General features: G+C 42.6%; 3 protein-coding genes across 14 annotated transcripts; 2 read left to right on the top strand and 1 right to left on the bottom strand.

Annotated features, from left to right (window-relative positions):
- Positions 1-37,004: 37,004 nt before the first annotated feature.
- On the top strand, positions 37,005-53,692 carry LOC110074375 (uncharacterized). 4 transcript variants are annotated; one of them, XM_020784476.3, is made up of 7 exons: positions 37,077-37,211; positions 38,109-38,219; positions 39,688-39,793; positions 41,260-41,342; positions 41,461-41,567; positions 44,673-44,845; positions 47,215-53,692. In XM_020784476.3, the coding sequence occupies exons 2-7, from the start codon at positions 38,116-38,118 to the stop codon at positions 47,494-47,496; spliced, it is 855 nt and encodes a 284-aa protein (XP_020640135.3). In that variant the 5' UTR covers positions 37,077-37,211; positions 38,109-38,115; the 3' UTR covers positions 47,497-53,692. The 4 variants fall into 4 exon arrangements, with proteins under 4 accessions (XP_020640146.3, XP_020640135.3, XP_072846991.2 ...); XM_072990890.2 differs by lacking the exon at positions 41,260-41,342 and having other exon boundaries at positions 37,079-37,211; XM_072990889.2 differs by lacking the exons at positions 37,077-37,211; positions 38,109-38,219 and adding an exon at positions 38,235-39,546.
- Positions 53,693-55,339: 1,647 nt separating this feature from the next.
- On the top strand, positions 55,340-61,030 carry LOC144586328 (uncharacterized). Its single transcript, XM_078384400.1, has 2 exons — positions 55,340-57,646; positions 60,264-61,030. Exons 1-2 carry the CDS (start codon positions 55,736-55,738, stop codon positions 60,903-60,905), a joined length of 2,553 nt encoding a protein of 850 aa, XP_078240526.1. The 5' UTR covers positions 55,340-55,735; the 3' UTR covers positions 60,906-61,030.
- A 417-nt stretch (positions 61,031-61,447) lies between these two features.
- On the bottom strand, positions 61,448-97,009 carry RACGAP1 (Rac GTPase activating protein 1). 9 transcript variants are annotated; one of them, XM_020784429.3, is made up of 18 exons: positions 96,085-97,009; positions 89,507-89,565; positions 84,923-85,022; positions 82,864-83,066; positions 80,689-80,819; positions 75,995-76,064; positions 75,627-75,680; positions 73,741-73,818; positions 72,043-72,160; positions 71,220-71,347; positions 69,738-69,902; positions 68,141-68,236; positions 67,420-67,618; positions 65,986-66,091; positions 65,412-65,544; positions 65,170-65,305; positions 63,363-63,471; positions 61,448-62,489 (listed from the first exon to the last, which is right to left on the bottom strand). In XM_020784429.3, the coding sequence occupies exons 3-18, from the start codon at positions 85,005-85,007 to the stop codon at positions 62,414-62,416; spliced, it is 1,887 nt and encodes a 628-aa protein (XP_020640088.1). In that variant the 5' UTR covers positions 85,008-85,022; positions 89,507-89,565; positions 96,085-97,009; the 3' UTR covers positions 61,448-62,413. The 9 variants fall into 9 exon arrangements, with proteins under 9 accessions (XP_020640088.1, XP_020640104.1, XP_020640061.1 ...); XM_020784445.3 differs by having other exon boundaries at positions 89,511-89,565; positions 96,041-96,196; XM_020784402.3 differs by having other exon boundaries at positions 96,041-96,196.
- Positions 97,010-144,179: the final 47,170 nt, after the last annotated feature.

Here is a 144,179-nt window from a genome sequence, read left to right on the forward strand (position 1 = left end):
CCAATTGTCTAAAACTGACCTGAAGAAATTCCCTGTGTACCACAAGGGAGATTGCCCTGAGGTGTTCTTTTCCTTAGTGGAAAGAGCGTTTGTGGACTTCTCAGTAAGGGAAACTGAGAAGATGACCATCATGCGATCTTTAATCAGTGGCAGCCTTGCAGAAGTCTATGCAGAGATGCCAGAGGAACTGATGAAAGATTTTGCAGAGTTTAAAAAACTGGTGTTTGCCAGACATGGGATAAATGCGGAACAGCTGAGGCAAAGATTCAGGTCACTCACCAAGAAACCAGAGCGGACTTTTACCCAAGTGGGGGCCCAATTGGTGAGGCTGCTAGAGAAATGGCTATCTCAGGAGGGGACAGAGACCTTTCAGCAGCTCAAAGACTTGATAGCGCTGGAACAGTTCTATTCAGTCCTGCATGGGGAACTGAAATTCCAGGTGAGGGAAAGGAAACCGAAATCTGTGGCAGAGGCAGCCGAGATCGCAGATTTTATTTCCCAAATAAGAAAGCCCTTGGGTGAGGGGAAATCTGTAGGTAAACCCAAAGAAACCTACAGCAAGTACTCTCAGGGACCAGGGAAAAGCCAGCAAGGGGGAGGGGCCCATGGTGAAGGGAAGCCCTCAGACATGAAACCAAGACCTCAGATTTTGGAGGGAAAACCAAAACAAGATGAGAAAGACTCAAAATATAGCAGAAAATGTTATTTCTATCAGGGAAAGGGCCATTTAATCTCAGAGTGTGAGAAATTAAAGCAGCTAAAAGGAATTGTGCCTCAGGATTTGAGTGGAGCCAAGCCAAAAGCTGTGTACTGTGTCCAGAAAGAGCAAAGCTCCTTGTCACTGAGGGAGCCTGTTGCCATGGCTACTCAATCTGGAACAGTGACATCTGCTGATCAGGCTGAGGAAAATGGTCCTCTTGTGGAGGTCAGGCGCTGCTTACTGGTGAGAACAGATTCTCAGTTGTTTGAAACAGCAGGGGTGGACGTAGGAATACTTGACCATCAGTATCGGGGGTTAAGGGATACTTGTTCCCAGGTGACCCTGTGCCATCCAGATATTATTCCTAGGGAGTATGTAATCCCGAATGAGAGCATAAAGGTGGCAGGGATTGAGGGACAGGTGATCTCACTGCCAGTAGCTGAGGTACCTATGAACTTTCAAGGCTGGAGGGGAGTTTGGCGGCTAGCGATTTCATCGACTCTGCCAGCAGCCGTGCTCGTGGGAAATGACCTGGCTGAACATGTGAAACGGGTGCTAGTGATTACACGCTCACAAGCTACCACGGGGACAGTTCAGGGGGGTAATGTTGAGCCCGAGACGGAAGCAGAGGGGAGTTCCGAGGCTGTGGTGGAAACCTTGACCACGGACAGCCGATTTGGCCAAGAGCAAAAGGCAGACACCACTCTCCAAAAATGTTTTGAACAGGTGACAGACGCCCAGCTAACACCTGAGACCCCAGTGAGATTTTGTGAGAGAAAGGGAATTTTATATAGAGAGACCCTGAGGAATATCTCAACAGGGGGAGATGGGATCAGAAGTCAGCTAGTGGTACCTGAAAAGTATCGCCCCATGATCTTACAAAGGGGGCACTCTGACATGTTTGCTGCGCACTTAGGGGTGAACAAAACACAGCAGAGAATCACACAGAATTTTTACTGGCCTGACATAGGGAAGCAGATCAGGGAGTTCTGTAAACAATGTGATGTGTGTCAAAGGCAGGGGAATAGCCGCGACAGGACCAAAGCCAAGTTGTGCCCTTTGCCTGTGATTGACACTCCGTTCAAATGCATAGGGGTGGATATTGTGGGACCTTTGCCCAAGGCCACAAAGAGGGGGAACAGGTTCATTCTCACCATTGTGGACCATGCCACGAGGTACCCTGAAGCCATACCCTTGACTAACATTGAAACTAACACAGTGGCAGATGCCTTGGTGGGGTATATGTCCAGGATGGGATTTGCCTCAGAAATAATCACAGATTTGGGCGCATCGTTCACATCGAAGCTCATGAAACAGTTATGGCAAATCTGTGGAATTAAACACAAGGAAACCACTGCCTATCACCCTGAAAGTAATGGGTTAACTGAGAAGTTCAATGGGACTCTAATGCGCATGATTAGGGCTTACTTGGCAGAGAATCCAAACAATTGGGACCAGAAGCTGCAATCCCTTTTGTTTGCTTATCGATCAGTGCCACAAGCCAGTACCGGGTTCAGTCCGTTTGAACTTTTATTTGGGAGAAGGGTGAAAGGGCCCCTTGATTTAATCAAACAAAATTGGGAGCAGGTCACCCAGGATGACCCACAAGACGTTGTGACATACATAGACTCTTTAAGGAATGACCTAAAGAGAAACCTAGAGCTAGCAGCAGAGACCCTGCAAGCTCAAAAGGTCAGAAAGAAAGCTTGGGATGACCAGGAAGGCAGGGAGAGGCACTTTAACCCAGGGGAGGAAGTGCTGTGGCCTAGGCTCTGCAAAGAGGACAAACTGCAGCTGGGTAGCCCAGAAATAAAAGACTTGGGTCACATAGTAGGGGGAGGAGTGATAAAACCCCTAGAGGCTAAGTTAGAAGCAGTTCGTGATTGGCCTAGACCCAACACCAAGAGAAAAGTCAAATCATTTCTTGGGTTGGTGGGCTACTACAGAAAGTTTATCCCGAGGTTTAGCGAGATAGCGACTCCGCTGACCGATCTGACGAGGAAGAAGACTGATGACCGCATCCCGTGGACCAGCGACTGTGAGGAGGCGTTCCGGAGGTTGAAGGAGGCCCTCATCAACTATCCAGTGCTGCGTGCTCCAGACTTCGACCGGGAGTTCATCATCTACACCGATGCGTCTAACAGCGGGGTAGGAGCAGTTCTTTGCCAGGAGGATGAAAATGGTGACCAGCATCCAGTGTCCTACCTGAGTAGGAAACTCCAGAAAGGTGAGAGACATTTGGCAACCGTGGAGAAGGAGTGCCTGGCCATAGTCTACGCGATCCAGAAGGCCAAGCCTTACATCTGGGGAAGACATTTTATTCTGTGCACTGACCATTCACCACTGCAATGGTTAAAGACAATGAAAACCCACAATAGCAAACTTATGAGGTGGGCTTTAAACCTGCAAGACTATGACTTTGAAGTGAAGGTGGTCAGAGGGTCAGTGAACTGTGTTGCTGACGCCTTGTCAAGAAGACCTGAAGAATGAAGACGGCGAAAGAAACATGGACTATGTATATATTTTGGTGACCAAAGGTTAAATGTACCTGGTTTTTTGAACTTGGTTTGTATGAATAAAGGTAACTTGATGTATTGTAAATGGTAAATGTTTAACTTAGAGTGTAAGTATAAGTAAGTATGATATTGTATGTATAACTGTTTTTGTATGTTTTGGATCCAGGTTGTTTTTTGGTGAAAAGCACCTTAGCTTTCCCCCTACAAAACAACTTATAAAGAGGGGAGGTGTTACATACAGCACTGATGTTACCTGTCTGTCATGGGTTTGGAGGGAAAGTTCCATCCTATGGGGAGTGGAAGGCGGGACATCAGGAGGAGGGGCTGTACTGTATATATATGTGAAGCGTGTGTGGAGAAGTTAGGAGAGCTGGAGGAGGAGCTGGAAGAGCTGAGAGAAGAAGCTTGAGTGGGAGTCTGTGTGTCAGACAGGGTACTACTGTGTGTCAGTCAGTACCAACCTGATAGGTTCAGGTGTCTGTATGGTTAGCCAGAACTGATAGGTTCAGGGTCTGTGCTTCAAGTTAAGTGTTCTGTGTGAACCAAACTGTGTGTATGTATGATTGAGACTAAGCCACGTTACTGTATCTTATTCCCTTGATCATTTTATTTTCCCTGTGAGTTGTTTAAATAAACCTTATTCCTTTATTTGTTAAAAATCCATCCCTGGTCTGTGTGACTTCTTATAGGGAATGGTTGGTGGCAGCTTAGTTAATGTGTGGCATATCCTAGTAGGTCTGGGTTTGTCACAAGGGGAACCTCAACATTTCAAAATGGTTCCAGTGGCAAATATCACAAATCCAGTTGCCAGCTCTGAATTTCAAATTTTCAGACAGTTCTTATAATAAGTATCTTTTTCTTGCAAGAGTAACGTGATGGTTTTTAGATCCTTGGCTGGGGTGGGATGGGTCAGCAGATGGTCTTTCACAGAAAGATCTGGAATGCTTCTCTGACTCTCACCGGGAACGCACCTGCTCCGTATTTCCACTTCATTCTAATTTGCATTTCACAGACTCTGTGAATGTTCCTGACCCAAACCTGCCTGGCAATGGGGTGGGTGGATCCTGTCTCTCATTATAGGCTCTGTTGGTTGTAAGTGCTGGGGAAACAATACTACATGACGGCTGGCTTGTGCTGTGAAAATCTGGCTAATCAGGAGAGTTTTTGAGAGGAGTTGAGATGGGAGGGTTTGGGAGTTGGGAGTAGAGAGAGAAACAGTTTGTGGTTGAGGGTGGATGAAGTGGGATGTTTGGTTAAGAGTTAAAGACATTGATTGTACCTTCATCACCTTTATTAATGAACAACTTCTATTTGGTTCTATTTAAAATGACACATGGTCTGGGCCTCTGTTATTAAGAATACATAATGTTGATGTAATCAACTGGTGGCAGCTGAAAGAGACGTAGCTTGCGCCCTGTGTTTGGTGAAACAATCAAGGGACAGGCAGGAACATGACAAATTGGATTTTTTTTTCATTCTGGTCAGTCCTAAAAGAAGAGGTGGATATCATTCATGGCCTGGAAACATGGCCATTGTGCACAAACCGGCATTAGCTGGGGGCCCTACAATTACAGCCTTCCCACCATTCCTCTGTGAGGCTCAACCTGCGGTGGTATTCCCAGGGTCTCTTGGGGGGGGGGCTGCCAGCCGTTCCTGTTTCACCGTTTTAGTGGGTACGTGGCAATTATGTGGGGCTTTGCTTTTACTAATTATTAGCCATGGAAAGCAATTACAGGAGCCACTGGGTTAAGTAATAATTACAGTGATTAATTATATTTCTCCCCCTTTAGGGCTTTTATTCCCCGGTTGCTTGCAGAAAGCAACATGCTCATTAAAAGGGTGAGGTTACAATGAGTGCCAAAAAGAAAGAAAGAAAGAAAGAAAGAAAGAAAGAAAGAAAGAAAGAAAGAAAGAAAGAAAGAAAGAAAGAAAGAAAGAAAGAAAGAAAGAAAGAAGTCTGGTTACTGCAAAATGCCCATTGCAGTGGCCAGGAGGAGGCAACTAAGGGTGGTGGGGGGCAACTATTTTGGCCTTCTACCCTACAATTTATGTCAGATTGGGCACAGGCGAATCCATATTAAATCCCAGCAATTGCATGACATAAAACTAAATGCAAACAAGCCTTGTGGAATCTCCTTATTTTTCAAGCAGGGAATCATCTTCTTGTTGTTGTTCAGCCAGCAGGAATGGTTTAAATTTCTTCTGATCAGTTTGACATCATTTTTGCCCAGTGTGACCACCTGATCTGATGCAAATGGGCACTGGGTTCTCAGTTTCCCCCAACGGACTGTTCTGTATCTCCAAACTGTTTCTTTCTCCTCCCCTCCACCAAAGGTTTCATTTAAGCAGTGAAATGGAGTCTCACTCAGGCAGTTGGGAGAACAATTTTCTAAAAAAGAAAGAAGGGGGTAATAGCCAATTAGCATTTGTCGGCACCTTAAGGCAGCTTCTGCAGTTGGAGCTCTGTACAAACTGAGCTCTCTCCCTCGGCCCCTGCTGAATCCTGGACAGCTACAGCGCATTCATTCAGTGAAAGCCCATTTCCAGAGGTATGAATCATAGTGATTCATATCATATTTCCCTGTGACATAGTTACAAGATGAGCAGGACTTTTAGGCTGCCACCCCCAACTAAGATGCTTAAGAAAACAACTCTATGCACAGCACACGCAGGTGATCATTTCAGCACATGTACAGGCAGATCACAACCTTAGTTATCCCAAATGTTCTGATGAACTTCTCAGATTAACATACATATATACATGTATATAGATGCGTTTACAAAGACATCTCTATGCTGCACAGAGCCGACCTTGGTCTAGATGGGGGGGTGCAGAAATCTAATAAACAAACAAACAAAACAAAACAAAACAAACAAATCTCTCCTTTTTAAAAAAATATTCATATTTATTTATTTATTTATTTATTTATTTATTTATTTATTTATTTATTTATTTATTTATTTATTTATTTATTCATTCATTCATTCATTCATTCATTCATTCATTCATTCATTCATTCATTCATTTATACCCTGCCTATCTGGACTACTTGTCCGCTCTAGGCGGCTTACAATATAGGATGAAACAAAAACTGCCTTAAGGCGCCAACAAATGCTAATTGGCTATTACCCCCTTCTTTCTTTTTTAGAAAATTGTTCTCCTAAGTGCCCTAATGAGACTCCATTTCACTGCTTAAATGAAACATTTTTAAAACATTTTCCATTGGGTAAGGGAAGATCATAGGGAAGGGGATTTGGATCAGGGTATTGGGGTAAATAAAAAATACAGAATGTGATAGAGAACAGTATATATCATTATAACATTTGTTTCTTACTAAACTTACTTCACATTTATCTTACCATTTTTTTCTAAACTTTTAAAATCTAAAAATGTATCTTATATTTTATTTCTCATAATTTTAACCCTTTCATATTTTCATCTCTCATCCAATTATGCAAAAGTTCCCATTTTTTTCCTAGCCTCAGCAATTTCTTTGTCTTTTAATACATTGGTTAAAATATCCATCTCTGCTGCTTCAAGAATTTTTTTCTATTAACTCCTGGGTTGTTGGAGTCTCCTCTTTTTTCCAGTATTTGGCATATAAAATTCTTGCCTCTGTAGTTACATGTGTGTGATGAAATATGTTTTTTCTTTTTCTATTGAGTCTGGTATTATATTTAACAAACACAAATCAGGTTCATATGGAATTATAGAGGATAACATTTTTTGTAAAAATTCATGGCCTAGTTTCCAAAAACTCTTAGCTTCCCTACAAGTCCACCACATATGATAAACCATATTTTGATTTGCATTTCCAACATTTGTTAGAGGTACTTTGATATACAGTGGTGCCCTGCATAGTGACGTTAATCCGTTCCGGATTAATCGTCGCTATCCGGAAACATCGCTAAACGGAACTAAAAACCCCATAGGAACGCATTCAACTTTGTTGAATGCATTCCTATGGAGCCCAAACTCACAGTTCAGTGAAGATCCTCCATAGTGCCGCCATTTTCGCCGCCTTGGTAAGCGAGGGCAGCGCGCGAAAATGCTTGCGGTGGCCATTTTGGGCACCCGACGGCCATTTTGGAGCCGCCGATCAGCTGTTCTGAAAACATCGCAATGCGAAGATTGGTAAGCAAAACGCTTACCGATCATCGCAATGCGATGTCTGCCCGTTCAGAACATCGCAATGCAATCGCATTAGCGATCCCAAAAAATAGATCGCTATGCGGATTTATCGTTAAACAGTGCGCTCATTATGCGAGGCACCACTGTATTTTTGATAATTTTTCAGGTGTCATATACCATCTATAGAACATCTTATACATAATTTCTTCATAATTGATAGCTTTTGTTAGCTTAATGTTACCTTCCCATATTTGTGGCCCACATTTTGGGCTCATTTTATCATACATTTTTTAACTATTTCATCTTGTGTTTTTAATTCTAGTAGATAATTATACAACATTTTAATCAGTTTTTCTTTTACATTCAGGAGTATCTTAACCAGTGGTGTCTGTTCCTTACAAAAGCCTACTGCTTTCTCTTGTATATCTGGAATCTATTTGTGTTTTTCTCCACCAATCAAGTATTGTATCTTGTTCTTCTAGTTCTTCCCTTGATTTCATACTTAGATCTCTTTTAACAAATCTCTTTATCTAAAGAGTTTCTTCCTTTCCATTAATTTTGGTTGTGTAAATGCTTCCATTGGGGAGACCCTTTTACAAAGATATCTCTTAAGAGGAGCTGCATTTCTGTAGATATTTAAACAGAACTGTTGGTAGAGATTTAATATAACAGCCACATGCATATTATAGTGGAAACAAGGACCAGATTTAGGGGGTGAGACCATGGAAAACATATCATGCTCCAGGAACAGATAATTCATTTATCTCAACTCTTAATAATAATAATAATAATAATAATAATAATCTAGTAGGCATCCTTCAGTCTCGAAAGACTATGGTATCGTGCTCTGTATGGAGGACTTGGAACAGCGTCTAGTGTGGCTGAGGAGGCCAATTCGAGAGTGACAATCCCTTCCACACTGGAGACAAATCCAATCTGTCCCCTGTCCAGCTCCCTGGTTTTGCTTCCTTTGTGACTTCCTCTTTGCCTCAGCCTGCTGGACAAGGGTCTCTTCAAATTGGGAGAGGCCGTGATGCACTGCCTGCCTCCAGGCTGAACGATCAGATGTCAGAGTTTCCCATCTGTTGAGGTCTATTCCTAAGGCCTTCAGATCCCGCTTGCAGATATCCTTGTATCGCAGCTGTGGTCTCCCTCTGGGGCGATTTCCCTGCACTAATTCTCCATATAGGAGATCCTTTGGAATCCGACCATCAGCCATTCTCACAACGTGCCCAAGCCAGCGTAGACGTCGCTGTTTCAGTAATGTATACATGCTGAAAATTCCAGCTCGTTCTAGGACTACTCTATTTGGAACTCTGTCCTGCCAGGTGATACCAAAAATCCGTCGTAGGCAACGCATATGGAAGGTGTTCAGCTTCCTCTCCTGCCGGGCACAAAGGGTCCAGGACTCGCTGCAGTACAGGAGTGTGCTCAGGACACAGGCTCTATAGACCTGGATCTTGGTATGTGTTGTCAGTTTCTTATTGAGCCATACTCTCTTTGTGAGTCTAGAGAACATGGTGGCTGCTTTCCCAATGCGTTTATCCAGCTCGACATCTAGAGAGAGGGTGTCAGAGATGGTTGAGCCAAGGTACACAAAGTCATGAACAACCTCCAATTCTTGTGTGGAGATGGTAATAGAGGGAGGTGAGTCCACACCCTGGCCCATGACTTGTGTTTTCTTCAGGCTGATTGTTAGTCCAAAGTCTTGGCAGGCCTTGCTGAAACGGTTCATGAGTTGTTGGAGGTCTTCAGCAGAGTGGGCAACAATGGCTGCATCGTCTGCAAAGAGGAAGTCCCTCATGCATTTCAGCTGGACTTTGGTCTTTGCTCTCAATCTAGAGAGATTAAAGAGCTTTCCATCTGATCTAGTCCGGAGATAGACACCTTCTGTTGCAGTTCCAAAGGCATGCTTCAGCATGACAGCAAAAAAGATCCCAAAAAGTGTTGGTGCGAGGACACAGCCCTGTTTCACTCCGCTTCGGATGTCAAAGGGATCTGATGTTGAGCCGTCAAAAACTACAGTGCCTTTCATTCCATCGTGGAAGGACCTGATGATGTTAAGGAGACGAGGTGGACATCCAATCTTGGGAAGTATTTTGAAAAGGCCATCCCTGCTAACCAAGTCAAATGCTTTTGTAAGGTCTATGAAGGCCACTAAGAGTGGCTGTTGTTGTTCCCTGCATTTCTCCTGCAACTGTCGGAGGGAGAATACCATGTCAGTGGTGGATCTATTTGCTCGAAATCCGCACTGTGATTCCGGATAGACTCTGTCTGCAAGCACCTGGAGCCTCTTCAGCACAACACGGGCAAGCAGCTTCCCTACAACGCTAAGAAGAGAGATACCACGGTAGTTATTGCAGTCACCCCTGTCACCTTTGTTCTTGTACAACGTGACAATGTTTGCATCCTTCATGTCCTGTGGTACTCCACCTTCCCTCCAGCAGAGACAAAAGATTTCATACAGTTCGGTGATGATGATCTCCTTACCGCATTTCAGCACTTCAACAGGGATGTTGTCCCTTCCAGGTGCCTTGCCAGAGGTGAGGGAATCCAAGGCCGCATTTATTTCTGCTAGGGTTGGTTCGCTGTCCAGCTCTTCCAAGACAGGCAGGCACTCAATGTTATTTAATGCTTCTTCGGTTACTACATTCTTTCTGGAATATAGCTCGGAGTAGTGCTGCACCCAGCGTTCCATCTGCTGTGCTCGGTCCTGGATGATCACACCTGTAGTAGACTTCAAGGGAGCAGATTTCTTCTGTAATGGACCTAAGGCCTGCTTGATACCATCATACATTCCTTTGATGTTACCTGTGTCCGCTGCTATCTGTATCTGAGAGGAAAGCTGAAGCCAGTAGTCATTGGAGCATCTCCTGGCAGCCTGTTGGACTTGGCTACGAGCGGCTCGAAGAGCTTGCAGGTTGTACTCGCTAGGACAGGCTTTGTATGCTGCTAGAGCTCTTCTCTTATCCTCAATGGCTGGCATTAACTCCTCCGAATGGGCTTCGAACCAGTCAGCCATCTTTCTGGTCTTCTTGCCGAAGGTGGACAAGGCAGTGTTGTAGACAGTGTTCTTGAAGTGTTCCCATCGTTCAGGTGCATTTACATTTGCTGGACCTGGAAGGGTTTCCTCAAGTGCTTGGGCAAATTCCTTCACTTTTCTTTGATCGCGAGTCTTGTTGATGTCAATACGTGGTCTTCCTTCCTTTTTCATGTGATACAATTTCTTTGTTCGCAGTTTTACTCTACTACACACCAGGGAGTGATCAGTATCGCAATCAGCACTCTGGTAGCTGCGTGTGATCGTAACACTAGGAAGGCTAGAACGTCTAGTGAGGATCAAATCGAGCTGATGCCAATGCTTGGATCTTGGATGTCTCCAGGAAACTCTGTGTTGCAGCTTCGTATTAAAGAATGTGTTGCTGACACAGAGACCATAGTAACAGCAAAACTCCAGTAAGCGTTGGCCATTTTCGTTCATCTTTCCAATGCCAAAACGGCCTAGACAAGTGGGCCAAGAATTGTGATCAGCACCAACTCTAGCATTAAAGTCTCCAAGAATGAACAGTGAACAGTGCTGGGAGGGAACAGAAGCAAGAACAATTTGGCATTTTGAGGGTTTTAAAGGTAAACCAGCAGTTTTAATCCTCGTAAGTACCTGCTCCAAATGCGACATATGTTTCTTCCAGGTTTGGCTGAATATCCCAATGTCATCAATATAATAATAATAATAATAATAATAATAATAATAATAATAATAATAATAATAATAATAATAATAATAATAATAATAATAATAATAATAATAATAATAATAATAATAATAATAATAATAATTTATTGTCATTGTAAGTATATACACATACAATGAGATTAGATTCATGGAATGATGGGGAGTTTGGAAACTCAGAATTTATGTAAATCCCATGGAACTATTCCACTTAAGACTCAGAACTGGATTTAGGAGTTGAGATAGTTGTGTGTTTCTCCTATCATTGTTTTGTTGGCTTGGCCAATGGGTGAAAGGAGTGATCAACAATAAGTTGCTAAGAGGAGCATTTGTAGACCCTCTTGACGTCAAGCAGTTTGTTATATCAAGCTTGGTATCCTTTTTCCCCACTGTCAACACAAACACAATATTGTACAGCAATATCAAGCCAATGCCTTTTGTTTTGAATCGTGGGAACAGAAGCACAATATCCCATATTCATCAACAGAGGGTTTTTTTAAAAGAACCAATTTTTCTGGATTTTTAAAATGGAAATTTAAATACACTACACACAAATTCCAACAGAATTATCCAGTGCTAGAGGATCTCGGAAGATAAGCACATGACCATGGGTGCTGGGAGGGAACAGAAGCAAGAACAATTTGGCATTTTGAGGGTTTTAAAGGTAAACCAGCAGTTTTAATCCTCGTAAGTACCTGCTCCAAATGCGACATATGTTTCTTCCAGGTTTGGCTGAATATCCCAATGTCATCAATATAAGCCACAGAAAATTCCTTCAGTCCCCTTAAAATCCTATCTACCAACCTCTGAAAAGTAGCTAGGGCATTCTTAAGATCAAAAGGTAATATAATAAATTCAAAAAGAACTTGGGGTGTGATGAAGGCTGTTTTGTATTGGTCAGTGGGATTCATGGGAATTTATCAGTAGCCCTTTGTTAGGTCTAAATTAGTAATGAAATTTACCCTGCCCATTTTCTCTATTAAATCATCCTGTCTGGGCTTTGGAAAAGCATCTGTTTATGTGACTTGATTTAATGTCTACACAAAATCTAATTGCATGGTCAAGCTTATCTACTAATACTACTGGTGTTACCCAAGGACTTTCCGATCTTACTATTATTCCCATTTTCAATATGTCCTCTATCTGTTTTGCTATTTTTTCTGCATATTTCCTGGTCATTCGGTATGCAGCAGTGGCAATGGGGTTAGCATTCTCAATATTAATGCAGTTTTGAACCCCTTCAGATCTCCCTGGGAGAGTTGAAATCACACTTTTTAATGTATTCAGGATGTCAGATACTTCCTTTTTTTGTATTGGGGGCAAAGAGGCATCATGTTTAACCCCTTTTGGATTACAAGGAGGAGTGTACCTGCTCTCCCCAAACATAGTAAATATGGGACTTCTTTCCCACTTTCTTTTATAGCGTATAACACCAGGCTTTCCCTGCTGTAAAAAGGTTTTATCATAATGGTATGCACCATTTTAGTACCTCAATCGTCCCTCTTTACAAAATAATTTATATCATTCATTTTTGGCATTATTTTAACTTATCCAGTCCATGCCAATTGCAGTTTATTCCATTTCATTGATCAAAGCATCTGCACCTCATCTCCAGGTCCATATAATCACGGATTATCAGCAGAGTATATGGCAGTTCAGGCAGTCCAGTAATAATTCACAAGCAGTCCAGCAGCATTTCTTTCAGCATAGTGTATTTACATCAGTATATACAGCAGTCTGGCAGCATGGCAGGCAGATGTGATCTTCAACCAGGTGAAGATATAACTAACTGTACAGCTCTACATATATACATACACAAAACCAATCAGGTTACAGATTACATCATCCCATTACTTCATCTCTGGGTTGCATCAGCCTGGGTTACATCTTCTCTGCTGAGTCACCCTGACTCACTCAGCACACCTGACAGTCATGGCTTCTCATTATATCACTTCATTCTGGTCAGGCCTACAATTTTCCTTGACAGTCTCTCTCTGGATTTCAAGTCATATCTTTTGCCTTTTCTGCACTTTCTGCAGATTTTCTCCAGCAGCCTTTAAAGCCATTTTCAAAGGATTTAAAAGACTGTCCATGTAAGTGATGGCAGCTTCAGGTTCTTTTCTGGATTCTTGCTACCAGTTCTGTCTCAAAATTTTGAGAGGTCCTTGCACTCTCCTTCACACAACAATTCAAAGGGGCTGAATCCCAAACTCTCCTGGGGTACACTTTGATAGTGTCATGAGTGCAGCCGAAGATCCGGAACCTGAAGGGTTAACTGTAACTGAGGAGAATGCTGAGCAATTAGAAATACAAACACCTGAATCACCTCCAGATTCTCCTCCCCCAGTAGACAGGCTGAGGGCCAGGCTTTGGGGAAGACTTATGACAAAAAGGTCAGAGGATCGCTTGAAGGCTGCCCGCAGAAACATCCGATCAACTAGCCCTGAGTTCTGACAGGATGAAAAGGCTTCCAGCAGTTCAAGGGCTGTTTTTACTATATAAACAGCTCTCAGATGGATGAAAGTCCGTGGAAACAACAAGTCAAACATTTGGCTTGCATCCATGCTCCTGACAACCTTGAACCTTGTTCTCTGGACCCTTGGCTTTGGACTCTGACCCTGGACTACATTGTGCATTTTGGCTTTGGACTCTGACCCTGGACTATGTTGTGTGAGTTGACTTTGGTATTTGGATATCAGCTCTGCTTTACCTGAATTCCTGACATAGGACTGGCTTATCGGACTCTGCTGTTGGAACCCCTGGGAACATGACAGATAGGCATATAACAATAAGTTTTAGCTTTACATTCCGATCATTCTGATTTTCAGCAAAGTATGCTTTAATCATTTGACCCACGGTCCCATTAAATCTTTCCACAAGTTGATTAGTTTCTGGATGATATGGAGTAGAAGTCAGATGTTTGGAGCCATGAGTCTTGCACAATCTTTTCATTAATCTTGAAGTAAAGTTCATGCCCAAATCTGAAACAACCTCAGTTGGAAATCCTGCTCTGCAAAATATGTTTACCAGGGCATGGGCCCCTGCACTGGCTTCAATGATGCTCGAGGGAATAGCTTCTGGGTGTCTGGTAGCATAATCTACCACAGTAAGGAGGTATTTATTTCCCCTTTTTATAAGTCTTGGTATGGGACCTATGCTGATTCTCCTAAAAGCCTCATTAATGACTGACATGGGACATCATTTGGCTTTTGTCTTGTCCCTTTTATTGCTCATTTCCTGGCAGGTATCACAGGTTTACAATATTGTTTAATTTTCTGGCCCTCTTTCAGCCAGAAGAAATTTTGGTTACTCTATGGATAGTTCTGGAGATTCCCCGGTGTCCCCCAAAGGCGCTGTTATGAGCTATTTTTCCAATACAGTATTCTTCCTCTAGTATTTTGTAGAGACAACTAACTGGTGATGTCTTTCCCCTTGTCCATTATGGAGTTGTTTCAGAGTTTCCCAAACCTTTCTGGTGACAGTTCAAGGGGCTCTGACTTTCCCAAGTTGAATAAAGCTTTTAAACATGTACATATAAAGAGTGGAGCATTCTAGCCCAGCCTGCTCTGTTGCCACTTTCATCACCCTTCCATACATGGAGGGCAACAAATCTGAAGGTGGAGAACTTCTGCAATCTGTGAGGAAAGCCCTTGAGAAATCAAGGTCTGCCAACTCATGTGGAGGACCCTCACAGATAGCAGAGATGTTCCTTTTTAGACTTGCTGCCCTTCATGTGCAAAAGCAAAGATGAAGGAAGCTCTAACCAAGGGGAACTCTCACAGCAAAGAGGGGCATAGAATGCTGGACCTTTCTCTGGACATTAAAAAAATTCCTGAATAAGGCTCCTCCTCTCTCATCTCCAGTCACAAAGCATGAATACCTAGAATCTTCTTTGTTGTTTAGTCATGTCCGACCCTTCGTGACCCCATGGACCAGAGCACGTCAGGCCCTCCTGTCTTCCACTGCCTCCTGGAGTTTGGCCAAAATAGATCTTACATTCCAGCTTCCTATGCACTATTTTTCTTTGCAGCATCAGACTTTCCTTTCACTTCCAGGCGTGTCTGCAGCTGAGCATCCTTTTGGCTTTGGCCCAACCACTTCATTAGCTTTTGAGCTACTTGTCCTTGTCCTCCGCTCTTCCTCAGTAGCATGTTGGACACCTTCTGACCTGAGGGTCCCATCTTCCAGCGTCATATCTTTTAACCTTTTGTTTCTGTCCATGGGGTTTTCTTAGCAAAGATACTGGGGTGGCTTGCCAGTTCCTAATGCAGGTGGATTGTGTTTAGTCGGAACTCTTCACTTTGACGTGTCCGTCTTGGGTGTCCCTGCATGGTATAGCCCATAGCTTCTCCGAATTACTCAAGCCACTTTGCCACAACAAGGCAGCAATCCATGAAGGGGTGAATCTTCTACCACATGGGAAATGTGGATCTTTCTGAACATAAGAAATAGCAATGATGGCTTTGTAAACAACTATTTATTGTTGTTGTTTGCAATGTTGCAATACATTTTGCGCAACAGAGCAAATCAGCATTCCATAAGACAATTTTAAAAATAGGAGCACCCCACACAAAAAATTGTAACTTTGAAACTGAACTTCAGATCAGCACCAAATTTCTTATAGATGTAGTAGAGGGACTGCTCTTGCTCTGTTCCAAGTTTGGGAACATTTGGGCAAATCAATTACATAGAAAAGACCAAACGTGCTTATTTTGAAAGAGAATGCTTAGTCCCAGCTGTTTTAATTTGGAAGGAATCCAGGTTTCATGAGGTGCAATAGTGAATCGGGGGGGGGGAGGGGAATAGCTGTTAAAAAGGGAAAAAAAATCTCTGACTTTCTTATAAAGTAGCTGTACTCTAAGTGCCAACATTCTCAACAAACATATCATCTTAAGAGCACAAAAGGGAGATCTGAACTTTTGACCCTGCCACATCTGTAAGACCTCAATAAAGCAAGGATGAAGGAAGCTGTCGCCAAGGGGAACTATCAGGGCAAAGAGGGGCACAAATCTCTGGACTTTTATCTGCACAGAGAAATTAGAGATGGGCACCAGGGAAATGGATAGATGACATCCATGGAGAGGAGACAAAACTAAGGGGGTAAACCCCACCCCAGCCTTATGTGTCCCATAGCTGCTTTTCAAGACTTATCTGCCCTGTTGTAAGAAAGGTGGGTGAAGGGGTGTTGGTACAAAAATCTGCTTCCAAGTAAACCTTAGGTACAACAAAGGAGTGATAGATGTGCAGTATTACATGGAGTACTGTTTTAAACTATAAGAATAGCCTCCAAATCCACTTAATATGGAAAGCCTCCCACATTCCTAACGTAACTGTGGGGTTCATTCCCCCTCACCCAACCACAGTTGGGGGTGGCGGAAGTGGATGCGGCCCAGATATTTCACAAAGGCCTAATTTGGGCCTCACGTCTGTTGTGTGAGGAAGACTGAGGCAAGAAACTGGGCAGGTTGGGGAATCATCCATCAGCCATGGAAGCCGCTTTATTTTCTGCACTTTGCCAGCACTCCAGCTGTTTATAGGGTCATCAGGAAAACTGACAGGACGACCCTCCAGGCCACTCACAATGGGAGCCTGCAATTCCTCGTCCCTCCTGTAGCTGTGACCACCTCCACTTCACCATAAGGGATGATCAGACACAACTTTTTCTCATCATCTGATTGCTCCCTAAGTGACCATGTAATTACAAGCATGGACTTCTAGCTATAATTCTGTTATTGTTTTGCTCATTACAGAGCAAAAGAATAAAGCCTCGTTGTCTTATGAGGCCTTGGTCTCCCTCATCAAAGTAACCACAAGATTGGTGGAAATGCAGATTGTACAAAACATGCTCAATCCATTTCAGCAAAGTGAGGGGAAATATATCACTTTGGAAAACTTACTGTTATCCATCAAGGTTTTGCTTTGCATGATAAATAATGGTAGAAAGAAGAACAGCGAAAAGGACAGCCTCCATTCGTAATAGGCTTTCTACTCTTCATGGAGAGTGCTTCCAAAATATGGTCAATTCATTGAAATGATGAACTGTAAAAACTGGCTGATTAATTCTACCCTTCACTACCTTGAATAGCAACTAGAGGCTTTTAAAATTTTCTTATTTCAATGGCAAGGGGAGAGTTGGGCACTAAAGTGAAGAGCAGCTTTCCCCAACTCAAATGCTGGGCTACACTTCCCATCCTCTCAATCATTTCCAGGAGGAGAGTTTTATTCCAAGACATCTGGAGGGCATGGGATGGATATCTAGAAAGGCTATTTTGAGCACGATTCGAACTCAAGACTGGTAGATTTTTGTGACTTCTATTTCAGTGGGGCAGTGAATCCATTCCCAGGTTTCATCTGAATTTTTAAAGGAACTATCCAAGGTGCTGAACCTACATTTTTAGGTAGGGTTCAGTACTCTTGTGTAGCCCCTGTAAAGTTTGGACTAAAACCCAGACACAGTTCTCAACAACTCATAAAAACGGAGTCACCCAGCTTCCATTGTTACACACCAATACAACTCACAACCTTCTTAGCCACTTCCCTATATTAGCCATCTATAAATGACATTTCCTTTAATGAAGCGACAAAAGACTTGTCAATTGTTAACAGTTTGAAGCCTCTCTTCGGGCTAGCATGGAGCGAGAGAAGCAAGGTGGGAAACAATGATAACTGGAAAAATCACTAATTAAAGAGGTTCTTCTGGGAAGGGGTAGGGAGAGCTCTCTTCTCTGGCCCTAAGACACATTTGTCACTTGTCTGGTTCTGGCACTCCTTGGCCTGTGCTTTCCATCAATCCAAGCCAAAAAGAGATTTTTAAAGTTTGCACCAGTGGGAAAAGTAAGCGAGAGCTGAATGTATGCAAATAATCAGCCGTTTCCTCTCACATAGTCCCCTTCCCTTTCGATCCAGGAGTGTTCATTGCTACTATTAAAACCTCCTCCCATGAATCACACAAATTGCACAACCCATTTGACATTTGGAGACCTCCCTAGATTAGCACAGAAGATCGGGCCTGTTTGTTAACCGATCCTGGCTGGGCGCCTCGCACGAGCCGCAGAATGACAATGAGGCAAAGGCAGAAGTATTGAAAACTCTTTCGCCCTAATAAATGGTATTGGCATTTCAATTCCATGCTGGCATTGATCACACGCGTCAGATGAGCCCCGGCGAGTGGAGTTTTCTTTTCTTATAAATTGCCGGGCTGCCTTGGTTTCTTGCTTTCTTTCTTTTTGTTTAAATCCAAGGTTCTTTCCCCCCCTCCCCTTTTTTCCCCCAAGAGAGCTTCGCTGCAATGCGGTCTCTGTCAGACCTCAGTTCGGGAGCAGTTGGCAGACATCAAGAGAAAGAAAGAAAGAAAAGATCATTTGTTTCTGCTGCAAAAAGAAAGCATTTTTCACCATCCCCCTTAATAATTTTGTATTCTCCATCACCCTTTCCCGCCCCATTGCTGCTCCTAGGATGTGATCTGACAGTCACAGGACTGCTTTATGTAAGATTTGCTCACCGTCTTGCATAAGACTTAAGATAATTATGATCAACCCTCTTAAGAAAAAGTTTGGTCAGGCAAGTTTGGTGAGAGAAGCTCCTGCAGGGATGATAAAAGAAGGCTGCCATCCGGTTATAAGCCCTGACCATAGTAATCAGGCTCATTAACTTCAATGGGCCTGACCTCTGATTGACTGTGTATAGGGCTGCACTGCTAACAAAAGTAAACTGGACCATCTTTTTTGTTTGTCTGCACAGCTACTATGCAAATTCCTCAGAAAAAAATATCCACTTCAGGATGATGATCATGATGATGATGATGATGAGAGAGAGAGATTGATTACTATAGACATGCTGCTGTCCCGCGTGAATTAACAAAAAAACTAAAGTCCCTGGCCTGAGGATCTTACAAACAAAAGTTTGATAAGGGGAGGGCAAACAGAAATAGGTAACAAGAGATGGGTGTGTTTGCTAGTTAGTTCTGATCTACAAGGGCAGGTATATAGTATATATGTTACATTCATTTGTTGAGGCTTTGTGGTGTTTGCCTATTCTTTTTAAATGCATTTTATACTAATACATCAAAAAGGATTTTAAAAAAAGAAATAAGGCACGTTCACCATGACATTAATGACGGTTAAAGCATTTTTAAATTAAACATGGGAGCAGCTAGAATAGACCCATAGAATTCGTTGCTGGATGGCAAGGGGAAAGCTATGCAAAACGGAATACTCTAATTGGGTCAAGTGACTATATTTAGGCCACAAATTAATATGAACTATTAATGATGGCATGCACATACTTTTATTAATGATCAGTGTTGGAATCTTATTGCGGATTGATGCTTGCATAAAACAAATTGATTAAGTCTTGGTTGCCGTTGCATTCTTCAGCATGCATCTGCTTGTGGTGTATGCTCAGAAATGCAACCAGCACCTCATTAATGAATGACAATTTACTGGTGATTTCTTCTGAGGGCTAAGTGGCAATAGGTGTCTGGCCTATATAGATATATGGGCCAAACACTTATTGCCACTTTAATATATATATAATTAAAGTGAGGGAGCTTAGCAAAATAGGATAAACATGACCACGTAAATGGAGCAGGATACTGACTTAATACTGTACAAATTAATACCCTGGGTTCATCCGGTCTCCGAAGTAGCTATATGGCCTATATATAGCTACTTCGAAGACCGGATGAACCCAGGGTATTAATTTGTACAGTATTAAGTCAGTATCCTGCTCCGTTTATGTGGTCATGGTAGGGTGGTCGTTTCAATGTTTCTCCTGTTTTGCTAAGCTCCCTCACTGCTTGTGGGAATGGTTGTACAACTGGTGGTGTGGTCATTCATACAACCAGAGAATGGAAATTGCTGGTGTGCTCCGAACAGGATACTGGACACAGTGTGTTAATGATCTTTCATCCTTGTTGTGAGTTTTTTGGGCTCTTTGGCTGTGTTTTGAAGGTTGTTCTTCCTAACGTTTCGCCAGTCTCTGTGGCCGGGATCTTCAGAGGACTGGAGTAGAAACTCTGTCCATGCTCTGTTAGACTGTCCAACAAACACCAACAGAGCATGGACAGAGTTCCTACTCCAGTCCTCTGAAGATGCCAGCCACAGAGACTGACAAAACGTTAGGAAGAACAACCTTCAGAACACAGCCAAAGAGCCCGAAAAACCCACAACTATTAGATCACGGCCATGAAAGCCTTCGCAAATACATCCTTTATCCTTATTTACTCCCTCTGAATTTATTTGGTCCTTATTTAATTCTTGGCCCTTATTGAATTTTTTGAAAACTAAATATAGCTCACTTCAGCTGACTTCCTCTTGATTCATCTTTTGCAGTTCTTTTTCTCTCTCCTGCAACCGTTCCTTTGAGATGTCTAGGAGATACTTTAGGAGACTGAATTGTTTTGATACTGGCTTTTATGTGTTGCCATTGCTGATGTTGCCGTTGCTGATGCTTTGCGTCTATTTAGCTTCTTGCACTGAGATAGCCTTGTTTGTGGCTCTGTATGGATTGCCTAAAAGCATTCCTAGCAAGGGATGGCATAGATCATATTAAGAGAACAAATTAGTGGCCCTGTTCAATGGGTCTGAAGGCCACCTTTCTGGCCCAGGATGCTCTAAGAGCCACCTTGATCACCAAAAATGCCCCAGAATGAAGAAAGGAGGAGGGAGGGAGGACAGGAAGAAGAGATTAGAAGTGGCTAGACGTCCTCTTCCATTTTTGACAAAATAGGTACTTGGGGCGTTAAACTGTGCAAAGGGGGCAAAAATCACTATTCCTGCAGGCTTCTAAGCAGCTGCACTTCATCTTTTAGAGCTTGAAAAAGAAGAGGCTGTCAGGCTGAGGGCCACAGAAACAGCATTTGAGTTTCTCTTCTCCTCCACACAAAAATTTCATAACTGTGCTTACATTAAAATATAGCAGTTAGTCTTCAAGGTGCCACAACATTTCTCTCTCTCTCTTTGCTTTTGTTTTGTGTTTCTTGTTGAAATAATCATGTTAACTATTGTCACAGAGTTTTGAATTTGTGGTTAATCCCCATTAGCTGCACAGCAGAAGTGCAGGAATTCACAGAGCAGAATAGATTGAAGTTCCCCAGAGTAGTCCACCCCATTTCTCATTAACTGGCACTTACAGTCTCATTAATTCACTCTGAGACATTAATACTGTGGTTCCCCAAAAATAAGACAGGGTCTTATATTAATTTTTGCTCCCAAAAACGCATTAGGGCTGACTTTCAGGGAATGTTTTATTTTACAGTCATGTCATCTTCTGATTGCTGCACAATGCTACACAATGGTGGAGGGTGGTGTTTCACTTAACTGGGGCTTATTTTTGAGGTAGGGCTTATATTACAAATATCCTGAAAAATCAAACTAGGGCATATTTTCAAGTTAGGTTTTATTTTCAGGGAAACAGGGTAGTAAAAAGAATAAAAGGTTCCATGACTTACAATTGGACAGATCAAACACCAAGCTGACAAACACGACTGTTTTCAGCAAACAAACCTCAAGACTCTAGATAGGGGAAAGAGACACAGAGCAGAGGGGAAAAGCTGTCTTTGAATTCAGAGGCAGGAGGAAATGATTGGTTAGTGCTAGATACTGTAGATTGACAGTCATCCCTGCCACACCTTCTCCGGGCAGTGTGCAATATTGTAAAAACTCCAACAACTACCTTCTCCCACCACTCACTGTTGCCTCTAAATGCAATGGCTTTTTTTTAACCTCCCTTTTCAGGTTTCTGGGGGAGTCCAACCACATCACCAGAATTCTGACTCTTATCCCTGTTTCTAGTGATTTGAAGCCACTGGACAACTTTTGTTGGACAAGAGCTAAGACCAGCCGAAGATACGTGGCTGCCTGAAGGAAATCAGCAAATGGTGCCCTTCCCATCCACCCACCTTGGGGTGGATAATACTGAAAGCCAGAGAAGTTATTTTGGCATGGGTGGCAGACGATCCCACAAGCATCTCTGTCTCCGTCTTGATGATTAAGAATACAATACTAACCACGCAGGTAATATTAGCCCTTTGCTAACCTTTCAGGGTGCCCCAAATCAGCTGCCAGAGTTGGCCAACCTACTTTGCCTTATTAGGACTGGGCATTCGGTGGCAATGTGGCACAGCCCAGTTCCCAAGGGCTTCAGTAAAAAGGATTTAAAGCTGACCGTCCTCCACAGACCAAATGAACACGAGGCAAGTGGGATCTTTGCACCCGCTGGCTGCACCTACCAGTGCCTCAGCAGCTACACTCCTGGCACACGCCCTTTTCACACAGCAGTCCCCCTGGAGGCTTGTGAGCATGCAGATGTCAGATTCCATGCTGCCGTGGATGAGCTGTGCAAGAGATCAGCTGAACACGAGTCACTCTTTTCTGTCACATTGCCTCCAAACATGTGGTCGATAGACTCAAAGTATACTCACCTTTCTTATATGTTGACCAGAGCTTGAAAACCACATCACCAGACTACAGCTGTCAGCATCCCACTGGCTAGGCTGGCTGGGAGATTCTGGTAGTCCAACAGATAACTCTGGAGAAGTGGAGGGAGGTTTATTTGTACAGGACCTGTGTTATGTGACTCACTCCTTGTGGACTGATGGCGAGTGATATCAGCCTAAGCTAAACAGCTGTGTGTGTAGTTGGCTATATTTTCCTACAATAATCTATTTTGGCAATTGTTTTTCTGTGTGTGTCTGTGTCTGTGTGTGTGTGTCTGTGTGTGTGTGTTTAAACTAGCCTTGCTGGACTCTAAATCCTGGGTATTAATTTCATTAGGATCAACCCAAGTGCCACAGAAGTGTACAAGCTTTCACACTTCAAGAACTCTTCATCAGCCTAGAGAGTTCAAATCATAATCAGCAGCTGGGAAGGTCCAAAAAAGTTGACCAGATGTTGGAGGCATGAGGTCTCCAATTGAAAATGAAAGTTACAGATGGAGTGACTCAAAGGTACACGTGCAGGGATCAGATCACACCTAGCAATGGGCACTTGCTGGGATGAAAAAGCAATGGAAAAGGCAGCCTTGTTTCTGATACCCGAAGGATGGCTGTAAGTAATTCTCTGTTGCCATGACTGCCATATTCCATGTGTCTCTGCCTTCAAAGCAGCGATGGGAGGAACACTTAAGGCAGAAGGTTCTCCTCTTCTAGCCTCTTCTTCTCATCACAGCTGGCTTCTCTCATTACACTTACATATTCTTTAATTATTGCGATTCTTTCAAAGCCATAATTACCATAGAAATAGTTGTTCAGTGCTAAAGAGAAACTGGGTTAAACTGCACATTACAAGGCGGTTGGTGTTAATTGCACGGATTCACAACAAAGATAGCGGCAGGAATGTTCTGGCTTTATTGGGAGATAAGGAGGCCAGAAGTCGACCCTGTACACAGGATGAGATATCTGAAGGCTGGGCTCTTTTGAGAAACGACGTGCCGGGACAATAAAAATCAAAGTGAAAACCAGCCTCGTTGGGCACCCCAGCTCATTCTCGCGGCAGGGGATCTGTGGTTATATGATAAAGTTCCTTGCAGATCATCTCCAAAGCACTTCATGAGCATCTAATCTGGCCTTATGAAACAACTAAGGATAAAGCAGCTGCACATCCCCCCCCATCTCTTCTAATCGTCCCCACTGCCCCCCTGTGTTAAGGTATAGGGGAGTAGAACACAAAGGTTAGCGCTGTAAAACTAAGATAGACAATTCAATAATTGCTGAAGTTCATTTATTCTCTCTGTGTGTCTCTGTCTCTTGCTTCCTCTATGGGTCTGTCTGCTGGTGAGCTGCTCTATGTAATCCAGGAAATCTAGCTGAGGATTCCTCAATTTGGCACAGCCCAGGTGTGGTGGGCTACAGTTCCTATCATCCTGGCCCCCTCTTGCTCTGAGGGGCAAATGAGGTGATAACAAGACTTTCAAGCATTGTTGCTTCTGACAACTCAGTCCACAGGAACCTTCTCAATTTGATTGTTTCTGTACGGGTTGGAATACGACACCTGTCATCCCTAACCAAGAATGACTGTGGTCGGAGCTGAGTTCCAACTGTGGCCAGGGATGTTGGAAGTTGCACGCCAGCATATCCCTGAGTATAAGGCTGGGGGAGATTGATTTAGCCCCTTTGTTTTTCATGGTAATAATAATAATGTGGGAAAGAGTGGGCATGGAGATTGGCAGAGGGGGTAGAAATTTGCCAGCTGATTCCTACCCCCAGGAGTAATTCCCTCCTTCTGCCACTACACTGGGAATTCAATTCCCCACCGAGCCTTGGGCAAGCTGCACCGTCCCAGAAGAGAAGGACGGTGAACCACTTATGAATATAGCCTTTACCTGGGAAAAAGGGTCACCATAAGTCAGAATTGACTTGACAGCACATGATTATTATAACAAAATAAACTACTTTTGAAAGATTAGCACCACAACTGCTACTCATTACTTTCGAAAAGTAACTTGCCAAACTGTGATATCAGCTGCCGGTGGAAATACTCCAGATCCACCCAAACAGAAGATTGAACTTAGTATAGAGTTTTCTTGGAGGTGTTCCCTCCCTGTCTTGTGCTCTGGGCTGAGTCAGCAGATCTTCAAGAAATTGTACACCTATTCTCTGATGCTACCAAGACTTTTGAAGAATGTGTCAGCCGGGCCAAAGCTACTATGAAACTAAAGAAGCTTAAGCTTCATGATCCAGAGAGGCCCCAGAAGTGATTTTATTCCACATTGCTTAAAAATTTATGGTCTACCGTATGAGAAAGGTATTTTAACAAATAATAACATTAATAATATAGTGTAATTCAACACAAAGTAATAGTGAAAATAATAATTAAAAGGTTACTAAAGTATCATGTAGGCTAGTCATAAACAAAAAAACACATTCAGATTATGATATTTCATTCTAAACATATTTAATATAAAATAATTATAAATAAATTATAAATCTTAAAATATACTAAATATATAATAGTTTTAAAATAAATAATGTTATCTATATACAATTAAAATACAGTAAAAATTAAAAAGTAATAAAAATATTTTATTTGGTAGATACAAACAGTAGATGATATGTCATAAGAAAAAAGGGGAGCCGTTGAAATGGCAATCACAGTGAACAGAAGGTAGGGCATGACCGCTAACACAATATCACAGTACAAGTATTTATGAAAAAGTAATAAAAAGGGTGAATTTGTGTTAAATTACAGGTGTTTATTATTAAAATCATTTAGATAATGGTAAATTTGTGTCACGTTACTTTAGCCTATGAGTTTGGGTGGTCTAGTCTTGCCTAACTTAATTTAGCCTAGGCTAGGCTAGCTTAAACATAGCCTAGTTTAGACTATTGAGCTTATTTTTTGTAAATCTTTACAAAAATGTCCCTTTACTTTCTGAGAAGGGGCTTTAAAAAAAACCTTTCTCAGAAAATAGACCATTTTTTTTCTTTTCAAAGCAGGTGACACTAGTTGCACAACTCAAATCATTAATTTTTTGTATACATTTCAATAATCCTGGAGCTTGAGAATCAGCAGCATTAATGTTGTAAAGGTGGGGTGTCACTGTGACCAATGTGATTTCCCCCCTCCCACCCTTTAAACCGAGGTCAAGACACTCAAGGAATAACAATAAGTTCATGAAAGTACTTAAGTGGATACCAAAAAGAAAATAAAAATCAAGGAAAAGCAATCTGACGAACCTTCTAAACATCAAAAAATTAACAAACTCTTTCTCAATGTCAAGCTGGTCAACACCTACAGTTGAAGCAAGCCGAAGCCAGGGGTAGAGCACAAGCCACAGGAGCTCTTTCTAGCAGTGTTCAATCCACTGCTGATTCTTTTTAATACAGACAACAATCCCAGTGGTCAACGTGAAAGTACCGCCGAACACGCCAAGACTGAGCAGAAACAGGAAGCAAATTCAGTGTGATTTCAAAGATTTTGAAGTACTGAAAGGAGTTGTAGCTGTTAGAAGCCATAAGGAGATGTAGGGCTCATGTGGCTGGTCAGAGGAAAAACAAAAAGTGAGCAGTCCAGGCTCTTGTTGGAACCTTAGATCATGATGAAGCTGATCCATTTCTCCACACCCTGCCGAAAGGAACTGCTGGCAGACTCCATTGCGGCTCTGTACTCAGTCTTCACCACTGCTTCAGAGATTGAGTGTCATTCCAAAAGACAGGGGCCCCTTTTCTCTCTAAATCATGGAACACGTCTCAATCTGGGTGATAACAGCAGAAAATCCCCCACACATTCTTAAGAGGGTCAGGTTCTGGCTATATTCCTCTTTTTACTTCTCCCTTCCTTTTTAAAAAAAGTTTGCTTTGTATCGCTCACTCCAAATGAAGGAGTTACTGTTACAGATCATGATGCCTTCTGTGAAGGTGAAATACAACCCACTTCCGAGTTATGGTTCTTTCGATTTTCAGTTACTGCGTGTAGGCTTCTAAAATGCCACGGAATTCGACTGCGAGCAACAAAGCACACACAGAAGGAAAACACACAGGTGTGCTGTGTAGAGGGCCTGTGCTCCATGTGCAAATGGGAAGCACGCATGCGCTCCAATCCCTCCCCCACATCTCAACTTGAATAATTCCTACAGGTGCCAGTCAGTACTGCCTGAGTTAATTGAGATGAGGCTTCTCTCTCAGGGCATCATCTTTCCTCAAATAATTTTTTTCTCCCCCTGGTGGTTTCTTCCATTCTTTCTCTGACATCAGAAAATCTGTTAAGGACAAAAGAGGGAATAGCTGCAAAATGGCTCCTAAGTGCCTGCGTAATAATAGCTTCATCTGAAACTACCCAATGGCTCATCCATAATGTGCCAAGAAAATTGTTTCCTGGGCTCCTGTGGTGGTTTTAAAACACACACACACACACAAAAGCGCAACTTGTGACTTGTAGCATTCTTGCAGTCGATGCTTCTGATGGAGGAACGGATGATAATGCCAAGAGTGTGTTTCATTCTGTTTGTTTCTTGGGATTCAAGCAACCTCATTAGTAATCTGGGGAAAGCTTACAAACCAGTTCATTTTCTTACCCTAGAATTGTGTTCTATTTCTTCGATTCTTGTCTAAACCACACCTTTCCCCGAATATTCCGGTGCCTCTTCTTGAACATTGTCCAGTATTTTCACAGTCCAGACAATCTGTGATGCAGGGGATCTGTGAATGGATGAGGAAATGTCAGGTTCTCTTGACATTTTAGCTTTCCTCTCCTGGAAGCTCTGTCCACTATGACCACTGCTAAGTGTTTGTGGGAGTTGTACAAGTTGAAACTGTCAGAAGGCTACCGTTTTTTTTTTTTTTTTTTCTGACTATGCTCAAGAAAGGAAGAAATTCAGGCACAGCAAAGGTAACTAAGTTTTTCCCTACCTGATGGTTAATAGCTTTGACAAGGCAAGGGACTGTCATTCTGAAAAAGATATAAAATGAAACAGATAAATTCTTACTTCCCAAATGTTGTTTCTCCAGATCACCAAAGAATCCCTCAGAGATGCATTAAAGTAGAGGAGGAACCCCCCCTAAACACTGGAAGGTCTGATAACTGTTCACCCTTTCTTTTCCATTATTAGATCCATGGGATGTTCCAAAATTATGCATAAAATAGCAATGTAGTCCTAATGATGTGGAGGCCACATGCTGTATTCCAGCCACATCATCTAATTTTTCTCATTGAATTCAGATTTTACGACAAAGCCATAGTGAGAGGATTGTCAGATGCTCTTAAGAATCACTAGTGGTTGCTTCAAAAATTAACACACAATGGGATATATCTAATAATGGGGTCTACAATTCTAGAAAGTAGAATCAGGATCCAAGAGGATCTTGTTAGATCTGACAACTGGCCTACACGTAAACAAAATTAGTTTGTACAATCTAATGTTATACATTTAGGCAGAAAAATTCAGAAGCACAAATATAGCAAAAAATGACAATTGGCTTCCTTGTAATATGTGTGAAAAGGATCTAGGGGCCTTAACAGACCACAAGCTAAATATAAGTCAGCCCCCCCCCCCATCTCAAAAGTGTGAATGCAATATTACGTTGCATATTTAACATAAAAAATATGCAAGAAGTATAACATCCAAATCAAGGGAAGAAACGCCCTTTATACCATGAAGTGTGTAGGTTATGCCCAGACTTAGTCATGCTTGGTGTATATCAGTTGAAACCGATGGGACTTACATTAGTAGTTACATTTCACTTAACTTGCCCCGTTGAGCGCCGTGTATCTACACAAAGCATGACTAAGTCTGGACTTAACCCTAGGTGTATACTGGAAAAATGTTTGGAATCCATCTCTTCATGCTAAAGAAAAGATTGAAGTGCCACGGAAAAATAAAATCTGGGTGTAGATACTTGAAACAACAAGAACAAGAGAGGAATTCTCTTAGTATTAAGCAAGGAGTCATCGTCTGGAAGGTCCTCAGGGTGGAATTTTTAGGGCAGGTACATCCTCAACTTCTGATGCTGTAGAGACTTTGCTCTTTTTATGGGGGCAGGTGGGATTGAAATGGTACAGGCAGAGCTTTCCCCTGGGCTACTCCTACCTACAGCTGCTCATCTGGGCCGAAACCTTCATGGGGACAGGGCAACAACATAAAATTCTTGAGATGTGTGCCACATGTAAGACAAAAGGAGGAACACAGCCTCCATATAAGGGAAAAGGCTGCTCATCCTCACAAGGACTTGCCTTAATGTGTGTTTGGCAAATTAGCTTGATTTCATTCTACATACAGTATATTCATAGCATGGATTTGCTTGCGGGTCGGATATCTTGAGCATGTGCCTCTGAAAAATGTGTGTGCCTGGAGGGATAACATTGTAAAAGGAGAAAATACATTGTGTGATCTGACCCTCTGCAAGACAGAGGGAGGAAGAAGAGATAACTGGAATATCTCTGATCCAGCAGGCTTTCTTGAGGCATGGTCTAAATGTAAAGGTAAAGGTAAAGGTTCCCCTTGACAATTTTTGTCCAGTCGTGTATGACTCTAGGGGGCATTGCTCATCCCCATTTCCAAGCCATAGAGCCAGCGTTTTGTCCGAAGACAATCTTCCGTGGTCACATGGCCAGTGCGACTTAGACACGGAACGCTGTTACCTTCCAACCGAGGTGGTCCCTATTTATCTACTCGCATTTGCATGCTTTTGAACCATTAGGTTGGCAGGAGCTGGGACAAGCTCACTCTGTCACATGGAGCTGAAGATCTACAGACCTTACAGCACAGAGGCTTCTGCGGTTTAACCTGCATCGCCACCAAGTCCCTCTTGAGGCACAATCTAGCTCTCACCAAAGGCTACGTGCCTTTCTCCTGTGCAGAAACCCCAAGCTTTTTCCCCACAATGTGATATAAATTAGACCTAGAACAGCCACCCATGGTAATTTTCTTATAAGAACCACCATAAGAGGTTTCTTCTTGTTCCTACACATCCTAGCAGGCAGAGCCTGCCTTTCCAAATATGAACTTGCAGTTCACCAACAAGACTGTCTGCATATTTTTTAGTGTAAGCATGTCACACATCTCCTCACACCAATTAATTGCATATATGAGAGCCAATGGGCTCCACACGCCTTAATGCATACTATCACATGCCTTTGCACAGCTTGTGACGCTTAAGTTGAGTACACCCACCATGCAGAAGTAGGCTGTCGAAAGGCCTGCTGGGGCTGCAGCAAACCTCCAGGTCTTGTTGCCTAGCTGGGCGGGTGGGGGGAGAGGAAAGTTTGGACACAGGGCACTTTATTTTTTTATAAATATTTGATAAGGAAATCAGCAGTTCTGATAAGGGAAAGAATCTGGAAAAAAAAATAGTAGAAAAAGTTGAGGAACCACAGGAATTATTGAAACTACGAGCACATTAATTCAGGCCACAGTAATGTCTCTTAAAAGCTTCATGTCTTCCTACCAGGCTTTTATGTTTTATTCTGCTTAGTGTTTGCCTATAACTGCTGATATTCCCTAGTGATATCAGAAAGGGTCTATTAGAACCAAATGATAAATAGCTTCTGTCAAGTCTGAATCAGAGCTGGGGGGCGGGAGAGATTTACTCTCAGGGTGAACAGCACATTGACTGAATCGATTTTCATTGGAGTCTCATCAAGGAGGGAATGGGTTAAATCTTCCCCCCTACTTCTCCTGCTGTCTCGACAATTATCACTCTTTTTCCAGTAGATGCAACTCACCTTATTTAAAAAGTATAAAAGTACCTTTTGCATTCAAGATAAGCATAAAAAGAGAGATAGAACATTGTATGTGGGAGACAGAGAGTGAAATGCCATCAATGTGGTGGATTGGAATGAGGAGACTTGCAGCACAGTCCTCTACAGGTTTACTCAGGAGCAAGCCCCATTTATACTCTGGTGCAATCACCTCCATTTAAGGACACAAAACATCACTGTCCCAGGCTTACATCACTGGTCAGCAGCAAATCTCTCTCCTTCTCTCTCTTTCTCTCTCTCTCTCTCTCTCTCACATCATAGCCAACCTTAGAATGGGGTTGTGAATTTTTAAAACATATAGCTGAACGCATGCTGTCCTGAATTCCTTTGAGGATGAACGGAGAAACAATGTGGGGTTGTGTTTATAGAGCTGGATTAGGCCTCAGGAAACCAGATTCATTTCTCCATTCAACAATGATACTCCTGGAGTGATCTTGGGCTGGTCAAAATATCTCAGCATAACTTTCTGGACAAGGTTGCAGGTTTGTTAAAGGAGAAAGAAGAGGAGAAAAGCGTGTCTGTGCTGTGAGGCTGGTGTCCTTTTTGGTTGATGAGGTGGAAGGCACAGCACAGGTGAGGGAAGCCAAGGGTAGCAGGCAAAGCAAGTTGGAAAGTGGATGTTCATGCAGATATCACATACTGTACTCACTACTATGCGCCGCAGGAGGGGAACAGAGACAGGTTCCTAATAAAGAGGCAGACAGGAGTAGGTTGACTAGGGGGAACTTGAGTCCTATGGGGCAGCAGCCCCATGCCCTAATGGAGCATCCTCCACTGTCTATGTGTGAAAAGAAAGAATAAATGTTATTAGTTTCTAATTGGTTTACCTTTTGGGCTTGCTTTTGAACTGATATTCCTGTATCCTGTCCCCATTTTTCACTGGCGAAACCTAGTTGACATGCTTTGAAAATTGGGCAACTTGAGAAATGCAGGATTTGACATCTGGGTTTCGAGACTGAGTTTTCAAACAACCTGGGACACTAAGCATGCAACACACCCTGCAGCACGTGTTGCAGTACAACAAGAGGGAATCCCTGTGTCCACTCCTCACACAGGCTAAGCAGATGATAGGACCTGTGCAGAAGATGATCAGACAGGCCATCAGCCTCTTGGGGTAAAGGCCCAGAAGATACGCTTCGCAATGATACACTCGTGCTGTTTCCAGCTCTGGCCATTAAGTTGTTCCTCATTCTCCAGCTTATGCGATGTGTCTTTGCCTCCACTGACAACCAGCAGACGGACGACGTGGGTTTCCCAGTCCTCTCCATTGGCTTGTCAGTCACCACAGGTCACTTTTGAGGGGTGGGTATTAATGAGGGATATGCAGAACCCCTCTCAGAATTCACCTGTTGCCTCAAAAACCCCATTTCTTCCTTCTCTCAGTCTTGCAGATTTCTCTCAAGAAGAAACTTCCAGATAGATCTCCAAATTTAGGCAAAATGCTGTGATGTTTTCACTCTAGAATCTTACCCATTTTGGCCACAACGTATGGAGAGTTTATTCACAGGGACTCTCAGCAGAGTATCCAATGCTCATAAGAGGCAAATAAGACTGGAAGCTGAGCTTGAACCTGCCCTTATGTTTCAGACAGACTCCCAAAAGGGATGTTTACCTTTCGTAAGACTCAGTGAAGTAACAGTTGCTCATTACATGAATGCATCTACTTTGGCCTTGGGGCCTAATAGTTTCTCCTCACTGATGAAAGGGTAATCAAGTGTTATTAACTTTCATGTAGCAACAAAGAAAGAAAGAAAGAAAGAAAGAAAGAGGGAGGGAGAATGAGCAACCCTTAAGCTGGGCTTGGAAAATCTTTATCACTTCAATTTTGTCTTTGTGTACAAATTGTTCCCAAAAGTAACTGTTCAAAAATGATAGAACAGGAATGTTGGTTTAGAGTAGCACAGTGGGGAAAAAATCAATTTCATTGCATCCTTCTGTAAGGATCCTCAACCCCCCCCCTCAAAACTTCCCACACACCTTCTAATTCCACCTAGAGCAGGGGTTAAACTAAGGACAAATAACTTCAGAGGGTCTGGGAGTCAACTCACCACTCTCAAGATAACCTCCCTAAAGGATCACAAATCACAAAAACTGAAAACCAAATGTTGGTGGAAGTTTGCTTCTGGTTCACTTTTTGTGAAATGGCTTTAAAATGGAACCACATTGTGATGTTTGCGAATTGAGCATTTCCTTGATGGAAGTGATGATTAAAAAGAGAGATATCAAAGATATCAAAATCATACTCTCAGGACATGCCCACACTACCATCCTCATCACAGTGGTTGTAAACTGCTTTAATAGTTATGGCCATCGTCAAACAATACTGGGAGTTATAGGTTGGAGCTTGGTACCTAATCTGGTACCTTCCAGATGTTTTGGAGCACATTTCCCATAAACTGGGAGCACTGCTTAGTCTGGGTGAGGCTCATGAGAGCTGTATTCCCAAACATCTGGAAGGCTGAGGTTGCTTACCCTTGTTATGGAGAGTTCTCTGTCAGAAATCAGTAGCTCCCCTTCGTAGAATTATAATTCCCATTGTTTCATAAGAAGACAAAAAAATAAAATAAAATTTTTGCTACTGATGTCTATTCTGTAGTGCTGATTCACCAGCACTTTGACTCATCAGATCTTTGAAGTTCTGATGCCGAGAAGCCTTAGCCAGTGTAGCATGTGATACAGGATGTGGGTATTTTAATCCAAAATATCTGGAGGGCCCAAGGTTCTCCATCCTTGCTGTAGGGCAGTGGTCCCCAACCTTGGGCCTCCAGATGTTCTTGGACTGCAATTCCCAGAAGCCTTCACTATCACTTCTGCTGGCCAGGATTTCTGGGAGTTGAAGTCTAAGAACATCTGGATGCCCAAGGTTGGGGACCACTGCTGTAGGGTGCAGATATGGCCTTGGGACGGCTTCCATCTGATGAACATCTGCCCTTTGCTCCATGTTCAGCCACTGCAGACTGCATCAGTTGGCTCTGAATTCAATAACCAGAACTTTTGGCAATCATTGGAGGGTGTCACTAACAGCTTAATTCACTCTATATCTCAGAGCTTGGAAGAAACATTTTCTTCGACTACAACTCCCAGAATCCCCCAGTTGGGGATTAGAGAATCTGTAGTCAAAAAAGTAACTGTTCCTGCTCTGAATGCTCCTAGGAGTAATCAACCTGCTAATCTGATGGATTCGCCTTTTTGACTGTTCACAGGTGAAGATACACAGACCATTTCACTATTGTTATGACTTTGTGATTCTCATTTGATTCCAAATATCTATCTTATTCTTTAGGCCTCATATTCCAGCACTGTAAGGGTGTTAAGAACATTTGCATAGGGAAAACTCTCCAAACACCAATTATGTCATCCAGCCTTGGCATACTGCTTTGTTGTCTCCCATCACTTTTCAGCTTTCTCTGTTTCCTCCCTGTAACTTTCTTGTTATTGATGGTGGTAACTTAAAAATAAATAAATAGCCCACATTTGCCCTGAATTGCTTAGCTTATATCTTGCTAGCTTATTTCTTTTAAGCAGGAGAAATCTGTTCTCCTTTGTATTGTAGGGGCACTGGAGGTGCAAGGCTGTTACTAAACATTGGACTTAAAACAGCCTCCTCTCTCTTGCCTCTGGATAACAGAGTTCCCATTGCCACCAATTTTTCCTTTCATCTTGCTTTCCACTCTCCCTGACCTTGCAGTTTCTCCCTATGGCTCTGCTGATTTGAAGTAAGGAGCATTAAATAAGATGTATTTCAGCAATAATGGATCTCTTTGTAATACTTTTTCCCCCCGGCCAGGAGATACAGGAACGATAACGACAGAGATTGAACATTTCTGTCTAAGCAATATAATAACTGTGTCAATCTTTGTGTCTGCTGCTCAGCAGATGGCAAAAACTCCCTTGCGTTCAAAGCTGTAATGGGTAAGATTTTATTAAAAGGATGATATTTGCAAGAGCTCTGGGTGGATGCAGCTTTAAAACACACACACACACAGAGCACACACCACAATCAACAGGGATTTGTCTACACCACACTAGAGTGCAAGCAGAGGGTTTATTACACATGGCTTGAATCTAGTGGCGCACCCCCTTGCTTTATCCCAGATCTCATTCCATTGATGGATGAGCTGCAGAGATTAAACGAGAGATTGTTGAGGCAATTATAAGAAGAAAGCTATGCCGCTGATGGCAAAGCATTCAGACTTGATGGATTTCAGAGCTTAAGTGAGTTGCCATCTTTATTCCAGAAACTGTTTTCAATGTCAGGGCTCAGGGCATGTGAAAAGTGGCGTTAACGATAGGGGCACGAGTCTCTGATCATGGGCAGAGAGCATCTTTGATGCATTCCAGTATATAAAGCACAGCTACCTTTCCCTGGATTTAGGAGGTCTAGGTTACCAGCAAAGGTAGTTAGTGCCCACTGGGGTGGGAAACCGGGGTCACCAGCTATCCTTCTCCCACAATCTACATATAATTGACACCTCGACTTCTGTGGATTCAGGTGGAGATCACCCCACCTGCCCAATCAGTAGTACTACTCAGGCTTAGACCTCGGCACTTCAAATCTTCATGTGAAAAAGACCCAATGGAGCCGCAGGGGCCGCTTTCCAAAGCAAGAACACTGCCTGCAACTGGGAAGTTTCCCTCAAAGGTAAGTTGAGCATTGAAGGTCCGAACCGCACAGCCAAAAGATAAAATGGCTACTGATCGCCAGAGGCAGCTCGTCATCCCAGGCGGAGTTACTGTGCAGTCCACCCAGAGCTGCGTCTCCCGCCTCCACCCTGAGTTCTCTTTACTTCTTCTTTTGGAAGGATTGTGGTTGTCATATGACATCAAGTTGCTTCTGATGTGTGGCTCCTCAATGGTGAAATCCACTAACATAATGGTACACTGCATAAGCCTGATGATATCATCAGCCACGGCCATATTTTCTTAATAAAAAGTTATGTCACCACCCACTTCACAGGTTTCCTTTGTCTCCCTTTGAGGGCAGCAGGATGAAGGAGAAGAGTCTTATATGTCTGGAAATTGCTATCATGGTCCTGACAGCCTAGCAGGCCCAGGCCCAGTGATTTTTGGACATTTAAGACTCCTCACCCACTGTTCCCACAGGCTTCCCCAGGACTAAAGGGATCCTACAAACTGGGGCTGGTGGGGGGAAAATATTAGGCTTATGTGGCTTAACTTTACATAACTAGTGGATTTCAGCCTCTGAGTCAATAACCTTCCACGGTCCTGCTTGGGTATTGCAAACTCAGGACCATGTTTGATTTTTTTTTTTTTTACTTTTCTTGCTACCTTCAGATTTTCCTTACATTATTGTCCACTCTAGGCGAGTCATGTCTTCTCATAACATGTCAAAGAACAAGAGGCTCTGTTAAGCATTTTAGCTTCTAGTGAGAGCGCAGGGTTGATTTGAACCAGCACCTACTTACTGTTTTTCTGGGAGGTCCCAGTTATATCTAAAGCTACCCTCCAACATTACATTTCAAATAAATTTTGTTCACAGTTATCAAATATTCCATGCTCTTGGTCTTGATATTTAGTGATACATCTTCATTTCTGAATATCTGGTTCTTTCCCAGCTGCTCTTCTGATTTCTTGGGTGTGGTCTCCATTCCATCAATAATTGAACCAAGACATAGAAAATGGTTAACTACCACAGTTTATTTATTGTCTGAAAACAAAAATTAAAGTTACATTTTTCTTCCCTAGTCATTATTTTGGACTTCTTTATGTTAAACTGCAAACCTGCTTTTGCACTTTCTTCTTTAACCTTACCCAGCAGTTGTTTCAAGTCACTGTTGCTGTGATATGTAAGAATTTAAAATATGCATTATTAAATTATTGCCACAATTTTTCCTGCATTCCACTAGTTTTTCTGTTGAAAAATAAAGGCTCTACTCTGGAAGTGTACTTGAATCCTTTTGTACGGGGGTGGGCAAGCTATGTTCATTGCTTTTTATAAAATGTAATTCAGTTCTTTGCCCCAAGCTTCAGCTACTGGGAGCGCCATTCTCCCCAGAAAAAAGGTGCCTATGCCCTTGTGTGCCATCTTGTGCAGCAGACTTTTGGTGGCAGAGAAGCACTACAACGCCACCACCCTGAATTCTCTGTTGGGAGGGCAGATATGTATAGGCGACTTCCTGACCAGGTAAGGGGGCACTGAATCACTGGAGGCAAGTCACCCAAAGAACTTCATGACCAAATGGGAATTTGAACCCATCGCCCCCAATCTTCATCTAAAACACTTCAGCCCTCTTCTTTCCTGTGCCTTCCTGCTCTCCGGATTATTATAAGCATCGCCGTCTCCAATTTCACTCTAGGCAGAAGGAGCAGAACGAACCTCCTCCTTTCAGGCGCAATACAGATTAACCAAGGTCGACCTTTCCAATTCCATCATTAAGCCACAAGAATGATCGACGCTACCGGCTGGGCGCGCTTCATCAGGTGGCAGCTGAGAAGGGCGACTTCCCTTGAAAGCTAAATGCCTTTCGTGTCAAGGGGCAAACAGACCTTTAGATCAAGATAATGCGCTGCAAGGATTAAGTACCACGTGCCCCGATCGTCCATGCACGTGTGAATTAAACATGCGAACCAGGCCGGGTGCCGATAAAGATTCCACGCCAGCGAAGACCTTAAACACCCACTCACGCAAGATCAATGTCGGCTACCCCCTCCCGGCTCCTCCCATGGGGGCGGTGCCCTTTTCCTTGATTGGTTCCTCCGGGGAAGGGCTCTTCCGGGTGGGCGGCGATTTGTTCGCGCAGTTCGGAGTGTTTCGTCCGGGCAGGCTTTTTTGTGTCCTGGCTTGCTGGGCTTCTTCGCTCGGTCGCCATGGGGCTACTGACGCCCCTCGCCCTCTTGGCCTCCTTGGATCTGGTGCTTCAGTGGGGTCTGTGGGCGGCGGCGGCGGCGCTGCGCACCGAGAAGTTCTTCGATTTGGCGGGTGAGGGAGGAGGGAGTTGTTGCGGGAGGGCAGGAGCGTCCCTCCATGTTGGGCGACCCCGATTTTAGGACGCCCATGTGGCTGTTTCGGGGTGGGGGTGGGTGGGGACTTGTATGTTACTTCGACCCTGCAGTGGGGAGAAGGAGGAACGGAAAGACAACGGCGCCTTCTCGGTTGCCTTTGCTGCCCGCGGGTCTCTTTCCATATCTGGGGGGTGGTGGGATAATGATATAGCCCCCAAAGTTGGGTGGAAGTTACTTCTCGGACTACAAGTCCCAGCATCCTTTAGTCATCGCGGATTCTGTGAGTTCTAGCCCGAAGGATTTTCCCAATTGCGTCCGAACTGTCTTGGTGGGATAATATTAACTGATCAAAACAAGGCGTTTGCGAGGCGTTTCGTTCTTCCTTTTTTTGTTTTCTGCAGCGTGCTTGCAAGAAAACACCGCCGGGTGGATGCAGCGAAAGGGCGGCTGGGGCCCTCCCTGTCGCTACCATATTTCTCTCTACTTTGTTGAAAAATGAAACCGCGGCTCCGAAGCCTGTTGGGCTCCTCCGTTCCCCTATAACCCCCTCCCAGTCACCCCGAAAAGGACGGAAGGGTTTTGAGGACCTCGTTCATACGTTGCATTTGCTTGGTTAAATAAAAACCAACGTTGGTGCCTGTGGGGACCGGGGCCTTGTCAAGACGGAAAAATCTCATTAGTCTAAAAGGGGAAAAAAAGCAAAATACTGTATTGAAAAATCTAAGACTCCGCTCACCTCAGCTCCTGTGAGGGTTTCTGCATTAGGAAACCGTTTCATACAGATCGAAGTAATTAGGCCTGCTAACAGGATTCCTCCTCCCGCCATCATCTAAGAAGAGGAAAGTTAATCCCTTTGCTGTCTTTATGTTTTCAGAGTGTAGATGGGAGAGCACCAGAGCAGTGCAGAGAAAGAGGTAGCCATGGAAAGGCCAGGACGGATTCTTTTCCCACAGTGTGTGAACAGTGTATTGGGGCATGAGAACAGGTAGTTCCCCACACAATTTGGGCTTAGCAGTGGACCAGACTGACAGCTATCTCTCCGTCCCTCCCTCCCTCTTTGGTTTATTTGTGGCAGTGTGGAAAAAATAACTTCAGTGTGGGGAAAAAAATCACCTCTGCCACATAAGCTGCTGCACACAAACAGATTTTAAAGCTTTCAAATGAATTGTGACACAAGCTTATGTGGACCGCAGCCCATTTTATGGGGTGGGGCAGGAAGAGCACACTGCTCACTAGAAGCCACATGGAACAAAGTACAGTGGCCAATAGACTGTAAATGTATAGCTTTAAAATTGTTTTCAGCTCTGTCAGGTGTTTTGTCCCAGCTTTGGACAAAGCACAGCAGGGACCGACTCAAGATATTTTGCTGCCTGAGGTAAAGGAAAAGATTCTCCACTTCTCTCCCAGTTTCTAGCTCCAGATGTTGACTCAACACATATGTGAATCATTGACTTTGGTGGTGGGGAAGCAGGAGGCTAATTGAGGGATTGCTTGTCCAGAAAAGTTCACATTTTAAAAAGTTAAGTCTTTACGGTGCCACCATGTTTTTGCCTTTTTAAAAACTTTTTATTTCTGTTTTGCTTTTTCCTTTGAGGGATTGCAGGTCATTTTGCAAGAGGAAGAGGAAGGGCTGGCAACTGCTGTTCCTGCTTCCTCCATGCCACTTACATGGCATCTGCCACCTGAGGCAGCTGCCTCATTCTGCCTAATGGTAGCGCTGACCTCAGACCCCAGAACCGAAAGGCAGCAGAAGGTTGTATAGCCCCATCTTTAATAGTCACAGTGAGATCTGTGTCAAAAAGCCCCATTATTAAACTAGTTCTAGCTCCTGTCCTCTGAAGATGCCGGCCACAGAGACTGGCCAAACATTAGGAAGAAAAACCTCCAGAAGTCAGCCAAAACAGCCTGAAAAACCCACAACAACCATCAGATCCTGGCCATGAAAGCCTCCGAAAACACAAATTTAGCCTTGTTGGAGACATTTGGGGAAGGATCCTGCTGTGACATATTTTGAAGGGAAGGCTTCCAGAAGGAAGACGGAATATCCATATTTAAATAGTGCTAAATGATCAGCTAGTATTATTGATCATATGATGCAGCTCCAGAAGCAGAAAGGTCTTCCAGGTTTGCAAGACACAGGATGAATATCACATGCAACCAGAGATTAAACAAGAGATGGGGCGGACCCAAATCTATTTTGATTTGGGTTTCTGCCTTGAGCAAGGGTTTGGACTTGATGGCCTTGTAGGCACCTTCCAGCTCTATGATTCCATGACTACAGGCTGAAAATGAGAGATAGTGGAACCCCAGAGGTAATGCAGATGATTGTTTTTGCTACAAAACAATTGTTTTTAGGGTTCCTTCTCACTGCCCTGTGCCATGCCAGAAAGGTGTCATGGTCATGCTCTTGGTTTAAACTTCTGGTGCATCTCTCTCTCTCTTTCTCTCTCTAGGAAGTGGGACATTCATTTTGCTGGCACACCTGAGCCTCAGATGGGGCAACACACAGCATCCTCGGCAGCAAATCCAGACAACACTGGTAACCATTTGGGGCCTCAGGTGAGTTTCTAACCAATCGTATACATTGAAAGGAGATGAAAGTTTAGCTCAGGTTCCCAGTTGCTGCAAGCTTAAAAATATGGACTCCCAGGAGAGGGTGAGTTAGTGGCTATTAATCAATGCATGTTCCAGGAACTGGCTAATGATAGAGTTCTGTATAAAATCAAAGTGAATGTGGTATTTTATGATGGAGTTTTTACATCTTAGTCACTTCTCTTAACAGAACTGTTTCTTCTCTAGGAGTTGGGTTATGTTTATAGCCCCTATTATGTTCCCACATGGGACAGACTGTGTTTATGCCATGATTCTTTTTAAGCTCAATCTACATAATTCCACCTAATCAGTGTGGGTATACTGAGAAGGGTTTTTGGGATTGGGGTAATTTTCATTATTTTTCAGAAACACCTTTCTAGCCTTTTTAGTTGCAGAAGCATATCTCGTGTGTGAGCATTGCCTGTTGAAAACCAGACAGGTTGTTCTGTAAGATTTCTTGCTGGCATATTGAGTGTAGCACCTTAACAGGGTCATCTTTTAAGATTTTAAATAGTTCCACTGGAATGCCATCACCTCCACTGGCCTTGTTGTTAGCCATGCTTTCTAAGGCCCACTTGACTTCACTCTCCAGGATGTCTGGCTCAAGGTCAGCAACCACACTATCTGGGTTGTCCGGGTATATTTCTGATATAATTCCTCTGTGTATTCTTGCCATCTCTCCTTGATGTCTTCTGCGTCTGTGAGGTCCCTCCCATTTTTATCCGTTGTCATGTCCATCTTTGCACAAAATGTTCCTTTAATATCTCCAATTTTCTTGAACAGATATCTGGTTTTCCCCTTTCTATTATTTTCCTCTATATCTTTGCACTGTTCATTTAAGAAGGCCCTCTTGTCTCTCCTTGCTATTCTTTGGAAGTCTGCATTCAGTTTTCTGTAACTTTCCCTATCTCCCTTGGATTTTGTTTCCCTTCTTTTCTCTGCTATTTGTAAGGCCTCGTTGGACAGCCACTTTGATTTCTTGCATTTTCTTTTCTTTGGGATGGTTTTTGTTGCTGCCTCATGTATAATGTTACGAGCCTCTATCCAAAGTTCTTCAGGCACTCTGTCCACCAAATCTAGTTCCTTAAATCTGTTCTTCACTTCCACTGTGTATTCATATGGGGTTTGGTTTAGCTTATACAGTACCTGAGTGGCCCAGTGGGCTACTTTCCTACTTTCTTCAGTTTAAGCTTGAATTTTGCTGTAAGAAGCTGATGATCAGAACCACAAACAGCTCCAGGTCCTTTTGTAGTTCTTCATAATCCATTTTTATTCTCGTTATTTTTATAATATTAAAAATACAGACTAAATTATGCACAGTGAGATAATATTTGATCTGCTCAATATTTATAGGTTGTGGCAGTCATCCTTTCTTAAATAGACATTTTTTTTATTTTTAACCACACAAAACCTTTTCCCATGACTCATTTCAGCAAAAGTTTGTCCTGATGTTTTTAGCATTGGAAGAACAAAGCCACCAAAGAAGAAAGGAAAGATGTAGCAGTTCTGCTGAATGGTAATTCTAAAGAGGCAGCCGGTCCTAAATGCTGGTTGATATTCAGCAATGGTTTATAGGCTTATGTATAGAAACACACTTCGTTGCCAATGTGTTCTGTTGCATCTGCTGTTGTCAGGTTGGGGCTCTTCCTCTTCTTGCGGATCTTGACGGAGGGGCACGATAGACGATTTAACGGTGTAAGAGAGAATCCAGCCACCTTCTTTCTTTACTGGACAATGCAAGGTGAGGATATTGGACAATCAATATGGATGCAAAGATCTCACTTCCAGGAAGTGCTGACTGGAAGCTCGATCAGGTTCACACCCGGGTGATCTAGGACGTGGTTACACAGCTGATTTCTATTTGTTTCAATTATCATTGAAGAGCCTCGTGGCGCAGTGGTTAAAACGCTGTACTGCAGCTAAAACTGTGCTCACGACCTGGGGTTCAAATCCCAGGTAGCCGGCTCAAGGTTGACTCAGCCTTCCATCCTTCCGAGGTTGGTAAAATGAGTACCCAGCTTGCTGGGGGGGCAATGTGTAGCCTGTATAATTAAATTGTAAACCGCCCGGAGAGTGCTTGTAGCGCTATGGGGCGGTATATAAGTCCAATAAATAAATAAATAAATAAATCATTGGAGATGGGCACAGACTGCTACTTGGTTTCTTGGGCAAACAGCAGATCCACAGTTTGGCACCCTGCCACCTCTACTGGGGGCCTACTTGGTGGCAGCCCCCCCCCGCCTGCCTCCTCCGGGCACTGCCTCCGATAGGTACCCACTGGAAGATCAGCTGTAGAGGTGGGATGCGAACCACGCCAAACTGCCAAACCATCTCTAGTTCTGATGTATTTTAAATCAGTTTTCAGTCACATGGTTTTCATATTGCTGTGTATGTTCACTTTAAAAATTATTACTCCAATATAACGTAAGGGTTTAGCACTGCTTTGAGAAACTACACGTGAGTTTTTAAATCATTTCATTAACCAGCATGTTTGCAGACTGCGCAGTTTCCATTGTCGCTGATCCCAGCACATTGTCCATGATTGCAACCTTCTCTTTCCCGTTTGTTTTCAGGATTGTGCAGTATTTCTTCCATTTTCAGGCCTCCTTTGGAATGAGTGCCTTTTGCTCTCTTTTTTTTAAAAAGAATAAATTGTAAGTGACATGGCAACATAGTGAGATTACTTTGGAAACCTCTGACTGCTTACAGAGGCAGTTTTTAATACAACAGGGGTGTTCACATTGCCTGAAGCGATACATAAAGAATCGATTCCAAAAGTGTGTTAAATTAAAAAGCACCCGCTAGCCTTGTCAAACAACAACAACAAAAACACAACTCACTCTGAGGTTAAAAAAAAAAGTAGGCTTTACCATGTCATGTAGTTGAGATTTTTCAAATCAATTTTAATTAATCAAAACCCAATTCAAAAGCAGTTCTTTTTGTCAATGTAACCGTTCCCTTGCATGTAGTGGTGCTCATGCTATTTGCATCTGGCCTTTATTTGTAATGCCAGTGGGTCACCAAGAGTAGGCAAATTGTGGCCTGCCTAGATATGGTTGGACTGCAGCTCCCATTAGCCCTGGCCATTAGGAATGCTGGTTAGGGCTGGTGGGAATTACATTCCAACAACATACAGAGGGCCACAACGTGCCCATCCCTGTTCTCACCTTTGAAACCCTAATCTCACTTTCCCCAGCTACAAGATTGCATTTCCCATCAGTCCCAAGCAATACAGCCAGTGGTGAAGGATCATGGGAGTTGAAGTCCAATGCATTTGGTGGGCACTAACTTTGAAGATGCTGCCCTCAGTGGTTTACAGATGTGTTAATTTAGGACTTGCTTGTTCCAGGAGTCGAGACCATCCTTGTTCTTCAAACTACTTGGAGTTATTTGCCATGTGAACAGCAGAGAGTGGGGGCATTTTTGTGACAGTGCCACAACTCTTTAATGCTATTCCTACTGAGATACACTGAGATCCCCATTTGTGTATTCGTCTTCTTCAGATATGGAAGACATGTTTTCGATAAAATTCTAGCACATAGCTTTTTTAAACGTCTAACTAGTGTCATTTTATTTTATGTGTAACATATTTTAACCTAACTGCTATTGGTTTTTCTTAGCAAGAATTGCTGTATATCAGTAGTTCCCAATCTTGGGTCCCCAGATGTTCTTGGACTGCACCTCCCAGAAGTTGTCACCACTACCTGTGCTGGCCAGGATTTCTGAGAGCTGTAATCCAAGAATGTCTGGAGACCCAAGGTTGGGAACCACTGTTCTTTATCTTCTAACAATCTTTAGAACTGATATTATTATTATTATTATTATGGTAATGTATTGTATTTTATTGTGTTGTATTATTATAATTCTTATTGTAGGTTTTTTTGGTCAGTCTGCTCTAATCCACTCTGGTTACAATAGAAGATGGCACATTATTATCTTGGGTCAGAATCTTATTGCTCCCTTGTGCAAGCACAATGTTGTGTTATATGAGTAGCAGGATATTTCCAGATATTCTGCAAGGAAGAATCCAGTATGTTCTTGCACAAATGGATTGATCTTTGGTTTGTGCAACTGCAGGCTGGAGATCACTGAACATGGCTGGTAGAAAGTCCCACTGCATACATGGTTCCAAATGATTCTGAATGGTAAAATTGTTGTTCGAGAGCTTGGCTCCATATTTGCATGGGTGCACTTACGCCTGGCCGAAGCAGCTTTCATTGCTCCCTCCTGAAATGCTACACAGAGGGGTGAGAAAGCCTATGGAAAGGGCCATGGGGTGGCCAGGACATCCTGGAAAATCAGTGAGCCACCTGCAGGATCTAAGCCAGGGCTTCTCCTTCTGCCTAAAGTGTGCTCTTCTGCTCAGACACACCAATCTGGTCTTTCACAGAAGATCAATGGCTAGAAGCAGCTAAGAAGATAAACTCCAAAGTATATGAGTGAGGACCAGGGAAATCCTAGAGGCACAGGGTGCAGAGCAGGACACAGCAAAAAGAGGGTGGGTTTTTCCCAGGAAAGGTGGGTGGGGAGATCCTTTGTGCTACAGAAAGAGCAACGGTTCACCTTATAGAATTTAAATATCCTTGCTGAATCTTAGACAGCGAAAGGATTTTTCAGAAAAGGATACACGGAGCGCATGTGCCATCTAACCAGATCGAATAGCACTCGGGCCTTTAGGATGGCATTTTGTGATGCTTCCTGGTGTAGCTGTTCAGCTATAGGCTTGCAGTGTGATGTTGTGCAGGTCTACTCAGAAATCAGCCCCACAGAATTCAATGGGACTTGTTCTTGAGAAAGTGTGTAGGCTAGGATTGCAGTCTCAGCCTCTGGCATGTTATTTCTGTAGGCATCTGGGTGTTTGTAACCCTGCTCCCCACTCTGATTCTGAACCTGGAGAAACACGAGAAGCCTCTTGGATTTTGGGACTACCTCGGATGGAGCATGTGGGCCTTGGGGTTCATCACAGAGGCAGTAGCTGACCAACAGAAGTGGCACTACAGAAGCAATCCAGATAATGCGGTAAGTAATGGCGGTGAGGTTCTCTACTGTGTTGCAGTTGGCATTAATGAGTTCACTCACAAGAAGCCTTTTCTGTTTAACCGCAGATAAATCCATGCGCTGCATAGTAGTGGAATGGATTTGTACAAATTGATCCTTGGGGGCTTTTGTTTAAAGCTTTTGTTTTGCTTTTTTACAGATACTGATGTGGCTAATTGAAAACCTCTTACAACACAGGAAGGGAAGCCTGTGGTGCTAATTTGGCCCACAGAGTTTATCCCTATAGGTCTTGGGGAAGCCCTGCCCCCTGGGCTCACCTGAAGGAGAAAAGGGTGGGGGGAGAGGATTTACTTGAACAGGTTGCTCTTCAAGTTTCGGTTTGTGTGGAGCCCTCGTGTGCGTGTGATGCACAGAGACCATAAAGAAGAACCCTTGCTTTGTTCCTCATTAAACGCTACACTGAGGAGAAAGAGGAAATCACAGGCCACTAGAGCCTCATAGTTGGGCTACTGCTGTGAGGTATCTGCTTAGCTGAGAGGATCCAAGCACTTTAAAACTCTTGTGGTTCTCAGAAATCCTGGCCTCGCTGTGAAGGATTTGTAGAACCCTGAATGTCTGTCTGTTCCTTCAAGTAAGAGCCTTTTTCTTCAGGGATCATAAAATAAGGCATGTGGTAAGATTTTCTACCACATTCACTTATGCCTGTGGCTCTTTCCACCCTCACTGTGTATCCATTATTCACAATGAAGCATCCAGTCACTGAGAGTTTTATGTCAGTTTCTAGGAGTATACCGGTTTAAAGCATGCCTTACAAAGTAGCTTCATTGGCGGCATCGACATCATGTGCTGTCAAGTTGATTCCAGCTTATGGCAGCCCTCCCAGGGTTTTCTAGGTGTAAAGCACTCAGAAGTATTTTACCAGTCTTTCCTTCTAAGGGTGTTTTAAGGATTGTGCAGCATGCCCAAGACAAATCAGCTGCACAAGTTCAGGGTGATCTTGGCTGGCCCTTCTCTCAGGAGGCACTGTGGCAATTTGAACTCCTAGCACCCAGTTTTGGGGCCTGGTACTCCAGCCCACCGGCCTCTACTAAACCAGAAAGAAACGGAGACAAAGACACAACATATAATTTGTGGCAGAAGCAGTCGAAACGTCAATAGAAGAACTCTGACTTTGCTGATCCAACGTCCTTTGACAGTAACTTGCTATGCCAGCCCACTGGGGCACTCCAGTTGTCACTGGTGTACTGGTTTCATCTATAGCCAGCCTAGCCAATGGTGCAGGAAGATGGGAATTGTAGTCCTCCTTCATTTGGAGGGCTGCACATCTCGCACTCCCCTTTTAGAAAATTACTAGGAGACTGCATCTTTCTATTTCTATGGCCAAATGGGCTGCCTGTTCCCCAACAGAAGCGTATCCAATTATGACAAGTTCTTTTTATTTCAGTAGGACATTCTGGTAGGCAGAACTAAGTTAGGGGGCTCCTAGGCATGCAAACACAGGCATTGCGATTTAGCAACACTGGGCAATCCAGCTGGTAGAGAAGGTAACTTTGAAGTTGGTGTCACTATTATCGTAATTGTTATTATTATATAAGAATTGTGTAATAGTTGCCAATTAAATGTCATGGCAATCAGTAAAGAACCAAGAGGCTCAACAGGGGTGCTCAAAAGATCAAAAAGGAAAAGAGGCATGCTGGCAAATATAAGTACTGTACCTTGTAATTTGGTTGAATGAACAATGGACACACAGCAACACAATGAAAGTTAGCATAGAGACAGCCAGAGCAGCTTTCTTAAGATGAAGAAGATTTCGTAGAATGATGGAGTTGGAAGGGGCCTACTGAGCCCCCCACCCCCTGCTCAGTGCAGGAATCTCATAATATGCAACAAACATTTGGAAGTGGTTTTGACACACGGGACATTTTACAATGCTGTGTGGTCCCAGTGATGTTGTGTGGAATGCAATCACGGACAGTCGGTTTCTCTGCACAGGCAGCAGTGGGGAAATATACAGTCTTTTGCAATGTAGAGGTGAATTCCTGGACCCAGGATTTTTTCTTGGAGCAAGGGACTGGCCAGTGATGAAGTCTCAACATGAATGAATAGGCTAAGAAATCATAAAACACATAATGTGCAGAAAGATAGAACACTTAATGAAATTCTCCTGTGTGGGTTGAAGCAGAAAGTACAGATTGGTGCACCTGGTCATTAAAAATAAAAAAGAAAGGAAGCGCAGGAGGAACTTTCGCAGGAAGGAACCTGGGAAATAGGTGCAGATGCAGCACAGCATCCTTGTTTAGAGTTACTACATGTTAAGGCTGAATTGCTGTGATGTTGTCCAGCATCTGGCAGGAGAGCGATTTCATAAGCCTTCTATTTTATTTCCCCAGGGCAGGTTCATCCAGACCGGCTTGTGGGCGTACAGTCGCCACCCTAACTACCTTGGTGAGATCTTGCTGTGGACAGGACTTTTTCTCTCAGCTGCATCCGTTCTGCGTGGGTGGCAATTCCTCAGCATCATCTCGCCGCTGCTGGTGTGGTTCTTACTGAATTATGTCAGTGGGATCCCACTCCTGGAGAAAGCAGCCATGAAGAGATGGGGGAAGGAGGCGGCTTTCCAGGCCTACTTGCAGAAGACTCCTGTGTTGTGGCCTGTCAGCTGGAAGCAATAGCAGACAAGCATCGGGTGTCCTCCCCTCCACCCTGGTCCAGCCTCAGAGAGGCATGGCTTATAAGGCATGAACTGCAGAGAAATCATCTGAAATTACACTTCTCAAAACGTGCCGTTTGCGTTCGGCTGGCCCTTGTGTTCCTGTCTACTAGCGTGGCCTAGTTCCCAATGTGTGCTGAAAGCTTGGGCACACACGAGCGTGCAAAAATGGTTTGCTCAATGGAGGCTGCAGCTATCTAGCGCTCCAGCATGCAAAATGGGCCCTTCAGTCATCACTGCACCGGCACTAGATCCGTCACTGCCCTGGAAGAGAAAGATGTCTGGTATAAACCACTAATCTGAGATTAGAAGGCTGTGCTGGTCTTTTAACTTCCAATTACATAAAGTAGCTGGAAGGCTTTGCTCTCTTCCAGAGAAGTGGGTGCCCCTTGTGTCGCTGCCAGAGGCGTTAATCCCAGTAATCCCTGTGCACTGAGAAAAGGAGGCGATCACAACCAGTAAGTCCACCTTTTGTAGAAAGACCAGAACCTGCGGAATCAGGGTTAGCGGCAGATAACACTCCAGCTGTGACAGAACTGTACCGCCCGCTTCCAACTTCATGTAAGAGTTGCTGTTCCTTTTTGTATTTTTATGTAAAGCTGAGCTTGTAAATCCTCCTGCTTTGATAAAGCTATATTGTCTTCCTAATTAGGGCTGCTGCACCGGCTACAAATGCACTAAAATCTGTGTTGTGGCAGATACAGCATACTGCTGGAGGGAAAGTCTGTTGCAGTGGGGTCTCAGAAGACGACGACAACAACAACAAGAAGAAGACTTGTTACTGCTCACCAAACCCGGACGAGTTAGATCAAGGCTAGGTTTTAGTCCAAATATCTGTCTGTAAATTAGTGCAGTGAAAGTCACCGGCAGGGTCCATTTGTGAGAACAGAATGCCTTCGGAAGGTGTGTGATTATGCAAAACTGTGCTTTGATCTTCTGTGCTTCTCTGTTGTGGTCCTAGATATATAGCTCCTTACGTATGCAAGGGATAACACAGCTGCTCTTGCTGTGCACAAAGCAGTGTTAGAAAATAGTCGCCAGATGTTGTGGCAGGGCATTTCATGGTGCTTATTAAGAATCCAGCTACATGTTTGCCCTGGAGCTCCTACTATTCATGACATTGGCTCTCATGTGTCTGTTTGCTGTTCACTGTAGCCCATTCATACTTGATATATTCCAGTCTAAGTTAACTCTTTTGGGAAGAAAGGGGCCCCAACCTCTCTCAGGCCACCAACAGTTAATTGGGGAGGGAGAAAATTTTCTTGTACGGGGTAGCCTAAGGGTGGCTGCAATTTGTTCACATGACATTTTTCCTATCAACTTCTCCAGTGTCAAAATACACTATTTTCCTCCTCTTGCTTCATGATCATTATTAACAGCAACTCTCAAGATAAATGATTCCATTGGTGTAGGAAATCCCAAGGGTTTCTCTCCCCATGCGAGTTGCTTTATGCTGCTTTCCATCAATTTTCAGTCACCCTGATGGTATCAAGAATTGTTCTTGAGTTCTTTATCCTAATCTGCAGCTCTCTGCAAATTGAGATAGCTCCTTTCTGCAATTCTTGGCAGTATTTGAGCAAAGCAGTAAGAATTCCCAAAACAGATTCCCTTGAGAGCTCTCTTGCTCTGGGTCACAAAAGCTAGCTTTTTATTTCTCCCGTCTTCTTGCTAATCCTTTGATTAACCTTGAAGGCTTGTAAATGTGAATGCTCACCTTTGTTAGCATTCTAAGAGGCACTGTTCCTTTAAGGAGGAAATGCATTCAGGTAAGGTGGTATTGGGATGGAGTCGGAGAACTTTTCTTAAAACTGTCCAGGAACTCATGGGCCAAAATCCTCTTGCAGTTACACAAAAGGTATAATTTATAGTGGTGAATTGCTATATGTTAAGAAACATATGTAGGCATTATATATTCCGTAAAATGTCGAGACTGCATGCAAGAGATAATACCTATGGAAAGTTCTTATGGCAGTTTGTTGCTAAAAGTCACACTGCACAACATATAAGGAATGAAATTATGGGTTAGCAAAGGTGACAGTTAAATACAATATTTATATACTGCAGGTTTCAAAATACTGATTAACATTTCTTTCAGGCAGATGGCAATGGATCTCTGGGCTTAACTGAGCTCAGTCAGTCCAGTTATCTGAGAGAAATAAAATGATGCTATAAGTATTAACGGTGCTCTCTCAGTTAAGAAATATTCTGAAGACAAGCCAAGGGAGGAAATTTAGGTAGGTGGTCTTAGCATCTCTTAGAAAAGTTTAGTATATTTCGTGCATCCCTGTTCTGGGAAAAGACTGGGACAATTCAGAATCAGCCTCAGCATTTTCTGCACCCTCCTGCAGCTAATCAAATGCTTCCTCCCCATTCCCTGTAACACGTGGGTGATAGACCTCAGGAGAACCTAAAAAGAATTGTTGTTTAGTCGTTCAGTCGTGTCCAACTCTTTGTGACCCCATGGACAAGAGCATGCCAGGCCCTCCTGTCTTCCACTGCCTCCCGGAGTTGGGTCAAATTCATGTTGGTAGCTTCGATGACACTGTCCAACCATCTCATCCTCTGTTGTCCCCTTCTCCTTTTGCCTTCACACTTTCCCAACATCAGGAACTTTTCCAGGGAGTCTTCTCATGAGATGGCCAAAGTATTGAAGCCTCAGCTTCAGGATCTGTCCTTCTAGTGAGCACTCAGGGTTGATTTCCTTTAGAATGGATTGGTTTGTTCTCCTTGCAGTCCAGGGGACTCTCAAGAGTCTCCTCCAGCACCACAGGTCAAAAGCATCAATTCTTCGGCGGTCAGCCTTCTTTATGGTCCAGCTCTCTCTTCCATACATCACTACTGGAAAAACCATAGTTTTGACTATTCGGACCTTTGTCGGCAAGGTGATGTCTCTGCTTTTTAAGATGCTGTCTAGGTTTGTCATCGCTTTCCTCCCAAGAAGCAGGCATCTTTTAATTTCCTGGCTGCTGTCCCCATCTGCAGTGATCATGAAGCCCAAGAAAGTCACTGCCTCCATATCTTCCCCTTCTATTTGCCAAGAGGTGATGGGACCAGTGGCCATGATCTTAGCTTTTTTGATGTTGAGAGCTTCAGGCGATTTTTGGCTCTATCCTCTTTCACCCTCATTACGAGGTTCTTTAATTCCTCCTCAGTTTCTGCCATCAGAGTGGTATCATCTGCATATCTGAGGTTGTTGATATTTCTTCCGGCAATCTTAATTCCAGTTTGGGATTCCTCCAGTCCAGCCTTTCGCACGATGTATTCTGCATATAAGTTAAATAAACTCAGGGACAATATACAGCCTTGTCGTACTCCTTTCCCAATTTTGAAACAATCAGTTGTTCCATATCCAGTTGCTTCCTGTCCCACATATATGTTTCTCAGGAGATAGATAAGGTGGTCAGGCACTCCCATTTCTTTAAGGACTTGCCATAGTTTGCTGTGATCCACACAGTCAAAGGCTTTTGCATAGTCAATGAAGTAGAAGTAGATGTTTTTCTGGAACTCTGGCTTTCTCCATAATCCAGTGCATGTGAGTAATTTGGCCTCTAGTTCCTCTGCCCCTTCGAAATCCAACTTATACTTCTGGATGTTCTCGGTCCACATACTGCTGAAGCCTACCTTGTAGGATTTTGAGCATAACCTTGTTAGCGTGTGAAATGTGTGCAATTGTACGGTAGTTGGCGCATTCTTTGGCACTGCCCTTCTTTGGGATTGGGATGTAGACTGATCTTTTCCAATCCTCTGGCCACTGCTGAGTTTTCCAAACTTCCTGGCATATTGAGTGTAACACCTTAACAGTGTCATCTTTTAAGATTTTAAATAGTTCCACTGGAATGCCTCCACTGGCCTTGTTGTTAGCCAGGCTTTCTAAGGCCCACTTGACTTCACTCTCCAGGATGTCTGGCTCAAGGTCAGCAACCACACTATCTGGGTTGTCCGGGACATCCAGATCTTTCTGGTATAATTCCTCTGTGTATTCTTATCATCTCTTCTTGATGTCTTCTGCTTCTGTGAAGTCCCTACCATTTTCTCCTTTATCATGTCCATCTTTGCACAAAATGTTCATTTCATATTTCCAATTTTCTTGAACAGATCTCAGGTTTTTCCCTTTCTATTATTTTCCTCTATTTCTTTGCACTGTTCTGAAATAGAAAAGGTTCCTCCAAAACTACCTCAGACTTTGGCCATTTGTAGAGTCTTGCTGGGGAAGATTCCAGTGTGGCCAAAAGCTGTGGTTCCAACGTTGTGAGGCGAGTTTGCTGTGGCTCCAGACAACTCCTGGCAGAGGCAGTAAGAGCATGCAGTCTGTCTGGAAGATAAACCTGCCCAAGTGGGATTTTTTTTCCCGTACAAGGGAAAAGGACATCCATGCAGTGGGATTTGCCAAAGCTTATGGTCATAGATAGGCGTAGCTGCTGTTAGTTAATTTGCACAACCCTGTCTTCTCTGTTGAGCTACCAGCTGCTGGAGAAGTCTGCCAAGGTGGCTGCACTCTGAGCTGAATATACCATGTTAGCCACACACATCTGCCCTGCAGCTGAATTGCCCAGGGCCAGATAGCATTCAGGTATATTTCATCCATCTGCCTAATGTCTGTTTAGACACTTTCTGTCCCATCTTAATAGGTTGAATTTCTTTTTTAAAATAGCATCCTGAGACCCTAAAGCCTCTAGCTCTTTTCAGGTGATTTTTTTAATATGCCTTCCTGATATCCAAGGTATGCAAGGCCTTTTTTGCATGGTGTACTTGTTTTGGGGTAAAAAGAAGGAAGTGGGGCCTCCTGGCCTTGATGGAAGAGAGGTCCAGGCGAAGAATCAGTGACTCCATCTGGATTAGAGAGACACGTAGGCCTGGCTGAAAGTGCACCAAGTTCAGAAACTCTTGGACAGCAGAATAGGGAAGAAAAGTACTTTCCAGTGTGTTTTAGAGACACTTCCCGTAATGGTTCAAATGGCACTTTAGTGAGAAGATGAAGAACATCATGGAGATTCCAAAAGGGGAACCTCATCAACACAGGGGGGGGGGACTTTTAGAGATACTGTTTGATGTCCATATTTCCATCCGAAAGGTTTCCCATGTTGGATGGAAATATTGCCTTCAGGGCTGCTGCTATCAGACTTTCCAAAGTGTTGGTCACTGGACATTTCTCCACGCCCCTTTGCAGGAAACCTAGGATGGTGGCAACTGAGGCTTTCTGTGCTGGCCTGCCTTTCCTGTTGCATTGTTGATGGAATGCCCTCCATGTCAGATCATAGATTTTATTAGCAGGATCTCTGCAGCATGCCAGCGTGACGGTTACCCCGTGGGTACCCCTTGAGTGGGCCCTTGGTTATGAGAAGCCATAGCCTGTCCTGAGCCAACTCTAGAAGAGTTGGAAACCTGGCCCTTTATAGCCAGTGGAGATTTACTGGTATGAACCTTGCTTTTACCCTCCCAAGCAAGGCTATGCAGAAAGGTCTGTCACTGGGTTGAGTAGTGAAATGTTTCAGGGGAAGAAGGTGTGTCTTTGCCAAGTTCATAGGAAGCATGTTTTCTGCATCAAGCAGTATAATTGCATCCCTCCCTTTATTGTTACATTGTCGGTGCAGATCAGGATCTCCTGTCCTTGCATCACCTGAGAGAATTTAAGAAGGGCCAACTTGACAGCACTCAGTTGAAGCCAAATGATGCCATGGACCTGTTCCACCTGGGACCACTTGCCTAGTGCTACTAGTGCCCCTCGTAAGAGTGTTTCTCAGCCTCTACGGCTGGCATCTGGTGTAATTTGCACCTTTGGGATGGAGAAAAGACTTGCCTTGTAAGAGAGCTGGGGAGGCGTTAGTGCAGAGTATGTTGGGATAATAGCTATCTTGCATGCACTAACACTGGGCATGGAGAAGAGGAGGTGTTACAGCCTAATTGGATTGACCTTTGCCATTTACTTGATTGGTAAATTTCTTTCCAAGCTTCTGACATTAGAGGCAAACCCCCACCCTCTCTTCCTGTTGGTTTCCTTGCTTCCATTGTTGTTGTTGTTGTTGACAAGTCTTCATTTCTCTGTAAGCTTTCTCCAAGCGACAAGCATGGAGGGCCTCTGCATGCTATAGACTCAATTTCCTTTCCTAACTGTAACTATAGAGGGTAACTGAAAGTAAAGGTATCTTTTTCTACATTAATTTTTTCTAGAGTGATTTTATCAAAGTGCTACTTTGGGTGCAAAAAAAACCCCCTGCGGAGTGGGGGGCTGATGAGACTGAGCCGATCTCTCCACATCTCTGTAGTTTTTTTCTACCTTCTACTTTGTTAACTGGAGAGCATAAAGTAAAAAGAGTATAACAAAACAAAAAAATCCCCAGTAGAATCAACGTTCCAGTCATCTTGATTCCTAAGTGCATCCTCTCCATACATAGAAGAGAATACAAGGACTGTGACAGAGGTGTCCACTAACAGCATGGCACTTGTTATCTGCTACTAACATTGGCAGGAAGATTGAAAAAATCTCTTTAATCTGAGGATGATTTGCTCTGGAAGAAACAGACTTTTCCCGTGCCCTTGATTAATGCCATGGAGATGCTGAAAAAGGGAAACTGAAGGGGAAGAGACCTCTGGTAGGTCTTGCTCAGAGATACCTTCGCAGAAGTATCTAGATCTGTAAGATCCAGGCTTTGGACAGCCTTCCTCACAAGAGGCCCAAAAGGTGCAGGTTGGAACCATTTGGGGGAAGAAAATGCCCAATTTCTCAGGCTCTTTTCCCCTCGCCCATCCCCCACCCTCATCCAAGAGGTCTCCTGCACCCCAGACTGAGAGGAAGTCCTCTACTGATCCTTCTCCTCCTCCAAAGTAGGGAGATGAAAAGTCCTCCACCTCAAGTTAGGTGCTCAGAGGGATCTTAAGAGCCTGACTCGTTTTAAGCAGTCGGTCTGCTACTCACATTGTAAGAGTGGGTGTCTTTTAAAATACTGCTTGGCCTTACAGGCCCCTTCCATCTCACAGGACTGCTGGAATGGCAACAGTGTAGGGGGGGGGAGGACACATGCTGTTTCTTTCTCTCTCTCCTTAGGAAAGGGCAGAGGAGGAACAGGATGGAGGAGAATGAAGAGACGTGGGGGAAAAAGCCACTGGTGCCCATTAAGAGGCTGACGTGGTGAGGGGGAACAAATCCTTCCTGTGTCTTGAAGCTCCCCTCTCCCATCCTGTATCTGGATAATAAATGGAAGTGGCAGAAAAGACCACTCCTACCTATTTGGCCACAATGTTCCTTATTCCGGAATAAAACTGGGTGAAGGTCAAGCGGTGGCAGGTTGGCATACATTACTTGCCCTGACCTGTCATCCTGGTCCAACATGGAAGTCAAAAAGAATTTTTAAAAGGGGAGGGTGCACAGAGAGGTGAGCAAAAGGACTAGAAGATGGTTTTGTTTGTTTGAAGTCATAGAAAGAGTGGAGGAGACAAGAGAGTTTCCCATCAATGTGGAGGCAGGAAGTTGATTAGAGCTCCAGGTAGTCCTTACCATTAGAGAGAGCCAGGAGCTCAGAAGACTGGTTATGAGCACCCATCTATTAAGATGAATGGGAGAAACAACACACATCAAGGAAATCCTTCCCTCCCATAGGAAAGGCTTTGATTTTCTAAGTGGAAGGATATCCTCCTTCTCTGTACAATGGCCGAGCTATCTGTCCTGCTAGAAAGGGAAAGGTGTTCCTTGGTTCCCTTCGTTAACACTTAGCACCAAGTGTGAAAGTACTTTCTCATTTTCCAGTTTCTGTTGATGTGAAGAAAAATACAGATTTTCTACAATCCCCAATTCACCATTTCTGGTATCCTCTCTGTGAAGGTGATCGAGAGAGTGTGCCGTCCTCCGTTAAAAAGGAAGATGTAGAGGAAGGCGGATGTGTGGAAGGGGTGCTGATAGAACTGGACCAAACGGAGGTGGTGTCTGAGAGGGCTGAAGAGGTGTGTCTTGTGGAAGAAGGAGGGGAGGAGGTGGATCTAATTATGTGGGAGGAGATAAAAGAAGGAGGAGGCGCGCGGGACTTTAGAACTTGGACAGACTTAAACGTGGACAGACCAAGACACCGAGGGGTCCAGACTGAGCCCATTCTCGACCCAAGTCAAGCGTCTGGAGCAACATCGGGGTTCCCTAATCTGATGACCGGAGGGGGACTACTGCCGGATCCACCATTCCTGGGAGCCAAAGGCAGAGGTATTGAGCCCCTGGAATGGAAGGTTTCAGTTTTCCCCCTGAACTATCCTGGGGGAGGGAGACGTGTGATCCGGCCCGGGCCAGAATATCAGAAGAAACCTTTAGAGGGAGATTGGGCCCGCCACCCTTGCTGCGGCACGGTGTGTGCACTGAGGAGCGCGCCTTTGCGTCAGATGACAGACAGGGAGAAGTTTGGGCCAGCTCCCTTCTAGGCGAACAAACCGCGGTTCCTACTGTTCGTCCTAAGAAGTACCATTTGTTGAATGATCGGTTGTTGCAAGATCCGTTTGATCCTTTAGAGTTGGAAGCTGTTTACAATAAAGTGTTTAATAATGAACCCCGTGATGAGCCTCCGTGTCTGTTTCCCGCCTTCACCACAAGTGCCCCCCCCGCTGGAGAAGGACCTTCTTACACTGGCGCCCAACGTGGGGCGGGGGCGGTACCGAAGGCGGGAAAGGAAGAATGGCTGGGACTAAAAGAGACTATGGACCGGCAGGCGAAGTTAATAGAAAATCTGGTTGAACAACAAACGCTGATCGCGAGACAGATAAGGCGGCAAGGGCCAGAGGAAGAGAGAACGGAGAGACCAGCGGCAGCAGTAAGGGGGGGCTTGATAGCAGGGCCTGCCCCCATTCGTATGCAAAAGATGACAAGCTCTGATGATCCTGAGGCCTATTTGCATACCTTTGAGAGAGTGGCTGTAGCAGCTGGGTGGCCGAGAGAACAATGGACCCTTATTTTGATTCCATGCCTTACGGGGCTGTTGCAGGAAGTGGTGGATACTTTGAGCACACAAGAGGCCTCCCAATATGAGTCAGTAAAGAGGGCTATACTTCGAACATTGAATTTGACTGAAGAAACGTATCGGAAAAGACTGAGAGATCTAAAATGGAAGCCGGGTTCCCACCCCCGCACAGTGACGCAACGGATGAGGGCAAACGCGTTGAGATGGTTAAAACCTAATGGAGAAGACGGCGAGCGGGTAGTGGATTTGATTGTTATGGAGCAACTAGTACAGACGTTAGGAGCTGGCGCGAAAAACTGGATTCAACGAAACAACCCGAAGACGCTGGAGAAAGCAATTTCCTTATTGGAGGATTATAGTGTGACGGAGGAGGCTGCGAAAGAAGGCAACACCCCCTGGGCGGAGAAAGGCAAACCACGCGGTGGAGAGGCTTCGCTTTCGTTTTCTAATTCAAGCACACGGTCAGCAGTAGAGCCAAGCGGAACGCAGAAATTCAAAGGGAAGATGTTCGAACCCTTTGGATCTAAACCTGTGCGCCCGGTAACTGTGGATCAGCGGATTTATGCTCCTGGGACGGGATGGAGAGAGGGCAAGGACGGGCGCCCTATTTACACTCCCGGAGCAGGGGTACGCGAGAACAAAGAGGGGCGCCCTGTCTGCTTCGCCTGTGGGGTCCCTGGCCACGTGAGGAGGAATTGCCCGGGGGCCGACTGTTCGTGGGTGGGGCTGTATGACAAACCTTCCCCCCCTAAAGTGGATTCATCAGAGAGGTGGGAGGTAGAAGCCTGGGTGAATGGAGACAAGAAAAAGGCTTTGATAGACACAGGATGTGCCAAGACGTTAGTACGGGACCTTTTGGGACAGAAAAAAGAAGAGGGATTGACTGTTCGCTGCATACATGGGGATGTAAAGAAATATCAGACATTATGGGCCACTGTGAGGGTAGGGGCAGAAGAACGAAGGATGAATATAGGTGTGGTGCCGGGGTTATCGAGGGAAATGCTGCTGGGAAGAGATTGGGTCGGATCTAGAGATGTGGGGAAGATCAAGGAGGGATTGCAGGGAGAAATGTTGAAAGCTGAAGACCAGTCCGATTTTTTGCAGCGCGCCTCGCGGGAACAGATGCGATTGATGCAACAGGACGATGCATCGCTTCAAGAACCATTGCTAGCGGCTCAACCGGTGGGAACTGTGGTGAAGGGGCAAACGGGATGGGAGTTGGATAGGGGATTGTTGTATAGGGTGGAGGGAGACGGGGGGAAGAAGCTGGTGGTACCCCTGAAATGGCGAAGTAAGGTAATGGAACTGGCCCATGACGTACCCCTAGCTGGGCATTTGGCAGAGGAAAAAATGAAAGCACGAATTAGGCAAAGGTTTTGGTGGCCAGAGATGGAAAAGGAAGTTAGAGAGTATTGTGTCACCTGTCCACAATGTCAAAAAACGCAAAAGCGCCCAGCAAAGGGTGCTGAATTAATGCCAATGCCCCTCATGGATCACCCTTTTCAAAGAATTGGCCTTGACATAGTAGGACCTCTGGTTAAATCAGCAGGAGGTCATACCCACATTTTAGTGTTGGTGGATTATGCCACCCGATACCCGGAGGCAATCCCCTTAAGGTCCACCACGGCTAAGGTAATCGCGCGAGAGTTAATGCAGGTATTTACAAGACTAGGCTTCCCTAAAGAAGTCATAACAGATCAAGGGACCAACTTTATGAGTATTACACTGAAAGAGATGTGGCGCTTACTTGAAGTCAAACCTATTCACACCGCGGTCTATCATCCACAAACCAATGGCTTAGTGGAGCGTTTTAATAAAACACTAAAAGGCATGTTAAGGAAACTGGTTATGGAAAAACCTAGAAGGTGGCATGTATTAGTGGCACCCTTAATGTTCGCCATTAGGGAGGTACCACAAGCATCTACGGGCTTCTCTCCCTTCGAGTTAATGTACGGATGGAATCCCAGAGGCATACTGGATTTGGTGAAGGAAAAATGGGAAGAGGGCCAAGATGATGCTCAGATCACGGTACAGCATGTGATGGAAATGAGGGACCATTTGAGGACTGTTCTAAGTATTGCCAAAGATCATTTGGGAAACGCCCAAGAGGGACAAAAAAGAAGGTATGACCAAAGGGTAAAAGTTAGAGAATTCCACCCAGGCCAAAAAGTCTTGCTATTGATGCATTCCGAACAAGCTAAACTATTTGCCACGTGGCAAGGTCCCTACGAAGTGGTTAGGAAGGTAGGAGCGGTGGATTATGAAATATACATGCCGGATAAGACCAAAAAGAACGGGATTTTTCACGTCAATTTGTTGAAGGAATGGAAGGAAAGGGAAGCCCTGTGGGGGGAAGTAGGAGAGGAATTTGGTCCCGAAGTAAGTATGTGCCTAAGTAAAGACCTAAGGTTAGAGGTTGATGAAATTTTGGAAGAGGCCCAACAACTAGATGTGAGGAGATTGGAAAAGGAATTCGAAATGGTATTTTCAGGCATACCCGGGGAGACAAATCTCATTCAGCATGAAATTCATACACCCCCGGGGATGGTTGCTAGAATGGGGGATAGGACCTGGCCCTATCATTTGAGGGATACTATCAATGCTGAGGTAGCAGAGATGGAAAAATTAGGCATCATAGAACCATCCCGCAGCCCTTGGCGAAGCTACCCCGTACTAGTTCCTAAGCCAGATGGGCAAGTTAGGGTATGTATTGATTTCAGGCGCCTTAACGAAATTTCTAAATTTGATGCCTACCCAATGCCAAAAGTGGATGACCTCTTGGAGAGGCTGGGGGGGGGGCGTCTACCTGACCTCGCTGGACCTCACTAAAGGTTACTGGCAAATTCCAGTAAGGAAGGAAGACCAGGAGAAAACCGCCTTTGTCACCCCCAAGGGGCTGTTCCATTTTTAAAAAATGCCCTTTGGGCTACATGGAGCAGCCGCGACTTTCCAGAGGCTTATGGACCGTGTGTTGGAACCGGTAAAGGATTTCGCGGGTGCTTACATTGACGATATTTTGATATACAGCAAAACTTGGGAGGAACACATTGACCACCTTAGGAGAGTCTTGAGGGAAATCGAGAAAGCCGGGCTAAAAGTTAATCCTTCCAAGTGCAAAGTAGCTAGGAAGGGGGTCAAGTTTTTGGGGTTCCGAATAGAGGGAGGAAAGATTCAACCAGTGTCTGACAAAGTAGACAAAGTAGTGTCATGGACAGTTCCGCGGGATAAGAAAGAAGTCCAACAATTCCTAGGACTGGCTGGTTATTATAGGCAATTTGTGCCACACTTTGCAGAAGTAGCTGCCCCTCTCACCGACTTAACCCGCAAAAGGAAGAAGAGCCGAATAGATTGGGGTCCACCGGAACAGAAAGCCTTTGAGGAGTTAAAAGGGGTATTGTCATCTTTGCCTAGTCGCTTCGCTCCTGATTTTTCTATTCCCTTTATATTGCAAACGGATGCTTCGGACAGAGGCCTAGGTGCAGTACTATCTCAGAAGAAGGAAGAGGTAGAGTACCCCATAATGTATCTGAGTAAAAAGTTGAGCGACCGGGAGAGGAAGTATGCCACCATAGAAAAAGAGGCGCTGGCAGTCAAATGGGCCGTTCAGGCCTTAAGATACTACTTGTTAGGAGCTCCCTTCATTTTAGTGACGGATCATGCCCCTTTACAGTGGCTGAACCGAATGAAGGATACCAACCCTAGACTTACCAGGTGGTATCTAAGCTTACAACCCTATTCTTTTCAAGTGCAGTATAAAAAGGGGACAGCCCATTCTAATGCGGACTATTTCTCTCGACAGGACAGAGGGGAGCCCGAACTGGAGTCGAGGACGGCCCACTCGGAAGGGGGGGCGTGTGAAGGTGATCGAGAGAGTGTGCCGTCCTCCGTTAAAAAGGAAGATGTAGAGGAAGGCGGATGTGTGGAAGGGGTGCTGATAGAACTGGACCAAACGGAGGTGGTGTCTGAGAGGGCTGAAGAGGTGTGTCTTGTGGAAGAAGGAGGGGAGGAGGTGGATCTAATTATGTGGGAGGAGATAAAAGAAGGAGGAGGCGCGCGGGACTTTAGAACTTGGACAGACTTAAACGTGGACAGACCAAGACACCGAGGGGTCCAGACTGAGCCCATTCTCGACCCAAGTCAAGCGTCTGGAGCAACATCGGGGTTCCCTAATCTGATGACCGGAGGGGGACTACTGCCGGATCCACCATTCCTGGGAGCCAAAGGCAGAGGTATTGAGCCCCTGGAATGGAAGGTTTCAGTTTTCCCCCTGAACTATCCTGGGGGAGGGAGACGTGTGATCCGGCCCGGGCCAGAATATCAGAAGAAACCTTTAGAGGGAGATTGGGCCCGCCACCCTTGCTGCGGCACGGTGTGTGCACTGAGGAGCGCGCCTTTGCGTCAGATGACAGACAGGGAGAAGTTTGGGCCAGCTCCCTTCTAGGCGAACAAACCGCGGTTCCTACTGTTCGTCCTAAGAAGTACCATTTGTTGAATGATCGGTTGTTGCAAGATCCGTTTGATCCTTTAGAGTTGGAAGCTGTTTACAATAAAGTGTTTAATAATGAACCCCGTGATGAGCCTCCGTGTCTGTTTCCCGCCTTCACCACAAGTGCCCCCCCCGCTGGAGAAGGACCTTCTTACACTCTCTTATTTTCAAGAACAATGCCATGAAGAATCAATAAGGAAACGCCATGATCGGTATCTGATTGAGAAATACAAAACACAAAAGGCAGTAGCATAGGTGCATCAGTTTCGCAGTTGCATGCCTCTGTGGCTGATCCTGCAACCAGTGTAAGAACAAACAGTTGAATGGGGGCTTCTCAGGATGTTTGTAGGGTTTCCCTATGTTTCTGCGGCAGGATACTAGCTAAAATGTTCACTTTCACAACAGATTGCAGCCTTACAAAGACTGGGGTACAATCAAGTACTGAAAATATTCTTCTGATAGCCACCACTTCATATTCAATAGACCACAAAACAATATTGATCATGTTAAAATTTACTTTAGACAGCCTATACCACAATACAAAATACTCCTGAGAAAGGGAGAGCAGTTTTTACAGAAATGGGAGAATGAACTCTGTGGGAAGAATGACTGTTGCCACTATATTTCAAATGATACATTCAAATTCAGCATTGACCCAGAGTGGCCCACTGAAACCTATGTTGGCAGAAGGATTTAGGAAAGGTATAAATAGACACATAAAATGAGATTGCTATGGTAGCAACATTTAGAGTACCCCCAGCACTAAATGTACATTGACTAGAAAACTAGGTAATTAAAATAAGGTTTCAGAAGATGCAAGATGAACATGGCTATACAGGTAGGTTGTTCATTAATGATGATGACACTGTCCTCTGGCATTGAGTTTCAGCCTGTGTACACTAATGAGACACTGGTGTTCCATTTTTCACATGGCCAAGTTCTGAGTGTACACAACTTCTTTTTGAAGTCATTTGTTTCACTAAATATAATTAACCAGAAGAGTACAAGTGCGGTTTCATCACACACGATTTCCCAATACAATGGATCGACACTCATTTCCTCGAAGGATTATAGCTGTTTCTCTGAAATGAGCAGGATTACTGCTGGTGCAAAATCATTCCCTTCTCTCCAGCAACAACACACAAATGAAACAATAATGGGGTTTTTTGAACAGATGGAAGCAGCTTCTGAGCTACAAAAACCTTCAAAAATGATCATCTCCTTGCAGTTTTCCTACTAACATGCTGAGTAGGTTCTGCAAGTTATTCCCCTACAATAAATGTGATAATGACACTGAATACTTTACATTGCACAGTAAAATTCAGATAAAAGTTCAGCTAAACTAAGAACAGATGTATACAACTGATACTGGTGCTCAGTACTGCTGGGAATAGTGAAGGGGCAGCCTAGGACTTTATTGTAGCTGTTCATAAGTAAGTAGATGTTCAGAACTGAAGCATACTTCATTTCAGCAGTGGAGAAGCAAAGAAGTTGCCCTGGCGTCCAAGACCAGTTGTAGACTTGCTTTTGCTCCCAAACCTAGGTAAGAAATGGAAAAGGTTAGATCAAAGTTTTCCCACTGAGTACTAATATTTGCTTTGCTGATGACTATCGCTCTTTACCACTAAATGGTTCATTATATATTAATCAGACAGAAGGTGTTCCCTACAGATTCTACTGCCAGAGTGGCTAGGTACAAAGGATAGGTAACAGCCCAAAATGCCAAGGTTAGTGCAGGTAAGTTTATAATCTTTAAACATATTCCCTTTCTTTCTTACCCCCACCCATCCTACTGAACCTCATGTTGCCAGCATTCCTAAGTACACTGCAGTCTTTTGAAGTTACATTTACACACGGTTGGTCACTTGGAAACTGGAACATTAGCATTCTGCATTCTTCACCTTTTACTAGCTTCAGCAAAAGTGGCTAGAGGAAGAGGCAAACAAGGAGGCTCCTGTAGTATACAGTATCATGTTCGGGGATTACACCCAGAGCAAATAGCACAGCTTGCCTGGGAAGAGTCTGTGTTTAAAGAGAAAACTGATATAGGAGGCCCATATATGTCTCACAAGAAGACAGACGCATCCATTTATGCTGAAGGTAAGTAGCGCTTGTTTCAAACTCAATTTCAATTCATTTCCACACAAATTTCCTCCGGAACCTTCATCCTCTGAGTGTGGATTAACTATTCCATTTGTTCCACAATATCCCATCTTGTCTCATCAGATTTCAAAGTACTCCCCAGCTCAGTTATTATATAGTTTGAAATGAGTCACAGAATGCTTGAGCCCCAACACTCACTGCCTTATTACCCAGCTAAATTTGACTGCTAGGGGGCCTGAAGGACTCAAGCAAAGGGTAAAGGGAAATTTGTTGGTTCCTGAGACTAAAGAAACAAGCCACCCAACTTACTTAGGTGTTGTTCTGCCAAATGTCGATTTCATCTTCTGCGACAAAGAACTGCTTGAAGAAGTCTTCACCAGCTGCTGCTCTGGAGTGGTGACTGGTCCCAACATGCTCACTTTGCAACAAGACAACACAGGCATCACACTGTTGTTTCCACACCTTACTCAGAACACCAAATAGCTCCAACCTTAGCGATATAATTTCGAACAGCATAAGGAGCAGGTATTCATTATTTAACCTCATGTATGAAGTGGACATAAGAATATCATGAAGTGGCATTTTGCACTGCATTTCATGAAACAGTGGAGCCGCGCTTCCTCCAGGTTGGAAAAAAGAATTAAACCCCAATTGCACATGTAGCCTACTATTCAGATTCAGCAATTTGCTTCCTCATACCATCGTTCCCATGCATGCTTTCTTCCCAGAATTTTAGATCATGCAAACAAGGAAACAATTTACAGTATACTAATTCAAATAGCACAACGTACTTTACTAGTAAAATGTAAGGAATTGGAAATTAGGAGAAATATGGGTTAACCCTAACACCAATCATCAAAAGACTCACTGCTGTACTGAATTGCATTATATGATGGCCAAAGGACCCACTTCCTATCACTGGTTTTCAACAGGCAGACAAAGGCACAAAAGGAGTGCGCTTCCACTACCATATTATAATGGAGAGGAAGATGAATTTGACATGGGTTACTCTTTCTGGCAACCACATATTTTATGGCATAGCTGCTTGCTATCTGTATCTGTTTTGCTGCCAATACAGTGGTGCCCGCATAACGAGCGATTCGTTTAACGACGAATCCGCATAGCGATGTGTTTTTTGCGATCGCATTGTGATGTTTCTATTGGTAAAACATCGCTTTGCGATGATCGGTAAGCGTTTCGCTTACCAATTTTCGCATAGCGATGTTTTTTTAACAGCTGATCGGCGGTTCCAAAATGGCCGCTGGGTAAAGAAAATGGCCGGCCGCTGTTTTCGCGCCCTTTCCTCACTTACCGGGCAGCGAAAATGGCGGCCGCATGGAGGATTTCCGCATAATGGTGAGTTTTTTCCCCGTAGGAACACATTAAACGTGTTTTAATGCGTTCCTATGGGCTTTTTTGCCCCGCATAGTGACGAATCCACATAGTGACGATTTTTTCGGAACGGATTATCGTCGCTATGCGGGGCACCACTGTATACTGTTTAGGATGGTGCAATCTCAACTAGAGATGGGGGCATTCGTATACGAATATCCCCATACAGGTGGCGTTAATGAGGGTCCAGCCCCATGGGGCCGGACAGTCGACTCACCGATCCACCGCGGATGCGGGTGGTGCGATTCTACCAGTGGCTGCGCAGGGTGCAATCCACTTGCCACTCTTCAACATTGCAGCGAGGCTTGTCCTACCGCCTCCTGCCAGGAGTGGTGAGCGGATAGTGTACTGCGGACCCATTGGTAGAATCGTGCTGTCTGCATCTGCGGTGGATCAGTGAATGCCCCGTCCGGCCCCATAGGGCTGGACCCTCGTTAATGCCACCTGTGTGGGGATATTCATACACAAATACCCCCATCTTTAATCGCAACTTTTAGCACCAAACAGATGACCAAGAAAAAGTGAAGAAAGGGAGTTTCAAAATAGACATGAACTGGATTAAAAAATGACATGTTGAAGTGCAACAGCCTGAATTAAGATTAGAACCAGCACCTGGCATTAAAAAACAGGTGTGAAAAAGCAGACTCCTTGTCAAAAGAACTGGGTTTCAGCTAGTGCATTTATAGTATAATTACTAGTGATTTCAAATAAAGGGCATAATTACCTTTAACATCTGGTGTGCAAGGGGTGGAGTACGCATTTGAGTTTTCAATTATATGTCCAGGCTCAATGTTTTCCTGCTCCACCATCATGAACTGAGTCCAGTATTCTGTAGGCAAGCAGATTAACCGCTCCACAACCTAAAGAATCACATGACATAAGTGACTAAACTCTACTTTGGAAAGTCAGAGTATACTGTCAGTACAAATGGATGCTGTGTTGTCCTTGCTCACTCTACTGGCCTACCTTAGGTTGTCTCTTTGTGTCTTGCAGTAGGGTCATGGGATCAGGATCTGGCACAGCATGGCCAACAATTGTAGGTCCAAAGACTTTGGCTAGGTTAGAAATATCCATTTTGGTATCTGGACTTTGAGCCACTCTAGATAACATAGAGAGATCTGAGATAGTACTGATGCAGTGAAACATTTCCTCACACATTTGCCATTTTTGGCTTATCAGGTATTCAGGATTTAGTTTGTGCTGCCGCTAAATGCTACAGCAGGGGTTGGCCACTCCAGATGTTGTTGGCATCATAGCCAATGGTGAGGCATTGTGGGAGGTGAAGTCTGAAAACATCTGGAGGCCCATAATTGCCTACCCTTCCACTAAAAGCAGTGTTCCCCAACTTTGGGCCCCTGGAAATTCTTGGATGACAATTCCCAGAAATCCTAGCCAGCACAGCTAGTGGTGAAGGCATCATGGGGTTTCAGTCCAAGAACATCTGAGGACCCAAGATTGGGAACTACTGCACCAGAGCCTGAAAAAAATGGAATCTCTCTTATATTTCCTCCTCAAAAAGATACAACCAAACTGTACTCACCGCTGAAGATGTAACATGAGAAAAGCCAGAGTATCCCTGTTAGCCTGAGGGAGCTCCCCAATGGTTTGATATATGGCTGCCACACTATTATCCTCATCCATTATTTCTATAAACAAAAACAGAGAAAATGTGTTTCTGTAACCACTTTCAACATACAGTGGTGCCTCGCTTAACGAGCGCACCTTATAACGATTAAATCGCATAGCGATCCGTTTTTTCGGATCGCTAATGCGATCGCACAACGTTTTTCCCATAGGGAAAAATTCGCTTTGCGAAGACCGGTAAGCGTTTCGCTTACCGATCTTCGCAAAACGACCCCCGCCGATCAGCTGTTCGGCGGCCAAAATGGCCGCCGGAAGCCGGGAAATGGCCTAAAATGGCTGCCCGCAGCGTTTTCGCGCCCTCGTTAAGCGAGGCGAGGGCGCGAAAATGGCTGCCGGCCATTACGAAGCTTCGTTAAACGGTGAGTATTTGGCCCATTTGGAACGCATTAAACCATGTTTAATGCGTTCTAATGGGCTTTTCTGTACCGTTTAACGATGAGACTTCATTAAAACAGAGAGCAAGTGTTCTGATCCATTTTACGGGCTAGCAGTACATTATCAACTCTGCATCAGTTAAGTGTTACTTAATATTCTATGACACACAGTCAATAAGCTGCCGGACTCCGTATTTACAAAGGGAAAGTTAATTTAATTAGACAATGTCTTTGGAGCTTCTCAGTGTACAGGAAATGAGACATGGGGCACAGTAAAATCATCTGCTACATGATACAGTTTTCAATATGAAACAACGGAATAGATGTATGGGGGGGGGGAGTAAAAAATCATGACACTTCCCAATATGGGCAATGCTCCCTTCCTGTAACCTACATGTTTTTTTGTTCCTCTTTGGAATTTGTAAGAGTAGTTATCAGGGATAAGTGTGCTCACAGCAACACAATTTATGCTCTTCCTAATCAACTAGGTATTAAGGGTTCATATTTTTATCTATTACACATAACAGTGATAGAATATTTACCAAATAGTGATCAAACTGGAAAAGAATTATGCTCTACAAGAAGCAGCAGTGAGTTATTTGAAAAATAGATATCATCCCTTTGGGTGGTACAAAGCCATTGAGAAGAGGTTTTTAATACAGTAATAATAGCTTTATGTTATATATTCTTCAGCCTCTGTGGCATTGTTGAATTTTCATTCAAAGAACTCGGAAGATAAGAATACAAGGCAGAAGACGGTGGCCATTATCTTCTTTGTTCAGTCTCTTAACAGCAGGGGATCAAATTAGTAGCTATTTCCCCCATTTCAGACAGAAGTACATCATATGGTGAAAAACTCAAAATTACTGTTGTATCAGTTTATTGGCTGTAAGGAGGCCAAAGCTTTCATTTACCACATTGGTCACCACCTGCACATAATCTTCCATTTTGCTTACCAGCAGCCTCCATAAAAGGCTTGTTAAGACGGAAGGTGAGGAGAGGCTCCTTAAGGTTGCGGAGGAAGTCTTTCAGAAGGCCACATATAGCATGGATGTCTTCCACCTTGATCAGCAGGGGCAGAGTTTTCCCTCGAAGGAACTTTTCTTTCAGGTCTTTTACTGTGCGGTCACAGCCAGAAATACGGTAGAGGCCTGTCTATTGAAAGAGTTATCTTGTGAAATTATATCCCAAACACATTTATTAAAAAATCTGTTGGCTTCCCCCAAAATACCCACTTCCTACTTAGAATGATAGGCATAATCACTGTACATGAAATTTAGACAGAAGCTGTGTGCATTTTCAAATACAGATTGTACAACACCTCACCCCACAGCAGCAACTAGATGGTGAGCTAGGTAATTTTCTGGGGGATATATATTCACCCTCCCCTGTTATGGTGGCACCACAAAAGAAAGAGCAAGATACCACGAGTCGAACATAGAAGTAGTAGCAGCAAAAATCTTTTTAAAAAAAAAAAGTTCGTGGACAAGGCATGGAGAAACAATTCATCAAGGTGTGTGGGCCCTGGCTGTCTTCTTTATTGTGAAAAAAATTATGATGTCCTATTCCCACTTAAATTTAGCAGTGCAGCAGCATCAGAGGCTGCATGTGGCCTGCCTATTCTCCTGTTTGAAAAAATTCCACAACCAAGGTCCGCACCTTACAAATCACGCTTACCTCATGCAGTCCTCGCTGTTCTATTTCGTTCACACAGTGAACTACAATGGAAGGGATCATTGGTGGTGTCAGAGGTACAAAATCCACAAGAGCTCCCTGAAAACAGGAACATAGTGATTTTTATTTTGGGCTTACAGAAGGAGATGTAGGAGAAATGAGATATTTGACAATGAACTATCCAGAGAATAGTTGTCTGGAGAGCTCCAGAGAACTATCTCTGGATAGTTCTGCATAATTTCATTACCAAAAAAAAAAACAAAAAAAAAAACATTTAAGCAAATTTTGCTTCCCACTATCCCATTCTAAAGCTCAAGTAAGACACAACTGTCTTACGGAGAGCAGCCAAAACATGGAGAAAATAATGCAGCATTAATGTCCTCAATGATTCAAAATCAGTTGCATTAAAAATGCTTGAAAAAAACTTCAGTCTCTAAATAGTGTAAAATGATGTGTACAGTAATAGTACAACATTAACAAGAAAGGCTACAGTATTAAAACACAAAATATGCATTCCCCACCTTGCCCCATGTGAAGCTGAACATATGACACATACCTCAGCAAAGGAGAGCTAAAACTGTTGTACAGTTATGTACAGCTCTCTTCAGATATGTATGCTTAAAATTAATAGTGTTCCTTCAGGAGTAGTCTTTTTTGTTAAATACTGTACAAGGGAATAGTATGACATTCTCTTTATTACTGCAAATATTCTAATAAAAGAATTTCTACATAAATGCTTGAATATAACATTTGAACCAAACATGCTAAATCAGTTAACATAGAGCACTGGAAAATTCCAATTCTAATTTTTCCAGAAAACCTGTATCACTGGACCTCCAAAATGTCCTATTATCAACAGTGCTACTCAGCTTGACCAAACTGAAAACGGTGGCTTCCTTTAATGAGCCAATCCGTGTCTTATTTATGTTTAGGCACTTTTTATTCTAGGGAGGGTCAGTCTTGTTTTGTCAGGCAGAATACACCTTCTCCACCTTCCAATTATGTGGTCCATTTGATTATCAACTGGTGATGTCCATATGTACAGTCACCTGTTTTATTATATTGGTTCATTGCAGAAAAATAGCATAAAGCTTAATAGGAAATAAAAAGCTCAAGTTTTTTTGTAGACCACAGACTAGAGACCATCTGAAAATTCCAGGGTAAGAGAATGTTTATTTTAAACACTGTGGCCAAAATCCTGGTGCTTAGCATAACGAATCACAGTGTGAGTAGGCCCATTTGATTCAATGGAACTTATGGAGTTGATTTACAAAATCCCCACTGATTCAAGTGGCCTACTCTAGTGCAATTTACTATACCAATCAACAGGATTTTGGCCCATATGTGTATCTTTTTACACAGAAACTGATAAATTCATTTAACAGTTACATCAGCAGCAGCCCTTGAAAGCCAAGCAGTATCCTCAAAATACTGTTGCAAATTTTAGCACAAAAGGAATCTTCTGCGGAAGGAATTTAGCACAAATGATTACATTGCCCTCCATGCTCTATTTCACCCACTTAAATCTCATTCGCTAGCTATCAAAGAAAATTGTGCAACATCATATCACTGAAGGTGTCTCATCTTATCCGAAGCATACCTCTCCAATTCTGACAGGAGTGCCTGCTAAGGTAGGTATGCAGGGCAGGGGGCAGCGCTCTCGACATTCTGGGTGCGTCACTACCCGGCAGTCTCGGCACTTCAGTGACAGCTTCCCAAACTTTATGCGCTTGCCGCAAGGAACACATGATTCGGGTTTAATAACCTGGGGAAAGAGCATGTGTGTAAAACCTAGAATGTGGCTTAATAAGCATATAATACATAAGCATAAGTGCTGAAATATAGTCTAGATGAAAATAGATAGAATTGCTACTTTATTCCTTTGCTTTTATCCTGGGTAAAGGTTCCTCTTGACACTTAGTCCACTTGTGTCTGACTCTAGCGTGCGGTGCTTATCCCCGTCTCCAAGCCACAGAGCCAGAATTTGTCCGAAGACAGTTTCCATGGTCACGTGGCCAGCGCAACTAGACACAGAACGCTGTTACCTTCCCACCATGGTGGTACCTATTTACTTGTATTTATATGCTCTCGAACTGCTAGGCTGGCAGGAGCTGGGACAAGCGACGGGAGCTCAGTCCATCGTGTGGATTCAATCTTACGACTGCTGGTCTTCCGACCTTGCAGCACAGAGGCTTCTGCAGTTTAACCTGCAACACCGCCACGTCCCTTGCTTTTATCTTACCACTCAGCTAAAAGGCTCTCAAAACAGCTATCTCAAAACAATGGAAAGTTAATGTTAATTTTAAAAACATTAAAATCACTGGGAAGAAATCCCAGATAATAAACCATAATGGCAACCTTAGCAAGTGATCAAAGTGTCTTCAAGAACATACGTTTTAACCAGCTTCCTACTCCATGTCAAGCTCATCTCTGGTTGCGGTACTAAGCCACCTTACAATACACATCTTAGTTACCACTGTAGACTATTAGAACAGAATTACACTTTGACAAAATGTGTGCAAAACGTAATAATTAAAAGACAGTTTTTTATAAGGCCCAATTGAATAAACAAACCAGGGTTAAGGACTGGCTGCAAACTGAGATGTGAAGTCTGTGAATTATGGTTAAGCATCTCTACCACGCAGATCATGGTTAAAGAAGTCCCACCCCATATCCATTCTGTCTGAAAACTGTGAAAGAGAATTTGCCGATGCTTCCCCAGACATGCCCTTCTGGGCTGGACCTCACCAACTATGCTATGGTTTTCTACATATTTGACATCTTAACCAATTTTAAAACAGCTAAGATTAAATGTTTGCACTCAACCAAAAAGAATATCTGCTCAAAAAGCCCTGTTCCAGCTCTCCTCATTCCAAAGACGCTGGTACTGAAAACAAAGTCCCAGCTAAAGTTCTCCAGAGTCACAGGCTATGAGAGGGCAGTTCTCATCCCGGAATTAAAGCAAAGGTTAAAATCAGGCCCTGAGATTGGTAACCTGCTCGGTACCAATTAAAAATAAATAAATAAATGAAAACACTGCCCCAAAACACAAAGGAATCATATAAGCTGACTGCTTGCTCACCGTTTTTGAGACAAATTCATGAAGTCTCATCCCAGTGTTCCCAGGAGTGCTAAATCCATCTGTTTCAGATTTACATTCCAGTTGCCTGCTTCCCAGGTTTGAATCACTGTTCCAAGGCTGTAGAATGGCTTGAGTGGAGGCAAAGAGACACTCATTTTGTGCATTCTGTTTCTAAGAACAAGTTTCAGATTGGCAGTAGTGGCCACCAGTTTAAATGAGTGAAGCTAGCGTTTCTCAGCATGGACGTTACAATTATTATTTGCAGTAGCAACCTAATGTAGCTGGAAAAAGGAGTTTCAGGATGTCTAACTAAGCCCCTCCACTTATAGTTTCTGAATTAAAATAACAAAGGCTTGACTTTAAGAAAAAAGCAAGGTGTTACTTTTGGATCCTTTTCTCAGCAAAGAATCTGAAGACTTGAGAGGGATATTTAGCAGGCAGCTTTCAGGGTACCTCCTTAATCCTTGTTAAAGTAGAAATAGAAACAGATGTGTATAAAGGATTTAGGCAGGTCAGATTAAATATTTCAGCAATTTATTTCCCCCTCTTTCATTTTATAAATAATGACAAGGAGAAATTGAAAATAGATAGAATCATATGATGTAATAGAAGTAAAGAAAAGGCTGCTTTTAGTTTACTCATAATAAATGTCAAACATAACTCAGATACATGTTGCAATTTTATAAGCCTTGCAAAAGATTACTCATTTGTATTGGCATCAGTACAGCTCTAGACAAACAAAGGCCAGAGGCTGTGGATACAAGAATGTCATAGCATTTTAAGTTAAGAAAAACTATGTAATAATCAAAAACCAGACACACACCTGTGTTTCTTTGGCTTCCAACATAGTAAGGAACAGTCTCAAGAGTAGAGATCGCTTCAATTGGGCCTCCATCATTAGGTACAGTTAGGGTTGTTCTTGCAATTATTGATTCATTTCCCTAAAATGAAAGGTCCAAGAGATTAAGAATTGCAAGAGTCAGTTGAGGGACAGATGACAAGTTAATTCTTCCCAGTCATATGACACCTATGATCTATTTTACTTTTCTTAAGATATTACACAGCACAAAAATCCTGATTTCAGAATGTAGGTATTCCCAGTGCAACCAAAGAAATTGTCCTGTTACAACCCAGTGGTTTTTGTATTCACATACTATCCTCCAGCCAATCAAAATCTAAGGATTAACAGGCAAATCAATGACTTTAAGGTATAGTGTACTCCGAGACAATTCTCTGCTACTAAACCATTCAAAGCATTGTCAAAGATCACAGCATGTAGGCTGTTCACAAAATATGCATGTCAGATCCTGATAAGATGCCCGATTTCCCCAGGAGTCCTACAGAGGTTTATAGTACTCCTTGGACAAATAAAAGAAGCCTATGGTTTGTCGTAGCTGACATTATTCCTTTGTAATCTCTCACTCTTGAACAGACAAGGTATCAAACCTTGACATGCACAAAAAAAGGTAAACCCATTGAAAAGGCAGGAAACACTAATATTTCACTTTGTTACATTGAAATGAAACAGACGTGGCTTGTGTCTGAATAGGAAATCACCTCATGTTCTGAGTTTTGTTCAAGAAAAATGGAATACAATAAGGTAAATAATAATGTAAATCACAAAGGGATCATTGCAAGATCAGATGTTGGCATTTCAATAAATGCTTCTATAAAAGGACTGAACTGTGAATTCACAAGAATAGGTACTGATCTACAAAAAAGACTGCCATATACCCTGCAAAGGTGCAGAGATGCTGATTGGGTTGACCACACGCATCATACAATGGATTGCCACCTTAAAAAAAAGAAGGAAGCTATCAGCCACTTGTTGTGACCGATAAAACTATACAAGTTGTGTCCAAGATATCTGAAGTGATCAATCTCTGTGTATGAGCTGACTAGATTTTAAGACCTTTGGGATAGGCCCTTTTCTTGATTCCACCACCTTCACATACATGTTTGGTGAGGATGTGAAAGCAAGCCTTTTTTCAAATGATTGCTCCCAGGTTGTGGAATCCCCTCATTTGGAAAGCCGGGTTGGCATAGACTTCCCTTTTTTGATAGACTTGTAACAAGAGAGTTACAGAATACTATTGTGCACTATTTTGTTTCTCGTGAGAATCTGTTTTTCTGGTGCGTGTTTTTTTAATTAGCAATTTATAAATATTGCAGTATGTTTAATCGATTTAATGTATAACTTTTAACTGCACTTGTTTTTAATATTTGTCAGCCACCTTGGGGCCCTATACCAGGTAAAAATTGGCACAGAAATGAAATGAAATAAAAAGTTGTAATGGAAAACAGTATTTCTCTATCTTACAGCTTGAGTATGGAGAAACAGTCATTAACAATGCATGTTAACAGTAAATGTGGACAGTCTATACAGACCTAAACAAATAATGAGAACCAGTATCTATTACTGAACTTCACCCTCATCCACACGACTCCCCCATGACATGTGCTAAAATTATCAGACACTTCACTCATAAGAAAAGCAATACAATCTCAGAAAACCACATACTTGGTCTGCTGTAGCGCCAATAGAACGAGTTTTCTTTAAAGGACCAGGTGGGCCTTCAATAAACTGCCTGGATGAGCGCTGTTAAAAAAAATAATATTGTGTTTGGATCAATATGTTACAGCATTTCTGGGGAAAAAGCAAGTAATTTCTATTTATGTAGTTCAATACTACATTCTCTTCTATGTATTTACAAAGGAAGTAATATTTTTGAAGGCGTCTAGGGGAAAATGTACATTAAATAGGCATGAGACTTTCAGATATTTTTCATTGCCGTTTCCAGAATTTGCCAGAGATTAGGAGACTGCTAGTCTATCTGGTCATTAGGTTCTATGCTGGGTCTCTCAAAAACTAGTTCTCCAATCCAGTGGTTCCCAACCTTAGTTCCCCAGATGTTCTTGGGACTACAGGTCCCAGAAATCCTGGCCAGCACAGCTAGTGGTGAAAGGTACTGGGACTTTTAGTCTAAAAACATCTGGGGACCCAAGGTTGGGAACCAGTGCCCTAATTCCTTAAAGCTCCCATGGAACATAACAATTCCCATCCATATTCTTCAGCCTAATTACTGTTGTTCCAGAGACTTGCCAAGGCAAAGGTAAGTGTTCTGAATCTCTTGGATTTTTGGCCACAGCTACCAGAATTCTTGCTGGCTGGGGGTTGTAGTAAAAATAATTCAAATGCCCCATGCCTAAGATTGAATCTTTTTCCTTCTTGCTTCGTTGGCACACAAAGTAACCAAACAAAAGTGAAGAAAGCTAAGTGGAATGAGAGGGAGAAAGAAATATATCTGACCTTAAGATTTTTTTCCCCTTGAATAACTGTGAAAGAGAATTAAATGTTTTGGCTGTATTCTGTTGTAATCACAAATATGTTGGAAATCATAACCTCCATCTACAGTGTCATGGAACGGGCTTATCAAAACTGCCCCATTCAATTTGAGCCCCCTACTGCAATGCATTTGTAGCGGTCACCCTGTCATGCGTATTCAACAGGGCATTTGCATGAACCAACAGGGAGCTGTCGGGAGGCACAGCCAGCTACATAGAAGAGGGGCTGAGGCGGAGAGCAAGAGACGGAGAGGTAAAAAAAGGTGGAGAGAGTTTGAGGAGATAGATAGTTTGCGAATTTTGTGGCAGAGAGAGATTTTAGTGAGTGAACAATCAGAGTGTTACCTGTATTAGTTAAGTACAGATGAGGTTAAAGGAATATACTGAGTGCTTTGTGTAACTTTAAGAATGTGCTTAAGAACTATTCATGAAACAGGGCGTAACTAATAAACCTGTTCTTATTTCAAAGTTAAGTACTGAATGGACCTCAGTCTTTCACAGTAAACATAGCTGGTAAAGCTATCAACTGTAAAGATATCAATAGTAAAGAATGTGGTTCATGCCTGAGATTGGGTACATAATCTAGGTACACGCAAGAGGAACGTCAGAGATTGATGGTGAGCAACCAGGTACTGAGAGAAGTCGTGTTAGGTTGGAGGACGGTCGTGACAGCATTAAATATTAAAACAAAATTCCAGAGTTGGAACAAGAAGCTTAGAGGGAGAATATCTAGCAACTTAGGTAGCTCTCTAGACAATGCCAGCTTGATAGGGTACTTGTTCAATTGACATAAGGAGAGCAAAAGTTTCTGAATGAATGAAGAAAAATAAACTATTACATATGTACACTGACATATACTTTAACTGTCACACTCAAAATAAAGCAGAAAAATATTTGCTAGCCAGATCATTTATAACTATTGTCCTCTTCATACCATGATGAGATCCATGATGAAGTAAAGCACACTGAAATATGCATTTAGACAGACATTAATGTAGAATTCAGTCAAGTGTGAAACCCCTGGTTTCCATCAGATCACATAATGGGAAAGAGCATACATACTCTTTTTTCTCTTTTCTTCAGCCTAACAGTCTTCATTACTGTGGAATCCCAATCCTAGAAATGAGAGCATATTTTGCTTAGCATCATATAGCTGGCAAATATATATTATATATATTATAAATAAAAGCTTTTTGTTCAGTTCTTTTAGCTTCTTACTAAAATGATTAATCTTATGACCTGTAGGCCATAAAATATATATTTGGTATGGTATGTTAACATATAATGGAACTGGGAAGGGAAAAGTTAATAATTCAGTATATTCAGATGAAGGACAAATCACAAAATCAACACGCATCTCCTTACATAGAGTCATATCTTTACATCTGTCAATCAGCACAAGAAATAAAAACAAATCAAGGTTACATTACCAGAGATTCATCAGTCTTGTCGAAACTGATGTCGGATAAAATTGAACCAGATTCATCAATCGTTGACAGTCTAAATATAAAAGCAATGTTTTAGAATCATGCATGTGAGAATAACATTCATATTTTCATACTTCACTTTCATCAGGACTCTGTGATTACTAATCAATTACCTAGAAAGACTAGGAGGAATGTCGCAGCATATGCCTGTATGTGTATACAAATATACCATTACATGTCTAACACTGAAGATGATAAACTGAAAGTTTCATTTTTCATTTTCACAATCAGTCCTCTTTCACCCTCATTAACATGTTCTTTAATTCCTCCTCACTTTCTGCCATCAGTGTGATATCATCTGCATATCTGAGGTTGTTGATATTTCTTCTGGCAGTCTTAATTCCGGTTTGGGATTCCTCCAGTCCAGCCTTTCGCATGATGTATTCTGCATATCAGTTAAATAAACTGGGGGACAATATACAGCCTTGTTGTACTCCTTTCCCAATTTTGAACCAATCAGTTGTTCCATATCCAGTTCTAACTGTTGCTTCCTGTCACACATATAGATTTCTCAGAAGATAGATAAGGTGGTCAGGCACTCCCATTTCTTTAAGAACTTGCCATAGTTTGTTGTGGTCCACACAGTCAAAGGCTTTTGCGTAGAAGCAGAAGTAGATGTTTTCCTGGAACTCTCTGGCTTTCTCCATAATCCAGTGCATGTTAGCAATTTGGTCTTTGGTTCCTCTGCCCCTTCGAAGTCCAGCTTGTACTTCTGGGAGTTCTCGGTCCACATACTGCTGAAGCCTACCTTGTATGATTTTGAGCATAACCTTGCTGGCATGTGAGATGAGTGCAATTGTCCGGTAGTTAGAGCATTCTTTGGCACTGCCCTTCTTTGGGATTGGGATGTAGACTGATCTTTTCCAGTCCTCTGGCCACTGTTGAGTTTTCCAAACTTGCTGGCATATTGAGTGTAGCACTTTAACAGTGTCATCTTTTAAGATTTTAAATAGTTCCACTGGAATGCCATTGCCTCCACTGGCCTTGTTGTTCTAAGGCCCACTTGACTTCACTCTCCAGGATGTCTGGCTCAAGGTCAGCAACCACACTATCTGGGTTGTCTGGGACATCCAGATCTTTCTGGTATAATTCCTCTGTGTATTCTTGCCACCTCTTCTTGATGTCTTCTGCTTTTGTCAGGTCCCTGCCATTTTGTCCTTTGTCATGTCCAGCTTTGCACAAAATTTATTTATTTATTTATTTACAATATTTTTTAGCCGCACCATTACCAGTGGCTTCTGGGCGGCGTACAACATTAAAACTTAAAAACATTTTAAAAGACAATATAAAATATCATATATTAAAACAATTCTTAAAACATTAAAAATTAATGTTCCTTTAATATCTCCAATTTTCTTGAACAGATACCTGGTGTTTTTTTCCAATTATTTTCCTCTATATCTTTGCACTGTTAATTTAAGAAGGCCCTCTTGTCTCTCCTTGCTATTCTTTGGAAGTCTGCATTCCATTTTCTGTAACTTTCCCTATTTCCCTTGCATTTTTCCCTTCCCTTCTCTGCTATTTGTAAGGCCTTATTGGACAGCACTTTGCTTTCTTGCATTTCTTTTTCTTTGGGATGGTTTCTGTTGCTGCCTCCTGTACAGTGTTACGGGCCTCCATCCATAGTTCTTCAGGCACTCTGTCCACCAAATCAAGTTCCTTAAATGTGTTCTTCACTTCCACTATGTATTCATAACGGATTTGATTTAGTTTATACCTGACTAGCCCAGTGGGTTTTCCTACTTTCTTCAGTTTAAGCTTGAGTTTTGCTATAAGAAGCTGATGATCAGAGCCACAATCAGCTTCAGGTTTTGTTTTTGCGGACTGCATAGAGCTTCTCTATCTTTGGCTGCAGAAAACATAATCAATCTGAATTCAGTATTGCCCGTCTGGTGATGTCCACGTGTAGTCGCCTCTTGTGTTGTTGGAAAAGAGTGTTTCTGATGACCAGCTTATTCTCTTGACAAAACTCTATTAGTCTTTGCCCTGCCTCGTTTTGAACTCCAAGGCCAAATTTCCTGTTGTTCCTTTTATCTTTTGACTCCCTGCTTTAGCATTCCAGTCCCCTATAATGAGAACATCTTTCTTTGGTGTTAGTTCTAGAAGGTCTTGTAACTCTTCATAAAATTGGTCAATTTCAACCTCCTCAGCATTGGTGGTTGGTGCATAAACTTGGATTATTGTGATGCTGAAAGGTCTGCCTTGGATTCGTATTGAAATCATTTTTGAGATTATATCCCATTACAGCTTTTCTCACTATTTGTTGACTATGAGGGCTACTCCATTCCTTTTATGGGCTTCTTGCCCACAATAGTAGATATGATAATCATCTGAATTGAATTCGCCTATTCCCATCCATTTCAGTTCACTGACACCCAGGATGTCAATGTTTATTCTTGCCATCTCCTGTTTGACCAAGGTTCATAGATCTTATATTCCAGGTTCCTATGCAGTATTTTCTTTGCAGCATTGGACTTTCCTTTCACTTCCAGGCACGTCCACAGCTGAGTGTCCTTTCAGCTTTGGCCCAACCACTTCATTAGCTTCTGGAGCTACTTGTACTTGTCCTCCACTCTTCCTCCGTAACATGTTGGACGCCTTCTGACCTGAGGGGCTCATCTTCCAGCGTCATATGTCTTAGCCTTTTGTTTCTGTCCATTGAGTTTTCTTGGCAAAGACACTGGAGTGGCTTGCCAGTTCCTGCTCCAGGTGGATCGCATTTAGTCAGAACTCTCCACTATGACCTGTCTATCTTGGGTGTCCCTGCACGGCATAGCCATAGCTTCTCTGAATTAATCAAGCCCCTTTGCTACGACAAGGCAGCAATCCAAGGAGTAAGCATCTCTAACTCGTTAATTTTAATAAGAAGAAAATAAGCATATATTTATCACACACACCCAGAAATCTGTGGGATGTGCCTATCACAATGCCATATTCTTTCTTTGTACAGCCCCTGTTGTAGCATATACTAGCTATTTTACAAACAAGAAATAATTTCATGATTTTTTCTTCAGTCCTGTTTGAATACTTAGTAGCAGTAGTAAAATTCAGCATGAATTTTTCTAATTTCCTTGATCTGCATACAGTGGGGTCTTGACTTAAGAACGGCTTGAGTTAAGAACATTTTGACTTAAGAACCACTCTCATAGGAAAATATTGTCTTGACTTACATACTTAGATTTGAGTTAAGAACTGAAAAAAACCACGTGGGAGGCAGGGAAAGTGCAAAATTTGAACTTTCAGTTAACTGTTGGCCAGTGAAAAGGGTGCCTGTCTGCTTCCTCACTCCTCCCAGCATTTAGAGAGTGGATTGGGAGACAGTCTTCAGACTGCCTGGACTGTATTTTCCCTGCCTTCCCTGAACCTTTCTTGACCTAAGAAACAAAGAAACAAAATATCCCCCTCTAGTGGTCGAAGGCAGAATAGCAGCTTCCCATTAGTTTCTATGGACGGAAAAGAGCAGATACGGATCAAATGGTTTTCAATGCATTCCTATGGGAAATGCAGATTTGACCTGAGAACTTTTTGACTTGAGAACCGCCTTCCAATACAGATTAAGTTCTCAAGTCAAGATCCCACTGTAATCTGACACATTCAATTTACATTACATTATTTCATTACTCCATCACTAAGGAAAGCTATTCTAGGATTCGGTATCTTATACAACCTCTTCACAATTTTTTTATTGCTGCCTAATTTTGAGTGCCCATCTGGCTGCAATGCAATCCAGACACCATACAAATCTATCCCCTACTTAATGTATAAATATTGATTGAAGTGTTCTCATAAATCAATGTCTTCACTGCATTTTCTAAATCTTAATCATTAACTACCAAAACACAGAGCAGAAATTTTTCCTGCAAAGTAAAAAAGAAGCCCTTCCAATAGTCATTAAAAAGCTAAATTTAGATAAATTAACCATTTGGCAGACAAGAAATAAGACTGATGTTTGAAGTAGGTCAGTTACCATATTTGAGAAAAGTGCTCAGAATTAGGTTTAACATTAACACGAAGGCAGAATCATTGACAGTCAGATTAGCACTGCTACATGAGATGAAGATCTTTTCTTGCAAGACAGAAATATAGGTATCGCTTTAGAGGAGTGATTCCCAAACTTGGGAAACTTAGATGTTCTTGGACTGTAATTCCCAGAAGCCTTAACCCAGCTGTGCTGGGCTTCTGGGAGTTGCAGTCCAAGAACACCTAAGTTTCCTAAGGCTGGGAACCACTGCTTTGCATTCTCTATGAAGAGGATTTTTTTGAATAAGCGACTCTGTTTTATATTTGTCGTAGGACATCAGTCCTGGCTTCTTGAAGCCCAAGGAAACTCTTGGCAACACGTGTCCCACAATTCTTTAAAGCTTAGAATAAAGAAAAACTGCATATTAGATGCAATAAAGATGTATCAACATACACAAAAATAGTGCACTGAGCTATGAGTGATATCTTAAAATTATGGATTCTTACAAAAGCAAGTTTAAATTCTGAATCCTCGCCTTTCAGATCATATGCAAAGCTTCTAAGTTTTTGAAAAATGTTGCTTGGCCACAGTGAAAGTCAAATTAATCATCCGCTTTCTTTGCAAATCAACCCACCGAAGAAGCACTCTAGACCAAAGTAAAATCTGATTTGTCTACCTTTTGTTCCCACCAGTCGAAGTCTGAGGCCTGTTTAGAAAGGCTAGTGCTGATCTCTGTTCTTCACTCAGCTGAATACTGCCTGATGAATCACACATGAGCACTTCCCTCATCAGCTGGATCTGCCGCTCCTACAAGTTAGAAAATATGAAAAGTAGTCTCATTTTACATAATAGAGAACTCATAATACATATAGCCTTCTGATGAACACTGCTGCACCATCAGCATATTGATGTCTATAAAGAGATGCACACCTGTCTCTCAAATGATCACATTCAGTTCGTTCAAAGGAGCAGCAGAGATCACATTTTTACCCAGTCTAAAAGGATAAGGTACTCCAAATCAATTTTGTTGAGCTGTAAAGCAATTTGCTGGTATTTTACCAATTCTATTTGCAAGCCGCAATAGTTTCCACCACATTAGATTGATGAGAAAAAGAAAACGGAGTTCCCATCTGCCAAGGGACACAATAAAGTACTCTCTTCACTGTCCAAACAGGATTGATTTAATGGATGGATATGGGGCACCACTTAATTTGCTTGTTAACTGCTAAATTTATTTTCTACTTCAAGAAAAAGAGACAGAAAACACCAGCAAAGAGAAACTCCCGAAACTTGACTTCACTCTCATTATTGCCCAGATTTCAACCAAACCCCTTTTTGAAAAGAAATAGACAAATTGGACAAATTGAGAGTGCATCTCAAGGGAGTGTACTGCACATATGAAAATCTCCATAATTAGAACCTGAGCCCTGACTAAGTTAGCAAGAGGCAACTGAGCTACAACAGGCTGTTAAGTCCTTCTTTGGATGGTGAAGAAACTATCAGTTCTATAGAGTATTCATGTTCTTGCCTTAAATTCACAATATCAGGATGCTAAAGGGCAACCCATCCAAAAACCAAATCCAGAAGTAATATTAGAATGCCTCGCATAGGCTTGTGCTAAGCAATCTTTACTGCTCAAGGATTCTTACATCTGCGTCAGTAGAAGCGAAGAAAATGGTTTCACAAGTTTCAGCAAAACTGGATCCAGACCCACAAAGAATGAAGCTAATAAGTTTCTAGAGGAAGGAGCTCTTCCCTAAGATCCAGCTTGCTTGTATTTGCTTGTTTCAAACCTGAAATCTAGCTGTGCTCTTCTTCTTCTTCTTTCCCCATTCTCTTTTAGCCTAAAATAAAAAGAGCACTCACCATTCAGAAGCATTTAGAAATGCTCAAGCTGGGAGGATGCTTCCTTCCTGCTTTGCATTTCTTGTCCAGAAAGTGAGTCCCATAGGCAGATCCAGCCACTATATACTGGAGGCAAGGGGCCTGATTCTTTGTCCTAACACAACTTTCCCACTTCTGATATGTCCTCCCAAAAAGCAGCAAGGTGAGAAGGACAGGGCTGGAACTATTGCTTGGTTCCCTCCTCCCAATCTTTGAAGACTGAAAGTACACGAATCTCATACACTCAGCAGAGTTAATAGGCAAGTAGCTTCCCCCTCCTTCCTTTCTAAGGCTTAAATGGCAGCTGTACAGGTGCACACTTGGCTAAAAGGGTTGGTTCCCAGAAGCAGAATTTAGGCAAAGGGACACAGGGTTGTGAAGAAGAACGACGGATGGAGGAGCACAGAAGAAAGGGAAACAGAGGGGAGACAAAGGGCGAAGCAATTGGAGTGCAAGTGATCAAATTGGAGTGCAAGTGATGCAACTTTAAATAATTACTTGTATGTCTGCTCTAACATCTGTTTGTCTTTGCAGGACAGTCTCAAATTGCCCAGATCAAAGTCCATTGCCCAGGACCTATGGAATGGATGGGAGCCTCAGCAACATGTTGAGCAAATGTTTTTGCACCTGCAAGTGGATTCTCCATTTTGTCTTGAAATTAGACCCATGCCCTGCTTGCATGCTGGCCACTGGATAACCACATGGGATCTGGGGGAGGGGAGTAGTAGTGAATGTGGTGTCATTTGCCAATAGATCGGTAGTGCAGAAGTAATAAACAAAAAAGTGCTTACAAATTGCGATCGCCTTATTAACCAAGAAAATGGTATATTCACAGCAGCAATATGCTATGGCTGAGTGCTAGGAAAACTGCAATATCCAGGAAGCAGAGGGTGGCATCAGTAGAAGGAGGTTAAAGGAGCTCCTGTTTTCGGTCTGTTAGGACATGCTGAAGCAATTTTATACACACCAACTTTTCGCAGGCCGCTTCAGCACGCTGTCTTCGCTTGATCTCTACATCGACTTGGTTTCTAGCATGTTTCAGCTTCACATCCAGGGCACTGCACTCAGTTTCTCTTTTCATTAGGAGCTCTTTGCACCTGGCCACCTCATGATCCATGCTTTGCCACTTTTTCCTGAATTCTTCAAAGTTCTTTGCCAGCTGAATAAATTCTAAAAAGGATATACATTGTAATCCATTTAAAACAAATTAATCCACTTAGAATAGATAGTTCAAAGAGGAGGAGGATTAATATTTTCTATGTAAAATATCTTCTTGTTAGAAATTATCATGATACAAAGGTGAAAAATGCATGCTTGTGAGCAAACCTGTTTATTGAGACAAGAGCAAACAATATGCACCTCAGAGACATTCCTTTGCTTATTTTTGTGTAGCCCTGGATGCCCAATGAGCTGAAGGGGAAAAAAAGTAACTGTCCATTCTGGAAACCTCCAGGAGGAATAATTCTCTTGTAAAGAAAAAAAGTTTGTCTTGCTTTAGTGAAAAAGAACATTAAGTTTTTTTTATTTAAAAAATCTGGAGATTAACTTCAGGTAACTTTGATGCCTAACTAATTTATAACACAACAGTCTGAACTCAATAATATGTCTAAAATCTCTGATCATGTGCCTTGCAATAAGCCCAATCAAACACAATATAACTTATTTCTGAGAAAATGTGCACAGGGTTGTGCTAAATGGAAGCTACAATCATGCATCAGAGTCATTTCTCCTAACTTCAAAACCAAAGATTTCTATTGGTCTATATAGTTTGATTAACAAGTGACACTGTGTATTAGAAAATAGGATGTCACCATGGCAACACAAAAAAAAAACCATGAACTTCCTGACAATTGTCATGCCGGAGAACAGAATTGCAGCTATAATTATCCTGAGCACAGATTATTATTATTATTATAGTCACAGAATAGGATACCAAAAGTAAGTTAAACAGCAGACTTTAAATATAACTGCTGTAATATGTTTCAGTAGATGTAGATTACTATCACAGATGTCTGGACCAGCAATTCTGCTCAGCTAGATAATTATACAAATATTGATTGGGAAGGAAAAAGCCAATTTCCTTAGCTACTTATCATCCTAAAGGGAATATAAATGGTCCATCCTGCCAAACAATGTCTACAGAAGACTGGACAAACTTGTCTCGAGCAAGCATCCCCCCCTGCACCTGCCTATTATGTACAGATGTCAGTTTCTGTGACACAACACAGACCTCCTTTGGGCTCATTGAGACTTGCAACAGTACATGGCAATACAGTCGTGCCCCGCTTAACGACTGCCCCACATTACAACAAATCCGCTTTACGACGATGTTTTAAATGAGGTTCTTTTGCTTTGCGAAGATAGGTTCCCTGCTTCGGGAACCGATTCTTCGCATTACGACGATCAAAACAGCTGATTGTTGGGTTTTCAAAATGGCCACCGGGTGCTCAAAATGGCTCCCGCTGTGCTTAGGGACAGATTCCTCGCTATACAGGCAACAAAAATGTCCGCCGTATGGAGGATCTTTGCTGGACAGTGAGTTTTTAGCCCACTGGAACGCATTAACCAGGTTTTAATGCATTTCAATGGGTTTTTTATTTTCACTTTATGACGTTTTCGCTCTACAGCGATTTCGCTGGAACGAATTAACGTCATTAAGCGAGGCACCACTGTATAACATCACATCCTTGAGGCACAAGATAGGATAAAGTAACTAACTAGTGGGACTGTATTGTAATGCAATTGCTCCACACTATTACCTAGAAACCCACTTTGCACAAAACCTGCTTGATGGATTGATTATAGATCAGTTTTCTATAAAAGGAAGGAATCTATTCCAATAATCAAGCTTCAAGAATTAGTTAGCACATGTTAGCTGGCTGATCTGATGAATTTGGAAAAACACACTGACTCAATGATTCAGGACGTTTTGAATCAAAGAATTAAAGGGATCTTCCAATGCAATACGGATCTCTGTCACCCTAACATTAGTCACCTGCTTATGTGCACAGAAGGAGGCAACTTACGGATTTCATTGTCTTCATTTAGAATTTCTGCTTGGCGCTTCAGTTGGTTTAAAATGTTCCTTAGATTCATCATTGCTGTCTCCATCGTTTTGCCAGGAAACTGAAATAATTCAGAAATTAGTTTATTTCCCCCTTAGCTTTCTTCTACCTGACAAGCCAAATTCCTCCCAGCAAAATTAAGACTGAAATTCAGAAATCATCACCACTATTGTGGACATTGTCACTGGCAGGCAAACTGAAATCTGAGCAACAGAGACAATGTAGCAATCTATATGTTCTCTACATACAAAGTGACGAAAGTCATGCAATCAAGGGAAAAAAACAACAACTTTCCCATCTATCTCCCACACATTGCTAAATTTTGTTTATTTACTCATCACTGCTCTACACAAATTTTAGGGAGGAAATGTTTCTGCCTATTAAAAGTTTACAATCCAAAACAAGCAACAAGGGTGTACCAAGCTACCAAAGTGCAAATGTAGATACAAATACTTAACCTTTGTTACAGTTTGAAATGAAATTTAAAGGGCTATGCTTAGAGCCTTAAGCAAATAAATATGCTTTTGAAAAGAGATCTGAAGGAAGGGATAATTTAGATTTGGAAGTGTTTCTTCTGTAGAAAAAATAGACATAATTCAGTTTTTTAAAAAAGTTTAAAATTAACCTCTTTTTACATACAGTATTATCTGTTTAAAATAAGACCTGAATAAAAAGATGTTAAACATTTAACTTCATCTTTTATTATTGTGTAACCTGGTAAGAATCTTTAAAAATAAACTTCAGACTAATGTAAAGTCCCCAAATGGGGAAACAATATGACTTGGATGTACATTACAAATAGCAACAGGTTCATTGTGATACATTGGAAGGATGTTGCCGTCCATGAAAGTTTATGCCAGATAAAACATCTTAATATGTTAAGGTGCTAGAAGACCTGCGTTTCTATTGCAACAAATTTATTATTAAAAGTTCTGATGATTTGTTGCAGCTACAAATACAAATAGCATAGAAATTTATTTCCATGGCATGAAGAAAATGTTGCCCTTACTTCTGGAGGATTCTGGTACTAAGAACCCAAAGATATTAATAGGAAATCCTGTAGCTAACTAGTGAAGGCTATCTGGGAGGTTCAGTTGATATGAATAGCTCCTAATGAAAACTGTGAGTCAAGGAGCTCATTAAAACCTGAGAAACAGATTTGTGCAGGTGAAGTTTTGACTGATGCAGAGAGGCCATATATGAGGAATCCACAGCAAATACAGCACAGCCTTCACCAAGCAAAAAAGGAAGTTGAACAGGCTACATACGTAGCCATATGTTTAGAGGATCTTGGCACCCTAAGACACAGCTTTTAAAACAGTATGCTATAGACTAGGGTCTCCAAACTATGGCCCGCGAAGCCACATCTGGCCTGCCTTGCCATTTTCTCCAGCCTGTTCCCCTCAGCCTGTGCGTGCACACGTGTGTGGGGGTGTGCAGGAGGGCATCCGTGTGTGTATGCGTGCAGAGGGTGGGCGGGGGTGCATGTGGGTGTGCAGCTGCATGTGCATACGCACACATTCCTGTTTCTTCCACCCTCAAAAATGTTGAAACTATCTGGTGTGGCCATCACAGTCAAAAGAAGAATAAACTAAAGCTGAGTACAGCATTCTATCCCTCCCCTGTTTTAAGGGAAGAGAAACAAGTTACTGTACAAGGGTAGCAAGAACTACTGGGAGGATGTATAAGAGTACAGTACTTAGTAAAGGAAAGTGATAGGAATGATCCTTTGGTTGTTGCTCAAACAGTAGACGGAGCCATATAGGAACGGCTACATATGTGCAGTATAGAAGAGGGGCAGAGTTCCAGCCAAAGCCATTCAGCAGTACAACATTCCAGTAATCAAGAGAAAGAGGCAATTTCCTGGATGTGGATCAAAGCAGAAGAAATCATTCTACGTATGATCCTCTCCATTCCTCCCTCCTCTCCTCAGCTTTGCCAACATGTACTCATTCTCTCAGAGGAAGAATTATTCTGGAGAGACACCTGCAGACTTTGTGTGTGCAACCACAAATCACATGCCCTCCCCTTTTTTTTCTTCACCTGGAAGAGGGGGAAAGCACAAAAAGAAAGGCAACACTTCTGGGCCTCCCTCAAAATGAGAGATGAACAGATCTGTGTTTTTTGGACAGCAACTCACAGAATTCTGCCTGGAGAATGCTTGAAAAATTCTTGGAGCTGCAGTCCAGTTCTGAAATGTGCTGCCTAGGCAAGCTTGAGAGTTGCAGCAACCAACCCCCCCCCCAAGAAAAGAAAAACCAGAAAGAGAATACCCCAACTTGTCATCCCTAGCTAAAAGCCAGTAGTACATGAAGAGAGAAAAGATCTTCAAGAAGGCCTCCAAAACTTGGCTTGCAAGCTCAACACAAACCCTTTGCTTTGAGAAAGGCAAAACTAAGGACTGAAGGATTCCTCCTCCCTAAAAAAGGAAATGAGTTTATTTGCATGCCAGACCCTACAATGTAACCATTCCCTCCCTATTACCCCACTGCTGAGCAAAATCTAATTGTTCTAACTGTTCAGATACCCAGACAGCAAAGTATGTTTGTTCAAACATGATTTAAATCAATGATTTAAAAATTGGCACTCTCTGTGTTAATTATTTAAATCACTCTAACTTAAATAATCTCACAATGAACAGTCAGAATCTAAATAAGGATTTCTCTTTTCAGTGATTCGGATTAAAGACAAATTTAAGTCAAGCCTAAAATTAGCAACATATTTAACACAATATATAAAAAAAGAAGTATATTTGGAGGATATGTCCACACTAGCTTGGGTTTAAAAATTTTTGTAAGCTAGTCTTTCTATTGAAAACGGCTTTTAAAAATCCATGACTTAGCGTATTTCCCAAACAGCAGAGCCAGTGACATCACAGCAGTGATTAAAGGAGAACTTGCTAGTTCAGCAGAGCAGAAATTGCTTCTTCAATCCATGTAGCTCCTGGAAATGTCTATGGGAACTATGGCTAATAAATTACTACCAAGCAGAGGATGGTGCTGACATTGTACCACATTTCTGGCACTTATTGCAGATGACACACTAACTTCTCAGCAAGAAGTCCATTGAAAAATAGATACTTTTTTCAATGGCCTTCTTCAATAGTCTTTTTTTTATATGCACAATACAAAAGCCCCCTCTGAGCAACTAAGCTTTAGTATCTATTCTGTCTGAAACATTTCAAATGTTCCCAACGGTTTCATAGAATGAGACTTCTATTGAAATTTCTGCAAGTTTTTGACCTCCATCTTCTCACCCCACACATCAGTAGCAATACTTCTGAAGAACAAAAATGCCCATGGAGTTTGCCACTTGTGCATGATTCATTGCATGGCAGATGAATGAGTTCTGAATTCTAGGGAGTGTGCTCTTCTGTGGTTTTGGATTTCGATTCCGAAATTCTCCATGTATTCTGGGAATTGCAGCCCATAAACCCAAATCTGCCCAGCTGTAGATTTCATCCCTCTAAAAAAAGTGCTTTTGAGTTATCTATCTGCACCAGTGGCTTCTCAGGCCTTTACTTCCTGCGGTGTTGAGTTCCTGGGAGTCATAGTCTCACTGCCCATTAGGCTCTATAGAGGGTGCATCCCCAAAGAGCAGCAACTCCCAGGAAGCACCATGGCAGCTCCCGTTTTTCTACAAATTAACAACAGGAAGCAAAGGCCTGAGAAGATGAAGATAAATAACTCAAAATTACTTTCTACTGGAGAACAAAACTTAAGAGTGTATTTGAGGGTTGTGGGCTGCTATTCCAAGAACACTTGGGAGGATTTGAGGGGCTATAGCCCAAAAGGACAAAAAGCACACTGCTAGTGAATTCTCATTTGACATTACTATAAACACTTTTTTATAGAGCAATGGTTAGGGCTAGACCAGAATAGGACAGATCCAGGTACCACGCAAGCTCATTGGATTCTCTTGAGCTAAACCGCTCTCACTCAGTATAACCTGCCTTGCAGGGCTGTTGTGAGGCTAAATGAGGCACAGAGACCAACATACTCTGCCATAGGCTCCTTGTAAGAAGGATAATACATAATGAAGGAATTAATAAATGAATCGAAATACCAGTTGTGCTTTTTGGAACATTATATGAGATACTAAAAGTGTACAGTACTCATTTGCAAGCAGAGTTTTTTCCAATTTGTTCATGTTCAGTTACAGAGAAAAGATTTTTAGAACAGCCATAAACAACAGTGTATAGTACGAACTTGTTTATCCTAACAATTTATCATTACAAAAATGAGACCAAACACAAACCAATTAATCAAACACAAAAATATAGTACATTCACTAAGCAACTATGGTAGGACACAGTGGATGTCAAAACCTATACAATCACTATTACTACTGTTATCTCAACTCAGGAGCAGTGCAAGGACTTTAGAGGGGAAACACAGCACCAACCATTGACGGCTGACAGAGCAGGCTGCCTAAGATACACCACAGTCATCATCTTTGTACTTGTACTGTATAAGATTTTAGTGAAGGAAAGGACAAAGCAGAAATTACTGAAAGGTGGTATAAATTTGAATAGCTCTGCCTCACCTGCCTTCTGTAGGGCAAAATGTTAACCAGATTTGCACAAACAGCACCACAGCATCAGGCTGAAAAGCATAAAATACAATTGTATGGATATTTCAAATCAACATAATACTCTAGCTTTTCTTCTGCATAGAGCTTTCTCCTAACAAAAGCACAAGTCATGCATATTTATCATGATCTTCAGACATGAAATACCACCAGCAAAAGCAAATGATGAATGAGCTGATGGTGTGGTGACACACATCAGCTAGAAGTCTATATTTTGCTTACATATTTTTCCTATTTCCTATTTAAAATACTGTATATAATTATGGGAAGCATTGGAGTGCAGAAAGGTAACAATCCTGTTTTCATCTCTGCAGGAAAAGCAGCTTTTGGAAATAGTTTCCTCTTTACCTACTCAAACAAAACAGACCAACTGTACTTTTAAGTAATATGCAAGCTTTGCCAGATATCTATTCACCTCTTACATACCAAATACAGAGCAGAAAAAACTGAACCTATGGTTTTTACTTCTACATTATACTTCAGAAACATTATCTCACCATTAAACAATGGCCAAAATCCTCTTGCACAGCTACACGAATGGAGTAATTTTGGGAAGCCAGTTGCCCAAAGTTAAAAAAAAAATACTACAGACTTTATTAGTTGTAGTCAAAACTCAGTACAGTATTCAACAGATAACGTCTACAGTGATTTCTTAACTCTGAGCAATTTGCATCCCACAGTTACGCCATATGTGCTACAGCAGTGTAACTAGGCAAGAGGATTTGGATCAATAACTTAATGGCAACCCATTACTCTGTGCAGTGAGCAGAGAAAGGAAAACATGAAACCCCAATCCAACAGTCCTGTGAACAGCAATAAAACATTGGTAACACAACACAAGAAACAAAAAAGAAATCATCTGATGACATCCAGATATAGATCCACATTTTTCCCTTGGAGTAGTATGCTTTGAAGGCTTCTTTATAGAGTTCCACCTTTACAAGTTTTCTAGAAATACAAAAGGCGGGGACCTGATGCACCTTTGGTGGAAGAGCATTCCACAATGATGGATGGGGCCACCACAAAGAAAGCCGGATTTCTACTTGACATTCTTTTGACCTCTTGGTGTGGTCACTCTAAGAAGTCAGCCCCAGGTGGAACAGGTGAACTGGGAAGCTGTTCCTTGTAAGAGATACTCTGACAGGTAGCAACTAAGATTGTCCATGTGTTCAAAGCCTTTTTTAAGATACTCAAAAATCTTAACTGTATGTTTCCCTGGACAAGGCTTGCTCTTGCTTTTTCAATACTGTACCAAAACACTCCTTTACTTTCTCTACCATTATTAACTTGGACAAAATCACCCACACTATGTGGTCTCCAAATCACACCTTTTCAAATATCATAGCAAATCTACCTCTAGCAATGGAAAGTTGGTGAAAATCAAGACCTCAAAAAAACAAGACTAACAAGAGTTTTGACTCTTTTCCTCCCGCTATAAATGAGATCAACTATGTCTGTATAATTCTTCCTAGCCTTTCAACACAGGGAGAATAAACAGTTCCTAGTACTGTATAACAAGGATATGATTCAGTCTAGTGAGAAATTACCTTTCTGCTAGGCTGTTATGTAGCTAACAGCTAAAGACATTTTAAAAATGGGTATTAATGATTAAAGACATTTGTGTCAAATGAGCATTAATGGTGTTTAATGGTGACTAGAGTTGGATGGATAACTCAATGGTTGAGTTATGGTTGGGAGTTCAATCCCCCAATGTGCCTCCTGCAAGAATAGTCAGGCTGTGTGGCCTTGGGCAAGCTGCACAGTTCAAGGGCATCCCCAGAAGAAGAGAATGGTAAGTCACTTCTGAATATTCTCTGCCTGGAAAAACCTGAAAAAGGGTAGCCATAAGTCAGAAGTGACTTGATGGGGCATAATTATTATGATTATTAATGGTAACTAGGTACTGAGTGCACACACATTATCTAGCTAAATGAGAACTAGAGATAATCATCAGCAGCAGCTGGGAACTGGAAACAATTCTGAATTTTTGCAGTAGAGTGATAAGGAGTCAGAGCAGTTGCTTTAGGGTAAATATGAACTTCTCAAACAACTACTAGAGTGTGTGGGTCTTCTCCATGCTCAACATGCATACACATATATAAGTACATGGGTGGTAGAAAATACTCTGCTTACATTTTTTAATTTCCTGCTTATAAGAAAATCATTCTGCAGAAGGCTGTGCTGAGTGTACAGTATTATCAGTGGAAGTGAAAAGGACAAAAACATCCGGTCTCCTTGAACCATTAGCAAATCACACTTCCATTAACAGGTTAAAACTTTGCAACATGGTGTTAACAGCACAATTCTGTACATGCATACTTATAAGTAAGGCTATTTGACTTCTGTAGGTCTTATTCCCAAGTAAGTGACTAGAGAAGGCTACACCATAAGTAAATACTGTAGGTCAAAGCCATACAAGTAGTATTTACTACTCAATCCATGCAATAAACAAACTATTGGCCAAAATTTACCACCTACTTCTATTTTTCAAATTAAAAAATAAAATAAAAGATAGTATAATGAGTGCAAAATACTATTTATGTACAGCAAATAATCATCTTAACAAGAAAATGGGAATGCAAATTCATTTTTGAAAGCCAGTATGTGTACTCTTCTGAAGTTATTTAATGGAACATCTTTCTTCTAAAAGCATGACATTTACATGACTTTCATTGATTTACAGAATGAAACATTAAAGAGAATGAAAGGTCACAGACAAGGCACAAAAATGATCAGCCAGATCAAAATATCCCACTTACTAAGGTCAAAGCTAACTTCTCAGTTTCATTTGTAGGCAATGGCCATATTTAAATAAAATACAAAAACCATCTTGATGGCTAACTAACTCTGATTCCACCTTTTCCAGGAATGCCCAGATTATACTCCACAGTTTTCTGAAATGCCTAGAGTTTAAACTAGACTCTGGTCATCTAAATATGAACAAGATTCCATGCGATTGTAATTAGCAATCAATTTAGTTTAAGTATTTAATGTATTGCATGTGCACACAATGTTAAAATGCTATAGGCTCATGTACTGGGTGGATGCTGCACTAGCGTGTCAGTGCTGAATGCACAATAAAGGACACCATTTCATAATGAAGAGACAGACATGTTTTCATGTTTGTAGTCAGACCATGTAAGCAGAAAAGCCTGGTAGAGCAGACTTGCTCTTCTCATACTACAATTCCTATAACCTCCAGAAAGAATGGTCATTGGGTGTACTAGCTCAGTGGTTCTTAACCTTGGGTTACTCAGGTGTTTTTGAAGTGCAACTCCCAGAAACCCCAGTCAGCACAGCTGGTGGTGAAGCCTTCTGGGAGTTGCAGTCCAAAAACACCTGAGTAACCCAAGGTTAAAAACTACTGTACTAGCTGACCATTATTACAGCTGCAGTCCAATCCATCTAGGAGCCACTATGCTGGGGAAGCCTGTTAGCTGTTCCTTATATCCACTGTTCCAACAAATGTTTTATTATAGAAACTCTAGCATAGTCCTCCTCAGAGCATCTCTTCAGTTATTATCCATTCAAAAACAAATGCATGATGCTATTTCTAAGCCAAAAGTATTGGGATTAAAGTTTATGTACCAACATCATATATTTAATCAGTGGCCGCCTTGGAAAAAAAACCTGAAAAAATATTTATAACATATGCAAGAAACTTCCTGAAAAACAAAGGCCAATGTGGAGTACTGGATCAAGTGTGGACCTAGGACTCAGGAGGCCAGGATTGAAATCCCTAATGAGCCATGGAAACTCCCAGTGGGGCTTCGAATGGTAAACCACTGCTTGAACACGCCACATAACTAGAAAATCTTACCTAGTCATAATTAACTAAGAAATGATACATAGCAACATTTTCCTGAGATACTTACAGGACTAGTCTACATGTTACAAGGCAAGGCTATTATGAGAAATAAAATAGACCTATGTCCCAGACATGGTTCTTAAACTGTGGTTTGCTTAGAATGTCATGAAAACTGGGAATTCTGGCTTTGCTATTACCCCAAAAGTCAAAGTCATTGGTCAAGTAAGAATGAAAAGGCCTACAGAATTTTGTCTCAAGGGCATAACAGAGTTTTGCACTGGGTGGATCTTCCAAATGACATTTTTAAAATACCTTTCTGTGTCAGAAGAATACAGCAGCCAAGACAGTGAAACTGTAGCACATTCTCCCTGGAGTGCTTCCACAAGCAAACAAAGAGATACATGACATCAAATGGCTCCTCAGTGACCCTTTCAATGAGTTTTAAATTGCTCCCTCAATGTGCCCTTTTTAATTTTTCCCCCCTAAACAATTTTAGGACATCAGAAAATATTCTAGAAACCTCATATATTTCCTAACTATAGAACTGCAGCTTACATAAATTACAGAGTTAGTTCCCAATGTTCCACGAAAATTTCACAATCGTAAAGGAGGCACTTATTGCAGCTGAAGATGATTGCCAGTTCCTAGATACCTGCAACCCTGAAGGCTCAGACACCAGCAAGATAAGGACTTAAAGAATGAATCTCCTAAAGACATAGAAAAGGAGCTATTGTTAGTTCATAAAAGGAATAGTTGCAAGATGACTCATGTCTTTAGGGCAAGGACTTTAACACAAGAGGACATGAAAGAGATTGCAGATGGAAAAAGAGACCTCCCAAGCCCACATGGGACAAATTGATTACCTTATATTTTTCACTTCATTCCTCGCTGAGCACTCTTGATCCTTTCCTGTCCCAGTTCCTGCCACTGTCATTCATCCTCACCTGGTAATCAGTATACAGTACGTACATCTCTGTGCTGGCTCTTTCCGAACCGCCTTCCAATATGCCACCATTTTCTCAATTTCCCCTCAATGATACCGCTTTCTTACTTCACCCATTATAGGTTTCCGAATATTCTTCCTGTCCTGCTTGTCTTAATTGCTCATTCAACATCTCCAGGTATGGTGTGCTTTTCCTTTGGAATCTATTCTCTCCCTCAGCCATGGCCAAATCCTTACACTAACAACAACCTGACCTACTCTAAACCCTTGGCCCTCTGTTCAGTCCCACATCTTCAGCTATCTTAAATTTCTACTTGGATGTTTTACTTCCAACGTATAATAATCAAACTTATATTTCTTCCCAAACTCTCCTCTCTCAGAGAGCCTCTGTACCAGTTCGAAGCAGTATTACCATTGCTTCTGAAACAGACACAAATAAAAGCTTCATTTTTCCTTCTTCCTTTGCCTCACATTAGCCAATCATTATCAGGTCACTTTTTCACTTACAACACAGCAGAACTACGGGCCTTCATCTCTACCCCCTTAGTGAAAACTCTATTGCAGTACAGTACTTCTATGACTCATAATCCCTCTCCTTTCTCCTTTGTGTTTCAACACCTCTCCTCTGATGAAAACTACAGCAATGTCATTCCTCTCTCTTCTCACATCACGTGGCATTCTTCCTTCAACGCAGACACTTGCTTCCTGTTAACTCTTGCATCCTCCCAGGGAAATCATCCCCTCTCCCTTATCATTCCACCCCCCAAAACCTTTGATCTCCAGTTTTCACGAAGGCAGTTGACTGAAATAAACCACTTCAAACGAGCCAGTCCTTTCCTATTCACTCCCGTTATACTGTATCTGGAAGTCTATCCCAGAATACTTATAAAACACCATTACTGTACTCAATTTGGCGTCGGAATCCAGCCTTTATGCAAAGATTTTGGGATGAACTTGATCTAATTTCCTACTAAAAATAACCCTAAACTCAAAACCATATTCCTCAGTAACCCGCAGCCCATTCCGTTTCTCCTGCAGCGTCTGACTCTAAGTTCTATAAGGCAAGGAAGCATCTGATACACCGTTGGTAGTATATAAAGGCAAATTGCTATTACTTGGTATTTCTGTATTTTACTAGTAAACCACACAAACAGGAAAAGACTATATCGCTAATGGTGAAATCCTAGCCCCCTCTCTCAAGGCGCATACAGTCTGTAGCGAAATCCTTGTCCCACCAGCATTCTTGTAAAAACTACCCTCCCAAAGCGTGGCAATCATTGCTTTTGCTCAGCTCTGCCGAAAGGTTTTATGAGATATTGTATAACAAGGGTGGGTAACGGAGGCCCTCCAGATGTTGTCGGACTACAACTCCCATCAGCCTTAGCCAGCATAGGAAGGCGAGAGTTTCAATACAGTCTTATGGCGGGTAACACGCCACCCATCTCTTAGGCTACTTCCTAACAAATACACGCTTATTTATTTGAAGATAGGAAAATGTGATGTATGCATGTAATAAATTTAACTTTTTCACTCCATAAAGGGTCGTTATTCCGGGGGGGGGGAGTCTTCTCCAGTTTCACATAATAGTCATAATAGTACACGGCAGGGACAATTTAATACTTATTACTCCAATATTCCCCCCCCCCCCCGCCCAGAAGCTCCTCAATCCCCAAATACTCTATAGAGGTCTAGGAGCCCCCCCCCCCCTTAAATTTCCCCGCCCCCGAATCTTACCTACCAGGGGTCCGCGTGAGAGGAAAGGCTCTTACATGCTTTCCTTACCGGCGCGGGCAAGAGCATCCGCAACGGCCACCGCTGCAACGGGAACGTCTTCGGGGCCCGCCTTCAAGTTTGAATCCTCACAACCGGCGTTCTCTCCGGACTCTGATTGGCTGCGGCGTCCTGACACTGTGAAGGCGCGAGGAGACTTCCCCCACCACCTCAAACGTACAAAAGAACTTCCCTTCTGTTCACTTTGGAGTCTGATGTTCCGGGCGCCTTCTTTCTTAAGGGCATGGTTGCCCATACTTCAGGGGATCAACTCCCCGCAGGCACACACACGCACCCCGGCTGCTTTCGCAGCTGGTATGTCGGCGGTGGGGGTTGGAGAGTCGTTTTGCTTTAGGGCGGATGGATTCCCTCTAGTCTTTTCCAGTTCGTAGAGGGAGGGCGAATGGAGAGAAGGAATGGCAAAGAAGAAGGAAACTGCAGAAAACTGTAATTGCTTTAGTGGAATTGTTTTTAAAAAAATCTCATGTTAGTGGAATAATATAAAGAGACAAATCAGTGTCGCTGCCGTGGGGATAAGGACAAGGATGCCTTGCGAGGAATGGGCGGATTAACAAAAAGCTCTCTAGTAACACCTGAAGACAAGGGTGGACAAGTTTTATTAGACCATCAAAATAAAAAACAGAAACTGGCATTCGGCACCGGCAGAAGTGCCATCTGGTTGGGCACCACAGAGTTGGTGGCGGTGAAGAAAAAATAAAAATATCAAAAATCGCGGCTTAGATATACGGGTCCGGTTTCGCCTTTTAAAGTCAATTCCAAAATCGGAGCTGCAGAGTTAGTTGCGAGGCGGCAGCTTTCACATTTCACTGTGAAATCTATAGGTTAGCATATACGCCCCCCCCCCCCCCCGTAAATCTACCCAGGAGATTTAGAAGTTTTATGTTTCTTCTGCACCTGCCCCAGCTCCGTAATGCCCCACCTGGGATAATTTAGTGACATAGTAAAGGTACCACCCATCCTTGTCTTCTGATTATGCGCAAGGACCATATGGCTTCTCCCCCCCCCCCTTGGGCTATGGAAAATACAATCCTAGTTAGCTGTTAGGATACCCACAACCAAGCAAGGGCATTTGACATCATTGTAGCAGGGCTGCAAAGTAACAATAACATCTTCCTCCAACCACTGAGTAATTCTTTTAATTTGGCTGAAATTAGTTAGCCTAGCCTGTTTCTAAATTTAATCCCAACCTCTCTGAAATGAGGTTCACCACATTTCTGTATATCTCTATTCCCAAACAGAAAATAACAGTGTGTTTGATTCTAGAGTCCAATTGGTGGGGTGGGGAGGAGGGCGCAGAGCCTGGCAGTTCTTTACCCAACAAGATTAGAATGTTTGTCCCAGTCTACATCCTCAGAGATAAAATATTAAATCTCCTCAGAACTGAGGGTGCAGTCAGATATCAAGAAGGAGTGGTGTCAGGTCCCACTGGAGAGGGTCACTTTGCTGGGAGCGATCACCAGGGTTAAAGCAACCTTTTGGTCCACGAAGGAAACACCCTAGCCTGGTTCCAAAAAAGAATAGCCCTGCTGTTGGATCAAAAGGTCCCGCTTTTACTCAGATCAGGGTTGGGCTGCTTTCCAATCTCACTTACATCATGCAATCACCTGGAAATAGCTTGCTCTGGTCCATGCCACAAGCAGTCCAAAATGCAAGATATTTCCCTGTCGTATTGACATCAGCAAGACTGAGGAATTTGTCCAAGTGCTTGAGGGAACTTTTCCAGGCCTGGCTGGTGCAAATGCACCTGAACAATGGGAATTTCAAGAATGCTGTTTATAACACCGCCTTGTCCACATTTGACAAGAAGACCAAACAGATGGCAGTCTGGTTTGAAGCCCATTCAGAGGAGTTGATGCCAGCCATCAAGGAAAAGAGGAGAGATCTAGCAGCATCCAAAGTCTGCCCTAGTGAGCACAACTTGCAGGCTGTTTGGGTTGCTCGTAGCAAAGTCCAACAGACTGCCATGAGATGTTCTAATTTATTTATTTATTAATTAAATTTATACCCCACCCCTCTAGACTATATCTACTCGGGGCGGCTAATGATTATTGGCTTCAGCTCTGCTCTCAGATACAGATAGCAGTGGACACAGATAACATTGAGGGAATATATGATGGTATCAAGCAGGCTTTAGGTCCAATACAGAAGAAATCTGCTCCTTTCAAGACAGCTACAGGCGTGATCATCCAGGACCAAGCACAGCAAATGGAACGCTGGGTGCAGCACTAGTTGAGCTATATTCCAGAGAGAATGTAGTAACCGAAGAGGCACTAAATAACATTGACGGCCTGCCTGTCTTAGAAGAGTTGGACAGTAAACCAACTTTAGCAGAAATAAAAGCAGCCTTGGATTCCCTCACCTCCAGCAAGGCATCTAGGAAGGATAACATCCCTGCTGAAGTGCTGTAAAGAGATCATCACCACCGAGCTGTATGAAGTCTTTTGTTTGCTGGAGGGAAGGTGGAGTACCACAGGACATAAAGGATGCTAACATTGTCACATTGTATAAGAACAAAGGCGACAGGGGCGACTGCTATAACTATTATGGCATCTCTCTTCTCTGTATTGTAGCGAAACTGCTTGCCCGTGTTGTGCTGAAGAGACTCCATGTGCTTGCAGACAGAGTCTATCTAGAATCACAGTGTGGATTTTGAGCTAATAGATCCACCATTGACATGATATTCTCCCTCAGATAGTTGCAGGAGAAATGCAAGGAACAACAACAGCCACTCTTTCTGGCCTTCATACTGTAGATCTCACAAAGGCCTTTGATTTGGACAGCCTTTTTAAAATTCTTCCCAAGATTGAATTTCCACCTCGACTCCTTAACATCATCAGGTCTTTTCATGAGGAAATGAAGGGCACTGTAGTTTTTGATGGCTCAACATCAGATCCATTTGACATCTGAAGTGGAGTGAAACAGGGCTGTGTTCTTGCGCTGACCCTGTTTGGGATCTTTTTTGCTGTCATGCTGAACCATACCTTTTGGAACTGCAACAAAAGGTGTCTATCTCTGGACTAGATCAGACGGAAAGCTCTTTAATCTCTCTTTATTGAGAGCGAGGACCAAAGTCCAGCTGTAATGCATGTTGGACTTCCTCTTCGCCGATGATGCAGCTGTTGTTGCCCATTCTGCCGAAGAGCTCCAACAACCTATGAACCGTTGTAGTAAGGCCTGCTAAGATTTTTGATTAGCAATCAGCCTGAGGAAAACACAAGTCATGGGCCAGGGTGTGTACTCACCTCCCTCTATTACCATCTCTACACAAGAATTGGAGGTTGTTCATGACTTTGTGTACCTTGGCTCAATGATCTCTGACACACTTTCTCTAGATGTAAAGCTGGATAAACACATTGGCAAAGCAGCTACCACGTTCTTTAGACTTACAAAGAGAGTATGGCTTAATAAAAAGCTGGCATCATATACCAAGATCCAGGTCTATAGATGAAGATTCCTGCAGGAGTCAAAAGCTAGCTTCTGATTTTGATATTTCAATAATAATCAATAATGTGATTTTAAACCAATTTCAAAATTCTGATTCAGCTCCTAATTCATTTCAAAAAGCCCTCCAAAAGCAGCACCTTCTCCCTGGTACAATAAGTGGGTTTGGTTCAGAAAGATCTGGTTAGAGTATTCTGTAAGGAGTAAGTTTGTTTCTGTAGTTTTCCCCATGTGTTACATTCTTCTTCTGTGTTATAAATAAGAGAGGATTTTATGAGCATCCTGCTTATTGGTTATATCTGGCTTTGGGACGAACCAGTTACAAAGCAACTACACATGTGTCCTAATCCATATCCACAGAAAATGGAAGAAAAATGCCACTGTATATTTTTGACTTGTGGGTCAGCTGTTGGCAGCAGTTTCTAAGACAGGTTCCGAAATCCATGATCAGACAATACCTACTTGGATCAGTCAGAATATCACAAAACAGTGAGCATGTTTACAACTTCTGTATAAAGTTTTGTCAGGTTTTATGTCAAGAAGCATAGAATGGTTAGGAAAAATGCACCAAGTTGTTGAAACCACAACGTCCACATGTAGTCAAATTAAAGCCATACTGTGCTTTTGCTGTGGTCAAAAATGATATTGTTATTTTTTGGGAAGCTGGTGTTATTCTCTCCCCCCCCCCCCGTGTAGGATTTGGTGATCACTGTCTTCTTTCTCCTATCTTGCGTCTCTCTCCATTGCACCTAGGATGACATCTTCCAGATGTTATGGGATCAGGAGCCTAGGATTTCTCTGTTTTCCTTTTTTCATCTACAGTATAGCCTACTAATAAAGGATTATAATATCAAATAATAATCACTTGCACTTGTTTATACCAATGGCATGCCTTCTCCTCCCTTGCCTCATAGAACTTCTAATAAAAAAAGTTAGAAATTGCTTTAGTGAAACTCAAAGAATAGGGATTATGGATTCTTCAGCAGTAGGGAAATACAGCTGGGACCTGTCAAAATACTGCAGTGGAGAAATGCTTCTATTTAATGTTTCAATCTGCCACTGAAATCCTAGTTTACTCTGCCAAGACACTCCACTCCACTCTCCTCTCATCATCTCTTTCCATTTGCCCAGCCGTCACTCAGCATTCTATACTCAATGAACATGCACAGTCCCCACCAGTGCTGTTTTACCTCTCACCCTTCACAAGTTTTTATGTTTAAATATTTTCTTCTGTTTTTGCAAATCTCAGGTCTTCCTGCTACCTTCCTCCTGTGTTCCAGCAGTACTGTGTCAGCTCAATAGGATTAGAACCCAGATCTCCCAAGCCCCAGTCCAGCATGCTAACATCTATTCTACATTGTTTTTTAGTCCTACTTTTCTGGCTTGGATATGCCTGTGCATGATATGGGTACTTCCCCCCTGCCTATGTTGGACCATGTGTTTCCTTCTGGCCTAACATGGATTCACAGTTGTCAAATCTCAGATTCTGTCTAGAGATGGGAACTTCGTATTTGTCTCCCTCAGGAGATAAATACAAAGCTCCCATCTCTACTTCTGACCTTTTCAGGGGCCTGCCATTTTGTGTGATAAGTAAGAAAAACAACTTCATGGTGAAAAATGTTTTTGGTCGTTGATCTAGCCCCAGACACTTCTCCATAGTATTACTGTATCTGAAAACATTACAAATTTTCTATCTAGATCAGGAGTAAACGTTTACATTTGAGGGGTTTTCTGAGCTGAGAATGGAATTTTACAACACCAACATATGTTTGTTTCTACAAGTCCCATTGAGTTCAGTGGGACATTGCCAAGCAAGCAGAATTGTGGCCTTGATCTGGTTTTATATGTATGTTAAACAGCTTTTAAATGAAAGATTACAAAACTACTGGTCATGCACTTACACTAGTACGTATATGGTGCAAAGCCACCTTCCTCAGCCCTAGACTTTGTCATGGCTGTTAGATTTTGAGGAAGGTTCCCATTTGTTCAAATAGGACTTCATTTCCTAAGTTTTATTCCTGCATGTATGAGATTTTTGTTTGAAAGGAAAGGATGGAAGAGTGGAGAGAGAGACAGAGAAAAATGGAGAAAAAGAATGCAGGAAATACAAACACTGAATCCTAATTATGCACAAATTTGGCTTTGGCTTCCGGTATATAGCCCATAAACCATTTTCATGATGGAATATAGTCTTTGACATCTAGAAGAGAACAAGGCAGGGATGGGATTTTTGGATTTCTTGGACTATGAAACCCATAATTTTCCATTCTGGACCTTTTGCTTGACATAGACCTCAGTGTGGCTCACCTGGGAGAAAGGTCTAAATTTGAAGGCTCTAAGGCCTACCTAGGCCTAGTCTGCCTTCCTTCCTGTACAGAAAAAAGCTGAATAGCTGGCACTGGGCCAGGACAGGAACAGAAAGCTAGGCCTCAAAGCATAGTTTAGGCCTTTCTCAAAGATGAGCCACATTTAGGCACTGGTAATGCCTGTCTATCAGATAGTACTCCTGTATGGAGAACTATGGAATTTGTTGTCGTCCAGAAAAACTTGAAAATCCCATCATATGAAAACCATTCTACTTTAACATAACAGTTGTAAAATTATACGTGGGGGTTGGGGCAGAATTAGTTGGGTAACATTAAATTCTTAAATCTTGAGTACCTTGTGGATGGAAATAATGATCCAGTAGTCTCAATTGAAGTAAACTCATTAAATAAAAATGGAATTTATATGCATTTTGATTTACCATTCAGTAATTGTTCATTGAATCTACTCTGGTTGTGACAAGAATCTGTGGGTTGTAATTGACCCCATCTCACCCCTAATTAAGGGGCAAATAGTGCAGAGCCATTTGATGTGCTTAAATCTTTTACAGTTGTATCTTTAATACAAATTGATGCCTAATATTTTGCTAAAAATAATAGTAAAATGGAATTGCTTTGCTTAGAATCCTAACAATGCCTACAGATTCTTCTTCCATGGGTTTCAACATCTATATGTCTCAGAAGAAATGCTGAATAGTAATAACTAAGCATGTGTTCCAACTTTAGAGAAAAGGATCCATACCAAGAGGAATAGGGATATTTGTGTATTTCTGCATCAACTACATTGTGGCTCTAGAGGCCCCCAGGTGTGTTTGGGCTACTTCATCTGCCCCTACAAATCACTGATGTTTGCTCCAGCATTTGGGGGATTAAAATGCATACATTTGGACAAAAAATAATTGGCATCAGCTGCTATGACAACAGAAGGCAGCACCAAAACAAAGGGAGATTAAAAATCAAAGCTCCGATGAAAGCTAAATTCTCTTCTGGAAACTCGACTTGCTGAGCCCTGAGGGGGGCTCACATTTACCTCACCAGACTCAATTTATTCCTCATCCAACCGACTGAGCAGCTATTTTGCTTCCAGGCATGGCAGGGGAGGTTGGTACATTGCTTATTAAACTGGCTGCGTCCTAGACTTTATTTACTTTTTGTTTTAGGTAAATTCACTGAGTCTTCATTACACTTAGGACTTACTGTGTGTATGTGAATGTAGGATGGATAACTGACTCTATTTGTGGGCTTTGATTGGACAAGTCAGAATAATGCCAGGGGCTATATGTCTCCTCCTGCCATCACCTTATTCTACTTTTATTTTTTAAATGCTTGCTGCTTGGCCTTTATTTGCAGAACTTTCCCCCCCCCGCGCGCGTGTGCGTGCGTGTGTGCGTGCGTGCGTGCGCGCATGCGCACACGAAATTTACAGCACTTTGATTTGGGCAAGACTGTCGGTGGGCACAGTTGGGCAAGCCAGGATACTGACTGGGAACACTATGGCACATTTCCCATTCCGAATACACATTTTCTCCCCTTCTTGTCATTCCTTTTCCTGTCTGGTACACTGCAAGAATGCCACAGAAGGAACTTCTGCCTGCTGTTTCCCTCCATGGTATAGAGCACTCTCTTTGCTGTGGCTGCTGACCCCAAGGGGGTCCTTTTCCTTTTCTTGCTTTGGATGCCAATCTGTGTTCCAGAGAAGGAAGGGTGACCAACATGTAGTTGTACACAACATGTTGTACACAACATGTAGAGTGGTCCTCACCGACCAGATAGGCGGGGTATAAATTAAATAAATAAATAAATAAATAATAATAATATCATTTAAACTGGGCAACTTGGGCAAGCCTAGCTACTGGCTGGGAACACTAAGGCAGCATCTTCCCTACATACCATGCACATTTTCCTTGGAACAGGACAGAAGGAAAGTAGGGAGCTGGTAGGGGTTTTTCCTATACACTCAAGGTCCACCACATTCTCAACGTAGATGGCACCCCACAGCACCCCATATCACTTTGTTCCGCACCACCACCACATACAAATATCTGCAGAAATCTCAAAAAACAAATCAGTTTAGGCTACCTCCAAATCAGCTCGGAACAGGTTGGTTTCTATTTGTAGTGCAAGTATTTGGATACAAATCATACTGGATGCTATTTCCTACTGTAATAATACAGTATTACTGTATTAACCAATAATAGCTACAGTATTAGATGTCTGGATAATACTTTAATTCCAGCTCGAGCCAATGGTGGGGAAGCCTAGCAGTGCTCCAAGGTGGAATGAAGACACTCAAGAGCAGCATAAGATAAAGGAGCTTTGCAGCAGCACCAACACCTGGATGAGATTGTACCTCCAAAACTAGTAGCAATGGCTGGGTGGTGAAAGAGAAGACTTTGCCCAGTGCTCTCTTGTGCACTGCCACTGCAAAAGAGCACTTGTAAATGTGCTGAAGACAGTGGGGTGGTAGGACGTCTGTCACAAGTCCTCTCTTTCCTGCTGTTGAGGTGCTTAAGAAATACCTGAGGGTGAAGAGATAAAGCTAGTTTGATGACTGCTTTAGGAAAAGGGACCTGCCCCCTGGGAACAGAAACTGGTAATAAGGGGCAATTAAAACACGGGCAGACAATTCAAGAGAGCCTTGGAGCATAAGTAAGGGAAGAATGGCATTCAAGGAAAGCAGAGTGAGTGTGGAAGCAAGTTTAATTTCATGCCTATTCATAAAACTGTTTAAACATGAGGATTGGGATCACTCCTGTGGAGCACTGTTGGCATTTATTAAAGTTTGTGTTGACATATAGCACTATTCATATATCACCCTGTCCACATATTCATGATGAAAAAAAAAAAGATACAGGATTCTTTTTGAGAGAAAAGTAGTTCTGACAGCCTCTCACCACTTCCTACTGCTCACAGTAATGAACTAATTATAATCCCACTTGCTCGGTAATATTACCATTTATAAAAAAACCACTTGCTTCCATTTCACTTTTTGTTCTGCCCATCGCTTTCAGACATTTCTTAATCCAATGAATTTTCTAAACCTTCTGATTAGCTGCGGTTATTATAGACAGCACTTCTGGCTCCAAGCATACACACATCCCAGACATATACATACAGTGTCAAATCATCCAGTATTCTTCCATGTTTAAGAACAAACCTGGGGCCATCCGGTGAAGTTGAATAATGGCAGGAGAGTGACAACAGAGAAAGCACAACAGAAAAGTAAACTGTGGAATTTGCTGTCACTAGATGCGACAATGGCCACCAGCTTCGCTGGCTTTAAAAGGAGAAAATATCTAAAGATTTATTAACTGAAGACCAGAATATGAAAGATAAACAAGATCTAGAGAGATTAGTGGTCAATGTTGAAATTAGAATTGAGATACAAAAAGGACAAAATGATGGGCTTTTTGGAGGGGAAAGTCCAGGTGGATGAATTATGGATTTATACTAATGAGAAAATAATTTTAAAAAGTATACATACTTATTAGAGTATGATTTATAGGATGAGAGGGTGAAGGAGGTGATGGTAAAATGGGCACAAAACTTTGGGTATAATGTTGATATTGATGAATGGACAAAAATGTGGAAAGAGAATCATAAAATGATTAGGCCAGTGAATCTTAGAGAAAATATCCTTACAGTGTTTCATAGATGGCATTTCACTCCTGTAAGACTGGCAAAAATGTCAGAAGGGATCAGCAATGTTTGTTGGAAGTGTAAAAAAAAATAATCCAGGGACTTATTATCATATGTGATGGTCATGTGAAAAAGCAAATAATAATAATAATAATAATAATAATAATAATAATAATAATAATAATAATAATAATAATAATAATAATAATAATAATAATAATAATAAAAGGATATAGGTTTGGGAAATGGCTAAAGAGATTGTTCAACAAAAATTAAGTTTTAAACCTGGAATGTTATTATTGAATATAATGCCAGAAATTATTGATAAGAAAATAAAATATAGTCTACTGTATATATTCACAGCAGCTAGGTTACTCTGGGCCCAAAAATGGAAGAATATAGAGACACCAATTATGGATGAGCTAGTAAAGAAGCTATTGGGCATTGCAGAACAAGACATGCTTTCAGAGGCACTACGGGATCAACCAAGAGACTTTGTAAAGCAAAGCTGGAAGCTGATATATAATTGGGCCCAGGAAGAGAAAGGAACTTAGGGGGAAAATTAGTTTATAGTGAACCAGTGCTCACCGGAATTCTTTGATGATACTCAGATGACCAGATGACGTTGAAATCTCTGATCCACAGGGGAAGGATGGATGTTTAGTTGTAATGTTTTTTGTTCATTATTGTTAGATTTTTAGTGTCTTTAAGTTTTTATGTTTAGATATGTATGAATAAAATGTTGGGGGGGGAGGAGAAAATGTCTACCTATGGATACTAGTTACAACTGTATATTACATGCAGTATTTGAAGCAGTAAATCTCTCAGAGCCAATTAAACGCAGGCAGGCAAGTGCTATTTTGTTCGGGTTCTGTTTATGGGCTTCCAACAGCAGCTTGTTGACCATAGAGGGACAAGAATGCTGTACTAGACAGGCCTTAGGTCTGATCCTCTTGCTTGTGTGTTCATAAGGGACTTGATGGTAATATAACTGGAGTGATAAGTCACAAAAAATATCAAAGAGCACAACCAAATAAGTGTACCTCTACCGTTAATCCAGAAAATCAGAAAAACACCAAGATGCACATTTATTGTTTTCTTGTTTTCAAGACTGTGGAAGGAATCTAATCCAAAACATTGGATATATTCTCATTATTTCTAGGTGATGCACCTAATATATCTGCTTTCTAGCCCTCATTTTAAATAGTACTTCTCAGTACATCAGTGATGATTGATGAAGCTTGTTATTACTTTATGCCTATTCCTCATTTTGTTCCTGCAGCTTTGGGACAGTAGGAACAGTCGCTGGGGAAAATTATGAGACTTTTTCGAATGTATTGCAATAGTATGACATGAATGTTCTTATTATACTTGTTCAGGCAACCCTTGCAGAGTAAAAAATGAGATGAAAACTGGAGAGTAGGGTAGCACAAATCTTCACATTCCTTTCCTTGTATGGTGATTGGGGTGATGATGAAGTGATTAGCCTATACACTCTTCTCTACAAAAGGATACCCCAGTTGCATCTAAGACACTCCACATATTTCTTAAAAGTTTGGGCTTTGCAATATATATGGAAGTGACCTTAGGGCATTTTTCCTTCTGTTTGCTCTGTGTTCCTCACTGAATACAGGTAGTATTTCAATATTTTCATTGATGACTGAATGATCTTATTACTAAGCTGACAGAGATAGTCTTGGACCTGGTGTGGAGGACTCCCAGGCTGTTCGTGCTGGGGGACCTCGACATCCATGCCGTGGCTGCCTTGACCGGAGCGGCTCAGGACTTCATGGCCTCCATGACAACCATGGGGCTGTCTCAATGTGTCATCAGCCCGACACATGAGAAGGGCCACACCTTGGACCTGGTTTTTTCAACGGGACTGGAAGGTGGTGGTTTGGACGTGGAGGGGCTGGTCGTGACCCCAGTGTCTTGGTCAGACCACTTCCTGGTCAAGTTTAGTTTATTAGCTTCTTCTTCCCTCTACAAGGGTGGGGGATCTATTAAGATGATTTGCCCCCGGAGACTAATGGATCCGGATGGTTTCCTGAATGCTCTGGGGGGTTATTCATCTGATATGGTCAGCATTCCTGTCAAAGCTCAGGTCACCCTATAGAATAGGGAGATGACCCAGGTGGTTGACGTGATTGCGCCTAAGTGCCCTCTCCCTGCACACAGAGCCCAGACAGCTCCTTGGTATACTTCTGAACTGCGGGTGATGAATCGAGAGGGGAGATGGCTGGAGCGCAGGTGGAGGAAATCCTGCTGGGAGTCCGATCGAACACAACTTAGAGCCCATTAGGTAAAGGTAAAGGTTCCCCTTGACAATTTTTGGCCAGTCGTGTGCGACTCTAGGGGGCGGTGCTCATCTCCGTTTCCAAGCCATGGAGCCAGCATTTGTCTGAAGACAATCTTCTGTGGTCATGTGGCCAGTGCGACTTAGACATGGAACGCTGTTACCTTCCCACCGAGGTGGTCCCTATTTATCTACTTGCATTTGCATGCTTTCGAACCTCTAGGTTGGCAGGAGCTGGGACAAGCGATGGAAGCTCACTCCGTCATGTGGATTCGATCTTACGACTGCTCGTCTTCTGATCCTGCAGCACAGGCTTCCGCAGTTTAGCCCACAGCGCCACCTTAGAGCCCATTATCGGGCCTATTTCATGGCAATACGGCTGACGAAATGGCAATATTTTTCCAGCCAAATTGCTTCCACAGATTGTCATCCAGTAGAGCTGTTTAGGGTGGTCCGGGATTGTCTTCAACCGGGAAATCCAGTGGAGGTCCCGAACTACTCATCAGCTCGCTGTGATGAGTTTGCCATTCATTTTGAGGGGTAAATTGCTCAGATTCTCAGTGGGTTGGACTCCACCATTACTGCAGAATCAGAGGATGTGTCCAGTGTGCTGTGCTTAGGTCAAGTATTAATGGATGAGTTTCAATTCTTGAGACCTGAGGATGTCGACAGGGTGCTTGGATCTGTCCATATTACCACCACTCCACTTGACCATGTCATGGGGTTCCTTAGGGCTCGATACTGTCCCCCATGCTGTTTAATATGTGGAACCACTGGGAGAGGTCATTAGGAGGTTTGGGCTGAGGAGTCAGCAATATGCTGACGACACTCAGCTCTACCTCTCTTTTTCCACCAATCTAGGTTAGACAGTTTCTGTACTGAACTCATGTCTGGACCTGATAATGGACTGGATGAGGGTTAATAAATTGAAACTCAATCCAGACAAGACGGAAGTGCTGTTAGTGGGTGCTTCGCTGGACAGGCTGGAGGGCCATTTCCCTGCCCTGAATGGGGTTACACTCCCCCTAAGGGACAGGGGCTGCAGCCTGGGGGGTGCTCCTGGACCCCAGTCTAACTCTGGAAGCCCAGGTGGACTCGATGGCTGGGGTGCCTTCTTTCAGCTGTGAAAATTAGACAACCTACGGCCCTACCTGGATGAGCAGAGTCTCCTGACAGGTACACATGCACTGGTAACATCTCGTATAGATTACTGCAATGCGCTCTACGTGGGGCTGCCTTTGAAGACAGTCTGGTGATTGCAACTGGTCCAGAATTGAGTTGTGCGGCTGGTGAGTGGTGGGGCCGCTAGGGGGGACATCACGCCGATTCTGTTTAAATTACATTGGCTACCAGTTGCTGCCCAGGCCCAATTCAAAGTGCTTGTTTTGACATATAAAGCCCTAAAAGGCTTGGGCCCTGGATACCTGAAGGACCGCCTCTTTCCATATCAACCTACCTAGCAGTTAAGATCTAGCCAGAGGGCCCTTTTGAAAGAGCAGTCCCTTAAGGAGGTAAGAGGGATAATGTGAGGGAGAGCCCACACATCACTCCTGTCAGTCATTTTGGAGCTCTAGTGCAGGAGCCTATGGCAAGATAGGAGGGACGGAGTCAAGGGAACTGGGAGTGCCAGAGAGGCAGTTAGAGTGGGAGAGAGAGAGAGAGAGAGAGAGAGAGAGAGAGAGAGAGAGAGAGAGAGAGAGAGAGAGAGGGAAAGGATGGTGAAGCATTTAGACAGAGAAAAGACTGTGACGTGTTCAGACAGGATAATGGACAGTTGGTTTGTTAGAGAATATTAAAGTGTTAAAAGGAATTAGAAGTACATAGACAGAGAATATATTGAGACCTTGATTAAAACAAAGGAATACAAGCAAGCTTATAAGTAATGAAATACATGTTTATTGAATGAAAGATAATAGAACATCCATGATTTTCCTTCTGTGATTCACTTATTGATCCTTAAACAAACCTTGTTTTATGTGGCAGCAAGTGTGTGAGATTCTTAATTGATATAGTGAGGATAATATCCTCTGGTGGTAGCGAAAAGGTGGAAAGGTACAAGTCGTGTACAAAAGTGAACTTGTGTGAGGGGCAAAGCACACAGGGGTCAATGGGGGGTACACGACAGATGGCTTGTAGACAAAGGGACTTTCCAGCAGCTGTCCCCAGACTATGGAACACCCTCCTGAGGGAGATTCGTCTGGCGCTGACGCTGATGACATTTTGGCGCCAGGTCAAAACCTTACTGTTCCAGAAGGCTTTTAATTGAAATAATATCAACTGTGGGTCCTGAAGGCAACTTTTAGAGTATATGTTTTAATTGTATTTTAATTGTTTTATCTTTTTTTCCTGTAGTTAAATTGCTGTAAGCCACCCAGAGACCTTTGAGTAGTGTGGGCGGCGAATAAGTTAAATTAATTAATTAATAAAATAAAAATAAATAAATAAATAAATAAATAAATAAATAAATAAATAAATAAATAAATAAATAAATAAATAAATAAATAAATAAATAAATAAATAAATAAATAAATAAATCTGATACTTTTACTTTATTGTCAAGCATATTTTATTCAGCCTACAACGTTCTTCATTGTTGCTGCTGTTGTTTTGTTTCCTTTTGCGTTTTTGAACTCAGAATTACAGTACACTGTGGGAATGATTTTAATGTTGTTCCGAAACATTACTAGGCATGTCTTGAGCATATACAATGAGGTATGTTGTGGGAGTGAACACTTTTGCCTCTTTCCTCCTATTGGTTTCCACCACTATTGAAATAATACCTTTATTTTATTATTTGTCTTAAGTAATGATTGTTTCACTTTGTAATGTGAATAAAATTTTTTACTATACTAATATACTGATATATTCCTAAATAATTTCAGTATTTTATTCAGTAATTTTTTACAGGACTTTGAATCAACAGCTACATGCACAGGAAGCACCTAATTCATGTACATCTAAACATTTTCATCAAGTCTCCACATAGTAAATAAGCTGTGTACCAAACTCATATACAGTATGCTAAAGAATTTCAGTGTGACATCCTTTAAAAAAAGGAGGTTGAAATAACAGTGGAAACATGAAATGCACGTAGTACAACAACAACAAAAAATGACTCAGAAAACTATTTTTACATTAAATGATTGCTGCAGTTCATATTGTAAACACGTTCCATTCTATACTGATACATTGCTAAACCATTTCAGTATTATATCAGTCATTAAAACTTTTCTTTAAAAGGCATTGAATCAATGTTGACAGCATGAAATACATGTACCTCAAAACGTTTTGGTAAAGTGATGTTCTCCAAAAGCTGTAATTTATATCTACTCATTTGCACATCACAGGTAATAGGGATGAAGGGAAAGAAAGGTAAATGTGAATGACAAAGATTAAAACAACAGTCAAATGTAAATATATCTCTTTTGTATTTAAAGATCAAAACAACTTCTTTACAGACACTCCATTGTTTTGACACACACACACACACACACACACTCTAAGATCTATAGACCGCTCTTAATAAACTCTGGAAAAGACTAGTTTTCCTGACTAACTATAAAACAGACTTCTAACTCTTTGATCTCTCTGATGTAACTGCTCTGTCACATTCCCACTAGCTGGGCCACATCCCCCTCAAGTGGTCACAGCACCACGCAGACACCTTTTAAGCTTAACTGATACACACACTCCACTCCCACAACATTCCAATCATGATGGCCAATCAGTATTCAGTCATTCAACTGCTAATCACATTAATGCTCTGTCCATACATATCTATTGGACAAGCATACAATGCTACAAATCTGGTATAGGTTCCATAGTTTTAGACACATATTTACACTGAGAGCTTAAGAAAGTACAGAATCACCACAACACACCTCACCAGAATCTTAGGAAGAGAAGGATGTTATTGCATAACGGAACAGCCGGCAGGATGGCATTTAAAGCAGTTGGGTTAACTCAAGAATACAGGTTTTTAACAGGCAGATTTTTAAATGTTGTCCAATTGTTTTTATACTTGGTTTTAAAATATTAATGTATGTTTAATTTTTAATGCAATATTTATATAGTGTATTTAAATTTCTAATTTTATCTGTTGTATGCTGCCTTGGGTCTCCTATGGGGATAAAGGTGGCATATCAATAATGGAAACAAACAAACAAACAAACAGAAATCCAAATTTTGATGTTAAGGCTGAGAGTTGGCAGGGGAGGGGATCACATAAATGAACTATGAAAGGGCAAAACAAAATTAAAGGACTTCCTGCACATCAGGATGAACATGTAACCAAAAGGGAGATAGCTACGCAAAACCTTGTTTCTGACTCGTAGTACTAGGAGCTCTTAATCCGAACGTGCACACCATCTTTGTTCACCTGTTGGAAGAATCTTTGCTGTTCTTCTCCCAAGATAAGTGCTATTCTCTTTGAATGGTACCTGAAGATAATCTACCTGTAAGTTACTTTGTTGTTTTCTGCTGTCAAATCACTTCCAACTTATGCAAAACTTAACAGTATTTTCAAAGCATGAGAAATGTCCCAGTGAGTTTTTCATGGCAGAGCAAGGATTTGAAACCAGCCTCCTTAATCATACCAATGACATGGTAGCCCTTTTGCAAATTAATAAACCTGCCTTAACTCAGAGCCACCTGAAGCTGCTTTAAGTTTGACAGGTTCTAGTAAAAGGCATTGAACAACTAATATTTTACTCCTCAATTGTTTTTCTTTTTTCTGGATAAGAAACTGTGTGAAAGTACAGAAAGATTTTTTAAAAGATAATCTGAGCCCTGTGAATGAGATAGTGTAAGTGTGAAAGTGTCCAGAATCACCCTTGTGTAGTTAAAGAATGCATCTTTTGTATTGGTGAAGGCTTTCACGGCCATGATCTAATGGTTGTTGTGGGTTTTTCGGGCTCTTTGGCCGTGTTTTGAAGGTTGTTCTTCCTAATGTTTCGCCAGTCTCTGTGGCCGGCATCTTCAGAGGACAGCACTCTGTGCTCTGGGACAGCACTCTGAAGATGCCGGCCACAGAGATTGGCAAAATGTTGGGAGGAACAACCTTCAGAACATGGCCAAAGAGCCCAAAAGACTCACAGCAACCAATGCATCTTTTATTTTCCTGTGTTTAAAAGTGTTACACCCAGGGCAAACCCTGGGTTATCTTGAATGTAAGTGCACCCTAACTTCTGATTTCAACCAGATTCTTTCCGTGATTTTACATTGACCCTTTTCATTTGAACCCTGAAGCTTACTGAATCCTTTGCTAGCTCACCAAGATGATTTCACCTATGTATTTCGGCGTCTGTGCCTAGGTACCTAAAAGTGGGTTAAAGAGAGCCTGTTAACTGGTCTGTCCCTTATGCCTCAGGTATCACCTTTGAATTTCCAGGTGTTTTGATTCAGAAGAATGGTGTAGATGGTGGCATTTCTAATAATAACAATGATGGATGGATGGATGGATGGATGGATGGATGGATGGATGGATGGATTGATTGATTGAACTTATATGCCGCCCACTCTACCCAAAGCTCTCTGGGCGGCTTACAACAATTAAAATACAATTAAAATGCAATAAAAAGATAAAACAATTAAAATACAATTAAAATAGATACTGTAAAAATTGCCATCAGGACCCACAGTTGATATTAGTACTTCAATTTATCTTTTAGTGTAATGTTTGCTTGATCCTTTTTAGTATTTGTACACTTACGTTTTTACCTTTAAATATTTTCTTTAATTGATTTAAATTATGACGGTCCTTTCCAGGAGTTTCCAAATGCAGTGGACTCAAAAGGGGTCTACCACTGCTTTCCTCGGGAAGCTCTCTGGGGCTGTGCAGCCTGCTCAAGGCTACGCCTGTGTCAGTGCAGATTTTCTCAGAAATACAGGCATAGCAGAGATATGTAAATTTTACTTAAGTCATAACAATGTTTTCCTTGTTTCAGTAGCCCTTTAGTCCCAAAGCAAAAAAATGCTTGTGGGCTAAACATGTTCCTATAGTTCTCTTTCCTATAGCCTTCACAGGTTCAGTGTCCATTTAGAGATGGGTTTCACATTGTGGGTGAAAACCTGTGCTGATGCCGCATGAGGGAATGGTGAAGAAGAGCCCTTGAACCTGTGTAGATGTTCTTCTTACTGTCTCACTAATGGAATTTTAAACAGAAAAGCAAATTAATAATGCACAAGTTGCCATTATTTATCATGCCACCTGAGAGACTCCCACCAAATGCCCTTGCCATTTGTTGTTTGGAAAAATAACCCCCTCTTTTCTTCATCAGTATCACAATCAATTCTACGCACATTTCCTGCTGCATTGCTCATGATCACTTGACGTACAACTCATTATAATCTTCAATCAAGAGTATTAATTTTCAAGAACAAAAGTGCTGTTGCTTTCTGTTTCTGAAAAGACTTCTTCCTGAATGGAATTTTATTTTGCTCATGCTCAGACACACGTCTGATGACACTGTTATTATTTTTTTCAAGTCCTAAAAAGCTGGGGGATGAGAGGACATGGTTGCAAAATTGCAGATTTTTGAATTTCAGGAAGCAAATTGGCAGCTAGTGGCAATGTTTTAAATTGGTTGCCAAATACTGTGGAATGACTCGAGTTGTTGAAGTTGGTATCTAGTGCAAATACAGTCATGCGAAAAAGAAAGTACATTCTCTTTAAATTCTTTGGTTTTACATATCAGGACATAATATAAATCATCTGGTTCTTAGCACAGCTGAAAATGTGATAAATACAATCTCAGATGAAGAACAATGCATGACATACTACATCATGTCATTATTTATTTTTCTATAGTTTCTTCAATCCTGATTCAGTATGAAGGAATCAATAATAAGGACTTTGTTAATGTAGCTTCTCTGCTGGTCTACTAGGACACAGTTGCATTTGCGACAATGGTAAATGTCTTAGGAAATAATGGATGTAAACAATTATTGTAAAATGTGGGTAAATAGGTGATAGGCTAATAATTTTTAGAATCAGAACAACCACCAGATTTGTAGAGGAAATTAGAGAGAGGTATGAACCATTGGAAGGACAGATCCTGAAGCTGAGGCTCCAATACTTTGGCCATCACATGAGAAGAGAAGACTCCCTGGAAAAGACCCTGATGTTAGGAAAGTGTGAAGGCAAGAGGAGAAGGGGACGACAGAGGATGAGATGGTTGGACAGTGTCATCGAAGCTACCAACATGAATTTGACCAAACTCGGGGAGGCAGTGGAAGACAGGAGGACCTGGCGTCCTCTGGTCCATGGGGTCACGAAGAGTCGGACAGACTTAACAACTAAGCAAAAATGAACCATTTCTTTGGTGGCTTGGCCCAGCGCCCACAAAAAAATTACCTAATTTTCAGCACCCACAGAACTCCTGTGCAGCCACCCTGTTGAACTGCCAAAGCATGCTTCATGCCCATCTCTAGAGGAAATAAGTTATGGCTTATGTAAGGAATTCTGGAATAAAATTTGCCAAGGGCTTCATTAAAAAGTCTACACAAGTTGCTGCTGCTGTTGTTATTCATATGCCATAGCAAAACTAAATACTGTGTTCTAGTATTCAGCTGACTGCTGAAAAATGACCAAATCAGAGCTCTTTGTGTATCTCCATGGTGACCATGGGGGTAGAGCAAAGAGCCCAGGGGTACTCACAGGACAGGGCAGCATCCCTCAGACATCCCTTTTGTTTAATCTGGTATTTATGGGGTGAAGAGTATTACATTTTTTTAAAAAAAGTAAAGGTATTAAAAGTGTGAAAAGGCACAGAAAAACTTTGGTACTGTATATGAATATGTTGATTTGGTTGCAAAAGGGAAGCAGACTTACAGCTTTATCATCCAATGAAACCCCAAACCTTTCCTGCACTTTGCAACTGCAAATGCTGAGAGGATATTTATATTAGGTTGCTAGGCTGTATGTTCCCTTGCAGACACTCTGGGATGTACTTTGTTCTGTTGGTGTGCAAGCTCAGGGACTTACATTGGCATAACATATAACAGCTATCTCCTGCTTCTCTGGACTGGAGGTGGGCAAATAATTCTCCCTGAAATAAGTGCTAAGAGTCTCTGTAAACCCTGCTCCAGATTATAGCTGTTTCCATGGATTTCATGACTGAGGAGAGGCTCGAGACCCCAGGGATTACAAATGTACTTTTAATAGCAATAAATATTGTGACATGCTAAAGCCATCCTCAAATGGGATGCAGGATGGTGATTTGGGACACACCAAAATGAAGCTAAGCAATGCCTGTTCACCCAATCTATACTCATATTTTTGTCTTGTTCTCTTCTGAACAGACTATTCAAGAAACTGACAAAGAAATGCTGGTGTCTAAGGCAAAAAAAAAGTGTGGGGGAGAAGGCCAGATGGTATCCCAACTCCATACCCTGTGGTGAAAATGTAGTAATGAACTAAATAATAGACAAATTACTCTTCTCCTCAGGCAGCTTGTCTCCTCCTGCTCAGTGGTAACAGCAAATGGCCCATTAAAATAAGCTTCTTCTAGTTCTACGTGTTTATAAGAGCTTAATTTTTAATAGTCTCCGAAGGTTCTAAATTCAGCTTTTATTCAGTTCTTAGATTAACTGCATTACAAAGGAGAAAGCAAGCTCAATTGGTAGTGTTTTTAAAGATGAATTATAATTATTTTTTCCCTAAAAATGCTATGTTTCAGACACTGTGCAAACTTTTTTTTAATCCAAGTATCTCTAATTATTACTTTAAAAATACCGGTGCTGCATGGACGACATGGCAAGGCTGATGAAGGATCAGATTAGACTGACATTTAGGTAAGAGCACAGTAGATTAGCTCTGTGTTACAGATGGGAGCAGTCGCAGCCATAGTGAGAGACAGATCTAAAGCCACTTGCTAAAGGTCAGTTCCTCAATCCACTTGGTAGACCATAACAACCCATGGGAGACCCGGGGAGTAATGTACCTTATATGGCATTTCCTTTTTAATATTAGTGCACCTCACAAATAGTTTAAAACAGAAATAAAAATGCAAATCTGTCCCTCTCTCCCACCCCACCCCACCTCACAGTTTGTAAGGAAAACAGCTTGAAGAGTTTATGGGCTTGGTTTATAGATGTATTCTGTGCCTTTGGTTGGGGGAAAAAGATTGTTATTGGGAGAAAACTAATTAGAGGGGACACAGAAGAAGTCAACAACAGAGGTACAGAAAGGGAAAGTGTCAGGAGCTTTTGTTTTTACAGAAGGTTGAAGAAAGTCAGAGACAACAAACAGCTGGTTAATCTCTGCTACAGTATTTTATGTCTCTAGCTACTATTATTTTATCCACTCAATAAAACGGTTCCCTGGGAGTCCTTCAGCAGACAAATGAAACAATTTATTAAAGATTCTCAGTTGAGAAGAAATTTAAATAGTCTTCACCCGCTCACTCACACGTGATTTCCTTTGTCACTCCCTCTCCCCCACCATCTTTTGATTTAAGTAACCTTTCAAAAATCCCAAGTCTAGAGTTTGCTTTTTCTTTGCTTCAATGTTTCCTGTGAGGGAAATGTAACGATGAGTATAGTACTAAAATAAACACCGCCATTCAAATAAACAACCAAAGAAGGCTCACATAACCATAAAAAAAGGATGTTTCAATCTATTAAACCTGGAATGCAACTGTGTGGGAAGGAAGGCCTGACATCAGCAGCATCTATAAAATGGAACAGAACGCTTTTGATGACCAACAGCCCCACTTCTCTCATGCACATTTACTCAGAGGAGTCTTCCCAAATGATTTCAGAAAGTACTTGTTGTCTATCCTCTTTAATGCTGTACTCATGTTAGCCCTGACCCAGCAATGATAGTCAGAGGTCATCCCCATAGTTTTCAGTGGGGCTTCTTGTCAAGTTCAAGTAAGAAAGCTGATTGAAGCTTTAGCATGTCCTAGTAGTCTGGTGTCCCCAAAGTTGTGTTTTTGCCATAAATATACGTATTGCAGAAGTTCCTTCCTTCCTCACATCTGTATGAAGAAAGAAAGAAAGAAAGAAAGAAAGAAAGAAAAGAAAAGAAAAGAAAAGAAAAGAAAAGAAAAGAAATCACTAGAAATTGGGAAAATGCCCAAGATTTCTCATTGCATGCATTTACAAATAAGATATGGCATACAATATCGATGGAAAAAAATGACTAATAAAATTAGATTATATATAGGAGAAATAAAGCATAGTCAATTCACTGAAAGCTGGAAGCCTTTATTAAAATATGCCAATAAAATAAATGTTGAGACACATGGTTTAGAAAACAATTTGGAGCATTTAGATTGTTGGTTGATATTTCTTTAAGATGAAATGGGGAATGGTGTAAATGTGACTTTGTGAAATGTGGGAAATAGCAAGTGGTCAACAGTTAAATTACATAATAATTAAGATGATGGATTAATATGTTAAGCTTTGCATTTATTACTTGTAACATGTTGAGCTGTCATGATTTAGGAAGGAAGGAAGGAAGGAAGGAAGGAAGGAAGGAAGGAAGGAAGGAAGGAAGGAAGGAAGGAAGGAAGGAAGGAAGGAAGGAAGGAAGGAAGGAAGGAAGGAAGGAAGGACGGACATTGTTTTACAAACAGGTAAGAAAACACAGGGATGTGGTGGTGCTGCGGGTTAAACCGCAGAAGCCTCTGTGCTGCAAGGTCAGAAGACCTGCAGTCATAAGATCGAATCCAAGCGATGGAGGGAGCTCCCATCTCTAGTCCCAGCTCCCGCCGACCTAGCAGTTCGAAAGCATGAAAATGCAAGTAGATAAATAGGGACCACCATGGTGGGAAGGTAACGGCGTTCCGTGTCTAGTCGCGCTGGCCACGTGACCACAGAAGATTGTCTTCACACAAAATGCTAGCTATATGGTTTGGAAATGGAGATGAACACCGCCTCCTAGAGTCGGACACAACTGGACAAATTGTTAAGGGGAACCTTTACCTTTACCTTGTTGTTGTTTAGTTGGTTAGTCGTGTCTGACTCTTCGTGTCCCCATGGACCAGAGCACGCCAGGCCCTCCTGTCTTCCACTGCCTCCCGGAGTTGGGTCAAATTCATGTTGGTCGCTTCGATGACACTGTCCAACCATCTCATCCTCTGTCGTCCCCTTCTCCTCTTGCCTTCACACTTTTCTAACATCAGGGTCTTTTCCAGGGAGTCTTCTCTTCTCATGAAATGGCCAAAGTACTGGAGCCTCAGCTTCAGGATCTGTCCTTCCAGTGAGCACTCAGGCTTGATTTCCTTTAGAATGGATAGGTTTGTTCTCCTTGCAGTCCAGGGGACTCTCAAGAGCCTCCTCCAGCACCACAATTCAAAAGCATCGATTCTTCGGCAGTCAGCCTTCCTTATGGTCCAGCTCTCACTTCCGTACATCACTACAGGAAAAACCATAGCTTTGACTATTCGGACTTTTGTCGGCAAGGTGATGTCTCTTCTTTTTAAGATGCTGTCGAGGTTTGTCATCGCTTTCCTCCCAAGAAGCAGCCGTCTTTTAATTTCGTGGCTGCTGTCTCCATCTGCAGTGATCATGGAGCCCAAGAAAGTAAACCTGTCACTGCCTCCATATCTTCCCCTTCTATTTCCCAGGAGGTGATGGTACCAGTGGCCATGATCTTAGTTTTTTTGATGTTGAGCTTCAGACCATTTGTTGTGCTCTCCTCTTTCACCCTCATTACAAGGTTCCTTAATTCCTCCTCACTTTCTGCCATCAGAGTGGCATCATCTGCATATCGGAGGTTGTTGATATTTCTTACCTTTACCTTAGAAAACACAAAATCCAAATCCTGGCCTTGACCTTCCCAACTCCACTTTCCCTAGCCTTGTGCACTCGAGCATTGAGGGAACTGCAACCTTCCCTCAATGCTGGATGTGGCTGATGGGGATTGTCCAGAAGGCACAAGATCGGGAAGAGCTGCCTTAGTGACTTCAGCTCCTTTCTTGGTATTTCCCAATCTGAGCCCCCCAGGTGCCTTTAGACTTCAATTTCCAACATACCTGCTTACTGGCTACATTCCCCCCGCCCCCAAATAGCTTACCCATTGGGAATTGTAATCCAGCAACAAGTGAAGGGCCTCAGGTTGGGATAGTTATAAAGCACCATGAAGATTATTCAGGATGCACCTCCTATTGGTATGGGTAATTTCGAAACAACCAGCAGGAAAGCAAATGAAGCCAGGACATGTGGGTTCTGTTCTTGAAAGACTCTCTCTTTTTAAAGGAAATGTCATTTCAGGAATGAAAGTCACTCATTTTAGGCATGCTTCACATTATGTCTGAAAAGCACTTTGAGTAATTACAGTAATGACATTCTGGAAATTTTTCCAGGCAGTTTGGTGACTGTAGAAGCAGAGTGCTTCATCAGCACAGTTCTAAGGACCATCCTGATTCCAGATTGCTGTTGTGTAACTGCAAAGAAGGTGACCAGTTGTAGGAAAACTGAAGCCAATAGCCAGGAGATGTAACATGAAAATGTAGAGCCAGAGCGGTTAAGAGATAGCAAAGGGATTTGTACTTCCTAAGGAACCCACACGGGATGAGTGACCATCATCCTTTCCAGACACAAGTGGCAGGGGGTAAGTCAGAGCTAAATCAACCTCTGGATCTCTGGACGATCTGTAGTAATTCAGCAAGGAGTTCTGACTCCTAAGTGTTTAAAAACAGCAGCACTGAAATGACTTTTCTTCCACCTAAATCCAGCCTTTGCAATGAAGAGAGCTTGGGATGATCAGGATTGCTTTTTATTTTATTTCATTTTAATTATGAGAACCATGGGCTTAATTTAGCTTGAGGACTGACAATAAATTCCTATGCTCTGGAAAAAACACAGGGCACCCTGTTCTCTCATTTTAAGCATATGTCTCTTGAACCTGTTTCTTGTTGGTGTACATATATTGGGCTTATAGTGACGGTGGCAAGGAAGTAAATTTGACAAGCCTTAGGTCTGCTCCCACTGACATCTGGCACATGAGTTAGGACACAATTAAAAAGTAATTGGTGGGGGAAAAGAAAAGAATACATCTGTTGAATGGCACACATTTCTCTCCCCCCCCAAATAGTAATCAATTCATATTCCTTCACAGAGGGATATTAATGACCCACTGTGTTTCACCTGGAAGAAAAGATGAGCATGTGTTTTTTTTTTCAGCACGGAGACTTCAGAAGACATCTTGATCCCATTTTTGAGTGTATCTTTGCAACCTCGAAGAAGATGGAAATATACACCTATTTAGGAATTAAACATCAGTCCTTGATTTCAGAGTGTTCTCAGTGGTTCTTAACCTTGGGTTATTCAGGTGTTTTTGGACTGCAACTCCCAGAAGCCTTCACCACCAGCTGTGCTGGCTGGGGTTTCTGGGAGTTGCAGTTCAAAAACGCCTGAGTAACCCAAGGTTGGGGACCACTGTTCTAGATACACAGTTTTGTATTAAATGGTTTACCATTCCCTCCCTCTGGGGGCAGCCTTGGACACTTCAACTTGCCCAAGGCTACACAGACTGGCTCTTCACTCGGGAGCCAGACTGGGAAATCTGCAGCCAGGTACCCAACTATCTACCCAGATAATGAAACATAGTTTTAGGGAATATTATAGTACCTTCAAAATTAACAGATTTATTTTAGCATAAAGATTCATGGTTCAGAAAGTGGATTTTACTCCATAACTGTACAGGCTAAAATAAATCTTAATAGTGTCACAAGGGGAGGAGGATGATTTTATTATTTCGAAACAGGCAAGCAAAGCTATCTGTGTGAAAACCGTTATGAAGCACAGGCCCTCCACCCAGTCCGCACCTGGGGCCAGCCTTTGGGTGATGCTCTGATTCACTCCAGGCCCGTGACAATATTTTGTACATCTTTAGTTCTCAACGAAGATCCCATTTCTGCAGGTGGGGAAACACAAACAGAAAGGCCAAATCATGGAGTGAATGGTGCAGCTGGAACAGAAGGGTGCCGATAACAGTTTGCACAGCTAGTTGCTCTTTCTCATTTTCCTTCCCCGCCCCCCAATAGCTACCGATGTCCCAGTTGGCTTCCTAAGCCAGCTACAGAGAGTAAGAGGAGTTTTAAAAGGGTAATGGATGCGCCCCTCTTTGATTCATTCTTAAAATGGCAAGTCACCTGTTCCTCTACACCTCCCACCATTCTTCTCTCACACACCCCTGGGCTTTCTGTTCCTTGGATCTGGAACCAGTGGTACCACGGCCACAGCCTTTGGCAATTTAATCAATGACTTTGCAACAGGATAAGCAAGCAACAATCATGTCTAAGGTACAGGCCATAGCTTACTCTCCTCCTCTGTTTCTATCAACTCAGGATGCACTTAGACAGTAATTTAACTTCCTTGTTGTCCCTCTCTTGGGGTGGTTGAATCTGATCTACTTCACGGTGACTACAGCCCAACCTCGCCCATGCCCATCCATACATTTTTGATACCTTTTTGGTTCAGCCATTGCATGTGCTGGGAAAGACTGGCTGAAATGAGAGCGCACCCAGCAAAGTGACCTTTTCAATGTAGATCCTGCTTCCCTGCCCAGTCACACCTTCAGCGTCTTCTTCGCTTTTTCTTTTGTGTCCCCACTTCTAATCACTTGTCTAATCCCAGATTTAACATGAGGGATGGAGACAGGATGCCGCTCCACCCTGCCAACACCTGTAGACTTTGCTCTGCCCCAAGGTCACCCTGGAAATGTCCAAATACCGGTGTCAGTTCTTGTTTGCCTACTCACGCAAAGGCAGAGGACATCCTTGGCTGCTACAGTAGGGCACCCCTACACCTGCGGGGGTCAGTATCCACCGATTCACTTATCCACTGTCTGAAAATGTTAAATAAAAAACCCACAGAAGTACGTACAGTATTTATTTGTATGGATTTCCAGTGTGTACTGTATTTGCCAGAACCTGCCACTAGAGGGAGCCAGAGACCATGCACTGTGTAGAGTTTGATACCACCGCGTTTTTCGGCATCCACGGGGAACTGATCCCCTGCGGATACTGTGGTCCTACTGTTTAAGGTTTTTGGAAAAGGAGGCATGGGTAGGCGTCCCTGGTGGGGAATAGCCTTCCGGAATGGCCTTCCTTCCTCTAGCGCAGCTTTCCTTAATTTAGCACCTTCTAGATATGCTCCACCCAGTATGAGCTGTGATGGGAGTTGTAGTCCCTCTAAAAGAGAATGTTAGGTTGGGGAGAGGTGCTGTGTAGTGCAACCAGCGGGTGCTTTTTCTGGTCTGCATCTTCTGTTCCTGTTGTTCTCTTGTTCCCCGCAAACATGCCCCCCCCTCCCCGTTCCCGCAAACCTTCCCGCTGGCCAGCGAGCGAGCGATCAATTGATTTCACGCGCGCTTGAAAGGAGGAGGGGATTAAGCGGGCAGCGCCGATCACGGAGCCCTTTCGGCCCTTTCTTTTATTGTCGAGCAATTATCGTCCCTTTTGTTTGCGTCGAGGGGGCCAGGCCTCAAAACGTCTCGTCTGGGAAGCCGTTAATAGAATTTATGCTAATATGTGATGATTCCCGCGATTACCAGGAGACAGCGGCTGGTACTTTGCAAGCAGTTGCGGGAAGGGGGGGGAAGAGATATAATAAAATTTTAAAAGCGGGGGCGGGGAGACGGCACCTCCGCAGCTCCATGAAAGAGCAATTGTCTGTTACACACCACCCAGCACTGACTTGCTTCGTTTTGGCGACGGGTGTCGACGCGGAGGTTTGTTTGACACCCGTGCCCGGAGGTGTGCGCTAAGGCGCAGGCGCACTTCGGGCAGAGGCTCCGCTCGGATCTCCTGCTTCCCGGCACTACCCTCGTGTATAATCTTCTCTCTCCCCCCCCTCCCCGTTATGTCGACATCTAATCAGAGAAGCACGTGTCGCCTCGGATTTATTTGTTCCCAAATTGCCCCTGGTTTAATGCTGCCATTATGTTCTTTCCCTGCGAGCCGCTGTGCCAAGCGGAGGGTGAAAACGTGGCACCGCGGCCTCCTTGGGGATTCGAGCGCGCGTGCCGAGAAAGCCTTCTTGCTGTTGCATCTTGCCACGATCAATGGATTGACGATCTCTGACTGCCTAATTGTGCCTTCATCACAGGGAATGAAACAGCTTTGTCCCTTCCCTGGTTAGCGACCAATGGAACATGTCTAGCTGTGTATGTAAATTGTTTCTCGATTGGTTCAAAGGAAAAGACGACCCATAAAGTTTAAATGATGCTTAGGTAAAAGTATAAAATATGTTACATAATTAAAAAAAAAAGCACAGCACTTCCACATATGTTTATATAAAACTGTTTGGATATTTCTATACAAAATCTTTTAAATTTGGAGTGCAAATTGATGGTCATCTGTTTTCAGTAGTCAAAATAAGTGCATTGGGTTGCTTATATGTAGGTTCATTTGTTCATTCATCTGTGTGAAAACGTGACTGAAATAAGACATAATTGGATGAAATGCTGAAAACAGATCATAGGAGAAACAAAGAAGGGAATGTATCCAATAGCACAGAGAAAATGAATCATTGAAATGCCTAGGTAGATGGAAAGGATTTGAGGATATTCCACAGTCAAAGTGCCACAGCTGATCAAGTTCTCCTCTCTTGTTGTCACCTCATGTTCCTGAGATGTTCAGAAAAGACTTGGAGGTTTATGTGCAGGACTGCTTCTTCAGAGAAAAAATGGCAGAAAGAAACAACACAAGATCCAAGATGTTGGATGCAAACCAGGGATTAAAAGTTAGGGATAAAAGAAAGTTATTAAAGTTTTACAAAGAGGAGCATGGCCAGGAGAACGGTTGGCTACAGTGATGGAGACTTGGCCCCTTAGCTTGCTGTGTAAATATCCAAACCCACGGTGGGACCCTTTTAAAAAACATTTTCATTTATTCTTCATTTATTGTATATACTTGCATACCACCCAATTTGTGCAGGCACTCCTCTGGGCGGTTTACAATCAATAAGACATCCAATATAAAAAGTGATCATCAACAATAAAAGAAAATAAAAATAACCAAAATCTAATATAATAAATCTAACCTAGAACCTAAAATCTAAATACCTTGTGGCTCAAGAGAGCCATAAACTTCTGTAAAACCCTTAAAAGCTTCTGTAGACAGCCTTGCCTTGAAAGCTGGGAAGGAGGGGACCTGGCGTAGCTCTGCCAGAAATCCATTCCATAAGGATGGGGCCACAACGTAGAAGACTCTGTTTACTGTGGATGTCTTCTTGGCTGCCTTCTCAGAGTGACAACCTCTAAGAGCATGGCCTGTGAGGAGCATGTGGCATGGGCTGATGTTCTTAGGGAAAGGTGCTCTGATAAGTAGGTAAATCTAGGTGCCTACTTTATTAGGTATATCATCTGTGTAGCTTTCAAACTACAAAGGTCTCCACAGCATATTAAGTTTGGCTGGTGGCCAGATTGTATTGCTAGATACTGTATATATGAACGAAAGAGGAATATCTGGGTGCTGATAACTCTCCAGTGCATACCTCCTACAACTGCATGCATTTGAGTACTGAGGGGGCAGGGGGTGGCGGGGAATGTGTAGCATGCATAATTAAATCATATACTGTACAGCCCAGAGAGCACTGATCTCAAACGGCAGCATCTCCATTTGTACTTATGCTGCTCTACCGAATAATTTGGAGCTGCGATATCTGTGTATCTCTCTTTCCTTTGGACAGTTACCAATAAGGATGTACAGGAGTGGAATAGGGAACATTATGTAAGGGAGATTGAGGACTTGTTTTCTGTTGATAGCAGAACTCTGCTGGCGGGAGGTACCTAAATTGGGGGAGTCACCACTCATTTCATTTTGTATAGTTCCTCAACTCTTTGTGAAACATGTTAAGGGGGCTGGAGGAGCTAATGTGGGGAAGAAGGAGCATAAAACTCTGCTTTTCAACCAAGCTGGACATGCCTAAATCTGGATACCAGCTAATGTCATGCAAATAGTCTTTTACCCATACAATGGAACTTCCTGTTACTCTTTCCTCCCATACATCCTCTGCGTGGTCTCCAAATATGCTCTGAAGCAGGTATGAGGGTGCATCAAAGAACAGGAACAGAATAGAAATGAAGCAGAACAGAGGAAATCAGTCCCACCAGCGGTTTCCACGGGATACGCAAACAACCCAATCACCACCACCCATCACCATTATATGGTCAAAATATAGAAGGGTTAAAATGCTCTTTAAAATTTTCAGAACAGTATTCAGAAGTCTGAGCTAAAGGCAATATCACACATCCTACTTAATGGCTACATCTTCTAAGTCACATGGTGAGAAACCTTTAATGCTCCAGATGTTCTGGATTACATTTTCCAGTAATCTCTTACCATTGGCCATGGACTGGAAAGTATGGAAGCTGTTAGCTGGGGGTGGTGGTGGTCCCCAACGTCTACACTGGGGATGATGTGTGACAGGCAGGCATGATGCCCAAAATATACCTCCCTGAAGAAACAAAAGGGTTGACACTGAAAATCCCAACACATGTGCTATTGAATGTTTTTGTAACAGTTTTTTTTTCTGTGACACTGATGACAAAAAAAAAAAAAACCCAGCAGTATTCTCAAAAGAAATGATCTGGCTTGTAAGTGTGCCCGCTTGCCTCTTTAAAGAGAGGGGGAGGAAAATCTGTTACACAGCAAGTGAAAGGACAGGTTGCTTACCTGTAACTATTTTTCTTTGATTGGTCCTCTGAACTCACAGTCATTCTGCACATGCTCAGAACAACTCAGAACCTTCTAGAGCTGAGCTGGAGCATTTTGATCGAGGCTCTCCTCCCTTGTTAGAGTGTAGTCTGCCTTCTCCGTCCTGTTTATCTCCGTTTCAGTCCGCTGTAAAGAAAGCAACATCTGGGAGGGGAGGCAGGCAAAGAGATCCACTTGTAGCTTTCTCCACTTAGTGAAGATGTGGTGTGCTATGAGGGGATGGAGATGCCATTTGTATATATGCTTCTCCTGCCGAGAAGGTTGGCTTGGGAGTTCTCTGTTGCAGGTCCATATACTGCAATGGGGCGGATCCTGTTGAGGAGACACCAATCCACACATTGTAGCATCATGGGTGAACTTTTTTCCCCTTGCCTGCTTGTACAGTGGACCCTCGACTTACAGATGGCTCCACTTACAGACTTTTCAAGTTGCAGACTTCTCTGGCCACAAAATTTAGGTTCGACTTGCAGCCAGAGAATCAACCTACAGACTGAAAAAAAAATTGGAAAAAAACGGCCGGTTACGGATTAATCGGTTTTCAATGCATTGTAGGTCAATGCAGACTCAACCTACAGACTTTTCGACCTGCAGCCACCGTTCCAATGCGGATTAATTCCGTACGTCAAGGGTCCACTGTATTATATACTATTGTGGTGTTGTCTGTGACAGGGGGAACAACCATGCCCTCAAGGTGTCCCCCCTCCAAAAAAAATCCCAAAATGCTAGGATGTCTGCCAGGAAGTCTAAGGCATTTATGTGGAGTCTCTTCTGGGCTAGTGACCATGTGCCTTGCACTCAGCAACATCTCCAGTGGGCTTCCAAGTCTTGGTTGGAGGCATCAGTGGAGACCACAGTTGTTGGGATCAAGAGAGAATGAAAGGGTGCAGATGTGTGCTTGGGTGGTCCACCATCATAGTATTCATCAAATGTGCGTAGATAGACATGGAAGCACTATGTTTTTGTGAACCATTCTGAATGCGTGGAGAAATCAAATGTGAAACAGTAGCGTCCTTAGGTGCACTAGTGGAATAATTGCCATGGTGAATGTGAAGTGACCAAGGAGGACTTGGATTTGTTCCACTCTTGGTGCTCTGGTGAAAATGAGTTTGTGTGTGGAAGACATGATGGGATTTGCACTTTGTAGGGGATGGGTTAGAGTTGCTGACTGAGAGAGAATCCAGCTGAACTCCAATGAACCCTATGATAGGTGAAGAAGCGAGATGGGACTTTGATAGATGGAGTTTTAGCCCCAGGCAGCACAGGAGAGACGTGGCTTTGAAGACAATGTTGCGAAGTAAGAAGTCTGAGGAAGCGAGAAAGAGCCAGTTGTCTATATATGGATAAACCATAAGTCTATGGCGTTGGAGGTGATGACCACCATACATTTTGTGAAAATGCTTGAAGCAATGGCCAGACTGAAAACGATAGGATGTGAAACTGGTAATCATGGGTAGCAACAATAAAACAGAGAAACTTCCTGTATGACTGGTGGATTGAAGTATGAAAGCATGTGTCCTGAAGATCAATACTGTAGAGGGAAAGAGTCACATTTGTGGAACAGGTAGATAATTAATTGGATGGTGATCATATGGAATCTCTTGGTGTGTGTAGAGGCATCCTTCAGTCTCAAGAGATGATGGTAACGTGCTCTGAATAGAGGTCTTGGTACAGCATAACATGAGCAAGCAGCTTCCCTACAATGCTGAGAAGAGAGATGCCACAGTAGTTAGTGCAGTTGCCCCTGTCACCTTTGTTCTTGTACAATGTGATGATGTTTGCATCCTTCATGTCCTGTGGTACTCCACCTGTATGAAGATTTCATACAGCTCACTGTATGAATGGGAAGACTAAAATGGTCTCAGCCTGTGCCAGAATAAGTTGGCATGTTTTACTGATACCAAGTCTTTTAGCTCTAGTTCCTAGCTTATCATCATGGTCTAACTCATCATCCGTCTTCTACTTATCAAATGGAAGGTCTTTCACCGCAAAGCAGAAGAATCTCTGTGGTGGCAGTACAACGAGTGTCACTGTGCTGCCTCCATTCTCGAGACCAGTTTTGAGAGCATTGGGAAGATGACCTTGCATGGTAACACCGATGATCATAGTTAGAAATAGGGACCTAATGAGGACCTAACGAGGGTCCGGCTCCTGGGACCGGACAATCCACTCATGCATCTTGTTGCGGTGCCAGTCGCACTCGTCCTGCCAATGGTGCCAGGAGCTTCACTGTCTTCCTGCTTGGCTGGCCACTCAGCAGCCATGTGGGGGGACTTATCCTCCCACCCCTTGCCTGGAATGGCCAGCTGAGCAGGAAGAGAGAGTTGCTCCAGGCACCATTGGCAGGATGAATGGGACCAGCGCTGCAGCAAGATGCATGAGTGGATCATCTGGTCCTTGGGGCCGGACCCTCGTTAGGTCCAGTCACAAACATATGATTGGGAAAGTGAGCCTCGGTAGCACAGAGAGAGAGAGAGAGAGAGAGAGAGAGAGAGAGAGAGAGAGAGAGAGAGAGAGGTTCATGAACACCAACTGACAGTGGTTCATGTTGTTGGTGTTCAAGAGGTGGTTCAAGGATTATCTCCAGGATCAGTACCGGTGATGGAGATGGAGAAGGGTTGATAAGCAGCTCTCTAGAGAGAGGTGGTCTCTGTGTTGGCGGTTATGAGCCTGCCGGTGGTGATGCCGCTTCTTCTTTTTACACTCTGCATCTGAAGCAGAGATCGTTGTTTCCCATTTCAGTGGCAGAATGAGATGAAGGGGATGGTAGTACAAGCATCAGTACCAAAGTGATCCCAGTCAAAGGTTTTGATTTCGATACCAGTATTGAAGTGGAAGCCATAACAGGTTTCTCAGGAGGAACTGGTATCCTCCCTGCACCACCAGATCCTCCCAGGCAAGACTCCTCCAAAAGAGGCCAGGAAAACATTAACTAGAAGCTGGGCCGTCTCAGCTGTGGCGCCAACTCTTTGGAACCGGCTCCTGGTCAAGCAAGGTCTGTCCCTGCCAACCATTAAGAGACTGTCGAAGACTTTGCTCTTCAGAGAGCCATTTGATTGCAACCTCGTATGAATTTTTTGCCTTGTGCCCTATCATTCCATTATGAAAATATTGCGATATCTTGATTCTGTGTTTCTGTAATTTGACTTTTATCTTTATGATTTCCTTTTCCTTTTCTCATTGTCTGTTTAGTTTTATCATTTGTTAACCACCCAGAATAGTGTGTTGCAGGAATGGAGCAGGATATCAATTGATGAAATTAATAATTAATAAACCTTGATATTTTTTAAAAATCTCCCTTGGGCAGTAAAGACCCTGCAGTGCTTGCAGGGTATTATGTGTCTCTCCTAGAAAAATTGGGCACTTAGAGGGTCCATCAGGCAGAGGGATTTTAACAAAACAGGAGATACACTTCTTACAGGGTTGTGGCACCATAGACATTAAGAGAGTAATGGCCACGAGTCAGGTGCTGGTCGAAAGAAGACAACAATGTGAAAGTGGTGGGTATTGTTGTTGTTACAACAAACCGGGGTAACCATCTACAAATGTTTACAAATGATGATTGTCTTCACAGGTGTTCAGCAAGATAAGGAGAAAGAGAGGAGACAAGTCTCAAGATGTCCGTAGCAAATAGTGGATGAAAAGATGTTGACATCCAGGAGGCAGAGGGAGAGAGCCACACTCTGAAGAGGGGGCAAATTCTCCACCAAACCACTCCAGCTTAGCTCTAGAAGGTTCTGTCATTGTTCTGCGCATGCACGGAATAGCCCATTGGTGTGTGATCACAGAGACCACCACAAAGAAGAAACTAGAAGACAAAGAAAGGAGTTAAAAGCTAAGACAGATGAGTGTGCATCATATTTGACAACACTGCTGTTGAGTATTAGCCGAAACTAAATATGAATGAGAAATGATTTCATGTAACTGAGATCCTCTGTAATCCTTAAATTTTGAAAGAAAATTAAAGAGAGCACTGGCTGGTAAACTGAGTTAATTGGAACTCCAGTTTTGCCCGCCTCTCTTGATCAGTATTCCCTTGTGCTCCATCAGGTGGCGCTGTGACCTTTGAGATGAATCATAAAGCCTTTCCGGGAAGAGATGTCAGAATCATCTCCCTTCCTATTTCATTCTCGCAATCTGCCAGGCAGGATTTTACCCTGCAACATGTTTTGCCAGGGTCTCGGCCAGCCTAACATTAAACTGCCATACTCAAGAAGAAGTTGTGGTTTTTGGTTGAAGAAGTCAGAGCCTTATTCTGGTCACAAGCCCCAGAATCAGTCTTTGGGATGTGATAGCACTCTAGGCAGTCTATGAGGGAAAGGCAGAAAGAGGAGTGTGCTCTGTGAAAAGCGTCTTCTTCTTTTCAAAGGATAGATCAGCAGAAGGGAGAAGAAATTCTGAGCCTTGTGGAAAAGGGAGCTTGGTCCACGGTGAAGACAATGGGGATTTTCTCACTGATCTCGAAAACCTTCTGGCAGGCATTTCTGTGCCATTTCTGAAGATGGCATCAAAGCAATATTGCAATTTCTTGGCAGGTATTCACATGTGTGACTTTAAAATATAATTACAAGGGAATCAATGGAGACCCTCAGCAGTTGGAACAAAAATATCCTCTGCAAAGACGTTGTTTAGGTAGGAACATCCCCGCCCCGCCCCTGCTTCCTTGGGTGTCAGTTCTTTGGAATTACAGCCACTGCGTGTTGAGCTTACGTAAGGGAGGCAAAACCTATACTTGGAGGAAGGAGACATTCAAAGGAAACAGAAGTGCTACCACAACGTGAGAAACTCATAAGGGAGCAGTCTTCCGTACAAGATATTGAAAAATCCCAATGCCCTGGGCTGTGCTGGTGTTATGGAGAAAATTGCCACTGACGCAGGCGGTCTGAGCAAGGGGAGCAACGTCTCCCTTATTACAATGGCATACATCTTGGCTCAGGAGAAGGAGAATTCCAATGGCTTCTTGCTTCACACAAATTAGCACCGAGTGGAGTCAGCCAGCCTGTCTTCCTTAGGAAGCCCCAGTGCTATGAAGGGGAGTTATTTTGCACTGGATTATGCTCTGCGTGCATTACTCATTGTCCTGCCCTTACTGGTTCACAGGTTCCACTCTACCATTGGGCAGAATGGAGCCTTTGCCCTAGGCAGTACAAGTTGGGCAATGGCACGTAAACAAGCTTTTGGAGGAGAGCGTGATGTGCCTTACAGTCTGCCCTACAGTTCCTAAACCACCTCCTTCCTTCATGTCTGATGGCGGAGGATGTCAATTCCAGATGAGCTGTTTTTTGTACATGGAAGAGTGGGGACACTCTACGTTGTTCTCTGCTTCAGGTAGCGAAATGTCTTGAGCTGGACAGATTGAGTAAGCATATTGAGGTAGCGACTTCCCCTTACCTTCCGGTGGAGATGCTTCTGTGCCATGGTGACACTACCCACACAATCCTCCTGCGTTAGTCCTTTGAGAACCACACCAGTGTTACTAGGGAGGAGGAACAGCCTTACTCCAGGTGGCAGAAAGTCTATTGCTACTTTATCTTAAAAGTAAAACTCACTGTAGTGCTGGAGGGGTAAAGTATGCCTTGCCTCCCCCTCCCAAAAAGAATGCTTTTAAAAAAGAAGAAATAAGAGTTTCAGATTATTAAAATGGAAGTTGTTGCTCAGAGGTATGGGTAGCCTTGTACTATTTTTCTTTTTGCTTCTTAAAGGGTGCTGATGAAGGCATAAGATGCAAATCTATTCTGCTGCTAAGCAAAATTTATACTATTTGTGTGGGGGGGTTGTATTTTAAAAAAACCCAAAATTACTTAAAGCAAGCACAGAGGTAAAAGAAATTATGACCTGTGATGAGCACTGGCCAATATATGCCCAAAGTCAGATTAAAATGCACACTTTTAAAAATGTTGCTGACTCTTTTCATAGTTAAGTTACTTCTGCTTAAGGATTTATCTGAAAGTATCACTAATACTTGTGAGGCCAGTTCATCCTGAGACTATAGAGTTGGAAAAGCTAAAATCTCTGGACTTCCCGAAGGGAAGGGGAGTACAGGGACCCATCCCCTTGCCTTAAGTTACATAGAATTATGTCCCTAATAGGTTTTTAAAATCCAACATTCAACACACAAATAGACATATTGGCCAAAATCCTGTTGCTTAGTATAGTTAATTGCACTGAAGTAGACCCATTGAACTGATGGAGATTTAATGAGTCAACTCCTCCTTATGTTCCACTGTTTCAAATGGGCCTGCTCTAACTGTGACTTAGTTTGCTAAAGTAAGTCACAGCTGGAGTAGCCTCATTTGAACCAAAGGAATGTACAGAACAGTTGAGTCAACAGATACCCTCTAGTGCAATTTATTACACTAAACAACAGGATCTTGGCCATTGTATCACATTGGAAATGTATACACTGTTTCATGAATGCCATGTCACTAACTTAGTGACATGGCGTTCATGAAACATGGGAGCTTTAGAGAGCCACGAGCATAGCAAGAAACAGCACATCACATCCTGTATTTATAAACCAGTTGTTCTAACAGTATTTTATCTTTAGATGGCAACATGATGATCTGGGGAGAGGAGGAGTTTGTGCTACAACATAAAAGGCTCTGTTTTTTTATTATCATAATTTGCCTTACTTCTAGAAACATAAAGCAGAGCCTCACAGACCAATTTTAGTAGCTGGACAGGTTTGTGGATAGTGTGGCACAGGCACTCCTTGAGATACCCCGTCTGCACATCTGGTTCCAGTTAATACCTATGTTGCTACCATATGTACTATCTACAGCTTCTAAATAGTCTTCTGGAATCAGAGGCATCACCATGAACAATGCACTGCAAGAGCCTAAACCAGGGATGGACAACTATGCCCCTCCCTCAGTGTGTCTACATCTCCGTGAGCCTTCTGCAGTACAGCCAATAGTGAGAAATTATGGGAACTGCACTCCAAAAACATATGGACGGTCACACATTGCCTTTGCCTAGTCCAAACAATATACTAGCAGCTCATAGATAACTGACCAGGCCGTTTAATCTATGCAGCTGCAGCCTGATTTTTGCATGCACGTTTTTACACGGAACTACTATAACACATGGAAGGTTATCCTGACACATTCCTGGTGAGTTATATTCTGGACACATGTTGGAGCAATTTATGAGATTAAACCTGCTAAAAAAGATAATTTTTAAAACATCCAATTAAATAAATAGTAGCATGTTTTGCCTATAATTTCCAATAAAGATGTATATTACAGATGGGCATGACTTAAGTTCTGCTCCTTCGTAGGAAGCTCCCTGTACGGCACCACAGCTGTTGCACGTTCTCTCCTCCCACCCCCAGCTAGCTGGACTACTCCCAAGCCTCTGCGCACTGCCCAAATAGTCCTCCATTGCTAGGCTTCCCTTCCTTGCCTCCTCCAACAGCTGGCCACTCAACGGCTGTGCAGGGAGACTCTCCATCCTGCCTCCTCTTCTCTAAAGTATATCAAATGAATTTGTATCAAGGTAGAAACCTGCTGCCTTGGCTCAATATTTATTGGGTTCCTCACTGGGCCCCGAAACTCCAGCTGCTTCCCACAACCTGGTGCTCTCCAGATGTTTTGAGTGTTAATAGTCCAACATATCTGTAAGCCACCACTTTAGGAAATGCTGAACTGGAGGAAGAGCTTGTGCTGCTGAGGAAACAAAAGGGCAGTAATCACTCCTGAACCATCTGTCTTGTAAGAGATGCTGATCTCTACCAATTCTAAGCAGTCAGTACTTAGCAAGGACATGCCTTTCTGAGGCCCAGTGAGAAGCAGAAATCCAAGGACATTTGTCTTGGAAGTGAGATCTCCTTCCTAGTCATTTCAACTTACATTCTCTTGTATTTTCCACAGACTTTACAAAGCTTCCTGCCTCACCCAGCTATGTTTGAGTATCACAACGGGCTTCTAAAGTTCTGTCCAATGCCTTGCCTTATTATTGGAAAATAAATGCATATCATCCTACAGAATGCTGGAACACATCATGGTACTGTACATGTCCGTACCTTTAGAAGTACAGTACAGTATATAAGGGCCCCCAAAATATCCAAGGGTGTTCATTTAGCCACTCCGTTTTAGCAAGCCACCTGAGTTGAGTCCACATCACTGAAGTGGGGATAGTCAGCATGCCCTCCATCATGAGCAGAAGCTAAGCTATGAAATTAGCATTGGGGTCTTCAGAACGACACCCTACCATGCACAATTTGGAGTTACTGTGCGCCTATGGGAAATTTCCCCTCTTTTGGTTCGATCTTAATGTGCACAGTTAGAGGGGTGAGAAAAGCTCTGAAAGTGCTCTCGGCTACAGATGCAACCAGCAGAGCAGAAAAACCTCTTCTCCAGTTCCCTCATTCCTGACTCAGTCTGCCCTGAAGCAGGCCGGAGGGCCACGCTGGCAGTTCGGTGACCATGCCAATCCAGTGCTCCAGCATCATCCTACCACAGGGGGCCAAGCACCCCTCGCAGCACTGTCTTTCAAGCGCAAAAGGTCAAAACGGAACACCCATTTCACAAGGTCATGGAACCACCCCAGACCCCTTCCTTCTGCTCAAGAGCAGGGGGTGCTGGGAGCAATATCCTGGCCCCATGCCAAGGTGGCAAATTTTGCTTCCTGCAGCCCTTGCAGTCTTCCAGCACAGATGCTTTATTCTTCCTCTTGAGAATCCTTGCTCCCTCTCACTCTACCGAGGCTTGCTTTTCAGAGCTAGGTGAAGAGATTCCTTTCTGTAAAGCACTTTGGGTCCTTTTTTCATGAAAGGAACTGTATAAATGGAAGATTATTATCAAACTGATTAACATAGCTCCTCAGCCACATACAATTCATTGTATAATTCATTGAAATGCAGCATGATAGTGCTTTATTAAATAAATCTTTGATTAACATTTATTATTATTATTATTATTATTATTATTATTATTATTATTATTATTATTATTATTATTATTATTATTATTATTATTATTATTATTATTATTATTATTATTATTATTATTATTATTATTATTATTATTAATCTTCAGTTTCTCTTTCAAACACATTCTTTATTTTTGGTAGGTTTTACTTCCCGGTTTCTCCTGGTTTCAGCCATCTATCCCTGTAAGAGAAGATCTAGTTAGACTTCAGGCTTGCAGGTACTACTTTATCTTGATTTGAATCTCATGATCCACCAACTCAAGTCTGGTGCAGAAAACAGAAATAAAGAATTCTGAGCCCAAGGTTTTGTCTTCCAAATCAGGGCAAACAGGTCTTCCACACATGTAAATCTGTTTCATGTATAAAGTCAGATTAAGTGTATAGTTTATGGAAGGCTGAGAAAGGAGTCACATGTTGTTCACTTTGTAGATCCTTGGCCTACCCCTGCTGTAGAATATCCAAGTTACCAAGGAAGGTCCACAGCCTGTTTACATCAGGTCTAGGCACTAGTAGCTTTCCAAATGTTTTTGGGACACAGCTGCTATCAGGCGTGGCCAGCACAGGCAATGTGAGAGAGGACAGGGTTTGTGCCCTTCCCCAACCTCTAGAGGACTGCAGCTGCTCAATCCTGCCATACATAAATGCTATCAGACCTTCTTGCAACATAAAAAAAGAGCAGACAGGGTGGCAAGACAAGCGTTGGGCATTATGATATCCCTTACTATCATATTAGTTCATTATGTCACGGTCCTTGGTCAACAGTAAATCTAAGGTGGTAAAGGGTGATGTGATGGCTGTTCCCAAATGAATGGCCTCCCTTCCATTGTCCTACATGAACTAAGACCCTGGTGATTTAACACATATTTCAGTTCCTTTGAGGAAGATAGTGTTGGGAAAATAACAATCTTACATGCACTAACACTGGGTATCAGTGGGAGGTGACTCTTCACAACCTCAAGTGATTGTCTCTTGCCACTAATCTATTGCTAAAGTTTCTTCCCCCCCACCTCTGGCTTGCTCCTCCTCTTCTCTACTTTTCTTTCCCTCACTTCCTTTATTAGTTTCTCCTCTTTTCTGACCTCCGAGCATGCAGCAAGCATGGAGGATGTCTCTTCCATATAATTTTCCTTCCTTTTATTCTTCTGTTTGTAACTTTTGGCCACAACTGTAAGCAAATGCTTCCAAAATAACTTTTAACATATACAATGCTAGTTACTTTGAAGGAGAGCACCACTAAGACTTGAATTATTCTCTTATGCTCTCTCTGTGCAGTTGTTGTTTATATTTTAAGCTAATTGTAAAGGAATTACCAATTCTCCACAACAGATCCACATTGGGAATAGCCTGTTGGGAGGTACAAATCAATGTGGTTCCTCTGCTGCTGAACCACAGTTGGAGCCACTGATGTGAGCAGTGACATGACTCATTCCCGATTCTATGTTTTGATATAACTTTACTGCAGGGTTGTGGAATGCATGGCCCTCCAGATCTTGTTGGACTGCAACTTCACTAGTCCTCTCCAGTATAGCCAATGGAAAGGGACAATGTCTTTTGGAGTCCAGCAACAATGGGAGAATCACACATCTGCTTTACTCACCAGGCCTCTGATGTTTGTAGGTTTGAACATCCTTTCTTCCCCAGATTTCCAGTAGAAAATTCTTGTCAAATTGTCTGCCAGATGCAATCCATACATTCTGCCACAAGAACACTTGTGCTTCATAGCTGCATGCCAGGCACAAATGTAGCAATTGAAGCCTTTTCCTGGTATGGAGATGAAACAATAGGAAAACACGTCATCTGCTGAAATTTGTGCCTGTTACCCAGCCATTATAGGCTTGGGAGCCAAGCCAGAAAACTGTTGGCAACCCACAATCCACTTGATTATAGCCAGCGCATTAGTACATGAGCTTCTTAATGCTTTCCAGAATACAGGAGAGTTTGCCCACTTGAATTGGAGCATGACGGAAGGAAATCTGAATAATCAAGCTTATAGGAAATGTGACTGCTACTTGTTCCAATATATCTGAAGTTTCTGAATGCTTCCTTAAGCATTCTGCCTCTCCTATTTCTCAAATTTGTTTTTCTCCTCTGATGATATGAATTTTCCCAGTAGGAATATGCAGTGCTAAGCATTTTGAAGTGGTTTGGCTTTGAATGGGCAATTAAAGTTCATTAGCTGTACAAAATACCTGCTCCTGATGAAGACAAGAATTGCAAGAATGGGTTTGTTGATTTTGAGATAAAACAATTCTTCCTGATACTGAGAACAGAAAGTTTTGTGGTGATCTTTTGCTGTTTGGGAACGTACTGCATCCTCTTCTCTCTCTTTTCCAGGCAATTTCAGATCTCTTCAGAAAATGTTCAACATGCCAACCATCAGGGAAACAAGAGAGCAAGTGCCTCACTCCAAAATTTTGGCATGAGATGCTCTTTCTGCTTGGACCATGATCACCTATGCTAATCAATATGCTACCATTTAACTTTTCTATGATTACAAGCCCATCCCAGTACAGTGTACATAAAGAGCACTATGTGTTCTTGGGGTGTGTTTGTATACACATACATATACATTCCCACATACATTCTTACAGTACAACTCATACCAATGTATGGATCAACAAAGCTGCTTGCATTTCAGACTCTCCTTGGAGGTGTTCTTGGGGAACTGAGATAATGAGCATCTGCATTTCAAAATATACCACTGTGGAACACCTGCAAGAAACAGAACAGGAAAGCTTGCCTTACAGGAGCTTAACTTTTCACGTTTCCATTGTGATGTTGTAAATATGGGCAGGTTGAGTTTTTACAACCTAAACTGCTGTAGAAGCACACATTTCACCATTTCATTCTGTGTTCTCCACTTGAATGCAGTCAATCCACACAACCAGCATGGCTGATTGCTTCTTCAACTGTCTTATAGGCAGCAAAGTCACAGGACTGCGTAATCCAGTACTAAGTGGCGATCTTTCTCCAATAGCACTTATGGAAGATTCATACAGCCATTTTGGGGAAATAAGGAACCACAAGAAGACATTATGAGGCATTGTGATAATTAAGAGCCAGGTCCTGAGGGATGCATGATCAGGATTCATCTGAGGAAAAAAGGCCTAGAAGTGAGCACATAGACAAGCAAAATTGTTATAAGGTTCAGTGAATCATTATATCATCTGATCCCTATGAGGCTAGAAGGAGTAGCATAGCCTAGATCAAAATAATCATGTTGCGTCAAGTCAATTCTGACTTACGGCAAACCTTTTGGGGATTTTCCATGGTAGAGAATGCTCAGAAGTTGTTCAACATTCTCTTCTTCTGGGGGTGTCCTGGGACTAGACAACTTGACCATACACGCCATACGCACTGGCTAGGTGGCACAATGGGAAATCAAACTCCCAACCTCTGGCTTCGCAGCCAGATAACTAAACCACAGAGCTATCTAGCCAGTTAAGATCAATCCAACCATTATTTCTCTTTGCAAGCTGTAACTGTGATGCAGGTAATAAGGTACAGAAGCCTGCCCTGCAGGGTTCTCAGTTTGAGATTTCCCAGCTTCATACAGATGGCTCCTCTTGTTGTTTTCTTGGTCCACTCCTTTGTCATCTCTTCTGTGACCTACCTATAGTCCCACTGTTGCCACAGGACAGCTGGAAAGAGGGTGAATTACAGGAGGGTGGGAGAAGAAGCCATGGGTGGGCTGCTATATTTGGAGAGATAATAGTTTATATTTGACTTCTGGCTTGGAAGGAGACAACCCCACTCACCACATGGAACGGCACCCACGTAAGTTATGTGTTCAAGCAGCTGCCTATCACCCTGTAAACAGCATGCACAAAATTTTGGAATTAAGCAATTGCTTAAGGTGGCTGCTGTGGGTTCACAGCCCCACCCTGTAAGTCTTCTGCAAAAATTCTGCCAGGAAAGAGCAGAATCTTACACGAGTCAAATGCTTGAGGGGACACTTTCATGTTCTGAACGATATCATTCTCCAAGGGGCATCATTTCCTTTTTTTTCTTTTTTCTTTTTTTAAGAGGCTATTGGGTCGAGTGAACAAGTATCTTTGGACAACAGGTTCCCAGAATCACCAGCCAGCAGGGCTAATAACCATCTGGCGGGTGGATTCTAGGAAACATTTCCCAAAAAGGGCATCCTTCCCACCCACCCCAAACAGGGAGAGTAGGTGAGGGAAGGTTTGTCAGCTAGCTTATGATACAAAAAGAGACAGGGAGAGAGCCCACCGAGAAGCCCCAGGCTTTAATCGGCCAGATGGGATCATCTCATGACCCAGAGGGAGGTAAATGACTGCCCAGTGGCTATCTCTGTGTGATGCCATTTAAATAACAGGAAATTTAAAACTGCCCATTCAATTTGAGCAGGAAAGGACTGAATTTTTTAAAAGTGGCAAACCTAGAGCCCTGAAATTGAGTTTCTGGTGGGTGGGTTATAAAGTGGATCCTGAGAGAGTCTTTACTCTCCATCAGCAGGAAAGGGGGCATCTGTTCCTGGGCTTTCATCTTCCACTTTGCCCTCCTGCCACCTCCACTTGGCACAGCCTTCAAAGCTGTAAGGGAGGTCAGATCCTGTAGCAGATGAGCAAAATGGGAAAAGATTAGAGCAATGCATTTGCTGTCATTGGCAATAATGTGCCTGAGTAGAGAAGGAATATTTGATTCGCAGCCCTCCTGGGGCTTCCACAGCCCTGTGCCGAATTCAACAAGCTGAACAGCGAGAAGCTGAAATGTTACTTGCTAGATTTTTTTTTTAAGGTACAAAGTACGAGTAAAGCTTCAGCTTGTTCATTTTTCCTTCCCCTCCCAGAGGGCTGGAACCTCTCTCTCTCTCTCTCTCTCTCTCTCTCTCTCTCTCTCTCTCTCTCTCTCTCTCTCTCTCTCTCTCTCACACACACACACACACACACACACACACACACACACACACACACACACACACACACACACACACACACACACACACACACACACACACACACACACACACACACACACACACACACACACACACACACACACACACACACACACACACACACACACACACACACTGGAGCCTAGAGCCCATTTCAGAGAGGGGCTATGCAGGAGGCCTCTGTCTGAATTGGGCCACTGAAATGGACTCCAGCTCGGGTTGCAGGAAACAATCACCATGGCAACAATCCATTACTGGTCAATAAAGCATTGGAGGTGACATCTTGGCCTCACTATTGAGTAGCAACAGCACTTGTGTGTATGCACGCATGCACACACACACACACACATATTTAAGTGACTATCAAGGTGGAAGTTTGACTGGGCAAAAGCCCCAGGTTGTGCGAGGGATGATCAGCCAATGAGAGGTCCGCAGGTATATCTGACAAATCTCTGAAAATCTTATGATGGTTTGGTTCTTACTGACTTGTTTTGTTTATTTATTTATTTATTTTTGTTAACATTTCTATCCCTCCTTTGCTCCACTGAGCTCAAGGCAACATGCAGGACTCTCATCTCAGTCCCCACTTTATTCTCACAGCAGTCCTCTGAGGTACGTCAGGCTAATATGACTACCTCTTCTACCACTGGAATTACCCAGTGAACGTTGTGCTTCAGTGTGGCCTTCTGTCTCAGGTGTGTTTCCTGGCTCAGCCTGTATCTCACAAATACAAGTTCAATGGCCTCACTATCACACCATGTGGGTTCTCTGATCCTGAAGTTTCTCTGTCCTTTTCTGTTATATCTCTAACAAGAGGCAGCAGAGGCATGAAAAATGCGGCAAGTGTCTTTCTTTTTGAAGGCATTCTTTCAGCATTCCATATGAATGAAGTATTTCCCTCAAAAATGGGTGTGGGGGGGAGGCAGAATCCTTGTTTAAGATGAAATATTCAGCCTCGGCCTTCCCAAATGTCTTGGCTTCCAGATGGATTGGACTTTGTCTCCCATCATCCCCAGCCAACATGAGGGTGGGTTTGTAGTCTTTTCCATCTCCTGCTATCTGATCCTTTAAAATGATTATTGTTGGGATGAAAACAGGCCGCTTGTTTTCGCTCCAAGCAATGACTCTTCCCCTAAACATCCAGTTCTCAGAAACATTAACCTGTGGTAAAGATGGAGTCCTTGCGAGAAAGAAGCTGAGCTGGATTTTTGTTTTGGTTTCTTGCTTTGATCTAGCAAGCCAAACTGACCGTTGGGGGCAATTTAGCTTAATTGTCAATAACACCGCTTAGGAAGCAACAATGAAAGCAGAAGGGGAGGACATTAGCCTTTACATCAGATGTTTCTCTGCCAAAATGAGAGAGTTGGCAGATCTGCATCCCTGAAGCCCATACAAGAAGCCCAGAGAGCCCAAGCACAGAATATATTCACAGGCACACATTGCGCAACGGTCAATGGCCTGCAGTGTACAAAATAGCTTGGACTGGGAGGCACTACAGCAGAGAGGGTGAATGTATGGCTCTGACTGCAACTTCTACCTGATGGTAGAAAGTGCACCTCAAATCCCATCCTGCCTTCTGCCTATCTCCATGTTGAGCTACGCTTGATAATCTTCTTAGTCCATGTCACCTGAAATCAATCACGTCTACTGAAATCAATGCTGACTCACCCACCTATTCCTCATTTCTTCCTAAGGGGAATGCAGCATCAGCCTTACAAGCATGCCTCCCTTCCAATGGTGCTGGACCTTGGAGGAACTGTTTTACAGCCTTCCTGGAGGGGGAAAACTCAGCAGGTGGTGCTGGGGGGTTGTGTTCCTGTTTGACACCTTGGCTGTTGACCTGTGGGGTCATTCAGGGTTCTGTTTTGTCTCCTATATATATTTAGCATCTACATGATACCATTGGGAGATATTGTCCAGAGTTTTGGGGTTTGATGTTACCAGACACCCAACTCTACCTCTTCTTGCCACCTAAATCTGAGGGAGCTGTTTCAGCTCTAAATCATTGTTTGGTAGCAGTAATGGACTGAATGAAGGTGAATAAACTGAAACTGAATCCAGACAATACAGAGATGCTTTCTGGTCAATTGCAAGGCATATCAAGGAAAAGGAATATAGCCTGCACTGGATGGGGTTGCACTCTGATTTTGGTGTCTCCGGGTGCTGGGGGGGGGGACTTTCCAGGGGCCTCCTCTTTGTTGGTGTATAACTTGGACATCTGAAATCCAATCTCCTCCAAACATGGAGGGACTGCTTATATGAGTGAATGGCCATATGAGTGGCTACATGAGTAACCTTTTGATGGACTGTTATGCATTACTGCCCTGTCTTCATTTTTTAGTACTGTATTGCCTGCGTTTTCCATTTCTCAGAGTGTTGTTTGTCCTTTTTAGTATGTGCATAGTTACTGTTTTAGTTTAAATATTGTCTTTTAATGATATAAACTGCCTCTTTATACACATTGTTTTCCGCTATAAATATTGTCTTTCAAGGGTCTAAGCCACCCTGGGTGCTTTTTAAGGAGACAGGCAGGTTAAAAAATTTTAAATAAAGAAATAAATATATTCCCTTCCGAGGAATTCAGAGGCAGCTACACAGGTCAGCTGGGAGCACCCTAGTCAAGAAGAAATATAAATACCAGGAGACCCTCCTTGCAGAGTGAAGAGAAGCCAACACAGGCCTAAGTATAGTCCATTATGTTCTTCCACCTGAGGCAGGGCAGCTAATAGCCCCCCCCCCCCCAGAGATATAAATGCTCAGTATGCATATTACCCTGGACTAGTAAAGTTATTTTGGCATAAGAGGCAGAAAATGTCAGAAATGCCTCTCCTTCTTGACAGTTAAAAACATCATAGTGAATTAAATAACTGAGAATTTTCTGCCTGACATAACTGCCTCACCGTGCCTAATGGTAAGACTAGCCCTGATTTGGGGCCATTCCTTTATGTTATTCTTCCCTCTCCCCCCTCTTCCCTTACTCTTTGTTTGCTTTTATGCAGGCACTTCCTTCTGCAGAAGGAAGCAAACCTTCTGTTGCTTCAGCTCAGTGGCCCTGAAGAGCTTCACCTCAGAAGCAGGCCAGCCTAGTTGAACCCTCTTGCCTCAGGGAATGGTACAAGCAACCCTACGAACCCAGTAGGCTCCTGCCTAATAGCAAGTAGAATTATTAGGTGTTGTGATAAATGAGAAAGGCAAGGACCTAAAGACAAGCGGCACATCTCCAGTCTGCTGATGCTCTTGTATGCTAGCTCCCAGCCTCCAACAAACCAATCCCCTGAAGGCCTGCCTGCATCGTTTGCACATTATTCACACTGAACTTGGTTCTCAACCATGCGAGTTAACTCCGTGGTGTCCCATGTGCAATTCAGATTGTGAGAGACACTGACACTATTTGTCTCTTATCACGTGCTCCAGCCAACTGGTGAACAGATGAGCTCGGTTGAATCCAACCTATTTTAAAAATGCTACTCTTAGTTGTGCATGCCCCCCCTCTCTGTGTGTGATTTTTTTAAAATTTTATTTTTATGAATCACCACCTGGGTGATTGAGGTCTTTATTTTCCTTTATATCTTTAAATATAATCTGCTGAGGGAAACGTTTCAGCCCCCCCCCCAATTACCCCTCCATCCTCATCATGCCTGATTGGCTGTCACTGGCCCCACCTTAATTCATCTATAATGTTTGCTAATTAGTTCATCCCAGATGCCATTTTAACACCTTCCCACCTCCACATGCTCAAACGCATGGTATGGTGATTCTACAGTAGCCAGAAATAAATCAGTTACAGGAAATTTTATCATCTTAGGCAGCCTGGCTTCCCAATGTTCATTGATAGGTGCACAAGGCCCTGTACTTTGTTGAAGTTT

This window comes from Pogona vitticeps, chromosome 2 (genome assembly GCF_051106095.1).
Source record: "Pogona vitticeps strain Pit_001003342236 chromosome 2, PviZW2.1, whole genome shotgun sequence".
Classification (NCBI taxonomy): Eukaryota; Metazoa; Chordata; class Lepidosauria; order Squamata; family Agamidae; genus Pogona; species Pogona vitticeps.

Bases quoted from the DNA above. Each gene is read 5' to 3' on its own strand.
- LOC144586328 (XM_078384400.1), top strand. From the start codon at position 55,736: ATGGAAGGTTTCAGTTTTCCCCCTGAACTATCCTGGGGGAGGGAGACG. The intron at 57,647-60,263 runs GTGGGAACTGTG...TTCTCTCGACAG, and splicing joins CATTGCTAGCGGCTCAACCG to GACAGAGGGGAGCCCGAACT.
- RACGAP1 (XM_072990886.2), bottom strand. The intron at 63,472-65,169 runs GTAATTATGCCC...CTTGTTGCAAAG, and splicing joins TTGCACACCAGATGTTAAAG to TGAGCATGTTGGGACCAGTC. The intron at 62,490-63,362 runs GTAAGTTGGGTG...TTTCTTACCTAG, and splicing joins TTTGGCAGAACAACACCTAA to GTTTGGGAGCAAAAGCAAGT.
- LOC110074375 (XM_020784476.3), top strand. From the start codon at position 38,116: ATGGGAGAGCACCAGAGCAGTGCAGAGAAAGAGGTAGCCATGGAAAGG. The intron at 38,220-39,687 runs GTAGTTCCCCAC...TTCTCTCTCTAG, and splicing joins GTATTGGGGCATGAGAACAG to GAAGTGGGACATTCATTTTG. The intron at 44,846-47,214 runs GTAAGTAATGGC...TTATTTCCCCAG, and splicing joins GAAGCAATCCAGATAATGCG to GGCAGGTTCATCCAGACCGG.